Below are 126,717 nucleotides of genomic sequence, written 5' to 3'. Positions count from 1 at the left end.
TGGTGTTTGGATATAATAACCGCGGCAGTAGTGAATATCTAATCTTCCCAGTTAAAATGTGCTTCTGCTTTTTATGTTTTCAATTTTGTACTTGATTATTATTACACAAATTATAATCCCTCAAGATGAAATTCAAATCACACGGTGCTGTATATTTTTGTCGCACAAGACACAAAGCAGATAACACACGTGCAGGACTCCAAGGAGAGATGTCACACTTCAACGGGCATGGAGTGCTGCACAACTTGAATTAAGAAGGTGGTGTACCTTGCTCAATGGAACTTCAATGGTAGTCAGAAGCAGACCAGGATCTCTCCAAAGACTATTTACAACTACATTGTTGCCATTTTACAATACTCGTGACCCCTGGTTTCCAATTCCTTTCAGACGAGCTAAACTACTGCCACCCACCCCATATTAATGAATACCTTGAATGAAAAGGTAGCAGATAATACATTTTGTGTTGTTCAGATAATCACCCAAATAAGTATACAGTACATACATTTTGGAGAGGATCCACAATTTCTTGGGTGCTATGCATTTTCATCACTTAATTGGTGTCAAGAGAAATTTCCCAACTCAATTCGACAACCGAGTATTTTTTTTTGTGCAGGGTAGATGTTGACCATCAACTATTTTTTTTCCATAGATGCCCGAAATGAACAGAAATGGAAATTACGAAAATCCTTTTTCTGTTCTAGCTAATACAAGATAATAGAAGCTCTTTGAACTATATACTATATGTATTTTTGTATTATTATAATGCTTATTTTAATACCTGAATTGTCAGATTTACTTTTTTAAAAATGAAAAAAAAAAACAGTAAGAGTGTTATTTTGGGATTAAGATCAAGAATATATGAGCGTTCTTCAAATGAATTCCATAATGAGCAATTTGGAGAGGTGGCTGTGGGGATTTTGACCAATTTATTCAATAGAATACTAGTAGGAGAGAAGATGCCTGAAGCATGGAGGAAAAGTGTGCTAGTCCCCGTTTTTAAGAACAAAGGCGATGTTCAGAGCTGTGGAAACTATAGAGGAATAAAGATGATGAGTTACACATTGAAGTTATGGGAAATAGTAGTGAAGGCTAGACTCAGGACAGAAGTAAGTATCTGTGAGGAAGAGTATGGTTTCATACCTAGAAAGAGTCGCACAGATGCATTATTTGCCTTGAGGATGCTCATGGAAAAACACAGCTAAGGAACTACATTGTGTCTTTGTTAGACCTAGAGAAAGCCTATGACAGAGTACCAAGAGAGGAACTGTGGTATTGCATGCGCAAGTCTGGTGTGGTGGAGAAATATGTTAGAATAGTACAGGACATGTATAAAGGCAGCAGAGTGGCGGTGAGATGTGCCATAGTTGTGTCAGAAGAATCTAAGGTGGAGGTGGGACTGCATCAGGGATCCGTGCTGAGACCATTCCTGTTTGCGGTAGTAATGGATAGGCTGACAGATGAACTAGACAATACAGAGCAATGGAGAGTATGGTAAGGAAATGAAGAAACGGGTCCAAGTCTGGTGTTCTATGTGACAAAAAGAGTCTACGCTAGGATGAAGAGCAAACTTTATACAACAGTGGTGAGGCCGGCCATGATGTACGGATTAGAGACGGTGGCACTGAAGAAACAACAGGAAGCAGAACTGGAGGTAGCAGAAATGAAGATGCTGAGGTTCTTGCGTGGAGTGAGCATGGTGGATAGGATTAGAAATTAGCTCATTAGAGGGACAGCCAAAATTGGATGTTTTGGAGACAAGGTTGGAGGGGACAGACTTCGATGGTTTGGACATGTTTAGAGGCGAGAGAGTGAGTATATTGGCAAAAGGGTGCCGAGGATGGAGCTGCCAGGCAAAAGAGCGAGAGGAAGACCAAAGAAAAGGTTGATGGATGTTGTGAGGGAGGACATGAGGGCAGTGGGTGCTAGAGAGGAGGATGCACGAGATAGGCTTGGATGGAAAAAGATGACACACTGTGAAGGCACAAGCTGAAAGGAAAAGAAGAAGAAGAAGATATATTCATTCATTCATTCATTTTCTGTACTGCTTATGCTCACTAGGGTCGTGGTGGAGCCTATGCCAGCTATCTTCGGGCAGGTAGAGGCTGAATACAACCTGGCTGCCGGCCAATCGCAGGTCACATAAACACTCACAGTTACACATACGGGCAATTCAGAGACACCAAGTAACCTCCCACAGACTTTTTTTTAGGGATGTGGATGTAAATCTGAGTTCCCGGAGAAAAGCCTCACACATACGGATGGGGAGAACGTGGAAATTTCATATAAGCGAGCCCGGATTTGAACCCTCTCTATTGCCCTCTATAGCCCTCTATAGAAGGCTATAGAGATGATGCTTATTCGGTTATTTCATTTATTTGTTCTGGTAGATCAATTGAGGTATCTGGAAAAGTGGATGCCACGACTTGCTGTTTGAAATGTCCGGCCTTGTCTGAGGTCTGCACTGTATTGAGTAGTTTTCAGTCTATTTTTATCATGTCTTGACAATCTTCTCATGCTCCACAGTCTAACCAAAATGCTAATTTTGTCCAAATGTGCTCCAGCCACATGAAAGTGAGCAGGTCACCCACTCTGTGTTCTCTCCCTCCCTCCTCATCTGGCATTCAGGCATGCAATGACCCAGTGATGCTGTGTGACAGGCCAGCTCGGGCCCTGCCTGTTTGTGTCAATCCAGATCAATCACTCCCTCTTCTGGACGGACAACGTCATCAACGCACACAAAGGTCACAGGGGCGCACTGAAACCAGGCCTGATGTGGCAGCACTGGGGTCAGCTTGGTGTGTGAACACTTGACTGATTTGAGTGTCAGCTTGGATATAGAAAAAGTTCATGAGGAGGAAAGACAATAAAATGACTAACTGTACAGGTTTGCTCATGTTTTTAAATACACAACCAATCCTCATGCGACTTGTGTGCTTATGCCCCAAAACATCTAAAGCCTTTTTGTCTTATTGATTAAGTGTAGCACTGGGACAGAAGGCCAACATCCAACAGGACACTCTAATCATACGCGTAAATCGGCTCGTGACTTTGACTTCTATAGGAGAGCAGGAGGAAACGACACAATAGCCAAAATACAAGCCTTTGGAGAGAGGAAGAACAACAAGAAACAGCACTTAACGGCCCAGAATGCACTGCACCCAAGGGAGCAACCTCAATTACTGTTACACGTCCGAAGAGCAGAACTCTCGGAGAAGTGATTGCTGAGATGGAAATGGCCGTGTGTGATTGTGCATGTGTGAATGTGTGTTAGACGATAGATAGAAAGGCACTCAGTAAAAAGATCTTTCAGGAACACTTTGCCTCTGTGACGTTGACGTGAACTGTTGATTGACGTGCACTTCTCGAGATAGCCAGCGCTATCAAGCTATCTGCCACGCATTAGGCATGGCGTGCTCCTCTGGGAGGGGCCTAAGTGGTAAATGATGTTGCCTGAGACACTCTCTGTCAACAATGTGTGTGTTTTTCAGACTGTGTGAATGCTGAGGAGAGCAAAGTATTCAATCACAGATTTGATTGAAAAGCCCGAGTGTCCGGAAACATCAGAAATCTGTCCTCAGATGTGTGGATGGTGTGGATAAATGTTGAAAAATGTCCATAATTGACTTGATGCCAAACAATATCAGGTTATTTGTCTATGAATACTATTTTCTTTACGCTCATCTAATCTCATGTAACATGTTTTTTCATGGAACAACTTTTCTGTTTCCGTATGAAATATAATGCATTTATGATACTGACATCTAGAGGGTGCGCTGATTTTTCTGCAACTGAGATGAATTCCACGGGCCTTTCTGCTTCTTTTGAGTAAACATTGCAGTAAGGGCGCTCTAAATGCCAGTCACTGATGAAACTTAAATGTCCAGGTTGAGCGTTAACAACTCCAACCTTCCAATGATAAATTGTCTTAGAACCACACTCAGACTATCTTGAGACAGAAATTTACAACACAAAGGTATTTTTAGTATTCTTTATTAAGATTTCATAACAATGCTAGCTATAATTTAACAATTCTGTTCCAGTGGAGTCATTTTGTGAAGCTCCACTTCCCTTTTGTCCATGTGAGTGTTCTTTCTCCTCTGTTGTAGTCCGTTCTGTTTTTGTTGGCCCCCTTGCAGCCTCAGTTAGATCTTAGGTCCTTTTCCCAAGCGATATAACCCCCACACACATCAAGCAGTATCTGACCCCTGTCTCCATGACACATGACAGGTCCACTGTGGTGTGTGTGTGTGTGTGTGTGTGTGTTTGAGCATGTGAGAAAGCATTGCGTATGTCAATTTTTCTTGTAAATCATTGTAAGCTTCACACACATATGTAGGTGATTACGTAAAAGATATCTATCTGAGTGTGCAAGTATTGAATGTGCTTCCCCAATAAGTCCAATTGTGACATGTTCAAAGTCACACACACACACACACACACCACACACACACACACACACACACACACATCCTGCTGCGATCTTAAACCGCACACACAGATGTTCTTAATGGGACAAAAGCAGCTTTCCCATTCCTGTGGATAACCAGTCTGTTTATTTTTCTCTTTAAAGTAGACTTGACTGCCACTTTCTCTGGTGAGAAAAAGGATGAGAGATGATAATAATAAAAACAGTGCAGAGAGAGGCTCCCACCACAGTTAAGGCCTCCAAAGTCAGCTGACACAACTAAACTATGGCAGAGCTCAGCAACTGTGATTTAAAGGAGACACTCATGCATTGTATAATGGAAGCTGATATCTGCGCAGATTTGTGCTTTTTCCAACATGAGGAAAATCAGGTCCTTATAATGTTGAAAGGTTATATTTACGAGTCGTGATGTTACACTAAATCTTTTTTTCCTCGAACATGGCCGAGACATAGGAAGCCACACAGGTACGCTCAAATCCAGAAAGCATCTGCTCCTTTACTACCAGATTGAATTAGCAATTACAGAGAGTAAAAAACAGAACAAAACATCTGGAGCTGTAAGGAGTAGAGGTTATAAATCTGAGTGAGAGGAAGGGGGGTATGAAAATGAGCTAAAGTGAGATTCTCAAGGACAATGTCTCTGATTGGTCCATTACCATGGCAGAGGTGTCAAAGAAGGACCCGAGGCAATGGGAGAAATGGGAGAAATGGGACAGAGCACGGGGCTTTAGAGGGCATAGAAGCAATACAAATGGAGCAGTGCTGTACAGTGCCAACACCACTGTGCTTTACATAAGATGAAGATGTACAGAATTTTAACTGTCCTTACAATTTAAGCACCATGATAATCGAAAAGGAAGTAGAGGGGGGGGGGGGAATAGACATGGCAAAAATATCCAGGGGTTCAATATAATTTGATCTTCATTGGATTAAAAATTAATCTTTAGTGATGTACGGTGAAGACGCTTTTTATTTGAAGAAAAAAAAACAAACATTGAAAAGTGGGCTGACCAGTGAGATTTTGGTGGATAAAGTGATGGATGCAAGATTTTCTTTTATAGCATTGTAAACATTATATTTTCCCCAAAATGTCTGAGAAAAATTCATGAATAAGTTACAATACAATGTGAAATCTCCTTGATTGTTGCTTGATGTGTGGCACGGTGGATCAGCTGGAGAGCGTTGCCTTCACAATTCGGAGGACTGGTGTTCAAATCCCTGCCCCACCTGTGTGGAATTTGCAAGTTCTCCCCGTGCCTGCATGGGTTTCCTCCGGGCACTCCGGTTTCCTCCCACATCCCCAAAAGATGCAACATTAATTTGACAGTCTAAATTGCCCCAAGGTTTGATTATGAGTGTGACTGTTGTCTGTGTTTATGTGCCCTGTGATTGGCTAGCAAACCAGTTCAGATTGTACCCCGCCTCCCGCCCGATGAGAACTGGGATAGACTCCAGCACTCCTGCCACCCTCGTGAGGATAAGCAGCTTGGAAAATGGATGCATGGATGTAGCTTGATGTTGTTTTGGCATAGTTAAACAGTAATAGGACTAATGGCCCAATGGTTACAGAGAAAGTTTCTGATTTAAATCTGCATTGGATTTCCATGTTCTCCTACTCCTTGTATGGGTTTCCTGTGGGTACTTCACCTTCCTACCACAGTCCAAAAACAGGCATGTTAGGTTAATTGAAACTCTAAAATGCCCGAAGGCGCAGAAGTAAATGTGAAAGTCATGTCAGCTCAGATAGGCTTCAACACCCCCCACAATCCTGCTTAGGTTTACAAAGGTGGCAATTATTATAGTAATAGAATCACATCACAAGCTACCAAAAGGGATGCAAAAAGGGAAACCCACTGACAAGGCAATCTATGAAAACACGTCAACCTTGGTACTGAAAAACTTCTGCTTGTCATTATTCGCTACCAATTGTAGAGCTAAGTCATTGCAGAATTTCCATTGTAGAGCTCCTGTAATATCAATCCGGTATTTGCGTGTAAAAAAAAAAAAAAGTCTGCAAAAAGAGGGCAATCATAGCTGAGAGCCTGACACAAGAGAAAGTGTTAATGAAGGACAATATCAAATACATCTTATCAATTAAAAGCCAGTGTTTACATTTGCACTCCAAGGCCAGACACTCGGTGGATGTTTCAAATGGGTCAAGGTTGAAGTGAAAACAAAAGTTAGTCGATTATCAGTCGAGGTGCGCCATTCCTAATTTGTATGCTAATCTGGTCGATCATTGCGCAGGCATGGCTTACCATTCTACATCTGCATGCAGTCATTTAATTATCCAAACACAATTCACAAAAGTCAATGGAAACAAACCAAACCAAAATAAAATCATTTGCATATATTTAAAAGAGCAGCTATATTCCCTGGAGGTTGGTTAATATTTTAGAGGCATAATAATAATATGCTAAATCATTCACATTTCATCCGGCTCCAAAACAAAGTGGCTTTGTCGATGTAATTAGGGTGTTTCAGAGTTGAATCACCCTGGCAAATGACCATGTTTTTCTCTCTGGGAGATCGGTGTGTGAACGGAGATACACCTCTCCCCGCATTCGAGTGCATGTGTGTGTACGTGTGTGTTTGCGCTGTATTGTCATGGTTCTCCTCCATGTGCGTGCAGTCTTAGAAAAGGATTGATTAAAGAGCGAGTGTCTGTCTCAGAGCAGTTAATGAGGTTTAGTCCCATGAGCTGCAAGGATTTGGGTGTGTGTGAGTGCACACCCATGCGTTTGTGTGTGTGCACTTAGACCTAGTGGAAGACACTGTTAATTGGCTAAGACTTACTTTTAGCAGGGGGATAGTCAAGGGCGCAGTGCCTTCGCAATTTGGAAGCATGCAGCATTTGCACAACACAGTGTATTTAGTTATTTCAAATATCATTTGACTACGTATTGGGTAAAACACAAATATCCCCCTTAACGTGAATGATACAGATAACAAAATGCTCCTTGAAAACTGAATGGAAAATAATTTGCTGTTCTGGGCTTTACCTGAAGCTTAGGATGTGAATGAAACACATTCATGTGCATCTCTGGGGATGAGAATAGAAACAACAAAAGAGGAGATTACAACAACAAATGCATAAGCAGAAGGCAGGACGAGAAAGAATGAGGAATAGCGGAAGGTAGCAAGACAGCGGCCATGATGGATGGACACTGTGTTACCTGTTTGGATTTCGTCACACACCTGTCCACCTACAAGAATATAAAGACCTGTATGTTCCTTTGCAGTGCAACACTCAGCTAGTCTCAAACAACGGGGAGCATTGATGCTTTCAAGTGGAGCACGGCTCAAAGTAGAGCAAGACTGCCAGTGTGTGCGCGCGCGTGCGTGTGTTTGTGCACGTGTGTAAAACCCAGGCATTTCCCCCCTTGGGACCCGCACAAACACGCTTCCCATCTTTCCTTTGAGTTTTACATTCAAAGGTTCCACTCGTTCAACTGTCAATCATCCTCTCAGCCAATCAAGGCCCTTCCTTCTCAGTCTGTTTATAGATCAAGGGTGGTTTAAGCGTATGTATGTGATGTGACTGGAATTTTTACTATGACTAATACTAATAGTGTAAATATTCATATGTTTTAGACCTCACCAGTGGTGTCAATCAAAATCAGCTCTATTGTGTCATGCTGAGAGCATGCAGGAACAATTCTTATGACTTCAAGCCCTGGAAGCACACTAACAATAAATCTGAAAGGAATCTGGACCAAGAGAAATATGTTTAAAAATGACTGAATGAGGGAGTACTAAGGTTGCATGAAGCAAAAGGGAGAACATTCCTTGTACAGAGTGAGGTTATTAGAGACACATCTTTGCGTTTATTAAGGCTGCTGAGTGTGTATGTGTGAATTCATTTAATCAGTGGTGTATGGTAGCAATATTCCATGTACAGGGCTACCGCAACCCAGATATGTCACGCTTAATTTAGTGGCTTTGGAGGACAGGAGAAATTACGACATTGCACACGATATTTACAGTGTGGTGCAAAAAAATCTTATTTGTTCTTCTTGCCTTGCGCCGATGAGAGCACATTACTGTATAACTAGGCCTGGCTTTGTTGAGGCCAAACTGTTTACGAAAATGGAAAACATTAACAGACTACTACAGATGATGAAATACAATGACTCAAATAGGCAATATTACAACATGGGCGAGTTTGATCACATTCTGGCCAAAACTTAAAATGCCCTACACACCACATCTTTACATTATGTCAAATATAACATGCTTTGTACATAACATAAATAAAACAATGGTAGTGGCCTAAGACTTAAGCAGAGTGTCTACACCTACATTATGTCAGCACATGGAAAGCTGAGTGTGATAAACAAAAGAGGGTATCAGGTGACAGCTGGCATCACCTCTGATTGTTGTCTATTATGATGGAACAATAGTTTCCTGTAGGCTGTGGTAACGACCTATGTGTGTGTGTGTGCGTGGACGCGAAAGCAACAGGGGAAATTAACCCAGCCATAGTTTGTGTGGTTTATGCCAGCAGGGAAATTGCCAAAAGAGAAGGGGCATAGTGGGAAAGATAGAATCCCTCACACACCTGTTATATGGTGAGATAGACAGCTGCCATATGTCGGTACCTGCTTGCCATCCACGAGAAATTAGGCTGATGAGTATTCACCAACAGAGGGCAGCAGAGAGCTTCTGAGCCGATTTGGCCCTCAGAGGCCTGTTAGGAAACTTAGATTAGAACTAAATTATCTAGTGCTACTGTAAATGTGGCTTCACAGAAGAAACACACTCAACTTTTTCGGGTGCTTGAATTAAGTATAATTGATGGACTGATGTGGTTTGTGCATGAAGCAAAGATCAGTTCATCACTGCCAGGGTGCTGTGGCGGGATAACTTTGTTTTTGTCGTCCTTTAAGTGTTTACCCCCACATGAAATGAGGTGACAGTTAGATTTGACCTGCAGGCCACTGGTAATAATGGACTGTGTGTTCATAGCACGTCTCAGTAAGAAAGTAGCCCAATCTATTCGCACAACATGCAGAGCCGTGGCCTCCGGGCTTGGGTTCCTGCTTCGGTAATGATTGTGTTCCCCAGTGGAATGTACAGCATTGTCTCTTCTAAAATGTGAGAGACACAAACACATACACTTCAAAATGCATGAAACACACAAAGTTTGAAATGTCTGCTGACAAAATATGATACACACACACACACACACACACACACACACACCACACACACACACACACACACACACACACACACACACACACACGCACATGTCACATACATTAGCTCTACAGTATCAGAAGCATTGATTTGGACTCCCTCTCAGGGTTGCTGGGCTCTGCTGTGATCAATCAGTGAGCTTATAGCCCACAATGTGTGGCAGATTGTATTGCTCTTTCTCCCTCTTCTCTAGCGATCAGAGAAAATCCCACTCCAAGCAAGCGCAATGCACATTCATGCAATTTTAATGACTCTTAAATTAACCATCATATTTTTTTGCTTCACTTCTTCACTGACTAAATCGCTTAATATGCATCAACGCTGGCCTCACTTGTGGATTAGCCCTGACATTTTTATAATTCCTTTGCACAGGCATTGTGTTTATTTATGAGTGTGTAGGCTTTTTTGGCTGATAAATGGCACAATTAAGCAGCGCTCAGACACTTGAGCAGGCGTTTCAGGCTGCTGACAGATTTTTAGTGTCCTCTTCCTTGGCTAACGATGAAAGTAAATAATGCCTTAACGAGGTTGCCGGAGCAGTTGTTTTAGGATTCATTTTATGCCTTATATGTGCTTTGAGCAGCAGTGGCGGTTGAATGCGGCGCAGACGCAACCCAGATTTTGACACTTTGAATTTAATTTCAAAAGCTTGTTAACAAGTTCCCCTTATAATCACTTCCAAGGTTACATGTGAATTTAGGATTTTTGTCATCTTTCAAAGTTTTTCTCGGTGAGGACAAATTGCAATTATTCATTCTTGTCTCCTATTTCACAACAATATTTTTAATTTCTTCACATGTTGAAGCAGTAGCTTGAAAAAGACCATGATCTTGTCACTTCCTGTATACACTATCCGAGGGACCTTATTCGCTGCTGTGGGTTTAGCGATGAAAGTAGTCTGACGCAATAGTTTGCAACAGTGTTTTACAGTATTGTTTTACAAACTATATCGTAAAGCATTGGGGGAACAAGGGAGAGTATTAGCCTGCTACCTGGGAGGAGGGGGCAGCTTTATGAGCCCTCTGAGGCTGACCAGGGAGCGCCAGGGCTCCTGTGCAGTTAAGCAGTCGGCTGTGGTCCTACAAGCTGCCCCCACATTTACAGAATGCCCTTGGACGGAGTGTGCGTATGTGAGAAAAAAGTGTGGGACACGCATGCTCCTGGGCTAATGAGTGCATGTGTTAATGCCTATGTGTGTTTGTGTGTGCATGTGAGTGTACATGGACGAGATGTTGCTGGGTTGAGTCAGTCTCCAGAGGGAAGAAGAAGGACAAATGCTCCTTAAAAATAGCCCCTGGGCAGCTGGTGTACACAGTCTATCAGCAGTCTGTCCCTGGGGCCAATGAGGGAGGGGGATAGAGAGATGGGATGGATGTTAGAGAGAGAAGTGTAGTGAGAGAAATGTGGAAAAATAGGATGGAATATGAGTGCAATTGAGTGAAAGGAGGAACAAAAGATGTAGAAGAGAAATGACCTCGTGTTAGAAAGAAATGGCCCAAAAGTCAAAGCGAGAAGAACAAAGTTGACGGTCAGTGAAGGGAAAAAAAACGGAGGGAGAGCATGTCCTAGTCTGAGCAGAGGTCACAGTACAGGCATAGGATTTTAGAGAGCAGCGTTGTCCCCAGACGTCTTCAGTTACTAATATACCAGTGTGCCTTTCTCTAAATCGCTCCCAGTCGACGGGAGTCGAGATCCACAAGACCCACTGAGACCCTTTGTGGAAATAACTCGACTCCATTTGCTCTCGATAACGGCCTCTAACAACTCGCTCTTATGTGCGCGCGTGTGTGTGTGGGAGGCTGTGCGTGTATATTTGAACTCACTGTAAGAATTGGACATGCACTTGTTAGGAATCTTGATGTTTTTCGATTCTTTTCAGCAAAGTTATCAAGCTATTTAGATATTTATGGCACGGGAATGTTTCAGAATTTAAGGCTCCAGTGTGAGCTTTATGCAGAAAAATGATTAAACCCAGAGAGATAAGATTAAGACTCTCCAAAGGAATATCGGGTAGAATACAGTGCGACTGGGAAAATTTGTGGGTGTATTTTAACTTTAAATAAGAAATAAAGAATGGAAGTCGTTCTATTTGCCGCAAGGATCCCACACTCTCACAGTATCATCCTCACGCCAATTAGAGGCCCAGACTTGGGAAGGATCAATGCACTTCTGAGTGTGTGTGGGCGGTGTCTGTGTCTATGGATGTATTTCGCTAGTTCCTTCACCAAGTTAATTGAGCTGTTTTTTTTTTTTTTTTAACAGTTGGGAGCTCTTAGGCTGTGGACAGATGCCCTTGGGCACAAGGTGTGTATTAGTTTGTCCCAGTGGTCATGTGTCCCACCTCTCCACAGTGATTGTGAGAGTTTGTTCATGCCCACCAAAAGGAAAACACGCGCGTCCTTATCCGTGAGGTGCTTGTGTGCATGGCATGCTGGCCGTTGGTCTGTCACTGGCGTATTTAGCGGTCTCTAGACATCATTAGTACCCTGACTGTCACATTGGACAGTCTTAGCTGAGCTCTTTATAAAGCTTTGTTTAGAATACTCCGGCCACATGTGCTCCGTTGCGACTGATGAGTTTTGAGCGGGTGCTGATGGAGTGTGTGTGTGCGTGTGCATGTGGAAGTGGGGTGGTGATGGAGCAAAGCCACCCTGACAGAGATGTTACCCAGCAGCGGCATCCTGTTCTAGGCACACACACATATGCACACACACTAGAACCTATTTTCCTAAAACCCGTCTCTCAATGTTATGGGATCAGATTTAACTTAAGAGTGAGGGATACTTATTCTTGAGCTAAATATGATGAGCTACTAAAACGTGAGGAGCCTAAAAGGTTTCTTTTTGTCATACTGACATCCTTAATTTTGATACCACAAGCATTAATCATCAGGTATTGTCTTTTATTTACTTTCGGGAAAGCTAAAAACAGATACTGTGTGTATATGTTCTTGCAACCATGGTTCTTTTGTTGTGTGGTCCACAGTACATTCCATGTAAAAAATGTAACTTTATTAACTGTCATATAGGTTAAAAATAAATTAACCATTGTTAACAAGATCCTAAAAAATGAAAACAAAACAGTTTTAACAAATAACAACATTGTCATGCCATAATTAATGTCCCAGTGGCACCTTATCCATACTTAAAGTAAAAAATAAAAACAAGTCAACCACTGTGAAACAAAAATAGCAATTATCATTTTAATGACAATTGACAACATGGATGGTGATGCTGGAGTCTTGTTTTGACTATAAATCCCAAAACTGCACATTGGTACACATTCTAAGTTTAATACCCCTGATTAGTCTGATCCTTCTCAAATTGGAATAGTCTTCACTTGTGGTTTATTGTTCACCTGCCCCAAGAGACTGCAGATTTTTATTACTAATTTATCTTGGACCATTCACTTTAGGAGGTTTATGGATGAATGATCATTCCCCCGTTAGTTCAAAAATGGAAGAGATGTGGTCCTTTGTTCCATTTGAACTACCTTTTTTTGACTCGTTAAAAATATAAGATAACAATTTGAAATGTATGAACCCCTTACTCTGAACTGTAAACACTTTGTTAATTTTAGCAAGCTTTATTTATGAAATATGTAGGAATTCTTTTGAAGCAATTGTGCTAACATTCTTCTAACCCTATTACATTAGATTTCAAGCTACTATACGCTTCTTTAGACTTGCTCACTCACAAACGCAAAAACGTTTTATTTGGAATGAATAGTTAATTTCTCTCGATTGACTGAGCTTCTTCTGATTTTCATTTTGAGAATAGAGGTGAGACGATTGGGCACCAAAGAGAGACATGCACTCATGACCCTGAAATGGCAGGCTATGGTTACCAGCATCTGGTTACCAGCATCTGTCACCAGTTTATTTCTTAAAAGACCTATAGTGTCCAGATGGCCTAGATTTCACTAAAAAGTTCCACTTCATGTATTTTTTTTTGCATAAGAAAATGAAACTGGCAGTAATTTCAAATCATACCAATCCGTTTTCGCTTAATCGGTAAATAACTAATTGCGCTGCACAGATCTTTTTCATCGCCAAAATCGATACGCCGCCATGTCTTTTTGGTGTGACATCAGTGACAGAAATGGAGGCCAAATTCACTCCATAGCCGGTGTGGACAAAGGAATGTACGATGGGATAAAGTGTCTATTTTTGCTCAGGTACAATCCCTCCCTCCAAAATTATTTTTCAGGAAAAAAAATATACATTATGTTTTTTAATCAAATTGGTATTATACTTTATATTGTTATCATATACTGTTGCACAGTCACATCAATAAAACAGCACCTCAAAATAATATTCAGTTACTAATTTAAAATGCTAAAAAATTCACAAATGTATTATGATATCGTTGATTCAAATTGTACAAAACTACGCCAGACAGCCATGGCCATCCAATTCTGTTGCCGTTATATGATGGCAGTACTGTACAAAAAGCCTTTAACTGTCATCTTCCCTCACTTTGTGCAAAGGTCAGAGATGTAATCAACACAATAATGAGTTGAAAAATAAAACGGTGTTCAGGTATATTGGTATGAATTAATCTGTATACACTTACCTTATGTGTCTGCCTTCCTTCTGCAATGAACCATTACAGCGATCAATTTAAACAATCCTAGCCTGCTCAAATGTATTCAACCCCACTATTTTCACTCATTATTGTCTAAAAAACATAGAGACTGTCAATTTAGGTGATAAATACACAGCAGAACATGCACTATTTTAATAAGGAAATGTCCATGTCCTCAATGGCTGATGTCAGCAGGCTCATGCGGGTTTCAACTTAAATTTGGATGAACAAAAATTTGGATGAAAATCAAATATATTATTGGATGACAAGCCAAAAAGTACCACAGTCTATTGTTGTGGGGTATGTTTTTCTGCAGAACTATGGAAAAAGTACCAATGATTTACACGCTTAGGGAGGTTCTTTAAAGGAAACATATTTTGCCAGACCAAGTTTTTGTCGTGTTTAGGATGTATGTAATACTGTCTCTATGGCGCCTCAGTCAATATGTGAAATATGAATTCAAAATGTCCCCACATTCCTGATCTCCCGATGCTTTTCGGCTTAGAGGCCTGAAAACAGGTTAGTCCAATTTCTTGAGCATATGTACGTCACAAGCAAAGATCTTTGTCCCGCACTAGCGTAGTCAACATAGCGTAAAAAACATGTCTCCTTTCAGAAGTGTGTTTTCTACACTGAGGGAACCAATCAGAGGAAACAAAGTGGCATTAACCAAATATGGACAAAGTACATACAAAACTGGGGCAAACAGTCACAACTGGGTCAGAGGAGCCTTTTGGACACTCAGATGACAAAATCAAGCTGTTTTTTTTTTTTTTAAATGAAATTGACACTTTTATACTAATTTCATGTTAAAGAGTCACTCTATGGCGGTGTAAAATAAATACGGGATAATTAACATAGTCATTGAGTCCAAGACAAGATCAAGACAAAACCAAGACACAACTCGGACCGAGACATGTTTAAACTGCGACAAGACCAATATATATATATTTTTAACAACAATGAGAATGTTGAACAGTGAAAGCGATTTTTTTTCTCTCTTTATTTAAAATCTTCTTTGAAATACATTTGAAAGACAAAAAACATGGTGTCGGAAGCTAATTCAAAGCACATGTAAAAATCTCAAATATCAGGTTTATGTATTTAAGAACGATGATTTAAACAATAGCATGTTTGGATTTAAGAAACATTAGAAATTCCAGCATTTTGTGACCGAGATGTGCACAGTGGGGTATCATAATAATGCCCCAAAACTCTCTCAACTGGTGGAGAGGAGGCAGGAACTGAGAGTTTTTTTCAGTGCCCAAACAGAAAAAAAAAGCCAAACGATTTTTGTTGGTCTTTTTACGAATAGCAGTTGAGACGGCTCAATTTCTCATTAATATGCAACATGTAAATAAGATTTGCTCTGATTGGATTACTCATTTGCCCAATTTAAATATGGAAAACAGCTTCGCTCTGATTAACCGATGGCAAATGGCGTTATTTCGGTGACCGGCCAAGCATTCATAAAAACCTTGCGTTCATTTCATTCAGATGTGAGGGTAAGGGTTCGGGAGGAGCATGTCATGTGCATAAAGGAAAAGAGAGGAGGATATATTAAAAGTCCCCAGCCAATCACAGCAGAACACAAAAAAACATTCCCATTCACACCTTTGGACAATTTACAGTCCTCAATTAACCTACCATGCATGCATGCATGCAATCATTTTGACCTATGGGAACTTTAATTTACTGAGCGTAGTATAGTGTGTTTCGAAATTCCAATGTCCATGCTAAAGGAAACAGACATGTACATACAGTGTTAGAGTGCGTAACATGGAGTGTACAGTAGGAATACAACATAAATTGTACCAAGCTTGGTTGAAGAGGTTGAGGTACTTTTGTTGTACTGAGACATCTCTTTTTAAGAGCACAATTTATTTTGTGTTGCTAGTTTGATTGATTTAAAATTAGATAGCTGACAAATAAATGGATGAAAAGTTTCACAAAGCTTTGATGTCACCGCTACTACACGGTAGGTTCAAGCATTCGTTGACCCAACAAGTCGTCAATGTCATTTTCAAGGAAATTTCTAGCTGGTGTTTGCCGTCTCTCTTCACCACAGCAGCTGCCTCTGATGGTTATCTCTCATTCATTTTCACCCCCCCCCACACACTTGTAACTCACACAATTGTGCACACATTCTTTTCTCTTGAATTATTTTTTTGATAAATTCCATCTTAACTTGCAGCAGAAATGCCGGTCCTCGGGCGTGCATGTGTCGTTACTTTGAGATAGACACGTCTAACTTTCTACCACAACACTAGTCACTGGCTTCCTCTCTAGGGACCCTCAAGATCGAACTTGCACAGTACTTACTTTATAGGACTTCTGAATGTTTTTTTGTGGCAGAATTGAAGCAGGAGTTGGGATATACTGTAGCTATTTTTTGGCGAGCATCTCTGAAGTTGTGGCGATTGCGTGAAAGGGCTATGACTTTGTGAGCGAAATCACAAAGTTAGTTTGGACCTTACAGATCTTGAGATTCCCATGGGTCATCCTGCTTCCCTCTCCCTGATGATTGTGTGTGTGCGTGTCAGATGATTGCTACCTGGGCTAACAGAGATGTGTCCCTCAGGTCCCTGTGTTGAGCTTCTCAGGTCTGGTCAGTTAACCTCCATCTTTCTCTTTGATCGCTGCCACTTAGACGATCCGCTGGGAAAACAAAACAAACCTCCATCAAGTGTCTTTCGACTCACATGCTTGGAAGCATGTACTCACGAACACACACACACACACACAGACACAGACACGGCCATGGAAGGTCTTCTCCAATTTACTACACACACAAAAACTTACACATGGACATATGCCAATGCCCACATTCCCTCATTCACACTTCGAGACTAAAGAGGTAATGCTATACAGGCAGTGTCAGTGAGAGCAGGGTACTTAAGGTGCTATTACACCTCCATTACCTTTACTCTCATGTGCAATCAGGGAGAGGTGATGGCCCACACTCTGGCAACACTTTTTCCTCTGGTGACAAAACTATGGACACAAGCCTTGGGCCTTGACAATTATAAGGCAGGTTAGAGGAGACGATTTAATCAGACGTGTATGTGTGTGTCAAATACATAAGGACGGCACCGAAGCCAACTGAGAGATCCCTTACTGAAGCTGTGATGAATGGAATGATGGAAACGCCAAGTTTCAAGCGACTGTGAATTCCCTTAATGAAACATATAAAAAGACAACAAATTGCCCCCCTCTCTCTCTCTCTCTCTCTCTCTCTCTCTCTCTCTCTCTCTCTCTCTCTCTCTCTCTCTCGTTCTCTCCACCGGCCCTAGATAGTTCCGTCCCCCACCCCCCATGTTCCTCTGGGACCCCTTCTCTATGTCGTTAATCAGAGCTCCTCTGCTCAGCTTCCCTTTCTTTTTCTTTATCCATCCAACACACACACACACACCACACCACACACACACACACACACCACACCACACACACACACACACACACACACACACACACACACACACCACACACACACACACACACACACACACACACACACACCACACACACACGCACACACACTTAGTACATGCACATGTGCAGTCTTCGAACCCCCCGTCCTCCCGTCCCCTCACCCTCATCCTCAGCTCTATCCATCATAAAACAGGAGTGGTGAAGGTGGGGCTTTGTGTGTGTCAGTGTGCATGAGAATGTGCGTGTGTATGTGCTCAGGCGCACATTGCCATGTCTCCTCAGCAAAAATGAATTGAGACTTTACAAGAAGAAAGCAATTAGGCTGGGGCTTTGCCCTATCATTCACTGGCTAATGTATCAGAGGCAGAGTGAATATTATTAACACACAGGGAGGGGTAAGGCTCTGTGGGTTTTTACAGCCAGAAGGTAGGACAAGAAAAGACTAATGATTGTGATGAAGTAACCCCGAGTTGACGGGTTTTAATCACTTGTAGGCTTTGTGGCTTCACACTTGATGTGTTTTATATGATAACTGCATGGCTTCCAGCTCCATGTCCATGTCATTCACCACAGGACTGGAATAGAAGAATCAAAAGAGTCATTATCAGACATGGACAAGGATGACTGCATGCTTCGCAACAAGATTACTCATTCATCAGGATGTGTGAGAGGGTGTGTTAGAGACACGCGGCTCAGGAAAAAAAAAAAAAAAGGAAAGAGTGACGCGCTGGTGATGTCGAGCAGTGCATCAAGTATTTGAGCTCCGTAACCTGTGAACCTGCAGTAGAGGTTGGATTGTGACTTCAGTTGGAGTGTGTTGTGAAGTTTTGCTCGAAACCTAAATCTGAGTTTGTAACACGTCACATCACATTTGTTCATTCAAAAAAAATAAACATCAGTCAGAGTAATAATTGGCGCATTGCTGCCCATTGTTCACACCCAAGTTATATTGCAAAACTCCTGAAACCTGAACAGCTGTAGATGTGTGTTCATGACTGCATGGGAAATGACAGACACATATCCAGTCAAGTCTTCTGGTTCTGATTGGATGTTTGTCCTCGAGCATGATGGTTTCTTAAAAGTCAAATTCAAGATACAAGATGGGATCAGAGGAGGCTGTTTTTTTCTTTTTCTTTTCCACAGATCAGGTAACTCATGTACTGCTCATAGGTCACACTGACAGTTTTAATAAATATGGGAAAAAAGTGATGACAAAACATTCTGGTGAATTCTAAAGTACACCTTTAAAGGTGGAGTTGTTTGAAGGTTTATAATTACCGATGCTAATTTTTGTTAGATGACCAAGAGACACATGCGAGTTGTTAGCTTGTTACAACAGCTCTGCTAATATTTACCTAATTTTTACATTTCCACCTTTTTTTTCCACTTTCAAAATTATGCAATCTTTGTTTTGCGCCATGTAAAAATCTGTTTTGCATCTTGATAAGCGGTTTTGGACTTTTGCAGCATTCTTTCATGGAGAGTATTGTGCTTGTGTGGATGTTCAATGACAGCCCGTTTACAACAGCTCCAATACTTCACCATTATTTTACACATTCCACCCTTTTTGCGTCATGCTGGCATCGCATCATTTGCAGCATTTTAGCCAAAGTAATTAATTCAGTGAAGAATATTGGCACTATGGGACTTTTGCTGTTTGTCTATACGATGACAGAAACACGAAAATGTTTGTCCTGACTTGGAGGCAGTTGGCTAACGTCTACTCAATAATAAATACACATGACGAAATGTGGAAAGACAAGAAATAAAATAAAGTGATACGAGGGTTAAGAATGACTAAATTGAACAAAACAATTGAAACATTCCATCTGTATGTATTACATATCAACGAGCGAAATCAAGGCTCTTAGATAACTGCAGTTGTTTGTTTACATTCAAACTCAGCTTGTAACGAACTGATGTCATGCATGCTGAAATTGTGACATCACACTTCCCTTTTTCCTGTCATTGACATTTATGATACAACAATAAATGCCGGAGACTTCAATCTTGTGCTGACTTCTCATCTACTGACAACTTCACATAATGTGAACAATTCAACAAAAGAGCGAATAAAACTTTGCATCTTCTGCATGTTAAGGCGAGTTCTTGTATAATTTATATTATTTATAAAAATGTAATAAAAGGCAGTTATTATTACCAAAGGAGTGACTAACATTACAAAGCAAGTCCCTCCGATGCCATCACAACACCACCAGGACCACACACACACCACACCACCACCAAAAAAGGTAAATAGTATGCATTTAAGTTGCTTAAAGTTCATGTGTTATTTATTGTTTAAATACAGGGTGTACACGTTTTTACAAAATTAGGGATTGAAATGGGAAAATTGACTATTTGGAGGTTGGGAACGGATTAAACTCATTTACATCGGTTCCTACGGAAAAAAATGTTTTGGAGGGTGAACAAATCTGACTTTGAACACAATGTTAACACACACAATATATATGTATATATATTCACTCTGGAATGTAAGCGTTGAGTGTACAAAATAGCCAAGGTCCCAACCTTGAAAACCTCATGGCAAACTATTACCATGACTGACTGACACAGACTCTTGGTTAGGTGCGCGAGGTCGTACGGCGACTTTGACTAAAATTCAACGATATATTTATTTTGTTTTGAAATTCTGCACCCCCTTTGCCCTTGCCATAATCTAGCACTGCGAAAGTGAGGGAGAGACAATGGCTTAAAAGAGACCGGGGTGACTGAAGTAGAGATTTGATGGACAGAGTCAAGAAGGAGCAGGCAGGGAAGAGAGAAGGTGAGGGAGCGCTGTTGATTCACTGATGCGTAGAGAGACAAACCATTTGCACCTTACCAGTGTGTCCTCGTTGTGTGTGTGTTGGGTGGAAAACTGGGTTGAGATCTAGGATAGGTCACAGACTAATGGTGATTTTTTTTTTTTAACAGCATTTTAGTCTAACATCTCCGCAGCGGCCTTAAATGTCATGCATTTTAAAAAGTCAGGACTCACTGGGGATGTGCTGACATGGCTGTGTGCGCTTTCTTCAAACGGCAACCTGATTTAAAGCAACATTTCATGCTCTCTGGTTACATTTGTTGACATCACTCAGCTCTTAACAGCAAATGTGATACGATAACTCAATCAGGCAAAACGCTAAATATTGAGATAAGCCTGTCGTGACCCTGAAGAAAAATAGGAGGCCCATGTGTTCAAGCCTGTTTCTGTGTTACAGTCACAATTACTGGAGATTACGGCTAAATCATTTCCACATGGGCTCAATGAAAACTTTACAATCTCCCACAATACCCGACCAGGTGACTTTGTTTGGACAGAACCAGAAGAGGAGTGGACGAGAAGGAAATAAAGCAGAAAGCATCTGTACAACAGGGACTACATGACCTGGCCTTGGCTCAAAATTTTACATGTGAACCATCATGCAGCCATCATTCACTCTCCCATGGATGTCTTTTCCAAAATCAAATCAAATTGAAAGCAAATGTGCCGGGTCAGACCACACGAGAATAAAACACATTCTTGTTGTTTCACAATCTACCACCAAAAAAGAGCTGGCTCAAAGGAAGACTGAAAAAGAATGAGCAAGCAAATGTGAAAATGAAAATCAGCTTGAACATCAGAGAACGCAGAGAGGAATGCAGCACAACGGAAGCCCTTGAAATATATTTGTTGTCCAAAAAGAAAAGAAGGGAATCATAAAGGCTTTTGTGCAATGAACATTCATTCAGAAAGCTTGTGCCTTTTACTTTTGACAGAAGATTGATTAATTCCTTTCAAAATTGATATTTTGTTTATTATTTTCCCAAGATTTACAACTAACATCTGGAAGGGAAAGTAATAAAATAATAAAACTTCGCGGCAGTGGAATTTTATATGGAAAAATGGCAGGCGCGAGCTGCAACATACTGCACATATAACAGTGATCAACAGAATTGCTCAGATTTATTTTCAAATCATGTTTGCACAACCACTTGTTGCTAGGCAGAGTTCATTGGGCTCAATCATACCTGCACGATAGGTGAAAACACTGGCAAATACTAGAAAACACAAGCTCGTTTAAAAAAAAAAATACAAATATCAATATTGTGAAATGACCTGAAAAACAGATCTACATTAATTTTGAAACAATAACATAACCTCAGATGGCACGGTGGGCGATTGGTTAGAGCATCTCCCTCACAGTTCTGAGGACCGGGGTCAAATCCCAGCCCTACCTGTGTGGAGTTTGCATTCTCTCTTGTGCCTGAGTGTGTTTCTCCAGGCACTCCGGTTTCCCCCAATGTGCTAGAAATATGAAGGGTACGTTAATTCAAGACTCTAAATTGGCCCTCGGTGACCCTCGTGAGGATAAGTGGAATGGAAGATGAATGAATGAATGAATGTAACTTTAATGTGTTGCATTCAGTTACCTACATATGTGTTTGGATTATGGAAGATTTTTTAAAATATACTTACAATTTTCAAAGTAGACATTTTAAAACTGACCCTCAAAAGCCAAAGACAGCAAAACAGAAAAAAAACCCAACAACCAGTTGATCCTAAAATATTTTGAGCTGAGGCGTGCCAGTTCAAATAAGAAACATATTATTTTCCCTTAAATGTTTGCTTCAGTTCTGAATTTTTTGGCTTCAGAGGTTCACTGTGTCATGATTATGACAGATTATATGTATACTGTACTTGTTCATTTCAAAATTGACATATCTCTGTTCGCGATCAGGATTTTGGGGCCGATCACCAATTAGTGAGTTTAAAAAAATTATACTATAAATTGAAAAAATCTGACCACCAATAAGTAACTTGATTGGATATTTCGGATATTTATAGTACTACATAAATCAATACACAACAAGGATAAAAATAAACTAGCTTTTGGATTCGTCCATGTATTTTACGGAGTCTATCAGTTACATCATTGATCGGATCGGCGAATTTTTACATTAATTCATGGGCAGGGTGGCAATTTTTCATCTTATTGAGATAAAAGTCTCCTAACGGGCCACAATCAAGGAAATAAAACTTTTTTTTCGTTTAACGCATAAAACAAAGATCAAAAAAGATGTACCCTCTCATGGGCAGCGTCCCAAAACTGGGACGGGTATGTTATCAGTTCTGTAAAGTGGTACATACTAGATATATGTTTAGTAATTAATTCTTATTCTAGAAGGACCCTTATGCATTAATAATACTGATGGATTAGCATTTTGAAGACAAACTTGGTTGCATACTGACCTTTCTTCCTTTGTTCTCTTGGAAAACGCTCCGTGTGTACTTGAGGCAGCCATGTTGGGTCAGGGAGGAAAGGGAAACAACTCCGTGCTAACTTTGACCGATGAGTTATCCCCTCCTGATACCAAATTATGTCTTCAGATTAAAACACTTAAATATTTTGATATACTGAAAGATATAATGTGTGAAAATCATGATGTCCCAAAAATGGGACGCTGTCCATGGATGGGTTATTAACCCAGCGTGAAATTCTAATTATTGGCCGATATCGATCGAGCTGATCAGATCTCTGTAAAGTCTAATCTGTGTATTAAATTTACAGTGAGAAACAAACACCATCATCCTTTGTTTTTGTATAAAACCCAGTACACACATGACGAAAATCCTGTCTTCATGACCAAAATTCCACACCTGGATGGCTGTCAGTGATTATTCCAGTGATTTAATCAAGTTTTAACAAGCTTCCACTGCCTTTAATTCCCACCGCACGTTAAGTTATCAGGCATGAGAATTTGAGCTTTAATATCATTTTTATTTGTTGAAGAAATGTGCTTCGTCTTTTCCCTTGCTCGCAGCTTCCAGAAAGCATCAATTACTGATGCTCGCCTTTTTATGCTCCTTTCCCCACCCAATGATTTTATATAGTCTCAATGTCAGTAAAAGCAAGGCGGTGATTGTTTAGCAAAGGGAAGTTATTTCTACTTTTTCCCTTTTAGTCCATAAAGTAAATGTGTTGAAATGTTTTTAGTATACAAAACGTGAAACAATGGAGGGTAAAGTCAGAGCGTGTAGTCATTCACTGAGGCGGGAATACCTGTCTTGCTTTTATAGGTGGCAAAAGCTGCTAATCCTTCAGTCCAATATTTATTTAGTTCAAGTTTTGCTTTCCTGGACCCTTGCTATGCACTGCTTATATATTCCTGGCCCTTGATGTATTCCTGGCTCAGGAAACAAGTTTTAGTGGCCCGCAAGGGCTGAGTGAGAATTGACAGTGTGTGCCAGAGTGAGAGTGAGAGGGAGATGCAAGGGGTTGGGGGGTGGGGGGTGGTGGTGGCTGTTTTACTTTGTAAGGTCACTCAGAGTACATCTGTATGGAGTGGGAACTCACTCGCTTTCACTGTCACAACCACTCACAACAGCCATCTGTAATGTTGTTATGTGGAGCACTGTGTCCCTTTGTCCCTTACACATACACATGCACACAAGCATACAGGACAACACACGTACACACTTAAAAAGGTGAACATACACGTGCACCCACCAAGCGCCGTATCGCTGTTCACGCGAAAACAAATGAGCAAGCCCGAACACATATCGTCATCATCACGCCGGCGTCTAATTGCGACTCCATGTGTTTCTCATGAAAAAGTTGTTTTAGGGTTTTATTCCGCTCAGCTGTCAAACAATCCAGTCGTGTTTTGAAATATAATTGTGGGGACCGTAAGAGTTTCAAACCCAAACCAAAACATCGTGGCGATCCTGGTTTCTAATGTTTCTAATTTGTTAAAATATGCTGAGTGAATGACAAAAGTAGAAGCACGAGCTGCCAAGAAAAACATATCAGAGGCCGCGCCGTGTGGAAATACAGAGTCTCTTTTAGAAACATGATCAATGTAACCTTTGTTACAGGAAGGCGAGGGAGAGTGAGGGGCGAGTGGGAGTGAGGGGGCCAAAGAGACAACTTACACAGACACTTGTGTACATGTTTATTTATCACCACATCCTCTGTGGATGCGAGGGTCAAAGGAATCCTCCAAATCAGAGCTGCCTTTTGGATAAGTATGCAGCGCGCAGAGACAGAAACTGTAAATGTACACATATACTGTTGTGGTGAAGCCGGTTGCGGGGCGAATATGTTAGAGAGCAATTTTGGTGTGTCAAAGTGTCAAAAGTGGAGTGGAAGAGGAGAGAGGTTTAATCATTTGCAGATGGGAAGTGGATCTTTTACTTCTCATTTATGCTTGTTCGCTCCCAGGCTGGACCAAGAAGGATGTGTAACCCCCCCCCCCACACCCCTCCCCCCACCCCCTTCACTTTTCAACCCAAAACTAACATACAGCCTGGAAATGATGTGTGTGCAATGGAGAGAGAAGGCGAACAAAATTCAGATGGTTGCAACATATCTCTTCCACCCCCACCCCCGCTGCTTTCTGTTACTCTTTCCCTTGCTCTCTCGTTCCTTCCCCACATATCTGTTTCGCCGAAGAATAACATACAAACTCTCTGTGAAGGGATTCATGGTTTATTAAACCAGAGGTCCTTTTCCTGTTTCAACATGAACAAGAAAAAATAAATATCACCATTTGCTTTCTCTCGCTTCTAAGCTATATATCTGTCATATTTTTCTCATTTTTACCTCTGCCAAGGAAGATTTCCTCACTTTGGGTTTATTTCTTTTTCTTTTGTGGGTACAACCTCTTGTCATGGATTCTTAATGTTCCAACCTAGCTTCGCAGTTGCAAGGATACCGAGGTAATCATATGATTACTTATTTATTACTACCACCGAGTACCCATCAAACCATGTGGCTTGGGATCAAATCTGGATAAAGGGGATGATTTTCTGTTAGCTGTTGGAGTAACAATGGATTTCCTCGCCTTCCCGCAGAATACGAATGGTGCAGTCCACTACGTCTAATGCTAATTATTCCTACTTTTCAATGAACCAGAAAGTAGCCTGCTTCCTCTTAAATTGACAGACAAACGCAAATACTCCACCCATTTCTCATTGTTGGAGGAATGTATTTTCTCTTATTGCCATTGGAATGGAAGTCCCACCTGTTTCACTCCCCATGAACCAGAAAGCTCTCTGCTCGCTCTTCAGCTGACAGACAGACAAACATAAATATGAAATATGAAACGCTGTTTTCCCCATCTAAGCTCAAACAATCAGCTTTATTTTCTTTCTTCTTTGTCTATTTTTATTCCGATTCATCATTTTATCTCATTTGTAAAGTGTCTTTGAGTACCCTTTTGAAAGTATTATTATTATTATTATTAAATGTTTATTAAATGTTTTGTCTGGACATGACAAGACTGCACAAAAACCTGGGAACTACATGGTGCTATATCAAAATGAATCAAAACACAATGACACAATTATGAAAAGAGGAGTACAATTAACGCTTTTCCACTTTTATCAGAGAAAAAAATTTGAAAAAATTTGATTCACTGGAACTGTTTGCGAACAGTGGGGTATTGTCTAACCATTCCTCGTGTCTGATATTATCATCTATATTAACTGGCAAGTTTCCTACCTGAGACGAACACAAATACAATTGTCCATATGTTTTATAATTTTATCATAAGAATTTGTACTTTTGCCATTTGAGTCATGGTAGAACTATTTTCCATGCCAGAATCATGATTTATGGTCTCATCATCAAACCAGGAAGTGATCTGTTCATACTGTACATAAACGACCAGATGGACTGAGATCTTTTTTTTAAAATTATTTTCATCTGTTGCCTGTGCTCTACTTAGAGCTCTTTTAATTGAGAGTTTCTATGGGAAAATATACCAAATATTCTGGAAACTTTGTGAAGGAATGTGGCACAGGCCATTCATTTTTGGCTCAAATTCCGATGATGGATTCATTCATGTTTTAAAATGAACCTTACATTGACCTCAACTAACGTGTAAAATATTATTTTATTTTATCAGTTGTACCTACAGCATTCTTGTCTTTCCAACATGTTGCCATGACCACACTGACCAAGTCATTAGTAGGGGTGTGAAAAAAAACATGAACGTGACAGTCGTGCAAAGTTAAAAGACACAAAAGCTTGACACATTTTTGGAAACATGCTTTAGTTCAGTGTTCCCCAAAGTTTTTTCATTGCAGAGTAAGCATTTTTTTTTCTCACAGACCTGCTGTCAAGGTGTAGAGCAGGGGTCACCAACGCCATACCCGCGGGTGCATGGTAGCCCGCGAGGGCCACTTAAAGTGCCTGCGAGGCATGTTCTAAAAATAGCCCGTCACAAATTGTAATTACTATGATTATTAATTGTGCTTTAAATTTTGAATCTGACTTGCTTACATGAATGAAATTTAAAATATAATGTATAATATAAAGTCTTCATATATATGTAAAGTACAATTAGTTTTGTTATTTTGGAAGTTTGCTGCAAACAGGTCATGTAGCCCTTCATACGATCGGTGCTCACGAAGTAGCCCTCAGCCTCAAAAAGATTGGTGACCCCTGGTGTAGAGCATATATACACTATACAGTTTGGAACATACAGCAAAAATAAAAAAATACAGCCACCTTAAAAATGAATGTAAAATACAACAACTAACCACCAACAGCATCAGACAACCAGTAACGCAAAATCTGTCGCCCTGGGCTTGTTCTTCATGTCTGCTTCCTAATTTTGTCTTCGCAACTGTCATAACAGAAAAGTCTGCTTCGCAAAGATAGGATGTTGGAAATAGGAGCAGGGTATGTTGAGCTATATTTCTTTCCTTTGTCTCCATGTGTCATTGGCTAGCTTTTCCCCACATACAGCATCATGCAGCGTGGACTGGGTCCACTTGTTGAGATAAACCCTTATTTTAAGTCGTACTCTTGACAGTTTCCATTCAAAGAAGCTTTCCTTTTGTTTTTAGGTCGTATGGCCTTGTTTTGAGTTATGTATCAGATATCACCGACAAGTGCAACTGAGTGTTGTTTCGTTCACGAATGTTTCGTTCAAAAGTGACTGTTTTCAGTCAAGGTAAGGAACTGAATCAGTTCATGAAATGGTGAGTTCTTTGAGCTTGGCTGCCGTTAACGAGTCGGCCGGGAGCGGAAACGGAACTGCTGTGGCGTTTTGTGGAGTCTTGACTTCTCAAATGAGATGCACAGCTGTTGCTGCAAAGATCTGGTGAATTTCCAAAACAAAATACATTTGACACACGAAATGCAAGAGAAGAGAAATGATATTAATTAGTCATTCTTTTTATGCGGCCAGGTAACAAATGTCTCACGGACTGGTAACGGTTTGCATACCAGGGTTTGGAGACCATTACTTTACTGTATAAGTCATAGCACAAAGCACATTTAATATGCACTCATTTATGTCAAGTGTGTATGACTAGATGTGTTTGTGTTCCTCCTGCTAGTGGCTTCTTATATGGCACTGTGTTTATTACAGAGCCCCAGACATGACACTGGGGTAAAAAATAATTGTGGCCACAGTATAGATATATAACGCACACACAAAATGCTCATTTGTGGTCATGAACTAACTATAACGAGTACGTTAAATTCCTAATTTGTAGCCGGAAAAGTGACTGTGGCTCCATACTAGACAGTTGTGGAAGCAATTCGAAGGAAGGAAGGAATGATAAAGTCATGGTAGAGTTATACAGTAAAATACATTGGACTAAGGTTCGGTTGTTTGAGTGAATTTTCTTTGAGGTAGAAACTGCAGTAAAACTACAATATAATTTTGCATCTTATTGAAGAAAGGACATCAAGGCTTGTTGTGAAGGTGCACAGCCTTTGCCTATCTACGTGTCAAATTTGTTTTTGGTCATGATATTAAACCCAAAAGTTTGTATAGCATGCAGGGTGCACTTGTTTAATGGCCACAAATTAGTATTTTTTTCTTTTCATCTCAAATAAGGATTTAGTTTACATGTTCTTTCTATATTGTGACCTCAATAATCATGATAATTCAAACAAATGTCATGACATGTCTGGGGTTCTCTATATGGTGACAGATCCTAGGACCTTTTTTTTTTTTCATTTCAGTGAAACACACAATTGAAAGAGTTTTTATGTTAAATGGTTGTGCACCTCGCTGTCTCCATCCGCGAAATAGCATTGCTTCTCTGTCCTCAAGTAATTTGTGGTAATACAGAACACACCACATTTGATTTTTTTACAGTGTAAAAAGAGACATTTAAAAAGGAAGCTTTTCCCAAACGGAACTACACCATAGCCAAAGGTTATGATTCAAGACTTAAAGGGTGCTTCTATTTTAAACGGCGCAATGTATTTCTGGCTTTACGGGAGTGATGAACTGCACCGACCAATCACATGTGAGTCCTGTCATGCGTTCAGCTAAGCAAATCTGCATCGCAGGCAGTCATTACTGAAATCACTGACTGCACAAAGACCAAAGGATAGAGTGAGAGAGAGAGAGAGAGAAAGAAAGAGTGAGAGAGAGCGAGAGAGAGAGTTGAGTTGAAGACAGAAAGATCAGAAAATGACCGACAAAGGGAGAGAAAATTTGGAACAAATGGCGCTTAAAATGGAACAGGCAGAGTCATTTCTGTTTGTACTTCTCAGTAGGGAGTTCCCACTGGGAGTTCTTATTAAAAGTGCATTATTATGTGAAACGCCATTATGAACCAAAATGAAGGTTTTGAACAAACACAACCTTTTAAATGGTTCTGTTACGATTTGTCAAATTCAAATATGTAAAAATTTTAGACGTCCCTTTGTGTCAAGAGGCCAAAAAGAAAAAGGGAAATTCTAATTTTTTTCTTAAATTTGAAATCCAACACTGTTTTTATTTAGTAAATGAGAGAACGTTACACAGTTGTACCCAGGGCAGAATTTGTTAGATGTGCACAATTCCTTATTTATGCTCTAATTTAATTATATCAGTGGCATAAAAATATCAATCATACTGTTTGTCTTGAAAATTTTGGGGAGTATACATTGTTCTTAAAAAATATGCTTTTGTGTCAGACCTAAACATAATATATTGATAGAGAGCAAGAACAATGGATCACACAAAAATATTGTACAAACAGTATTCCACCCCCAAAAAAAAAAAAAAAATAAAAGATTAAAGAATAACAACTGTCATAAAAATCTGCAGTATGGCGGGTCTGTGAAGCAAGGACCGTGATGTAGTGGAGGATGACTGTATCTGTATTCCATGATGATAAGTTGCAGGGACTTTTTGTTCCAGGGCTGGGACTCATTGTTTTCATGACATGTGCATCCCCCGAGACTTACATCGACTCAAGTGTAAAATGAATTAACTATGCACGTGGAATGAGACGCACAATTGGGAAAATCTTGACAATAGAAGATGGTCACGTTAACGTTCTTCAATTTGAAGTAAAGAAGAAAAGGGCATTTACAACTCATCTCTAGAATTTCAGGTTAAGAAATCTCACACTATGATGAATCTGCTACGTCTACAAATTATCAAATTGTGAAATTATGATTTTTCCTCGACTTTCTACGTGAAACGTTGCCGTTTAACGCTCTGTTGACCCGTGTTGCATAATTTCAGATAACCTGGAACCTTGCTTGGTTAACAGAGGGATAAAATGCAGTACTTGGCTTTTCTGTACTGGATGTACTACCTAAATAATAAGAATCCAATGAAAAGTAGGAAGGATTGGACCAACGGACCCTTGCCATACTTCCCTTCTATGGCTTAACCACAGTGCATCAAAGTGTTATTTATAGTGAAAACCTTTGCAATATTGTGTCCCAAACACCTTCCACACAATAATACCTTCACATACTGTGTGTGATTTGACGGTGGTGTACCTTCAGCAGCTAACGTCTCAAGCGCTAGCAGCATCAATTCACCGAGCTGCTGGACGTGTCAGGGCACGTCGATGCTGATCATGTAATTTAGTGCCGTGCCTGAAAACTTGGCTTTGACTTTCCTACGTGCAGTTTGCATGCTCTGCCTTTGTTTGCTTGAAGGAAATCGGTTCTTACTGGGACAATATTGGGGATAAATCCTGTTGTATGATCTAGGTATGAGCCTACTCATTACCAATCCCCAGTTTCAGTCATTATCTTTATGCTTTTTATAAATTGAATGTAGTTTCAATATGTTGTGAATCTTGGGTAATAGGTGTGTGTTTATGATTTTTTTCTAAAGTTGATTCTTAATTTTTAGCGCATATATGAGGTATTGAGGAGGTTCTAAATGTGTCTGTGGAGTACTCACAAATTCAAATATGAACATATTGACAAATCACATAATTGTGCATCAAAAGTGTGTGTGCACAATTTAAGCACAATTCTTTCATTGATTTTACCGGGAATGAATGTGAAAGCCTTAGAGGAGGTCTCTTGTTTTTCTTCTCAATTCTCCTAGTCGTGTTGCCCAGTCTTTTTACTTCATTCTTTAAGTGTTTTGAACCTCCTGCACGCTAACGTTCTTTTCTTAAATGAACTTTTGTCTTTGGGACACCAATCAGGCACACAGCCCCTTTAAAGCAGTGTGTGTGACCACTGAATGGGTCCTTTTGGTTTACACGCTGTGTCTGCATGGCCGGCGCGTGTGTTAGTGAGGGCCACACTAGGATAACTCAGGCTAATGTATTGTCCTGAGCTTGCACCCTGACACTTCCCCCTGTTGGCGCCTGCCCATTCATTACTGCTAATTTGACATGTTTACGGACCCCCCTCCTTACATTATATACTTAAGGCGATCGACTGACCTTAAATGGAAACACCTACAGCAGTGCACCACATCAATACCGCATAAAGATGTTTGTGTCTGTGTTCGCGCACGCTCTTGTGTCCGCACGTCGTTGTGACGCAGTGCATCAATACCGAGTTAGTTATTAGTGGGTAATCTTGAGGAGCAGCTGAGTTATTTCTACCAGCATTATGGCGATAAGTGTGCATAATACGACTAAGAGGTCAACAATTCAAAGTAATGCAAGGTGTGTGTTTGAATGACTCTGTGGGGTGTGTGTGTGTGTGTGTGTGTGTATGAGAGGAAGCCGCAGAAGATGTGAAAAAGATCCTGATAAGTCCTCATTTCTCTTGTTTGCTTTTTCACATATTCAGCACTTAAATACAGCGTTGTGTCATTAAATGAGCAATCTTGCGTTATCTTTCACTGATACACAACATTAATCACCAATTAGCTTGTCCTGCGACCGGCCACCTCTCTCATTAGAATATTATGGAAAATAATGGTACTTAATGATGCTTAGGAAACATAATTAAATGACTGAGCTGTAGAACATGTGGACGGACTGCGGCGCATCAATCAAAGAGGACCCTGTCAATCCCGCTTTCATCGAGTGCACGGAGGAAAAAAATCCCCCAATGTGTGCGCACATGTGCGTGTGTTTGCCAAAAACTGCTGGCCTCGATCACGACCTCATTAGGGGAAAATGAAGGAAGGATGTGTCCCCATCACAAGATACCGTTGGTGCTTCAAAGTGTGAATGACATTAATATGTGGCTCAGTCACTTGGCCTATCTAGCGGTCCTAGAACAGATGAAGAAAAAAAAAGGCATATCTCTCAGAGGTAGCTGCTTCTAGCCCTAATTAGCATCTGAATAAATGGAATAAATAATCTACATTATTTATGGCTTTGCCTTTATCATTAATCAACATAACAAAAAGCGTGTCTAATATGCTCGCGCGTGTGGGGGGGGGGCAGAGTGTATATGGGGGAAGAGATTGAGAGAAAATAGTTTTTTGCTTTAGTAGAACAATAAAGATAAGTGTCGTAGCATACTTGCCGAACAACATACAGGCACATTTTGCAGGCCTCCTCCTCTCCCTCTATGTATATGTACGATAAAATCCATCTTTGTATCTCTATCGCTCTAACATCCATTACACACCTCAGCCCCTCACCCTCCCCACTCATTAGACCACTGCACAGTAAATTAGCAGCAGCAATTACAAGGCGTATAAAGCATGTGCTCTGCCGGTTTCCCTCTGACAGGTACCACACAGATCATAGACAGACATACAGAGTCACCGCCGTAATTACTGTGGGAAACGACCACACACCCTTATAAGTGAGAGCACAAACCTCAAATGTGAGCGCACGCTCATCCGCCGTGTAACCACGGAGCTCAAACGTGCTCTGTCTTACTGACAGCCAGATGTAGAACGGTGCTTTATGCACCTGCGAAAAGCACCACGTACGTCTGTTTCTGCAGGAACTGTCGCAGTACTCTTTAGTTCTGCCAACCACAGTCTGGTTCAAAATGCTAAATCCTCATTTGACATGGGTGTATAGTTGGGAGGCCACACAAAACAACAATTGATTAGCTTGATACCAATCAATCGTTTCTTGCTAAATTGATCAACACGGTAATATATGCATTGGTGGTGTAGCGGTAGATGCTGCAAGCATCTGGTGACAAAACCGTGCCAAACAAATCATGAAAGTGACTCACTATGGGGACCCCATGACAGGGGAAAAGTCCAAATGTCATCGTCTTCTCTTTTTAAAGTCACATATTCTAATAATGTCAGAAAGGCAGTTGCTTAATGACCCTGCAATTGAATTTGAAATATTAGTTTCTGAATACAATATATGTGTTTGCAGATAATTTCTGGAAAAGTGAAAGACAAACAACAAGACAAGACAAAGACAAGACAAGACAATTTTCACCCTTTGATGTTTCCAGATTTTTCTGGGTGTGTCTCAAACAGCGGAGCACTAGTAATGATGTCTGGTATGAGTTACCCTTCATTTGTTATATCAGAAATCGTGCGCCTACGTTTGCATCAGCAGTTACCCAACATAATTGCGACGTGCAGTTAGCTAGCCAGCTTTGGCTACAACACAAGAATGCGTCTTCCTTTTGGAAACTCTGCTGACATCATGGCCATGAGTGTCCAGATGTCACACAGAGAAAAGCAGAATAGTGAAGATGAGGGAATAAAAAAATACAAAAAACATTAAGTCCGACATGACAGCCAACATTGGACCAAGGCTTTTTCTCACATTAGAGTGCCTCGTTGTCGGCTGCAACTGCGCATGTTGTGAAGGGAAGGGAGGAGAGGGCGTTCGTTTGAACAGTCTTTTTTTCCCCCAAAGTGGCATCCAGTTGGATAAATTCCAATGGGAATACATATATATTTTTTATCTTGAGCATATATTTACGTGTGTAGCTCTACCTTTCTTTTGATTGATTGATTCAATTTTGTGATTTTGAAGCATCATTTTACATATTTGACAATTTTAATCATTCAAATTTGATAGCCCAAAGCTGGCTGGGATATGCTCCAGCACTCCTGTGACCCTTTTGAGGATAAGCGGGTCAGAAAATGGATGGATGGATGAATAAAGTATCTTTCTTCATCTATGAAGCCAGTGACATATTCTAACAGGGAGAACGAAATTATGCACAAGATATATATTTTGTTCACGTTTCAATTTATTTACATATTAAATGACATTTAAAATGTGGACATGTCTAACAATTGCACAACTTTACGTACACTTGTACAGTACCTGATGCTGGTGTTTGATACCTGTCTAAGATGGATGTCCCTAGAACATGGGAGGAAGTTGAAATATGCGTGAGCCCCACATACCGATATATATGGTGAGTAATTATTCATAAACAGTTTGCCTATCACATCTGGATATACTGTACAGTATCGACGTAATGTTGTGTTAAAGATCATTTTTGGGAGGGTTTACTTTGCAGCTTTAAAACTGGAACTTCCCATTTTCAGAACAAACCTAATTCGATTTGATTGTAATCAATTTTATGTGATTCTAATGTTAGCCTTGACAAACGGTCTACTGTACTAATCTCAGCGTGTTTCTTGAGCCGCATGGAGGAAACAAGCTCATACTAGATATTAAGTGTGATGAGGAATGCAGCTCTTTGTCCATTGTTTCTATTTTCCAACACGGAATAATATTCATATTCATTCCTTGTCTTTTTGCTCACTGACTAGCTCTGCTTCCATTGTCAAACCCACCCCTGACTGCCCCCCTCCATCTCTCCTCTCCTCTCCTCTCCATTTCTTTCCTTTCTTTATGCGGGATCCCCATGGGGGATTCCTGTTTTTTGCTTTCAAATACGTCTCTCCACCACCCTTCCTCTCTTCATGTGTCCACACAGAGCAGAATGTGCAAGATGGTGCGGAATATGTGCATTAATATATTTCATCAGGATACTAGTAGCGCAGAAACTCCTGAACAGCAGCACTCTTGATGTGTGCCGAGGCTGTTGGCGCCTCTAGTTCTCTCGGAATAGTGTCTTTGAATATAATGTCTCCTGCGCCAGCCGAAGTCTGCCCCGGGCCTCCCACTCCTATTGTCGTCCTCCACGCTGACCACTCTATCTGGGCCTGTGAAGCTTGAGCAAAATGGCTTCACCTTTTGTCTCGGTGTAGTTATGATTTATGTGTGTCTGCTCGGATACTGTGCGGGTTTGTATGTGTGCAATTATAGAGTCCCTGTTGATGCTTGCCGCACTAATCAAAAACATTAGGCTCCACCGCTTACTGTATTTCCCTTTTCTCATGTAGTCACCTCCGTAATTCAATATTCTACATCTTACAGCTAAATCATGCACACCACTTTACCGTTTGTCAGCAAACTATCAATTTTCTTATTAGACATACAGCTCTGCACAATTATAAACCTGCAAGTGATTAGAGAGGTCACACGGTGTTTACAAATCCTTCATTCATCACTACTTCCAGGTTACCCTCCCTGAGAGCTACGGAAGCCTCCAGTTACCACCGAAAGCCCTCAACGCTCAGAGGTCCCCGGAATCCGCTAAGGTAATCCAATCACGGCCTACCGAAATTACATATGCAAAAATAAAAAAGAAATTAATTTTCTGCTGATGATCGGGTATGCAAATGATGCCTCAATTATGGTGAGCTGGTATGTTTCCAATTAATAACCTTGGAATCATCAACATGTTTAGGAGGAAACTTGTCAGGCTAACCATGTTCACCATGCCATCGCTAATGCATTAATGAATTTGGTTCATTAGCGAGAGAATCCTCATGAGAATGGGGAAGGGATGCAGACCTGCTCTTGACTTATTCTTTTCTTGAATTATCTCTGCAACTCCTCTTCTTGTTCATCCTTGTCGGTGGTCTAGTAAGCAATTTAATAACAATAGAATACCACTGGATGGAAACAACCAGACCTGGTAACATCCATCCATCCATTCATTGATTTTCATCACCGCTTATCCTCACAAGGGTCACGGGGGCGCTGGAGCCGATCCCAGCTGACTTTGGGCCAAAGGCTTACTAGCCACAGTAAAATCAGTGGCGAAAGGTAATGTCACTAACAATAAAGTATAATGAGGGAAACATACTCTTGCAACATTATTATTGATGGAATTATAATCCAAAATCCATCCATCCATCCATCCATCCATATCCTACTGTACACTGCTTGTCCTGATCAGGTTGTACGTGCGCTGGAACCTATCCCACCTGATTTCGGGTTACACCCCAGTATGGTTGCCAATCAATCACAGGATGTACATACAGTGCCTTGTGAAAGTGTTCGGCCCCCTTGAACTTTTCAACCTTTTGCCACATTTCAGGCTTCAAATATATAGGTATAAAATTTAAAAAATTGTGAAGAATCAACAAGTGGGACACAATCGAGAAGTGGAATGAAATGTATTGGATATTTTAAACTTTTTTAACAAATAAAACCCTTAAAAGTGGGGCGTTCAATATTATTCAGCCCCTTGCATTAATACTTTGTAACGACACCTTTTGCTGCAATTACAGCTGCAAGTCGCTTGGGGTATGTGTCTATCAGTTTTGCACATCGAGAGACTGAAATTCTTGCCCATTCTTCCTTGCAAAACATCTGAAGCTCATTGAGGTTGGATCGAGAGCATTTGTGAACAGCAGTCTTCAGCTCTGCCCACAGATTCTCGATGGGATTCAGGTCTGGACTTTGAATTGGCCATTCTAAGACCCGGATACGTTTATTTGTGAACCATTCCATTGTAGATTTGGCTTTATTTTTGGATCATTGTCCTGTTGGAAGACAAATCTCCGTTCCAGTCTCAGGTTTTCTTCCAGAATGATCCTGTATTTAGCTCCATTCATCTTCCATAATTTTTAACCATCTTCCCTGTCCCTGCTGAAGAAAAGCAGGGATGCATGTATGTTTGACAGGGGGAATGGTGTGTTCAAGGTGGGGAGCTGCGTTGCTTTTACGCCAAACATATCATTTTGCATTGTGGCCAAAAAGTTTCATTTTGGTTTCATCTGACAAGAGGACCTTCTTCCACATGTTTGGTGTGTCTCCCAGGTGGCTTGTGGCAAACTTTAAACGAGACTTTTTATGGATAACTTTGACAAATGGCTTTCTTCTTGACACTTTTCCAAAAAGGCCAGATTTGTGCAGTGTACGACTGATTGTTGACTCTCCCACCTCAGCTGTAGATCTCTGCAGTTCATCCAAAGTGATCATGACCCTCTTGGCTGCATCTCTGATCAGTCTTCTCCTTGTTCTAGATGAAAGTTTCGAGGGATGGTCGGGTCTTGGTAGATTTGCAGTGGTCTGATACTACTTCCATTTCAATACGATTGCTTGCACAGTGCTCCTTGAGATGTTTAAAGCTTGGGAAATCTTTTTGTATCCAAATCCGGCTTTAAACCTCTCCAAAACAATACTTAGGACCTGCCTGGTGTCTTCCTTGGTCTTCATGATGCTCTCTGCACTTTAAACAGAACCCTGAGACTATCACAGAGCAGGTGCATTTATACGGAGACTTGATTACACACAGGTGGATTCTTTTTATCATCATCAGTCAACATTATATAATATCCAATAAAATCTAATAATATAAAATATCCAATAGAGTTGGTTCCACTTCACGATTGTGTCCCACCTGTTGTTGATTCTTGACAAAATTTAAATTTTATATCGTTGTTTGAAACCTGAAATGTGGCAAAAGGTTGAAAAGTTCAAGGGGGTTTAAATACTTTCACAAGGCACTTTAGACAAAAAAAACTAACCTTTTACATTCACGTTTATGGACAACTAATAATTTTCAATTAACCTTCCATGCATGTTTTGGGAAGATGTGTGGATGCTGGAGTACCTGCAGCTAAGATTTGAACCTCAGAAGTGCGAAGCAGATGTGCTAACAGCTAGGCTGCCAAGGTTAAAAATTGTTCCTGCAATTTCCATTCAAACACTGTACATATACTGTCATATTCTAATCAAGTCAAGTCAAGTTTATTTGCATAGCCCTTAATCACAAAAGTGTCTGAAAGAGCTTCACAAGCCCACAATTCACAAACATGGACTACGTCCCCAAGCATGTACCCCTCAACTGGCCAAGGAAACAAAGGTCAAAATAAATAAAATACATTTTGGGGGGAGGATGAAAAAAACAACAACTTTAAAAGGAACCACCAATAAAGGAATTCTCCTTTGTGAATGGCCAGCCTGCAATGGCCCAACCGAGTGGCCAACTTTTTTCCCATAGCACGATGCTGTACAATAGTTCAAACTGCAAAAACATTGTTTCAATTGAAAGCCTGTGCAGACAACGTGGGAACACACAAAATTAGCTCTTGATTAATAATAATAATAATAAAAATGCGGACAAAGTCACAGACAAGAGGTAACTTTAATTCAACATTGTGAGAGTCCAAAAGTTATCTTACAGCTCATCAAAAACAATAACAATCTATACAGTAGATTTTTTTGTCTCTTCTCTTAGAGCTTTTTAGTGTATTTGCAGTCAAAGACAAAAATCAACAACAAAAAACACAGGAAAAAAATAGACACTGGCTATTTGGTTGGCATCTGTCTTTTTCGTCGTATAAAACTTGAACAAAAATCATAATGGGGATGGAGCTAAGTTTCCCAAGAAGCCATTCATTTGTGTACGACAATAGACCTCTGTGGTGTATTTGTGAAACAGATATGGTGTGGGCCCTCACATAGAACAACAACAAGTGCCTGAAAACACTCGTCTGTCAGCAGGCACCACTCACTTCAAATGCTCCTTAACAAAACTAGAAAAGCAGAGAGAAAAGTCCCCTTATCGGTCCGTCTGTCCACAACATGCACGCAAACACACACACACAGATACACACTGAAGCACAGAATAATCTTTAGAAAAGAAATAAAAAGATGACAGAAATGAGCTCTGTTTAGCTTGTAATGAAGCCATGTTGTAGAACGGGACATGTAGCATGAATGCCACAGGGATCAGCTACTTAGGTCTAAACTGTGATTCCTGCGCGTGTGATACAATTGTGCTTTGGCAGCGTTCTGCTGTGCTACTTAGAATTAAACAAGGATAGCTAAGGTGAAAGGATGTCTCGAAGCAAGTCAAAACGCGCCATTGCTGTTGTATTTTCGAGTGTTTTGGAATTATGGCTCTTTGTGTCCTCGCGTGTGCTTGTGCTTTGTCCGCCAAGTTCCCATGAATTCCTCTGTGGCAAAGAGACTATTGTGGCAAGGCTAGAAAACTGTACACGTGGTTGAATGAAGAATGGGATTGCATTGTTAAGGCATCTAGACTGCTGGTAAAGATTACAGTGACAGAAAACAAGAGTGTAGAGATACAATATGTAAGCAGGCATAAATAACATGGGGAAAGGAAGAAGAATGCGCACACACACACACACGCACACACGCTCATATACGCACGCACACAAGGACAGTGCCACTCAAGAGAAGAACCCATGCATATTAACAATATCAATCTGGAAAAAAAAACAAAAAGATATATCTTTACAGTATAATATGTGTATATATTCTTTAAAAAAATCTACTTCAACCAAATACTCTGAATAAGATGCTACTTTTTTTTGCCATACAATAAACATTTTCATAAGGAAACAAACCAAAAACAAACCAAAAAACCCAACAAGACACATTTTATTAACTTATACAAAAATAGACAATGGTGTGTTGGTGAGTGTACAAAACCAAAAGAAGTCACATTTAAATAGTGAGAGACAACAGTGAATCATGTAACAAAACACAGTGTAGTATGTTCACAACTAAACAAAGGTGATGTACAAATACAAGGGATAAATACAGTATTTATAGAATATCTTACACAACCCCTTTTTTTTGTATCCAAATCCTTGTTGTATCTTTAAACCTTCTGTACTGAGAAGCTGCCTTAAGACATTTTTCAAACTAGAGCTTTTGCCAGAAAAAAAAAAAAAAAGCTGAATGAAATGAATGAAAAAAATCACCTTTTTATATACAAAAATATATCACACATTTATTGTAATGTCATATTTGCTTGACTCCTTCAGTACAGTGCTGGCTGGACACACACACACATCATTAGGCTTTTCAAGTTTTTCCAAATCCATTTTGGCTAAATCATCACATTGCATTTTTTTTAAAACTCCTGTGACATCCTTCATGGTCACAGTTTTGGTAGAATTAAAACAGCATAAATACAATAGGATCATTGCGTTATACTCTCTCATTCAATTTTATTTCTGTGTGTGTGTGTTTGTCTTGTTTTTTTTTTTTTTGAGCAAGCAAGCTAGACATTTAACTTTTTGTGCATGTTACACTTTGCTTCTCCAGTAATCAAATAAACAAAGACACAGATGAATATGAATCCCGGAGCTACACTAATTCAACCAAAAGGGAAATGACATGGCAAAGATTGTTCCGTCTTCTAAATCCCAGTGGAGTGGAAAGGCCTGAGTTTTGAACAGAGTTCTTATCGTCACTTCAGCTCCAGTGTCCGACACACACTCGTGTCTTATTCCTCTCAACATTCTTCTTTTCCAGAGCCTCTACATGGGTGGAACAATCATCCCTGGAATCGCTGCTTGTGGGAAAAGAGGGGGAGGAAAGAGGGAGAAAGGGAGGCAGTGGGGGGTAAAGAAAAAAAAGAGAGCGAGAGGTCAGTCATGTGATAGCTGGGTTTCATCTGTCATCACAACAGTGCCATAACCCAAATGTGCTGCCGCAAGGATGCGTCTCGCTCCCTCATTATCTCCTCAAATCAAAACATTTTCCTGCTAACTCGCCACACAAAGACCACATCATTCCAGTCTGACGTGGGCCTCTTCCAAATAGTTTCATGCGAACACTGCCACTGCTAATTGTTAGCAGTTACAGCAAAGTATTCTGTTTGTGTGTGTGAACAAATGCAACATGGGTGATGGAGGCGATGAGATTTGCTTGACACATGGAAACGGATTTAAAATGGCGGACCCTTTTCGCACACTCAGCATTGACATTAACTACACTTCCAATAAAAAAAAAGAAAAAAAGCCTTTACCTCCCATCATGTCTTGGGCGTGCTCAACAGCTTCTGCATGTGTGTGTGTGCATGTGTGTGTGCGTGTGTGTGTGCGTGCGTGTGTTTATTGGTGAAAAAAAAAATCCCTCTCTGGTCCCATTATGGGGTGTTGTTTCAATTTTTAACCACCCAATCAGACAAGAGCAACCAATTAGAGATAGAGAGGGTGAAAGACGAGGTATCAATCATTTACCATGCACTGAGGATCATACGTACATGTCCACAGCATCATCTTGGGTTTTAGAATCTTTGCTGAAACTATGGTGGAATATCAGCTTCCGGGAAAAAAAGTTAATTCCTCGTTTGCTAACAACTGAGCATAGAACAAACAAAGAGGAGCAGGGTGTACGGATTTCAGGTATCTGAAATGATTCAGAAGCGATGCAGAATTAAAAATATTTCTGCTTGATTCACAGGTGTGTTTTTCTTCTGTTTAATGTTTAACATATTGTACATACCATAAAAAGTAATCTTCCAGCCAATAACATTCAATGTTATCATTACAATCCATTTCGAATAAGTCGCGCTCCCAATGTAGCAGCAGTGGCTAACGTCTGCTTGTTTACACTGCTTGTGCTATCTTAATTTTGCTAACAATGCTATTTTGTTAAAGCTGGATTGTGTTATGCATGTCAATTTTTGACGACACACTTTCATTGTCGAATGGCATTATGAATGAACATGTTTAAGAATCACCCTCATGCACAAAAATGAGAAGCACATTTCAAGCGGCTTTGTTCAGAGATTTCAGAGGGGGATAAATTAGTGAAGTGAGGTGACATTCAAATCTCCCGAGTGGTTTTAAAATGGCAAAGGTTCACACAAGTCAAACTATAGGATACTGCTCTATGTATGATGAAGCGCAGTTCCAAATAATAAATAATGCATAAGTTTAAAATTTCGCCCCAAAACGTGTACAGTGTGGAATTTTGAAAAATATGCTTTAAAAGAACGAAGATGTGAATTGGAGGTTGAGGTTGGATGACCCCGTGGATGGATCCATGGATGGATGAATGACTATTGTTATCTTTGAAAAGGCAAATGGTATATTTTTTTTCTTATAAACTCATGAATCAGATCATGCAGGTGTTGCCAATCTGGTCTATCGCCGCTCACGGTTCACTCCCTCAGCAATTCCCTCCCCCAAGTTTTACACATAAGCTATTACATTGAGGAATTTTTGCTAGATAGTGGCTTCCTATTGATTCCTCTCCGTCTTCAGTCCACAAATTCCCAGGTTATTTCCTAAATGTGTCCGTCTTGTTAGGATTAACTGGATGTGTGTGTGTATGTCAGTATGATCAGCGTGCAGTGGCCTCCAGGTCGCCGTGTTCAGCGCTCATCAATGGCGGCAGAGGAAGTGAGGAAGTGCTTAGCTCGGGGGTCTGATAAAGATTCCCATCCATCATTTCTCTGGCTCAGAATCTCAACACCATACAACATCCTGGCCAGACGGGCCAACTATGAGCGGTGTTGGATGGAAATAGGAGAGCAGAATGACCCCTGGTGGCACAGCACACACCTCCCCACGGACGGTGGACACAGCACAAGGCAGGAAGCAGGAAGCGAAAACAGGAAATGGAACACATATGCGTTCTCACTGACAAGTGGAGCGTGACAAATAAAAAAACGAGAAGGAAGGGCAGGGCAGGATGAGCTGCTGCTGTGAACGAGCTGGGTGGGATAGCGTGGGATGGAAAGAAACGGGAATAGTGGACAAAAAAAGAGAAAAGCGGGATAACATACTTCAGGAGAAGGCCAGGCCCTGCAGGGAGCTGGCTGATGAGTACTTGCTAGAGTCCACAAAAGACTGATCTGAAGTCAGGAGGGACAGTCAGGGATCAAGGAGGGTAAAGGAAGAAATAAAAGGGTGAAGTGGAGGAGGGAGGGGTAATAAGAGGAAAAGGAAAAGGTGAGAAATTGTTGTTAAAAGGAGGGTAATGTAGCAGAATTGGCGCTTGACAAGTCGCAGGCAGTAGTGCAGGTCGCTGTCACTGTACTTGACTGAAGGAGTCAATTACAGTGGAACCGCTACAGTCAAATCCAATTTGGAGTCCAACCAAATGTTTGTGGCAAAAATACAACTGAATCTGGCTCTCTTCTGTGGCCAACATAAAGGAGTACGTACACCACAACAGCTTTGTTGGAAAACCCAAGATTTTCCTTTCGTAAGCAGTATTTTGTACAGTTTACTACAGTGCAAGAGAGACTCCCACAAATGTAATTTTGTTGGTAATTCATTCATATCCATCCATCCATCCATCCATCCATCCATCCATCCATCCATCCATCCATCCATCCATCCATCCATCCATCCATCCATCTTTCATTATAACTTTATTAGTTCCCTTGTGTGAGGCATAAAAGACCAATCAATCACCTTATGCACCAATAGGGTATTGGTAATGCTTTTAATTTAGTTTTATTTAGTGTCATTATACTTCATTTCACTTCTCATGAAATCTTAGTTAAGTTAATATGATTCTTAAAAACATTATCTGTACACTGAATGCAGATTTAAAGGTACTCATAGCTAACATTTAACATTGCTATCTAGTATTTGGGAACAAAGACTAAATCAGTATCCCGAGACAGATTGGGGTGCGCTTTGGAGGGTCCAGTTTGTAAATCTCACTAATCAGCTACCTCATTCTTACCTTGCAGGCTGTTACCAGTGGCGCTGGTGCATGTGGGCGGTGGTGAGTTTTGGGGTCGGACGACAGGGGCAAAGGCGCTCTTCTGCTTAACTGCGGCAGACACCATGTTAGCAGGGGAGAAGGAGAAGATGCCGGAGGAACTGCTACAGTTGGAGGGCAGGCTGGTCGACGACGCCATGGTCGGGCTGGACGGGACGACTGAGAGGTATGGAAGGGGGGAGGGGGAGAGCGAGGTTGGACGGAGGGCAGGAGAGGGGGATAGAGGGTGTCAGGGAAGTGGGATGGATTGGAAAGATGAAGACGGAAAAAAATGGGAAGAGTCGGGGTTAGAGAGAGGGCCGAGGGCAGAGGACGGGCAGACGGGACGTACAGAAAGGGACTGGTCAACGGATGATGGCAGGAGGGATAAGAGTTCAGATAAATAGCTCCCATGTATAGTTTAAAATCAAAAGTCACGTGGACATGTTAATATGTAGGACTTTTCTTTAAATAATCATAAAACCATTTATTTATTTATCTTTTATAAAAAGATCACTAAATTTTCATGATCAATGCTGTTCTCCTGCCTGGCTTTCCCCCCTGGAGCACACTTTGAAATCCTACAATCTGACCCCACTTGATTTTTGACTGGGATTGGGATTGACATGCTTGGTGGTATTCCCACGCCCCCAAAAAGGGGGCAAAAGGGCACATCTGAAAGAATCCATGCTGACTTCTGTCTTGACAAACATTATAACCCTCACATTTGATGAAGTCCCTTCTAGGCATCGGGAGCCTAATGCAGTACCTTCAACTCAATTTCAAATGTTTCCTTTTATTCCTTTTTCCTTTGTTATATCTTTTTCCAACATTTGCTACATTAGTTTTTTTTGTCCAAGAGTTATTGTAAGGGAGACATGTGCTTAAGAACACACTATCCAAGCCACAGACTTTTGGGGGTCAAGACCAAGTCAAAACCAAGACCGAGAGCGACAATTAAATGAATTGAATTATTACTTAAATCTTTGTATTTAAAAATTAAAATTTGAAGAACCACTTGTTGGCATTTTAGACACAAATGCAGCATTTTGTGACCAAAACTTGCACGGGTGGGTCTGATAATTATTATTATCAGATTTCTGATATCCTGATATCTCCTAAAAGTTACCAGACCCCACCGAACTAAGAGCGATGTCAATTGAGTTAAATTTACATCAGCTACCGCCAAAGTTTAACATTTTTAAATTACGTTAAACACACTCACATACAAATTTGACACACAAGTGATAAGAGCACATTGTAACCTGGCTCTCGTCAGGAGTGTGTATGCACCAAAACTATGCTTAAAAGTAAAACCAAACATGTGTCTAAAATTATGCATTCAAATACATAAACTGATGGGCCACAAAATCAAGTACACTGCCATTTGTGTGGTGGGGGAAATAATATGCAACATGTATTGTCTGTATAGTACCGTTAAGCAGCGGTGTTGAAACTTTTGTCCGGCATCTTTGAATAAACACGTGTCTCAAGTGTTAAAACAAAATTGGGGATTGTCAACGCTATCCGCCCCCCCTTTTTTTTTTTCTTTGCGATCCTTCACCTAGAACCACGAGGAATTATTGCTGGCTGGCATCTCCATCAGCTAAGAATGCATCACAGAGGAGATATGGAAAGGGACAAGAGCCGCAGTTAAAGTGAAGTGAGAGAGAAAACTAAACGTGACAGGAAATTGGAACTGTTCTTTCCTTCCACGATTATGGGGAATGAAAAGTTACTCTCCCACGAACTAACGGCTGTTAGAAAATGGCACTTGTTTGTTTACATTCAACCTTCAGATGCAGCAGCCAACACAAGTAATGTAATTCATGCTGGAATCGGGAGATTACAGTTTCAGAATTTTGGTGCCCTCGTACTGGTCAGAGACTTTAATCACGCAACTCTTTTTTATCTACTAAAGACTTCACAGAACATGTAGACTGCAACGAGAGGAATCAAAACTCTTGACATCCAATATGCTAATGTAAAGGTAGCATTAGATAAACCTCTCAATATTTATGTAGTGGATTTCTACAACAATAGAAACTCTAACTACTTCAACTCCCAAACTGTGTGAAGCAAATTGAACATAACCATCCTTAAATGGAAACGATTTTCTCAGTTGTGCAAGAATATATTGATTACATTGATTAATTCATATAAAATAATATGTAATTTCCATCCAGAATTCTGCCATGCAAAAGATTGTAATGCTCATATAAAAGTAATCTTCACGACATTAAAATGGCACCCTGTGAATATTTCATTTCCAAAATTGTACAAGAGAATTTGTGAAGGGGATCCAAAGTGAAGATGGAGGCTTTCTCCACAATGGCTATTAGCTGGATTTAGTGTACGCGTAAGCCACCAATTTCCTCAGCCAAATTCTCTCTCACACTGACATCATCCCATCTATCCACTTCTCGAGGGTTTGTCTTTTGTCTGCTAATACACTTAGAGGATTCTCCCCCTCAGTGATTTTACAATCAGCCAAGTCGTATTTCACCTGCCCTCTGATATCTGCTTCTGCCTTTATTGTTGTTATTATCCAACACTTAGCTTTTATGGCCCTTCCTGCCAAATCCTTGCAATAAAGTCATAATCCATTTATGAAGGGGCCTAACTAATCAATTAATGAAAATTGGACCTACAAAGGCAGGCTGAGGGGCCATTGATTGAAAATGTCTGTGTGGGGCCGATGAGCCTGTTAAAATACTTGTTAACACCCAAGAATCAAAGAAGCGAAATGGAATTGCTTCTCTAGCAATTAGTTTATTGATTTAATCAAGGGTCTTTAATGTTGAGCGCGAATGTGTGTGTGTGTGTGGGCATGCATGCGTGTGTGTCAGGCGGACCGCAAAGGTGATCTCCTCCCCTTTCCCAATAAAGGGAGGATTTGTGTTTGACTCTGTTCTTAAGGAAATAGATGAGCCAGCTAAACTGCTCAATTTGCTCCTTGTACATCCAATTTTGTGTCCACCTCACAGTGTTATAACGGCCAAAAGGCTCTTGATCTTTTCATCCTCGCCTGACTCATGTGAGAGCTGATTGGTCGTAGGCTCTAAGATGTGATGCATTTACTCACTAGCATACGGGGAGTTGCCCGCAGATCCATTGAGGAAGTTGGGCGAAGTGCCCAAGGTTGCCATGCCAGAGTTAGCGTAGCCATTCATGCTAGTGGAGACAGAGCTGTAGCTACCCTGCTGGGGGGTGGTGCTGGGGACATAACCATGAGGGGACACACTGCTTGTAGTCCTACTGAAACCTATGGACAGGGAAAGAGGGAGAGGCAGAGGAAAGGGTAGAAGGGAAAAGAAGAGAGAAAAGATGTTAAGGGTATAAAAGAAGAGAGACAAAAATAAAAATCCATGCAATGCTGCCACTGAGAGATATGCATGACACCGAAGAGGCAGACGTCGCTTGGATCAAACCCGATGAGTGGCAGATAGGGTAAGACATCACACACGTCAAATAAGAACCATTGTATTGTGTAACTGACTACCAGGAGGAAATAGAGAGGGAGTAAAGATGTTGTCCCTATTTACTGTCATCTCAATGCTCCTTGAATTGAAATAGGTGTTGGGATGGTACTGCTTGAAAGCCATTTAGTGCAAGGTGTAGTCCGCCTGTCTCCCGAAGTCAGCCAGGATGGACTCCAGCTGAACAGGATAAGGGGCATTGAAAATGGATTGATCATTATTACTGTGGTGCATACATATTCGAGGTTCAGTATTTGCTAATTTACCTGTTTCCAGATTTTTTGGGGCGAGAAGGGAAGGGAAAAGCTATTCAACTTTTTGTTTTCTGAAAAAAAAAAAAAATGCCAATTTGTAATATTGTGTAACCAAGCCACAAAAAAAGTCTTCATAATGTACTATATTCTTTGCATTGTGGCATATTTAAACGAGACAGGCAACAGTTACTGACAGCCACAGCCATAATTAAAAAAAAAAAAAAACATCAATCTAGTTGTCCTCTCAACAACACTGGTGGAAGGCAGAAGGTCGTTGTGTTCGGCAGAACTTCGGAAACACACACGCTCACTCGTCGCATCCAATCACAAATCTTATAGTAGCCGTGTTGGGTTTGTGATTGACAGTCAGCAGGAGTGGATAGATAAGTTGCTGTCACACATGTCTGCTGCAGCTGCTTTGACTCGCGATCGTTTCACCAAACTGGGATGAAACACAGCATCAAAACCAATGGAACCTGCAACAGCATCTCAGCGGAACACCGCTAAATCTATCAGTGATTGCCAATTCATACTGTCATCGGAATGGATTCATCTGTCTCACACTAACAGCTATTTTGGTTGAAGCCATCCGCCTGCAAACCAGCGGACATTCCACCCAGCAAAGGCTGTCAGTGGTGTGAGAGAGGCCACGGAGCATCATCGCCATCAATGTACAGTAACTCTTGTGCTTAGTTGTGGAGTGAAATGTTACTTTTTGATGCTGCACTGCTGCAGTACAATATTTTTTAAATCATTATTATAAGAATTGTTAACGTGTACATAGAGGTATTATGGATGTCAATGCTTAGTTGTAAACTGTTAATGATAAAGTACCTTATTTTTAAGAGTGCTTGTGTTTGAAATGCTGCTCAAGTGTTGTAGTATCAACATTTGTTGTATATTTACGATTGAAACTTGTAACATAGGCAATCATAATAAATTTTCTGGGGGGGATTCAATTATTCACAGAAATTGGCAATCCTCTGTTTGTTATCTCTTTTTATACCTGAGCCAGGGGAAAAAAGTAACTCATCATCACTGGATGCCTTCATTTTGTTTAATAGTGTTGAATTAATATCTTGTCGCTCGTCTGACCAAAGGTAAGGAAATAAAAACAAGACTCATTATAAAGACTTTTGTTTATCATGACAATAATTTGACCCTGGAACACAATATCTTTCTTCCGTTTGTCTATTAGAAGAATTAATTCAAACTTCAAAATTGGAACTTCCACTATAACAGTTTATATCCCTTTCTGGGATCGAAAAGGCGTGGCCATGTTCCCCAGCTGTCAAGTGTCAAAGTTACAAAATCAAAATCCTTATGTTTTTAGGGTACAACCCCGTCGCTGCTCTAAAAGTACAATGGTGCACTTTTGCTGAGTGTATGCGGCCATAATACTGGATGATGCTAAGTATGAAGAGGACAAATTGCGGTGGGATAGATAGATAGATCACTCTGTTCCACTCTACAGCTCTATACATGGATAATGGCCATGGCGATATAAGCCAAAAAAAAAAAAAATGTTCGGATGGCATATGGGACTGAGAAGGCAATGAACAGATCAGACGAGGAAGAGCAATAAAAGAGTAATCCAAGTAGTAAAACAAGAGGCCTCTAACCTAACTGGCTCGTCTCCAAAAAAAAAAAAAAAAAAATACACAGTGTATATTGATAAGGCGATTGCTACTAAAAACTCATGTGGCTCCCCTCAAAGATGTGAATCCTGCTTTTTATTCTCAATGGGCTTCGGGTTACAGTGGAAAAGATAGAGGACTATGCATGCGGATCGCAACTCTAAATGCTGACAAAGCAGGAAAAAAAAACACTCGTAATTGATCACCAGTGTACTCTCAGCAATAGGGGCTGCACTTTAACCATCAAAGTAGCCTCTTCTAGCATAATTAGCATGCATTGTGGTAGTAAATAAACCACAAGTCAAGAGACTTCTGTTTCCCGCATCCAAAGACGACATTTTGAGATGACGCTCGTTGCGAGTACAGAGAAACATCCAGATGCTGATCCATCCACCTGATTTTTTTCTCCTTCCCTAGATACATGTGATGAATCACCCCTGACTGGGCCCACATCTCTCTCTGTCAGACAAGGGCCGACCCCAGTCTAATATACACACCCCGAGGACCTGCTCATATTTCTCCATTGTGGCTCATCCGTGACTCTCTAGTTCTCCATTCTTTACAATCTCTTGGTCTTTCCTGCCTCATCTACACCTTTCACTTTTTCTCCTCACTTCCACTGCTTGCTTCTTTTCTCCGTGTTTTTCTTCAAATATGTGAAATTTCTCACATGCTTTAATCACGTCACATTTCGCTGGACAGTTAGATGATGAAAATTAAGACAGTCCTTTTCCAAATCTTTGCCGTCTTTACTCACCCTGATTGGCTGTTTGAGCCACTTCCGACCCGGAGAAGGAGTTTACGGCCATCATGCCCGCATGGACAGACCCACTGCCGATGCCAGCTAGCTGGTTGTGCCCTCGCGGCACAGTCGTGTAGAGGGCCTCTGCGATGTCTGCTGCTCGTTTCAGGATCATTTCCTGTCATTGAGGGAGGATCAGAAGAAATGTCAAGTCCTATGTCTTCTTTTGCCCTCTCTATTTTTCCTCTATTGAGTTTTCCAAGATGTGGACACTCTTTAAACCATAGGCGGTTAAAATTCACAACCCCTCCATAATACGGTAACTTGTACCCTTATGAGCAGGACATTACAATTGGCTTTTGTGTCTCAGACACAGAGAAATCGAAGCATCTATTACAGGCAGCTGATAGAAGAGAAGGTCCTGCAAATGAAAACGGGAATTGTGCTTTTTGAGTTGGGATTTTGTCAACTCTATTATTTCAATTTTATGACATTTTAATAAGGGGTTATGTCATAATCCAGGGACGGGCAACTTCAATGATGGAGAAAGCCACAATTTGTCATCCCTGGTACACGGAGTTTACACTTACACACTTCTTAACTAGATGTATGACAAAAATGCCCTTTTTTCAATTGAACCCATCACAGTCTCATCAGATCTAGGAAGCTAAGCGGGTTTGGCCCTGGTCAGCACTTGGATGGGAGAGCGCCTGGGAATACCAGGTGCTGTAACTGCATTCATCTAAAATGACACGCTGTGACGACCCCTAATGGGGCAAGCCAAAAGGAAAGACGACAGTATGTCAACTTATTTCTTCTTTAAAATCTGCACTCTTCAACAACAAAGGGTTTGAAGTAAACAACAATAGAGCCACATATTGGAATTTCTTCATAAAAATAACTATTCAATGATGGCACAAAACTGCTGAACAGCAAACCAACATTAAGTGCAAGAACATTTTTTTTCACCAAACTCCATTGATATTTTAATATTATACTATGTTGCTGCATTTCACTCAAAATTTACAAATGGTCTATAATGATAGAAGACGCTTAGGCAAAAACATAAAAATCATTCGAGAAATGAACAAGTTGTGACTTAATTTCCACGTTCATGACATTGCCTTTGATTGGTACGTCACCCCTGCCTACATCGACACCTTGTAGGCGTGTTGTGTAGCTGTGCTGCTACAGCATGCTAACGTATCTAGTCTTCGCTTGATATCTGTGGTTACAACAATCGTGTGTCCACCATACACGTTTGCTATGCCATTAATGGCTTTAAATTCTTAGATTTTTTTTGTAGGACACACAGGACACGCAAGTCCTGATGAAATATAAACAAAGTATCAAAGGTTACTGTGGAAAAATGAAATAGGTGTTCTTGTACTTTTTTTTAAAAGTAGGCAATAGATTGGTCGCGCTTCTTTTCCCAGCATGCATTGTGACATGTAATGCTGAACTTGAATGATATTAATCATTATTGTTTAAATCTGTTTATGATATAAATAGTTCATTGAATGGGTGCCTTAATTAGCTGTTAGATTATGTTGAACAGCGTTAACATAATATTTTCCCCACTTTAATGACATTGAAAAGTGAAATACTGTAGGTAGAGTGAATCTGCAATATGACTCACTACGCATTTTGACTTCTTCATTCAGTTCAAGGCTTTATAGTTTCCTGCTATTAATAACCAAACATTTTAAACTTTTATGGAAGATATGAATGCTAATATTTTTTCGTTGTTGTGGTTATGGTTCAGGTTTCATGGAGGCTATGTGAAGTTATTTATAATTCTAACACAAAGTTTTATCTTGGTCCCTTTCAGAGGTCCAAGTAATCCCACAAAATACTCCAAATGTATCCACAACAAAAACAAAGTAGAGATGGGTAGATGGCATGTTGAAGTTTGTGCACAGTACCTGGTTGTTGTGGGGCATCCCGTACAAGGCCTCAACCAGGTCTGCCGCCCTCTTTAAGATTACCTCCTACAATCGGGAAGAAGAAAAAAGAAAAACGGAGGGAGATTGATCATGAGTGTGGCAGCTCAAGGAGTTCAGTCACTTTCATTACATTTCACTAGTAGCATTATGCTGTGAATGCAGAACAGAAGCTGCACGACAGGAAGACGGCAGTGAGAGCAGGCGAGAGGAAGAGAAATGGGTCTGTCCATGCACTTTGTTACTGGTTGGGCAGTTTGGGAGTGCATAGGGAAGATACCATAGGGCTGTGAATAAAACATGAGCCTGTAGCTCTTGATCGGTCAAGCATCTTTTGCATCTTCTCCTTCCTTTCTGCTAGATCATGGATCTCCTGCTCTTGATCACATACAGTGTCAATCTAACCTAGCGCAACATATCACCAGGCTAACAGCGCTGCAACTCCTTTCTTAGCTGGGGCACACCTGTCTCCTGACCTTTATTGACCCTGATAATGTTCTACATGAATAGGCAAACACCCACTTTGTGTGATAAATGTAGTTGCAGAGCAGAATGGAGTGGAATTGCCCATATCAAACATTTATTCTTGTATAATGTTGCTGGTCTTCGTGCCCATTTTCTATCACTTACCCTCCCTTTTATCCTTTCTGTTCTTTTCACTCGTTTAGCCGATGTGTGTCTCAAGGCAGTCTTTATATGTGCGTCTATGTGTGTGATGTAGACACCTTCAACCCTACAAAACCCTTTTTAAAAGTTAATGTGCCGGGGCCAGGATATATGCTGGAGGCGCGACAACCAGAAAATTGCAGCCCCCCCTTTCCCTCCAATGCTCCCTCATTTCTTTCTCTCCCTCCTTCTCTTCCACTCATACGCACATGTACACACAACACACACACACACACACACGCTGTGCGTTATACCCTCCTCAGTGTATCCCTCGCTGTGAACAAGCCCCGGAGCATGTGTGCTCTCTGTTCCATGACACACCGCCTTTCAATCAGACCTCATATCTCTCTCTCTCTTTCTCTCTCTCTCTCTTTCTCTCTCTCTCTTTCCCTCTCTCACACACACACCCGTGGAAACACACACACGCATGCGGAGGCTGTCGAGCACGCCCAAGACATGACGGGAGGGTCAGCAAAGCAATAAAGATTGTAGAGCGCTGTCCGAGGTGCTAAATTCACTCAATAATGGGAGCGCTGCCTCTGTGTTAACCTCTCATTACTAGCACTATCTGGAGGAGGGTGGGGGGAAGGCGGGGGGCGGGGACAGGAAAAGAGGGGGACCAGAGAGGAGCCCCGCTCGGCGTGATTGAGAAATGTAGAGGCCCGAGTGAAGTAAGTGGTTCTTTAGTATGTATGCGTCGTTCCTCGCTCGCTTCTCGCTACTTTTTCTTCCATGCCAGATGCCTCCTAGGGATTCCTGGATAGGTAAATGGATGGATGGGGGAGGAAGCGAGGAGGTGGGAGGGGAAATGAGGGAAGAGAGAGCATTACGGCTCCAACAGATCCCCAGCTGGAGAAGGACAGTCTTCAAGGAAGATGTGTGAGAGGCTGCACTTGATGCAAAATATTCTCTGGGTCCTTCATTTGTTTCTGCTCATGTTTTTGAGGGGGTGAAAATTTGAACCAAAATAAAATCACGCCCTCTGGCCTTGCACATTAACATTAACAGCAACTTGCACATTAGGTTGACTGAGGACTCTAAAGTTCCCGACAGGTCCAATTGACAATTGCCTGCTTGAATGTTTCTGGTTTTGACAACATTGAGACATTTACATATATTGTATTCTTAGATCTTTTTTTCTCAATTTTGAGGAAAAGTTAAACTCTTGATAATTCATTTTCTAAGTCATTTGCCCTGCTCAAGGTGACAGGGAGGTTTGCGCCTGCACCACTTAACTTCAGGCAAAAGCTGGACCACACCCTGAACTTGTTTCCAACAAGAGTAAAATTCCCTGCATTTTTATTTCTGCACTTTTTAACAACCGTCATCATTGTAGGCTAAATGTTATTTAAATGACATTGGACATTTGTAAAATTCTCCTGACGGTATGTGGCCTGTGATTGATTGGCATCTACATTGTACCCTGAGTCTTGCCCACAGTCGGGTGGAAAAGCACACCTGTGACTCCAATGAGGGTTAGCGGTATCAAACATGGAGGAATGGATGATAGCAATGGCACTGCTGGTGCCTTTTATGTTCTTTCTTTCCAAGAGGGGAGTACGTTTAAGGTAAACTCTGTAGACCTCCTACGCATTGGCAAGTGAGTATAACATGTTGTATGTGCTTGATTAGGAATTTGTAGGATTTTCATCGTTAACTTTTCGGAAACTTCTGTATAAGTGAATATAAAAAAAAATATTTAGTTTTTGAATGAAGAAAAATAAAAGTGACATATCCTAGGAGAGTGTTGACAACCTGGCCACACGTACAGTAAAGCAATCTTCTCTTCACTCGTCTATTCCATGCTTCGTCTTCTTCTTCCTCTTTCCCATTTATTCTATTAATCACTTTTTCATGGTCCAGTGCCCCGTCTACTTATCGGTCTCTCGTTAGCAAAGGGATCTGTCCAGAAGCTAAACGCGATTAGGCAGCGCTCCAGAGTCATTCTGATAAACAGATAAATGTGGTTAGCGCCGTGCTGCCTGCCTTCCCCTGCTGCTGTAAGGAGAGACCATTTCCTGGGCGCAGGGTCTCTTCCCGTAAAGTCAGGCCCGCGGAGACGTCAACAGGAAGGGGAACCTGATCCAGAGCGGAGTCTGGCCTCGTCTGGCAGGACGGTCACTCATTAGCTGGCCCCAGATCCCCTCCCTTGCACCACAACCTGAGCTATAAGCACTGCGTGGTACGCCTGTGATCCGGCTTCCAGCACTCCCCGCTTACATACTGCCAGACTATTAGTGACAGCACAGTGCAGCTGGATGCTGGATCATCATCACAACATATGGAGACAAAGCAGGCATTTCCAGGGTTCATTAAGAATCTCCTCACTAAAGGTGCCTCGGGGAAAACTTTGTTCCTAATTTAACAATTGTGCGGAAAAATAGGCAGAGAAAAGGCTTGGCGTGCACTGAATGGGCGCGCAAAAAGTTGCCAGTGTTTGCCCCTCTAATGATTGAGGCCAACTGTTGAGAGGAGTGTGGTCAACAAACTGTTATTACCTAATAAAGGCACAAATCAATAGAGCTGAAATGAACAACTGGGCCTGCCAGCGACGGCTGTTCATTTAGAAGAGAAGGAGACAGCACAGAGTGAGGGAGGAGTAGGAGGTGAAAGAAGAGAGATGTAGGGGGTTAAAGACATCACCAGGACAAGTCCTGGATCCACCAGACATGACACACAACCAGGACAAGTGATTTCTTTATCGTCCTTCTACATCCACCTAGGCTCTCCATCTCCACCTCACACTGACGTCCACTGTGTGCATGTGTGTGCGGGTGCTGGTGCCGAGATGTGTGCATGTGCATGCTGCTCTGTGAAAGCGTGTGTGTTGGAAGTAATAAAGTCCACCCGGGGTTGACTTCGATCCACTGACCCAGCAGGAGGTAAGACTGGACAGCTATGATGGATCACCTAACCTCCTTCTGCCTCTCCCTCTTCCTCTCTCTCGCTCTCTTTCTCCCTCTCCCTCTCTCTCCTTCCTCAACCTCCTTCTCTCATACTCCCCCTTTTCCTCCCACCGTCACTCCCCCTTTGCCAATCTAAACGACCTTACGCGCGGTGCGGACATGAATAGAGCTGCTTGTGCATTTTCAGTGCAAAATAAACTGCAGAAAATGACCATGAGCGTGTAATAAAATGTTAATGTTCACACCGCAAAGTGTCTCAGTGTCCAGGGAATACAGTCATTTGTCTGTATGTGAGGTCATGCTGCCCTTGTGGCATGTATATCCATATGCCATATGACACTGGAGACGACATAAATACATCTCGGTATCAGTGTTACCAAGATAAATTGCTGTGCAATAATTGCGTGTGGCAGAATGACATGAGCGTGGACAAATGAGAGGAGTTGTGGATGCACGGCACCTTGGGTAATCTCTCCTGGTCTCCGGGGTGTCTGGGGATGACCTTCTGTAACCTCTGGAAGCCGTAGTCTATAGTCGGCTCGTTCAGTGCTGAGCACAAACAAGAAAAGACAGATGGGAAATTTAAATGTTTGATTCTCGGTAATGAAAACACTTGTGCGCTGTGATATGAAGAAGATGAATGAGTGATTCACTTTTTGCTGTCGAAATGACTGAATTAAGCAGGGGGTGCACATGAATATTCCAACATTTAGGCTAAACGTGCACAAAATGTGGGTGTTTTGTTTGTCTGGTATCCCTTTGTTTGTTTAGTAATGTAATGTATCTCTTTGTCACCTGCTTTGGTTCTTAATAAAAAGCCAGGATCGAGTGGATTTTTGGGTATGTGTGCGTGTAAATGTGTGTGTGTGTGTGTGTGTTTTTGGGCGTGTGTGTCCTGTGGTCTCGTGTTGATCAGCGACTAATATAAGCAATTACAGAGCCAGGTTCCAATATAACAAAGGCTTGATCGCTCCGGGGAGTGAAGGCTAAATACACGCATATGCGTGCCGGAGCGCAAACACACACACAAATCCACGCACACACATATACAGTGTATACAGAGAAAGTCAAATCATCCAGATAGGAGGGAGAACGCACTCTCTCTGTATGCTGTGGTTGTGCTACTGTAATTGAATATGAGAAGATGAATATTTAAACATTTGAATAAATACAATGAAGATCTGAGGCTTACAGTACAAACACTTCAGAGGAGGATCGTTGGATAAATGCTCTTGCCATATAATTAATTCCGAATGTACTCTCTTGCACCCCTCCCTCTCTGTGCACCCCCACCCCAGCCCCTACCCCCAGGTTGCCCGGGGAGTCAGTGTACATGCATGGGTAATGGTCTTGACTAGTTCACTGCCATTGCTTCTGCAAAGGGCTTTGTACAAGTGTGGACATAAAGGAGACCTACAAACAGAACTGAACAAAGAATTTGACCACCCCACGATGTAACGTTCATGCTCCAGCTGTCCTAACCTAACAGCTTTGCTAATGACCACCATCATTGTTTGTTTCTGTCAGGGTTAACACGGTGCTATCCAGAAGCTTTTTAAACCAATATGTTAATGATACAATATGATAATTAATGTATGTATTATTTCTATATACTACGTAGTGTCACATGACATATTTATTGATTAAGATGTCAAAGTAGTTATTTGCTGGCGTTGCAGAATGGGAAGTGTAGTAACGGCGGTTGAATGTTGCACGAGACTTAATTTTTGACTTTTCATAGAAGCCGGCTAAATCGTAGATATAAAATGAAAATGGGATACACTTCTGTTTGCAATTACTGTTCAAAATGATAAAATAAATGTTGGATTTTAAAGAGTCTGCATTAAAGCAATACATGAGGCCGGATGGTCTCTGAGAAAATCGGGCGGTGTGGTCTGATAAATCTGCCAAGTACGACCGTATATGTGAGGGATTGCCCTTATGTGTTTGCGTCGTCCGTCTGTCTCCCCTGTGGGTCACAGCTTGGACGTTTCCTGGGGGCCGATGCCCCGCTCGCCCCACATCTGAGCAGCCAGGCTGACTAGGCGGCCCCTAGAAAAGAGGCCCCCAGAGGCGATGAGTACAAGCTGTCCTGCCGGACCGCTAGTGGCTTCGGCAGAGCTCCTCCCTGAATCGCTCACTTAAACAGAGAAGCTAGAAACAAAGCAAAGCTCAGTGATAGGAGATGCTCGCTTTTAAAAGCTCACATTCATTTCCACTTTTTAGATCTCCCAATGGAAACTTCTAGTATGACGTACACAAATGAAAGTGAGGGGAGGTAACAGGCTATGGAATTACATTTGAGGGCGGGGGGGAAGTAACTGGAGTGGAAACACGGAGGTCAAACACAAGCCGTTCTGCGACTCTCGATGTCCAATTTGATTTTAAAACTTCCCCATAAGTGAAATTGAATTTAACCCTTTCCGACGTCAACCTATCAGCCTCAGTTAATTGCGCTGGCAATGTTTGAAGGAAAATGTGTGTAAAAGGTGAATAATAATAATGTGATGAAAAAAAATACACTTGTTTTGCTGGAGGTGAATGCTACCCATCATCACTTCCATCCCTTCTGCCACATAATTTTCACGTGAAGTTTGTCAAACCAATTTGCAATTCCTCCCTCAGTTTTACATCATGTGTGGCTGGCATAGCGTCGAAACAATCTTGTAGTGCAATTTAAATTGCAACTCCACTTACTTAACATAGCTTTCAATGTATTATAGTTTTGAAATTCACTTTGCCCGCCTTATTGTGACGTTACATTTTTTTTTGTCTTATGACACATATGACAGTAGAGCTTGTCCACTGCTAAGCTTAATCAGAGCAGCGAGATGATCACATCCCAAAACTTGAGTAGGAATCGTGGCTAAGCACAATTATTTGACATTAGTTTCCCATTTCAGGAGTCTAATGTCTTCAGAAGCTGGATTTGATTTCATTTAGACATGTGGGATCCTGAAATTATTCTTAAAAAATCATAATTTTTTTCTGAATGGCAGTGGTTGTTATTGGTAATTATCTGTTGTTTTTTTTTTCGTTTGTTTTCCACGACATGACAGATGAGTCTCAAATGAACACTAGCAAAGTAAAAAAAATGCAAAATGAACAGAGTCAACCCTAATAAATAAAGAGAATATCATAGTAATTGAGCAAGGATGTCACGTTCTCTGCTCATTTTCAAAGGCCATAAAACAGAAGAGGAATATATGTGCGGGGCAATGTGCACCACCCTCTTACCTGGTGGTGTTTCTTTGGGGAGTTTAGATTCATTTTCCGTAACTCCCATTTCACACTGGGAATTAACACTGGTGGAAAACAACTGGCGTACAATCAGCACGTGTAAGCATGCAAGTGCACTCCTGGATTCAAAGCACACTCTCGTGTACAGGTATATTTATAATCTTTACCTGTCGCTCTCCAGAAGAGCAAATCAAAGCCAGTAAAACATAAATGCCATAAATAAATGAATAGATGAGCAACAGCCCCTGGACTAGAGGGATTCACCTAGCAATCACCCACATCAGATCAGATCAATGCTCATGGAAATTTCATGAAGCTTCAAATCTACACCGCTTCATATTTCACTACAATAACCCACAGAGCCGCAGGGGGACTGGGTCTGAAGGGGTGAACGGGTAAGAGGAAGAAGGGAGGAAGACAGAGGTGGGATAGAGAGGTGGAGGTATGTGCTTGTGTGGGGGGGGGTAAATGGGGCGGCAGTGGGGGTTGGGATGTTTCGGGAGGTGGAGGACTATAATTGAGAGGTCAGAGTGTTGGTTCTTACTGAAAGTGGAGAAGGAAACGATGGACGGGAGGAAGGGAAACTACGGTGTCCACTAGTCCTGTGTCACTTGTGTGTGTGTGTGTGTGTGTGTGGTGTGTGTGTGTGTGTGTGCAGCCAGGTGAGCGTGTACTTGCAAGGTTAGGTAATTGGCTCTGAGGCCCGGGTGTTAGCGCCTTCTCAAGCCTGCAGACAGTGGGTTAGGAGCTGATCATATCACAACTCTGTGTCTCTCTGTCTTTCTCCCTCTCAACTCATTCGTTACCCCCCCATCCCCCTTCAACTTGCAACCCAGCCCCCTCCCTTCTACAGTCTCCAGTGCTCAGGTGTGATCTCATAAGCGCTGCTTGGCGATCGATGCCGCCAGTGGCAGGGGGTTCAATAGCCCTGAATTACGGCTTCATTTCTCCCCCCTACACACAGATGAGAGCTGCCCCCCTCACCCACCACTACACACACACACACACAACTCCCACTACTCGCAATCCAGATCAATACTCTACAATCTAATTTTTATCCATTTTTCCATAAACCCAGAGATTGCGTTTATTTGGAGAATCCGACAAGCTAAATAAAGCATTGCTTGAAAATGTCAGGTAGACTAATGCATGGCTGAAAATTCATACAGAGAAAACACATGAGTGGAGCTTTTTGCTCTTAAAGCAAGGGAGAAGGAGGGGGAGGAGAAAGGGGTGGCAGAGTGCTAAAAGATTCTACAAATCAATTGAGGTGTGGAAGCTACTACAACCTAAGCTCTAATTATCTGTTGCAAAAAAAGCGCATGTCGACAGTTAACAATACCTGACAGCATGGATCCTCGGTGGGAGAATGCAAATTCTGGAAGTATGGATGAAAAGTGTGCGCTTGAATTAAGATACAACAAAACACAGGGAATCATTTCCCTCGGTGTGCGGTGCTCATTTCAGCGGGGTATAAAACAACCTACATTCGAAATTCATTTACATCATCATCATGGAGCAGATGCCTGTGTAATAAGAACTGAGCATACTAAAGAGGGAAGACAAGCCACATGGTGCAGAAAATTAATCTCAATCTCAAATAGAGGTGTGAATTTCCTTGCAGTTAAGATGGCGTAAATGTGAACGTGCGCCGCTATATCAGCTGGCCTTCTGTCTCCAGCTGGAGACCAGCCGTTTTAATCAACAGCAGGCCTCCACCCAAGCTCAATAAAAGACAGCATTCACAAATAGGAGCAAGACAAGTAATTGATCTCCTCATGCTCGCACCCCATTTTTTATTGCCAGATGACTACATGCTGCAGTCGAGTGATGGGGATGTGTGTGAATGTGCTCCTTGTATCGAATGTGCATATGAATGAGGAGTATATCTGACTCTGTGTTTGGATAGAAAGGTAGGAAGTGCATTTCCACTCTCATTATGTTCACTTTTGCACAGGCATTATTGATGGATGCCTGCATTGACACCTCCACTACCTAATGAGATGCAATACAAGAGCTGTGTCAAAAAATTCCGCTGCAACAAAGATAATCACGCTCGGTTTTGATTGACATTGACGGAGAGGTAATAGCAATATGTTTTATAGTAGAGGTGGAGTTTGCAGTGGGGTAAAACTGCACTCAATCTACCTGGGAGCACTTTCCCACATTTTGGTGAAGTTATACATGGAATTATGATCTAGAACAATTCTACACCACTACATGTGCACACACATATGCGCGCACACACAGAGAAAAAGAGAGTGAGAGAGAGAGAGAGAGAGAGAGAGAGAGGGCAAAAAATGCTGAGTTGATCTGCATTTTACACATATCCTTAGTATATAGTTGGAGATTTGAAGTACTCGTCCAGCAGAATGATTTTAAATGATTTAAAATACTGTATTCAGCAAAAGCTTGTGAATTTGGCCGCAGTCTGTATTTTGTCAAATACTAACTAAAGGTAGGCGCTAACTAAGCAAGTGTTCCACTCTTAAAACTAATTTGGAGCACAGAAGCAAAGATGAACAAAAATGTCATTTGACATCCTGTCTAGTTTAAATTCAGTTCCTGACTTTTGTCTTTTCTCCTCGCTCAGCTTGCTCCTGAATAATGTCTCCTACGCACCTAATATCCAGCACGCACTGAAAGACTATCCCTAATGTTTGTCCGTGCGTGCGTGTCAATGCCTTCTGCTGCATGCGGCGGTGGCCTTAATGTGAGCAAGCAGGGCCTTTTAATATCGGCACAGACCAGAGTCGTAGCACTAAGCAGACGAGGCTGCATACTGAGGAGGGGAGGGATTGCCTTTTGAACGACAGGGGCGATTCATCAATTCCCTCAATCTGCGGCCAGCACCTCTGTGCCATACACACAAACACGTACGCAAGGGCCCCTCTGACACGCACTATTATTACTACCTTATATTGCATGGAGAAAAGAAAAGAGAGCTCTTCATTGATGAATGTCATAAAGACAACTATGTGGCTAAAGGTGATACACAGCAAAACACTTAAATGTATTTATACAGGGTCGAGAGTAGGGGACGGGGGATTGGTGTTAGGCATTGACCTGATAATAAGAGAGAGAGAGAGAGAGAGAGAGAGAGAGAGAGAGAGAGAGAGAGAGAGACAGAGAGAGAGAGATTAGGGAGGTAGCTAAACCCCAGAGGTGGGTAAGGCAGAGGGCAGAGAGATGAACAGAGTGTGGATAAGGGGATAAAAAGACAGAGGAAGAGCAGAGAATGAAAAAACATTCTTTTATTCTTATCAGTGGAGAGCTTAATTGCCTTTGATGAGTCTAATTGGAGCTTTCTGAAGTCTAATAGCAGAGGAGTCCTCAGAGACAGCGGAGAACACATTACAGTAATGGCTTCTCTCCCAATCTCCACCGAAAGTCCCTCCTCGTCTCTTCCGTCCAAGACTACAACTGTGCAGAATGCTTGTGTTTGCACTGGGCACGAGCCGACGGATGGTGCATTCTGTACATACACATGTATGCGTTTGTATTTTTGAAAAGTAGCAGGAGCAGCAGTATTGGGTAGTGTTGACTTAATTAGGTCTGTGTGCTGCTCACTTTCCTCTCCTCAGCAGAAGTTGATTAGCAATGCCAGCTGTCCCCAATGTAATTCAGGGCGTGCATGTATGCGTGTGTGTGTGTGTGTGTGTGCATGCCATATACAAGTATAACTGTGTGTGCGAGCGGGGAACCGTGGTGGTTGTGTGTGTGTGTGTACATGCATGCTGCCAGCTGCCACACCGCGCTGCCAATCCTCCATGATTAGTACCCACTGGCAACTGGGCTCAAACTGGTGCCAAACAGACCCAGGAGGGCAACATGGCCCATGGTAATCCACCATCTCTCTCCACCATCCTCCTGTTTTCATGTACCTCTCTCAGCTCTCATCAATTGCTTTGTTCTTCCAAATGCTTCGCCCATCATTCTCCTAGGAGACACCGATGGGTAGGCCCATACGAGTAGTTTTTGAGGGTTTGGTCTGAAGAGGGCAAAGAGGAGAGTGGGCTCTCTGCCTTGACACAGTTGACCGTGTCACTGTGAAGGTGCCAGTGCTTGGCGAGTAGCATCACAGCCTGCGTGGATGTGTGTGTGGGTGTGTGTTGAGCTTCCAGCAGATGACCTCTGCTAAATCTCACCTGTTGAGATTCTTCAATGCGCCTCCATAGAAGCCAAGAGACAGAGGGGGGTGGGGTAGGGGAATGAATTCATTCACAGGGGCAAGTTTTGAATAAGTGAATGTGACAAGGTGAAAGAGTGGAGGGCTGGGAAGAGATGAGGTGTTTATGCATACGCTTCCCACATGTCTGGCACATTAAAACACTGCACGCATACACACACAAAAACCTACACACATTTATGGGCTTGGCAGAGTTGAGGTCTGTTGGACAGCTCTGGCATGGCAAAGTCTGGCCACCCATCTGCCCTCTGTCTTAGTAATGCAGTTAGTGTCAATGTGTACGCGTGTGCCTCGACTACCTTCACACATATATTCAAGCCCGGGAAGGCGATTCCCCGCCTTTGCCACAAGTATACAAACACGGACATGGATCCTGTCAATGTACAGTAATTAAAAGACATACAAACGCAATCCAGGGACGCGGCCAGCGCATTCACACAAATCTGATTTTGTCAAATGTTGGCACTTCCAGCAGGGGTTTACGTGCTAAGTCCATCAGTAGTTGAGATTACAGACAGATTTATGTGATTTGCATTCTCCCTGGAGACCTGTGTCCACGCGTCGGTTAATCACTGCTTCACGTTCACACTCTCTGCCGCTCTTTTCACCGCGTGGCTATAAATCTGCAGCGATACATTCTAATGTAACCATCCTGCTATTCACGCCATCAGAAATCACACTCTCTGTATAGACCCCCCCCCCCCGTCCTGCTGTAGCCCACCCTCGACAGGGTTAAATCTAAATAATCCCACTAATCAAAAGGTTAAACCTCCACCTGACCTTCACTTGCTTCATAAAAGACAACAAACACATTCCTTTCTGATGTTTCACTTTTGTTACTGCATCACTCTTAGTCATGCAACTGCATTTCCTTTTCGCAATTAATACAAAGTAATTAATTACCGCTACACCTTTAGCGACGTCACCTTTGTTAAACAACTTTTTTTTGGTCAGAACTGACATAAAGGAGCAAATATGGCAGCAGATTGGTAGATTGTCGATCAATTTCATCTTGAACACAGGTGTCAAAGTCAAGGCCAGGGGGCCAGATCAGGCTCGCCACATTATTTAATGTGGCCTGCGGAAGCAAATCATGCACTTAGACTTCATTCTTCTTGCTAATCGCAAACTGCATCTTTAATAACAATGAGAATTGGCATTTTTTTTGTCCCCAATGGCCAGGCCAATTTAGAGTCTTCAGTGAATCTACCAAGCATGTTTTTGTGATGGAAGAGGAAACCCGAGTACCCAAAGAAAGCCCACACAGGCACAGGGAGAACATGCAAACTCCACATAGGCAAGACCGGGATTTGAATCCCGGTCCTCAGACCTGTGAGGCAGACGCTCTAAACAGTCTTCCACTGAGCTGCGAGTCTCAAATCACATTTTAAGTTTTTTGATTAATTGTTACATGTCTAATTTATAGTATATGCTTTCACACTCAAAGCAGTCCCCGGAGAGAAAACATACTTATGATGTAGCCCTCGCCAAAAATGAATTTGACACTTCTGCCTTATGGCAACAGAATTTGTGAGCTCTGATGTGTCGGTAGTACCTGTGTAGATGAAGCGTCCAGGTGTGCCTTTGCAGAACTGTTTGGATTTGTAGGACAGCGTGACCTCCACCACGCCAGGGATGTGTCTGGGGGGAGTTTGCACTCGGATGGCGTGTGGTGTGATCAACTAGGGGGAGGCAGAATGGCCACACAGGTTATTAGGATGAATCGGACGAACTGGCGATACAATATTATCACAATATTTCGATAACAGTAGTGATAGTACCAGAAATGCAATGATCATACATAATCATAACTTTCAAATGAAAAAGCTTGTATCTCTGTTTTTTTGCCTTTCATAGGAGAAAAAAAGTCACACATTTGGACAACAATGTATTTGAAGAAAATACATGAACACACAATATCTGTGACCAATGATGGTTAAACTGATGAAAATGTTCATCTTGCACATTAATCATGAATAATAAAAAAATAAATCATGCTTCAATGAAAAACAATATTTTAAGAGCTGTTGTTCTTCTAAGAAGCAAGAAAAATGTATTGTCTTTTGAATAAACTTTGATTAAAACAATAAAAATAATAATAATGAAAAGAACAACATAAATGACAATTACATCCCATGACCCCTAACAGGACAAGTCGCAAGAAACTTACTTTATGAGACAAACAATGGGACAAGTTTTACTGTATATTTTCTTTTTAAAAATTGGAAACAGATTAATGCTTTAGCACACAAACATAGTGGACTGAGTAATGGCATCTGAAAAGTCTCAAGATGAAGTTCTCTCTCGCCTTTTAAAGTTACATAGCAAGAAAGCGAAAGTGCAAAACAACTGAATGCTACCACAAGAGAAAATGAGACACAATTTCCTGCTGCCAGTATTTTACACAAAAGCAAATTTACTTTTGATGAAGGTTTTTCGTCATTATGGCATTATTAATATTACTTGTTGCCATTACGGCTAAATCAGTTTGTTGCAATGGCCTGAGGTGAGCTGATAAAGCCAAAGACGATGTCATGCTAAAGATGGTTATAGGTGTTGACATAGATCTTTACAGAGGGCTTCAAAGTTAGTTATGGAGGTATATGTGATTAAAAAAAAAAAAACCTTTGCAAACATCTATTATGCAGCATAAATAAACATATGATAGGCTCGTCCTTACTGGCCTCTCGTCTTCGTGTCTGTCAGCCTTGGCTGTCTAGCTGCCGTTAGCTTACATTAAAGCACCACGGTGTCTTTAAGAGGCTCACTTAGTGTGGCTGATGGGCCCACTCCCCGTGCACGCGTGCGCGTGTGCTGAAGGCTCTTTGAAAGAGAAAAGCAGTAACGACAAAACACAGATGAGACCTCACTGAGTGCTCATTTTCCGCATCCTGTGTCGAGCTAGCTCTCAAAGCGAGCGGCGCTCAAAAGCTATCAGTGCTCCTGCCAGCGTGCAACGCATGTGTACGTGCATATGTGTTGTTCAAACCGTCTCTTTTATTGCTCACTTAACTAGGCTTTCATTCTGCCATTGTCTGACCCCCACTCAAGCTCCGTCGCGATAATATAGGAGCTTTTTATAGAATAATTCTTTTACTAAAGAGAAAGCTGTTTCACTGTAGCGCTCACTGACCCTTCAATTTCTCACATAGACTGCATTTACATTTTTGTCATGTGGCAGATGCTCCTTGCAAAGTGATTCATACGGTACAGCGTGCATGCTCCTGAGATACAAATTTAACAAAAGACCAACTGAGAGCTCCAGATTTCATGTACTTGAGAAATAATGTAGAAGAGGTGACAATTATGGACGTAAAAGTCAAGGAATTCATTGACTTGAATAATGAGATACATTTTGAGCTGGGAACATTTTCTAAATGCGTTAACTTCATCAATTTTTTTTGTTGTTCTAAATGTTTGTAATCAGATCTAAATAATAAATATTGTCGCTTTTCATGCAAATACCACCTTTTACCAGACATTAACCTCACTTTCTGTGCCGTGTGCTCATTGGTCTTTGTTTTGTAGCATTGACGCATGACCTTCTGTCTTGAGGAAACAGAAATAACATTTGACTAAATTTCTCAGCTTTTGTGTGTTGACTGACAGTTTAATTTTATTCATTTCAATAATTATTTTACAGAACGGAAGAACAGGCGAATCGTTATGTTAACTTTATAGTTGGAGTGACAGTTATACGTAGCTCTGTGTGGGCGCGTGACACTTTAGCTGGAAAAACAAGATTTGTTTTGACAGTTGTTGTTTAAGAATACCTGGCAGTAACTTTGTTATCCGCTGCAACTAAGTCTAAAGCTGTTGATTATAATCTAAAAAAAAGTTTTGTTCACCACTTTGGGACATAAATAGGGTGACATTATCAGCTTTGGTTGCTCAGGCGATGTTGTCATGTTTGATGCTACTACCTCATTTGTCAATCTGGGATAAATCAGTGGTTAGTATATCATCGTGCTGACAAAATGAATTTATTGTTAAACTGTAGTCTGTAATCCTTCAAACTTTTAAAAATCTTTTGATGAAGAGAATGTGTTCCAAGTTGTTTCTATCAAGTCAGGATGAATGGCCCACAAAGCAAAAAAGGGACTTCTACAGATAAACAGAATTGTGCTAAAGTCTTACAAGTTTTACTACCTTCTTAATAGCAGTCATTATGAAACAGCATTGCTATATTAAAACAGCAAATACCGTACTGCATTTCCACAAATACTGGCCAGGGGCATTGATTCGCTAAATTGCACAATATTACAGGTGTATCAAAATGTCAAATGAAACTAGAGTTTAAAATAAAATAAAAAAGGACTAACATGGAGAAATATAGTGAAACGACATGAACCAGTAAGTCATGGTCCACAACTTTGTGGAAAGTTTATGTCAGAGTCTTCCGGAATGTTGTTCACTGTAAAAGATCAACATACTGTACAGTAGGTACATCTTCAGTATTGTGCAAGGCGCACTTTAATTTATTCATGAGAATACTATTATGTTTTCGAGCCTTTTTTTTTTCTTAGTTACAAAGTTGGAAACTCCTAAATCTGCATCAGTGAATTTAATAATTACAATTACTATTTTTTTTTTTTTCCAGTGAGGGAAGGTTATTTATCTTTAGTGCTATTTTAATAGCTAGGGCGGCACAGTAAACTAGTGGCTAGCACGTCTGCCTCAGATTTCTGACTTTAGGGATTTGAATAGCATCTTATTCCTTTCCTATGTGGACTTTGCATGTTCCCCACCCACCAGTTAATTGAAGACTGCCCATTGGTGTGAATGTGAGTGGTTATAAGTGTCTTGCAAATGTTTGGCAACCAGTCCAGAGTGTACTCCTCACCCAAAGTCACCCACGATCATTCATTCATTCATTCATGCATTCATTCATTTATTTTCTGTATCACTTCTTCTCACGAGTGTTGTGGGCGTGCTGGAGCCTATTATAGCAAATTTCAGACAAAGGCGGGGTACACCCTGAACTGGTCGCCAGCCAATCTCAGGACACATGTATTCACTTCACACAGGAGAGGCCATATTTGACCCAGGGTCCTCAGAACTCTGAGGCAGACATGCTAACCAGTCATCCATCGTTCTGCCCCCCACGACCATTTTGACGATAAAGGCAATAGAAAATACAAGTGATGGATGGACAGACTAAAGAGAATGAAGGAGTTTAGAGGACAAAATGTATGTGTGATCTTGGACCTGAAAAAGTGCAGAACTTTCCAGCGTCAAAAGGATGACTAACCTCACTCCAAACCAACATGGTGCCGAAAATGACCTGCAGGCCGTCAAAGAAGTTGTCCCCGATGATGATGACTGTAGCGCCCCCCGTGGTCCAGCCTTCACTGGGGCTAATGGCTTTGATGCTGGGGGTTGCTGCGAAGATAAAGGGACAGAGAAGATGAGATGTTAAGTAACCTAATGACAAGCCCATAAAGGTCTTTGCTACTGGCACCACAGCAAAGACCTTTATGGATATGACACATGTAACAGTCCCCTCTTCACACACACACACACACACACACACACTACCTGGTCTCCTCATCTATCCCAGGGGTTGAGAGCAAGCAAGGAATACTAATCAGAGTGATTATATGCACCACGTTATTAAACATCACCCCTGCCCCGTGTGTGAGGGCAGCAGTGGTGTGCTTGTTTTATGACACGTGGCAAAGCGTGAAGGCGTGTAAATGTCAGGTGTGCTGAGTGTCTGATCAAAGGCCACGCGACCGGGGAGCGGGGCCGGGCCAACAGTAGCGCTGCCCTCGGAATACGCCGCCCTCATTAAGCAAACACTTAGCACTTGCTCAGCTATCTTCTTCCTGCACGTGCCAGTGAGCGCACCGTCGCACAGATTCATTCGGGTTGGAGTGTTTTCGCGATGTGTTTTGGGAGCTCTTTAGGACTGAGCAGACAAACTACACAGAATAACAACAATAAACCCCATTTTCAATAATGAGCGTTCCACTGTTCTTCATGACCTTATCTGATGATGATTTGATCTGATTTAGAGATTGGGGAATGTGATTGAAGAAAAGAACAACATGAGGAAAATGTATGTTTGTACAAGCTAAACCTCTTTCTTTTGCTTGTCAGACATGCTGTAATTCTGCAAAGCGCCATAATCCACTTTAGACTAGGCTGACTTTTTTTCCCCCCGTAGCCTAGCCTTTGCTCTCCGCCTGAGTCGCTGCTCTGTTGATCGTCCCCACCAAGCCGGAATGATATTTAGCCTGCCGATATGCCTGCAGAGATCAACATTCACCGAGCGGCAATCTGTGGCTGTAATCACAGCCTAAGATGCCGCCTTTTCACAGCCGCTGATATTATCTCCGCTCCATGCATGTGCGGATGTGTGTGTGTGTGTGTGTTTGGATTAACCAGATGGTGGAACGTGAATCCATGTGATAGGATTATACTTTGGGGTGTTCCTTTGTGCCATCTGTTCAACTCTATGCACTGTTATCTATTATCGCCTGAAATGAGCCCCCCCCCCAAAAAAAAATAAATGTGCTGCACATACACTCAGCACTATGCTGGGTGAAAAGTGAAAGTAAAAACACAAAGAAAGCACGGTGTTTCCTTGCTCGGCGTTTCATCTTTTCATTGTACCGTCAGGCACTTTTGCTCCCTCCACATGTCCCGGCTCCTCCTCCTCCCCTGTCAGGCCCTCTCTCTTCTCTTCCTTCACTCCTTCATTCCTCCTTCCATCCCCCATCATCAGGAGAATAGAAAATCACAGGGAGGAAATTCCCAAACAAATCTTTCTGACACAGGGAACATCTGTTAGCGTGGTGTGCCATACGTACACTTCTTTCTTTGTGAAAGCCAAGCTTTTATGACGTCTTGTATTTTTGAACTTTTCTAATCGACTAGGAGACCAGGCCAAGTGGTCCGCTGCACCTCTGGAGAAAAGTCATTAAAAATTCTTAACCAGAGTATTCAAGCCAAATGTAATCTATCACAGGCCACCATGTAAATCCTTGCTTAGTGTTTTTTGGTTTTTTTTGCCATTATCATCACTGAGCTCAACTTTCCTCAAAGTGAAAACAAAATATGTTTCTCTTATTCAATCTCTAGGAAATAGAAATGAGAAAATAACTGGATTAGAGATTTGGGAATCAGTGCATGCTCTCTAAATCATGTCCACATGTCATTATGAAGTATTAAACGTTTTGGTCTGACATTGCAAGTGCAATGTGCAACGGTGTGTTTAAAAACTCGAGGGAAAGCGAGTGATGGAGGGCTGCGGGATAAAAGTGTGTCTCTGAGGAAATAAAGCCAGTGTTGGCTTTAAGCAGAACAGACCTCATAAGACACATAGTGCTTATGCGAGACAGTAGAAGGCCTAGAGGCAGAGACCTGAGGGGAGCAAGCCACCAGGGATGTACAAGAGACTCACTAGCTACCGCTTTCTCCTCTCGGTGTAATTTAGAAACACTACGAGACGAAAAGTGAAAAACACAAGTAAGAAGAAAGAACAGGAATTGAGCTCAGAGACAGTAAGGAGGGGATGAGGAGTGTAGACGGGAAAGTAAAGGGAGGGGGAAGACAAAGAAGGCTGATTATGTTGCTACTTATTGTACCGTGTTCCAGGTAGGATTGCGTGCCTTCCGATGGGTCCAGTCTTCGAGCTCGGCGCCCGTGTTTGGAGTTGTTGTGCACAAACATGTTGTCGGACACAGCAAGCACGTGACCCTCCACGCTTACCGTAGTTGACACAACCACCTGAGATGGAGAAACACACAGGAAATCGGGAGCGTATAAAGCACTGAAAGATGACAAATCTTATTTTGGATAAGAACTGCATTGTGCACCTCGTAAAAACACATTTGCTGCATGAACCTGAATTTTATCTTCATATTTGTACTCTTTTTGTTTAAAAAAAAAAAAGCACCTCATATTGTTAAATTGACTGAATCCAGACTTTTATCCCAATCTAAAAGAAAACCTAATTTTCTTGGCCTGTTCCCCAGCACTTCAATACATTGTACGGCGCTTGCTTGAGTCATTAAGTTGTTTAACAGAGAAGTCATACCGCTAACCAAGGAAATAATAACGATCAATGCTAGCGATAATCGATGGGGACAATATTCACGATATCGTGACACTGCAAAATTAGAAGTGCCTTGATATTGTCGTGGTCTTAAAATAATCAGCCTTGTGTTTAAAATTCATCCCAGCAAACGCATACCCACGGGCCGGGATTGGCCACCAGTGGAAGTACGGTTCGCACGTCCCGCATCCTGGCCCACGGCGGCCGCTGCCAGGAAGCCGCACGAATTGGCTCGCTCATGCCGCCACCGTCGTGGAAGAGATGATTCAGCGAAGCATATTGTAACAGTAGGATGCTTTAGTGGTGTGCTGGTGAGTGTCATCATCTGACGTACGTCCCGCACTTCAAATGAAATGTCCATAATTCAATTGATAAGATTACACAGGCTGCTCACAAAAATAAATCATCCCACAGGATCGCTAAGTGGAGGAAAAGAAACGATGTAGGACTCCCACAATAATCGTATTCATTGTTCATTTGTTGTTCCTCATGTATTTCTGATGACTCGAGTTTTCGGGCTCCAAAAACAAAGCACTGTTTGTAGGCAGTATGCAATTTATAATTAAATTAGTGAACAGCCAATTTCTCCATGGACAGTTTTGTTATTGTGGTCTGAGCACGATTACTGCTGCAGCAATAAATTACGTTTTGGAGGTATACAAATGTAGAAATTAAATGGAAGGGAATACATCTAAATGCACGGTAATGTATGATCTGAAGATGTCTTTTTCACAAGAGTCTGTGGAAAAGTGTACAAAAACTACTATAACCTCAAGATGGGCTCAGCCAGCAAGGAAAAGATAAAGTGGTATTTCCACTTTTACTGTGAACCTTCCTACAATACTGTGAGTCTTACTGCAATATCATGAGCTTTCTCACGATATCCCAATAGTTATCGTACCATAAGATTAAACTGTGATTAAAAGCAAACCGTGAGATGTCATTACATACTTAATCAATAGTCTGAGTGATAATTCAAAGGGCATTACTGAAGATGCCCAAGTCTTATCCTTACAATTTGTCAAAGGGGTTTTCACATCTAATCTAGTTACAATTTTATGCTTGAATTAGGTATTGATTTTGTTCCGTTTCATACACTTACATAACATATTGTTCAATGACAGATTTTGGCAATTTACCATAGAAGATATACCACAAGTTCTTCTTTTTTCTAGTATTTACTTATTTTCATTTCCAACAATATAGGGGTTAGGGTTAGTAGCAAATGTATTCTGTTGTGTCTGGTGCATGTTTAGAAATTTATAATTGTAAAAAAGGACTGACTACGAACAGAGTGGGAGGGCCAGGAAATCAAAACAACTCGCTGAATGAAAAATTTTGTAGATCTGATAGGAGTCAAAAGCGTCACAATCACATTTTTTATCTTATCGATTCACAAATTATACTACGGAGTATATTTGATCTACAGAAGTTGATACATTTTGGTTGTGTAAGTATTCTGCACTTGTTGACTAGTACCATAATTTCTTGTTTGAACACAGTAATGATTCATGTTTGTTTATATAATTTCTTTTGATTTGCACCCATGTCCAGTCTATGTGTACATTTGAGGAGCATCCTACCTGAAAACGTCTCATGTCTCGAGGGTTGCCAGCATTCTTCAGACAATTCTGGTTACACTTCAAGAAGAATTTGAGGAAGAACCTATAGATGCACAAAGGCGGCGGAAAAAAGAAGGAATTAGTTGTTGAGCTTGAAAAAGAGCACCTATCTGTCAGTGAAACTATTGCGTCTGTGCTGAAAACATAAAACAGGACGAAAGCAAAATAAAGCAGCAGCGGTGGCAGGCAGAGCTCACGCACTGTGTCCCGCAGCCTCATCCATCAGTTCTTTATGACAAAAGGCAGTTTTGGATGTAAAAACTGCTCCGGGATATTGAGTAAAATGCTACCTTGTATATCCATCTTGGGGCTGCTGTCACAGCTTGTCATAAACTCAAATGGGCAGATGCAGCCCCCCCACACACACACACACACCGACACCCCAATCCCCCATAGCAGAGCCCAGTGACGGAGGTTGTACTGTAGCTACTATACGGCTCAGTGTTGCCATTCCTGCTGCTCTCAATCTCAGTGTGAGAGACCACATCAACAGCACCTGCCATACATTATTAATAGGCTGAGATGGCAAGTATGGCTACCCACATCAATACTTAATGAGGGAGGAGGGTGGGTCGGTGTAGTAAAGGGGGGAGTGTATGTGTGGGGGGCACCGGAGGCCTGAAAAGCAGAAAGAGGATGGCTGGCAATTTATTCCCTAACACACCCCCACCCCCACCTCCACCCTTTGCTTGAAGCCTGACAACTTCTTCCTTAACAGATACTACAGTAAATCTCTCCACGCTTCACGCTCTTGTATTGTCTGTCTACCTGACAAATAAATCACGCTATCAAATGAACGACTAATATAAACAGCACTGTGTACAAATAAACAGGAACCCTCAAAAAAGGGGATTTTTTTTTTTTGAAGAAAAGCTACATTTCCCGTTCGCGCCCCTCCTCATCCTCTCTTTGAGGTAGCTCAAAGAAGTGCTGACAGCCGAAAGTGCTTACAATACAGATCTCCACCAACTAGAGAGAATCGCTCCTTTGCTCATCTTTTCTTTCTTATGTCTTATATTCTCCCCTCTGTTCATTTATTACAGCTGGAACTCTGCACTGGGCAGCGCATTTGGAGCCAACCGGGCTCCGATATATAAACACGGACTGCCAAACGTGTCACACGCCGACATATAGTGTAGGACGTCAAGTCTGACACAAGGAACAAAAATCAGAAAAACACAAAGATAAATGAATAGAAAAAAAAAATTGCGCTCATTTTAAAGGCCACCCTTCTGTTTTGTGTGCAATAACTACATAACTGGAGAATTTATCCCTGACAACTTTTAAATGCATGACAGCTGGTTAGTGGTAGATGCTGTTCCTTAAGCAAAGAAGAAGAAGAAAAAAAAGGCTCTTATGATGTGAATAACAAAGTGTTTTTGGCACTGCCTATTTCTTCCCCTCTAGCTTTGTTTGTGTTCTGATTTGCACTCTTGTTGGTGCAAAGAAAATACACTAAATCTGAGAGAGATTGGGAGGGGCTGGAACAAGAAACCAATGGGAAAAGGACAAAGTAGAGGGTATGTGAAATCCGAAAGGAGACACAGACCACCCTCCTGTATATTTTAGAAGCTGTAGACCAATAGCTCAATAATTCATGAAGCCGAGAGATGGAGGTTTTTTTCCTTTTTTGAACTGTGGATGGTGAAGCCCACAGGCTGATGGTCTCCGAACTTCCTTATCCATGAGGGGTCAAAGGCCATCTTCGCAGACAGCTGCGGAGTCCATCCTCTACCTTCCTATCGGCACCTCCTGTTTAATTCATTGACTCCAATCTTTCCCCAAGTGTCCTCATTTTCCTCCTCAGAGGCGTTTATGATCGCGGAATGATGCATAAGTGAAAGTAGCAAAGTTAAGGTCAGCGCAGTCAGAGGTGACTAAATCAGCAGGTTAAATAACAGGTTTAGGCAGTGAAAAAAAGGGAGTTTGTGATGGATATCACCTGAGACGCCCCCGTGCAAAAAAGGCAAGTTGCTACACTTCATTCGCCATGCCATATGCCAGCGTGTCCCTCACGTCGATCATCTGATTCATTATTTACATGACTTGAAAGTCCACTGTCATGAAATGCATGATTTTTAGTATGTTATTAATGAAAAAATCGGCAAGCAGTATGGACCCATCCATTTTTTCACCACAAAACATGATTTTGACGTATATGGCTTTTTGTAACTCCTGCCATGAAAATCCTCTCGAGGGATTTGCTTTCGAGACGAAGAAAGGAAGTGACGTACAGGAAAGTAGCGCACTCAGGCGGGCTCGTATGTTTCTATTAGTTTTACCTGCGGGAAGGTATCTCTTTGTTCCTTCGAGTTAGCCAAAATGCTGGCTCGTTGTATTGCTGGATAATGCTGGAACACTCGGGAGGATGGATTCGCTCTTCATACTTTTCCAAAAGACCCGGTAGGATTGCACAGGTTCAAAGGACGAGAGCTTCGTGGGTTCCAAATGACAGGTAGGTGTGTATACAGCTACTACAAAAAATAATACTTGGGGGTGACGTAATCCGTAAATCAGGGGTGCTCAACGCGTCAATGTGCCACCCCGGCCAAAGCCGCGGTGGCTCGTTGCTTGCGGGCGGCTTGTTTTTATCACCGCCGCGGAGGAGAATCGGACGGGGAGGTGGTTTGGCTGCATGCGATTTGGCCATGATCCATATATAATCTAAATATGGCTCAAAACGATAGGGTAATATTGCCCCAGTCACTTCACTCGATTGTGAGATGTTCTCTTCTTCGAAAAGAGCTTCCGTGTCAAAAGGGGCGTCGGAAAAATCCGAATATCTCTGTTTTTCATCTCCCATAGTAGGTGGCACAGCATGTTTTCAGTGGCGAATGTCCCAGTGTGACGTCACGGACAGAAGGTGCAGCCAAGATGGCTACCACTTGAATGTCGAATGAGACTTCCGCAACTTTGCGCATGGATGACGTGCTCTCTGCTCATATTATTTTTTCATATAGACGTTGAAGTGAATAATGTATTTTTCATCACAATATATATTTTAGAATGTTTATAAGCATGACACTTGACCTTTAAGGTGTCACAGATCATCCGGACTGAAACAAAACTGCACCATATAGATTCCTCGTGTGGTCTTTGTCATCGCCACGGGTATTGGAGGACTGGAATAAGCGTTGCGCACAGTTACAGTACTTGAATGGACGTAGTGGGTATGGACCTGGGGATGAAGGCCTGTTGGTATGGAATAGGAAAGAGATTACCACCAGGATTTATGGATAATCTGATTGACAGATGACCAGTAAATATGGACAGAATGCTGATGATAGCCCATGAATTGTCATTTTATTTAATCATATTTTCATCCCCTAAAGACTATTCACTGATCCAGATTTCTTGTTGTTCTCTCTGTGTGGATTTGCCTAAGACAAAAAGGGTTTGCCAATGCAGCTATAATGGACGACTGTAATGACAGATGCTCACTGGTCACAACAGGCACTTCTGCATAATGTCATCAGATACAATGCAATTCAAAACTAAGCAAAAGCATCTTTTGTCTTTTCCTTTGGGGTTTTTGTTGCCGTTTATTCACAGTAATCTTTGTGTACATGAATTTTCACAATCAAATCACAACAAATCAAAAAACGAGATACTATTTACTGGCAACTGTTGCCATGCTGCATTTTAAAACAAGAAAATTTTCCAAGATGGTGGGCCTGCCTGTGTTTATGCCCACCTCTGTTTTCACTTAGTCCGTTTGCTTCTGCCCATGTACCATAATTCCCGGCCTACAGAGCACGCCTGGTTATAAGCCTCATCCAGTACATTTGTAAAGGAAATACCATTTGGTACATACATAGGCAGCTGTGTAAAAGTCGCAAGTGCCCACATTGAAACTGACATTGAAACATGAGATATTTTACATTTACGCTAACTCTAATGCTATCACCGCCACGCTAACAGGGCCAGTTTAAAAAAAAAACATGCTGGTAAAAATCACTGAGACACACCAGTAACAAGCTAGCGCAGCGCTAACAGGGCCGGACCGATAAAAGTCACTTCCTCGGGACATATATTCCACCGGTATCACTCTTACCTTTTCCTACTCGAGTGCCCCCTTGCGGCCGATAGAAAACAATGCACAAATTACCCGCATCACTGCATAAACTGCAGAGTTGAAAGCGTTTGAAAAAAGTTGCAGTGTATCCTCAGATAGCTAAAGTAATTAAAACAAACAAACCTTGCAGACTCAAGGTGTACCACAACCAAAGCCTGACAAAGGAGACATCACCAAAATGGATGGCGACTGTGGCAGAATTAATTTGTGAAAGTTTGTGGTGAGAGTTGGCTAGTTAGCATGCAGGTGACATCACTAATTGGCTAGCTAGTAAGACAAGAAGGCAAGAACTAGTGAGTAAAACAGAATACCTGGGCTTTACCCTTTGCCAAGGTACAGAGAGTGATCTTGGTTGAAGTAAGCCATTTTAAACAAAGATTTTTTTTTTACTTTTCCAGAGGGGGAGACCGCAGTTAAAATCCATCAGCCAGAACATGCCATCATGTTCCTTCTGATTTAATGCAAGATTATTTAGCTAGACAGTTCAATGGTTTTCAAATAATCAAATTGGATTTTTCATTTTTAGCATTATTATTTTGGAATAGTTCAAGGGGTAAATGATTCCAAATGGATAGCAAAATTGGGATTTTTTTGTTATTGTAACTTTTAATTAGCGTGACTTGGACTGCACAAGAAAGTCTGAAAGTCTTAAAATTAGCAATATTCCCAACCATTCCCCAAGCCAGTTTTTGCTTCTGTACAATACAAAATTGTGACTTAACAAATTGTGACGCGTCTTTTTTTCCCACCTCGTCCAAATACCTTGTATTTGCGCTTAGCACACTTGCAGGTTTCACGCTGTTTTAACGGCATGGACTCCGCTGCTACAAATATTGCCCCTGCAAATTGTTTCATTGGCTGGATTAAATGAAATAAAACCATTGTAGTCTCCCATAATTAGCCCCCTTCCCCTCCCTCAACTCGCAAATCCAGAAATGGCTGTGAAAGTGAATCTGCGTAAATTACTGCTCTCCCTCTTGACGGCACATGGCAAAAATGTGTAGCGGCGCAAAGGGGTGAATTACACTCGCAGTGGAAGTGTAATGCTGTAGTAATTTAATGAGCTCACACTTTCATCATGAGCTGGCATTATTTGTCACTCCGGAGCAATTAAATACAAAATCACCCACTGCCCGTAAAAACAAAACAAGGAAAGCAATTACAACACAACTTTTAAGTAATCCCTGTAGCATCTAAATATTATTACTCTGGTGAAGATACAGAATGTCTACGTGATTAGCCAACAGCAAGCAAGCCTCAAAGGGACAATTGTGTTAAATTCTCTAATAATTTTCCGACATTAGTCACAAATGAGGAGAACAATATACTTCCTTGTCAAATTTAACATGGGGGGGGGACTTTACAACGTAGCGGTTTTATCTACCTCAGTAGTTCCAATTGATTCATCTTCTCCCTTGTTCTCATTGTGTTACACGTCTTTGTGTCACATATCTTTATTATTTGCTCCCTCTCTCTCTCTCTCTCTCTCTCTCTCTCTCTCTCTCTTCTCTCTCTCTCTCTCTCTCTCTCTCTCTCTCTCTGCTGTCAGCTTTCTTACGATGCTGACACACACTGTAAGAAGAATAGTGATGCCATAACTCAGCCTTCTCCGCCTCACTCCATCCATTTCTGACAAACACATCATCTCCACAAGAAAACCTCTGTATCAGGCCCCTAATATGCTTCATGAGGTGTGTAATTCAGTGTGCTCCGGAGGGGAGCCATTTATCTCAAAGGTTAACTAAGTGACACAACAGCACTTCCCTGCGCCTGTTAACCACCGTGGGACATGTCCAACTAATCTCGGCGAGGTAGAGGAATGGGACGTCCTCTACTACGGCAATTAAGCAATACAATTTGCTCAGGAAATCGACCCGAATTAAGTCACTGAGACCTCAAATTAAGTGTAAATATTTGTAAGTACAATGTAATGCCAGATGGGAGGGAGGAAATTGACACCAAGAATGTCATTCCTCTGTTCCCTGCATTTTTTTCCCTCCCCTCGTGTGTCATTTCTCGTATTCTTTCTTGGCTCTGGAACTCTCTACTTCCCTCCTTCCGCCATGCATCACTGACACTTCAACCATGAGCCTGCCTGCCTTGTTTTCCTGGTGACCTGTCTCCCTTCCTGCAGTACATATTTAAGTCTGGAAGCACACGCACACACATAAACACACGCGCACGCTAATTTAGGGAGATTTATGAGGGGAGCCTTGCACCAGGAGCCATGGAGGCTGACCCCAGGGGTGTAGGGGGCCACTGGGTGGGGGAGGGGGTCCCGGCTCCACAGGAGGGACATTAATAATCCAGAACCAGGTCCGTCTGTGGGTCTGGCCCTGGGCCTCGGACTTTCACACAACTGCAATGGCCCAGTTTAAATCGAGATTAGATAGATAGATAGATAGATAGATAGATAGATAGATAGATAGATAGATAGATAGATAGATAGATAGATAGATAGATAGATAGATAGATAGATAGATAGATAGATAGATAGATAGATAGATAGATGGATGGATGGATGGATGGATGGATGGATGGATGGATAGATAGATAGATAGAAGATAGATAGATAGATAGATAGATAGATAGATAGATAGATAGATAGATCGATAGATAGATAGATAGATAGATAGATAGATAGATAGATAGATAGATAGATAGATAGATAGATAGATAGATAGATAGATAGATAGATAGATAGATATTCTTCAGAGTGAAACTCCTCAAAGTTGTGTCGTGAACCTCAATATGCATTGCCCTCATGTCTATCTTAAGTGTCATGATTTATTCAAATAAAACATCTCACTACGCTGAAAAATTCATTCCCAGCTTGGTCGTTGCGTTGCCCCATCCTCCTGCCCCTCCATATCTGCTGCCTTGTCTGTGCATGTCATGTCAGCCAAATTTGCCCCGTCGTTAAATATTTCTCAGAACAAATGGACCCTGGAGAAAGGAGACGGTGGGTCGGGGGATCCCGCACAGCGCCGTTGCCGCTCAGGGGAGAAGGCCCACTTGGGAGAGATATTCGGACGTCTTCTACCAAGTCGGATTTGCGATCTTAGCTTGGGGACAGAAGTCCCAGAGACACTTAAGAAATTGTGTTTCATCCATTTCATCTGAAAAGGATCATTCAAAATTCAACTGAGAGAGCGCTGAAAGACAGGCGGCGAAACATGTCCGGCTTGTCAGTGCTGGGTCCAACAACTTGTAGTCTGGTAACACTGCTACCTTGACCTGGTTTTATTCTATGGCACACTGAGAGATGGGTGGGGGGTGTGGGCTGGGGGGTAAGCCAAATAAACATCAAACATGTAAGACTGTGTGCTTTCATATGCCATGAGGAATAAGTGGCTGTCTAAGTGATGGACAAGCTTGGCAGGCGGTGCTGATTGAAACACTTCCTCTGTCGGGCCTGGCCCATTAATCTGATGAAGACAGAGACCAAGCGAGCCAGGCTGAGGCACACAGAGGGAGAGAGAGAGAGAGAGAGAGAGAGAGAGAGAGAGAGAGAGAGAGAGAAAGAGAGTTGCCGGTCTACAGATCAGAGGAGTAATGAAGGGTCCTGGTCCTTCTCACCTCAGTGCCGTCCTGCCGAGCCAGGACGCTGTGCTTCCCTGTCCAACCCAAACGCTGCGCTCGTGGGACTGACCCGTGAATAATGGCCCTGTCATCAGCTTGGGTGGACGCCACCACACAGCCCCGAGGTGTGTGTGACCACGTGTGAGTGTGTGTTTTGTGCCCATCTGCGGAGCTCGCTGCTCAGTCACCCTTAATGTTCTCTTCTCTAACGTCGCTGCAGAGCGTGCTTATATTAAATAGTGTTGATTTGACAATATGTTAAGCTCAATGCATAATGTATCGCCTGTATATAGCTTGACAAAGAGCATTGTGTCACCGGGGACCACCTCCATATATCGCGGGGAGGAATGTACCGTTTGCAAAAGTTCTTTCTTTTTGTTCCATTTAAGCAGTGTATTAAATCATAACGATGACCCGTGAGTGCACACGGGCTCAAGGTTACGTTTGTAAATGCAGTAGGATCTGAAATCTGAAACTTAATTAGTGTGCTGTGTTTGTTCTCGGGTGAAAAGTTGTTCCTCCAATGGGTCTTGAGGGAGGGATATGAAACGAGAGCAAGAAATTTGTGTGTCTGTGTGTGTTTGAGGGCGCAAAGACAGACTGATGCTGAGCAGACTCAGGCTCACCGCCGCTCGTGTGTGTGTGTTTTGGCCTTGCGTCCCTCTGTGTTTATCAAACATATTACAGCTCCTTCTAGATTCCTCACCTGCACTCCCCCAGCTTGCTACATATGGCCCACCAATCACAAAATAAGGAATCATGCATATATTAGCATAGTTAATGGCCTCCCCTCCATTTAATATGCAAATTTCCTGAAACATTACTGAATGCCGTCTGTTCTAAATGAATAAATTTGAATCGCAATTAGAATAATCCTTTATAATTAATGAAAACTGTCAATTTTGGTTCATGAGTAATTTGATTAAAGTGGTGACGGGACACTTACGAAGTTCACGGGGCGGCGAGGAGTGTGAGCTCATACTTGCACACGCGAACACACGAGCCGCACTGCGACCAGCAGAGGGGCTGCGGGTGCATTATTAATGACAATGATTAATAAACTTAAGACAGTGCTTGTCACACATGGTGAGCCCCCTACCCACTTTTTTTTTTAGTTTTTTTTCCCACTCCTTTATGCCTGTGGAGCAACAACAGATCAATCTGGCACCTGACAGAGGGGGGGTGGAAGTGGGGGGAGTGATTGAAAAGGTTTTGCGGCCTCATGGCGCTGTGTCAGTGGCCTGTCTGTCCAGTGGGGGAGCCTGATGGACTGTCACGCAGCGGGCACCGCAGACACACACACTTGCACAGTCATTACAAGGTGTTTAAAGGCTTCCCAGAGGAGGACACAGGCCAGCGCTGCTGTTTGCTCGCTTTCATTATTATTAGAATATCACATACATTAAGATGTTATGAGGAGAATAAAGAGGGCGACTGGTGTGTAACTGTTCATAACCATCCCCTTCTTCACCATTAACCCTCTCACGCTGTTCGGTATGTGCTGAAGCGTGTAATGGTGTCACTTAAAACAGGGTCACTCAACTGTGGGCAATTGTCGCAAATGCGTATACACCAGCGTGAGCGCACGAGTGTTTGCGCATCAACTTGAACACGAGTGAGTGTATTTGCATGGCTACAACCCAATAATAATGGTCCAGATAGCGTAGCGCCTCGCAGACTAATTAGTCAAATCACTGAGAAAATAGCAGCCGGCTAATTAATGGGTATTATGGCATTTCAGAAATCACTGCTCTAATTGGGAGGGAAGTGAGCCTCACATTTCCATACAGCAATAGTGGCGGCTTTATCCATCCGTCTATCTATCCGTCTGTCTACCGAGCACGGTTGCTTTTTAAAACGGCACGCAAATGGGCAAAAATAATTAGCCAGCTCATGCATCCAAAGTTCCGCACAAAATGTATCCATAATGTATTGTTTTTGCAGAACCATCTCCCGACTTTAACCACGGAGTCAAAGATCTCCACACTAAATGTATTTGTAGCCTTTAAGTTATTGTTTTAGGTTTTATGAGCGAGCTGCCGTCATATTGCTTTCAGAGCGCAAGTGCCTGATGCAATTGAATAGGCGAGTAATATAATGCATCTGAATAATTCCCCATTTTCTGTGTGTGCGTGTCCCCGCACAGAAAGCCCCCTGACTCACATGCATACATGCATGCACATCCCCAATAGGTTCCTCTTAACCCTATCAGACACTGGGACGATCAAAATAGATTTGCATTCAAATGCCACACGCTCGCTATCAAATATCAAATCAAGTCACTGAGACAGACAGGCAGTCCCTTGCTCGCTGCTTCCTCCTCCTTTTTTTTTTTTTATTATTGGGGTCCCAGGGTGTCCCGGTCCCCCCCTGGACGAGCTCTATCGAAGTGTGATGGGCTGCGGCCGGCGTTTGATTGACAGTCGGTCGAGGCTTGGTTTTCCACGCCACACAACTGTCTCTTTCTGCGCCCACACACTCACACTGCCTCTGTTCACCTCCGCCATCAACCCTGCCCACGGACTGCTCTCCGCATCTGCAACAGCCCCTGGGCTTGTGCCCCGCAGGCTGCACAGCACTATACATACAAATCACAGCGTGTCAGCCCCGTGAAAGGGCCCATTTTGACTTTGTCCTTGTAAAATCGGGCACTCCCTTGAAGCAGTCTGGATCTGTAGCCCGCTTCCATTACTTTCCCTCTTTTTTCAATATCTCCACACAGGCAGACACAATAGGACACTTAAAATACACTGCCGTGTACAAATGCACACATTGCAGGAATGGGTTATTTATTGGTGAACCCAGCGCTAAAGGGCAGTACTTCACAGAGGCGCAATATAAATACACCAACAACAACACATGCAGACAGTCAAGGCACACAACAGCGGTCCAATCTCACACCCTCAGCAAGCACACCTGGTTAATGTTAAGAGGGCAGTTATAGTCAATTACATTCCCATATAACGCATAAACCTCCACCCCGCCTGTGCTGAGAAAGTAATTGGAAACAGGCACCCGGCGCACCAGGGTCCAAGTAAAAAAAGTTAACTTCCCACCCCTGACTTTGCCATTCACAAGAAATCTTCCCACTCTGCGTCTGAAGGCCGTGGGGCAAATGTAAGAGGGTAATAGGAGGCGGGGCTGCCATTTCGGTATACGACAGCGATAAGAGCAGACGGATATGAAGTCATATACGATACGAGAGAGGAAGACAAAAGTAATAGCGTGGAAGCATTGAAGGCTTCGGGTAAGGTCCAGCGTAAGGAGGAGCTGCCTGGCCGGGGTGAAAGGGTGTTCCATGTGGTTTTGGTGGCTGTGTGGGGGGGAATGAGGTGGGTGGCGGACAGCGCTTGTAAGTAGGAGTTCGAGACTGACAGGTGACATTACCCTGCGTCATGGCTGGACGGACTGGGGGACAGGGGGCTCGATGGTTATCCAAGCAGAGAAATGTCACCGTCCAGACGCTGCTGTCACACACACACACACACACACACACACAACATTGACACGTGCACACACAGATGCACACATGCACGGATATACATACAAAGTCCACACAGAGATCCAGGACAAAGGAGTCTGGAGTCTTTGAAAAAAAAAAAAAGTCTGGCCGCAGTGGACAGAGATGAGGAGATTACATCTTCTCCATTTAAAATAGGAAGAGATGAGAATAAAAAGACAACGCCAAAGAAAAGGCTAAGAGTCAAAGACTGAGACAACCTCGCATTTATTCACGGTATCTTCTTTCTAAACAGAAGTTCCTTCAATTTCCTTTTTTTTTTTTTATTCCTGCACAATCTGTTGTCTGCGGTTTTCATTAGAGCCTAACCTAATTTTGGCAAAGCTTATAAAATGGCCATATTACTGCTCATTCAACCCCATTGATTTAGCTTTTGGTTAAATATTCACGACTGTGGATGCAATTAACATGCTGTTAATGAATAATTGATCGCATCTTAAGCGGCCATAAAACTCATGCATATTAATTATTGAAACAGGAAGTATGAAAAAAACAACAACCTTCCTTGTTTTGCCTCAATCAAACTCTTTTCATTTTTCTTTAGTCAGGAAGGCACGCGGAAAGTATTCAAGAGGGAAACGTGCCGCGGCTGTTTGTGTTAAAAGTGGCAGCAGGCAAAGTGAGCGATGAACACTATGCAAATGCATCCTATAAACACCTTTTTTAACAGCTCTTATATGGCTTTAAGCGGCTCGTCAGTACATCCGTTCCGCTCGTGCAAACATCTCAAAGTACATCATGAAACTCAGCAAATGAGGAATGACCGCCATCGAGTGAGATGCCCCTACTGACAATCTTTTTTGGGTCATAGTTGCCTGTTTTAGGAGGAATATTTTTCACACTTAGACGAAGTATGAACTGCTTAGCCTGGCAGAACTTCTTAACTCTAATGCTAACCAAAAAAGAACCACCTGCCGCAGTATAAACAAATTCCTTCCGCAATCATTTTGCTTTATGTGGCCTTTACTGGCGATTAGTGCTCCGGATCACCAGGCCTTTTTATTTACACTGCATATCCCTGTTGATAGACCGGCGAGCAACACATCTTCTGATAAGTTCTGAACAGTCTGCATATACTGTATATTATATTTATGACTGTATTTTTCTTTCTTTTGTGTCAGTTTTCACTACTCCTTTTAGTATGTCCCATTTATTAAATTTATTGAGTCAAGGGTAAAAGCTCTTGTTTTTCCTTTTGGTCATGATGAAACATTTTAGGGGGTTTTCCCTTTAAAAAAAGAAAACCTTACCTGGACTGTACATTCATTTCATTATTTAAGTTTTTTTTTCTATATAATTTGTATTAAATAGCTTTTGCTCTTTGTTTTGAAATTCTTTAATCAAGTAAAGCACGACTTACCTTTTGTATGGAATCTTAACATTAATATAATATAATATAATATAATATAATATAATATAATATAATATAATATAATATAATATAGGCGGCACAGTGGGTCAGATGGTAAAGCGTTGACCTCACAGTTCTGAGGTCCCGGGTTCAATCCCAGACCCACCTGTGTGGAGTTTGCATGTTCTCCCCGTGCCTGTGTGGGTTTTCTCCAGGCACTCCAGTTTCCTCCCACATTCCAAAAAACATGCAACATTAACTGGACACTCTAAATTGCCCCTAGGTGTGATTGTGAGTGCGGCTGTTTGTCTCAATGTGCCCTGCGAGCGACTGGCAACCAGTTCAGGGAGTACCCCGCCTCCTCCCTGTTGACATCTGGGATTGGCTCCAGTACTCCCCGCGACCCTTGTGAGGATAAGCAGCTATGAAAATGGAGGGTGGATGGATAATATGAGATAATCATAAAGAAATTCACTTTGCCTTGAACTTTGGCTATATACCATTTCATCTTTTGTGCCCAATTCTTTTGAATGGGTTTTAACAGTGTACTTTCAATTATGAGTTTAGAGTGGGTGGCACAGAGGTCAAATGGATCTATACTAGATGCAGCGCAATTAAGAGAAGAATGAGCAAGAAAGACCTCTAAGCAGAGAAAAAAATACACTGTATTTGGCAGGAAGTGATACTACATTGAATGGTTTGGTTCAACATCTTGGTGTTAAAGTATACAATGTAAGAGTCTCACAATACTGATAGGAAAGCAGTACAGAAAATGGAAGGATGGATTGATTAATCTGAAAGTCTTAAAGGTCTCCTTGTTCCTCTACAGTTGACTTAATCACTCCTCACCAGCAGCCCCTACAGAAGGAATTATGGCGTTTTCTCACTTGTTGTAGTAATCCGGTGTCCAAATAATGCACATTTCCCCTTACATCATGTTTACTCGGTGTGAACAAAAGATTAACATATCAGTATTCGGCTAACAATTATTATAGTTTTATAGGGTAATGATCACTGTTGTAAACACTAATAGTGGAAAACCATAATATCCACAGAAATATGGAGTGTGTCCCACATTGTTGCAGGCAGTAGAAGATCTTTTGTCCAACGAATATCACCCCGCACGGGTGTGTGTATTTATGCACGTGGTTCCAGGGATGCTGGGGGCAGGGTTACATTTATTAACCATGCACTCCTAAACCACTGTAAAATGTTTTGACATGAAAAATACATCCCAGAAGCAACCACACACTCCAGGAAAACACCAATTTACATCGTCGCTTGTTATTTATTTAGCATGCCAAGCTCTTGAAGGTGCGTGTCTGTGTGTGTGTGGGTTTGTGTGTACATTTGTGTCTTACTTTCCACCATCTCCTTGTGAGATCCCTCACTAACTACTCTGCAGCGTCGGTGCCTTGGAGCTAAAAGTGACAAGCCGTCAATTGTGCTTCGATTAAAAAAAAAAAAGAAACTTCTTGTTGTCTGCGTGCATGTCTTCCGCTCTGTGATGTTGGTTTGATCAAAGAAGCAGCACTTTGGTAAAAATAGGAAGACACCATGCTGCTACACAGACTGATGAACGACGGCCAGACTTTCTGCAAAACAGTTTCCGTTTCCTTCCTTCGTCTGTCCATCTCTGCCTTTCTGATTATCTTCTCGATTCTCTCATGGTTGTGCCTCATATATACAACCAGCAGGTAAGACATATTTTGTGCATTTTTATAGACAGGAAAACTATATCTTGCAGGCTATATCGCCACCGTAAATGTTTTTTTTTTTTAAATATATATAAGGAAAGGAAGTTGCTGTGAGGGGGATAAAAGCAAGAAACACACCAGCAGCAAGACAGAATATGATAGAAAGATGCCCCATGCTTGAGTTTCATCTCATCTTAGCAGGTTCACCTCGCGGTGAAATTCCTCAAACACACCTTCAGTCATCATTGACTGGGGGGAGGGGGTGGGGCTGGGGGGCGCTTAAGAGAAAGGGATGAGGCAGAAAACTGACAAAGTAAGCAAGAAAGGCGAAGGGGGTGACACGCGCACAGCATGCGGATCTCTCTGTGGCTAATTCTCAGGGTGTGGGAAAGCAGAGCACCTAACACAGGTTGGCCTGGTTTCTGTAATGAGTTTGATTCTTCTCTATGCCTGCTAAGTCTCACTGGGGACCGAGACTGCATAATAACATCTTACGCACACATGCGCAGGCACCCACACGCACACACACACAGGTCTATGGGGAGCTAATTATTCTCACCTGTGTTAATTATTGCTGTAAGCCAATCAGTGGACTCTGTGCTAATTAGGCAGCGTTAGGTCTGATTAGTGTTTTGCAACCGACTCCCTCAAACTGTTATGCACCATACTAGTGCCCTCAGGCGAGAGAGGAGAACAGGTGGATGCTTGCCCTGCGTGCATGCATGCGTGCGTGTGAGTACGTGTGTGTGTGTGTGTGTGTGTGTGTGTGCATGCTGATCCTTCATAATAAATAACTGAAGGACGGCTTGGATTCACAATAAAACAAAAGTCCAATCAGCTACTTTTTAATTTAAACTTGGGATAAACAAAGTAACTTGCGCTATCAATTTCTCTCAGTTAATTGGCCCCAGTTTGGGGTCACTTTCTTTTATCTGGACAAACAGCCTCGGTGCCCTTTTAGTTAATGAGGGATGATCCGGGATCACTTCTGCCACTAATGGCTGCCTTTACTCGGATAACCTCACGGATTGATCCGCATGTCACACATGCAACCTCCGTTCTGACCCGGTGGCGTGTGCGTGTCTTTGGTGGAGAAGCAGACAATTCTCAAAAATGTATATGTACTGCATGTATAAATGGAAAGAACAACAGATCAAGAAGAAGAAGAGGGAAGTCCAGTCGGAGTGCTTGCAGAAGTCTCCCAGCTAAAAAAAAAGGAGCATAAAATGGGGAAAACAGAAGAAAGAGGCAGAAGAAGGCTGGAGGAAACCTTCCTCTTATGACACGATTGATTTTTCTTTCAGATGCTTGAGCCTGTCACTGCTGAACACTTGGTCCCCCCCGTTCCTCAACTGCCTCATAAACACACACACACACACACACACACACACACACACACACACGCATGCACACCCATGCACAAACTCTGTGCCCTGACCTCCACGTGTGCCTGCTGGTCCATACTGGGTCTAATGACACAGGGCCTCCCACAGATCAATATGAGGCTGTCACTCAGCTGGTGAGCCCACACACATAAACACATCACAAAGTCCCAACACACACAGACACACACACGTATACAGGACGTATCTACACACGTGGGGTCAGGTACGCGTTTGCACATTTGTGTATGCTGGAAGCAACATTTTCTACAACCTCAGCAGATGCCCTCCTCTCCACCCGCACACACCCCCACCCCAGAAACGCACACACACACACATACACGGTGGACTAAAGACGCATTCTCCCCCCTCAGCCATTTCCTTTCTCCCTCACCATGAGCATCAGGGTCCTGATGTAATATTGATGAGCAAGGGCGGAGGCTCCATAAAAAAGTGATAGGTCCCTGTGATTGTGAATTACAAATTGTCATCGATTTAACGTCAATTACCACATACATGGAAATGCTCTCAGACAAATAAAAGGGACACACGAGCTTTTAGATGAGGAGTGGGTGTGGGTCTGGGGGGTGGGATGGATGGGGGATCAGCACACCCTCTTGACTGATACCATGTCATTCAGCACTATCACTTCCTGTGTCTTTTTCGTCTTTCCTCTGCCTCCTCTTTAGCAGTCTCAAGCACTCATCCTCTTCTCTCCAACCACATCTCAAGTGGCACTTGGAAAACCAGACTGGGGCACGAGCCAAACCGTCCGCCCAGTGTGTATGTGTGTGTGCCCCCCCATACTCCAGTGACAGCACTGGCGACATGTGCGTCTCAAAGAAAACTTGACAAATCACCCCCAAGCTACAAGTTTCCTTTTAATTCCCGGCCAGGCAGATAATAAATAAAATGCACAAATGCGTAGGGTTTGGAAAACTCTGGGTGAAAACATTTGTTTGTCTTTGTTGAATCATTAATTATAGTTTAGCACAACAGAGGGTAGATACAGGCTAATTCACCATTAGGCCGTTTGGTGTTTATTAAACTTTTATAATGTGATCACTCTGATAAGGCCACAATTGTTTCCCAGGGCGTGTGTGATTACACTGTTGTATCTTCCAGTCCCCTTATAATGGTTCCCACTGAGAGTGTGTGTCAATTTGTGTGCGTGCACGTGTGTGTGTTTGTGTGTCTTGGAGCATGTGGCGTAGTGTTTTCCATTTCTCATTAGAGTGGCAAAGACTCCTGCTGCAGGGTCAATGTGCAGAGAGAGAGGTGTGTGTGCGTGTGTGTTTGAGGGGGAGTGGGGTAGTAATGAGTGCGGGAACATAATGCTACGGCGTCCATTAATGCTCGGAGGCAGTGACATTAGGCATACTTAACTAATAGAGCCAGTCCCTGCAATTACCCACTGTTATCTCTGCAGCTTTAGAGAAGAACCGGCTTTAATAAATGTTTGTAGTAATGTGATAAATGCCAGGTTTGCTCATTTGTAATCAACACTGCAGGACTGCGAGGGGGACGCGGGCACATTTAATTGTTTTCCTTTGGATTCAAGAATGCAGTCCGTTGAGAGGATTCAAAAAAAAAAAAAAAAACAAGAAAAGCAGAGCACCTTCGGAGCATTTTCCTACAGGTATATCTCGCTCTGTGTGCCTGTCTGCCTGGTGAATCCTCCCCATGTCTCTATCTGTGTGCTCAGTGGGCTACTGTTACAACTGTCCTCCTGTCAAACAGAGAGAAACAGACACTCACCATCACATCTCTGCCTCCACTTCTTTCCTCCTCTCTTTCCTGCCTTTCATCCCCGCCCGCATCAGAGGCGCCGCCGTGATTGTTCGTGTAAACGTCTTGTCACACTAACAGAGGCGTCATGACAGAAGAGAGACGCGCTTCATTAACGGCAACTCTTGCAAGTTTGCCTCTGTGTTTGAATGTGGGAGCTAGAGAACCCTTGCAAGGGGGGGCGTCTGGATTATCTGGAGTCGGAAGCAGGAACCCAATGCGGGATCTTTCATTGTACAAATAACACACAATTTAAGGATTCCGTGAACCTCTCGCTACATTCACCCTTGAATAACTGCCAATTAAGGAGCGGGTAATCACTTGCAGTAAAACACACAGTACGAAGAATTGAATTTAAGGGGAGACTGCAAGGCAAAGTACCTTCAAACTTTTTAGACGATGATATTAAATTCACATGCAGGTATGTAACAAATGTTGATGAAACACCGAATCCTTATCATAGCAACCCCCTGATGCCATGCGAATATTCCACCTCAAATGCATTAAACCGAGTAAGGGATCCCTTCATTGAAAAGTAAGTTACTGTGATATTGTAACTTTTTCTGCAAAAGCCCTATTAAAAAAATATAATCATCACTAGCCACAAGGAAATATTTCATCTAGATGATGTTGCCAAGACTGCAAATTAATAAAGGATCATAACGCTGGTCGAGAAATCACCGCATATCATAGCAATACTTAGATTGCATGCAAATATTCTCTCTAGCTGCTGAGAGGACCCAAACCAAGCAAAGTGGTTATAAATACTTGAGGAGATGAAATATCACGAAGAGGATGTCATCAGTGATGTTCTCGCTGCACAAGTTAAGTGTTTGGACTTTGATGAAAAAAATACCTCACATGACCTTGACACACATTGAAGGTTTGGGGCCTTTGTTAGGCCTGTTTGGGGTGGGGGCTGAAGCCCTCCCCTAAATCCTAAATCCCCTTTTGTAATTTGGTTCATCAGTCAACATTTTGCTCCATTTTGACCATAACCAAGCGTGCCCGCTCTTCACTATTCAAAACAAAGTAAATCGGCAAATAATCCCCATTCATAATTTGGCCGTTCACAGTGTAAATTTATGGTTTGACATCAAAATGTGAGGAAGTGAATGAGGAAGCAGTGTCGGATGTCAGTGGCCACTGAATACCGGCTTGCACTTGATGTAGATTTCATCAGTGAGAACGGTAACGATAAAAAAAACAAATGTTTCATTTTTTTCTCTCTTTTTTTCAGTGTCCAGAACAATTATCATGACTGTACATCCCAACAGCATGAGAGCATCTAAATGTTATATCGCTATTATGCCGACAAAGACCGTGCGTGGTTGTTTTGAAGAAACATAGTAAAATATTTCAGTTTCGTCCAGAAAGAAAATGGTAAATATGAAAAGTGGAGGAGTCAGACCCCTTGCAACACTGCACCAGTAACACCAATGCAGTCATTAGAGAACCCTAGAGTCAACACCTGGTTTAAAAAAAAAAAAAAAAAAGAAATATACCTCATAGCTGAGGCATGAGGAGTTTTCAGTCTTAATATGAAACGGTTGGAGGGGAGAAGAAGGAAAAGGCCGTGAAATAGAAAAAGTTTCCATGCCTCTGTTGTTGGGCTGCAACTGGCATTTGATAAAATATCCAATGTTTTGAGGTTATTAATTGTTCCTGTTAAAATTTGAGGTTGCTACTCCAAACGGATCAAGGATTAGAGATAAATATGAACCCGATAAAGCGAAAAATAATCTTTCAGACGAGATATATGCCTAATTTACTGTTTTAGTTGATTTAGTTTTCTTTTTTTTTAATCACGGAATGAACCATAAAACTTAATGCCAAAACACATCACATTTCATTCCTTTACTATGAGTGTCTGAGGCCCCGTTGCTCAGTGGTTAGACCACTGGTTTTGGTAAACCAGGGGTTGTGGGTTCGTATCCCACTGTGGCCTCCACTCCCTGAGAAGGGTTGTGTCATGAAGGGCATCCGCTGTGGTGTAAAAATTGTGCCACACATGTATGCTGACACACTGTGGTGTAAAAATTGTGCCAAACATATGTATGTGTTCATCTGCGATGACACGCTGTGGTGACACCGAAAGAAACACACACTGTTAGTGTCTATTATTATTATTCTTTTAAAATTAATCACATATGATTAAACCCTTATAGCTATTTTTGCTCATATAGTGCTTTACTGCATTGGGGTCTGCTTTGGAAAATGTTTGTACGTACAGCTTTTTATACCTTACTGATATAATATATAGAATATGTAGTAACTGTATAATTTAAAAAGCTGTTAATATATTTTAATGTATTGTTGTTATCCATATATTTTGGATACTGTAGTAGTGATGTGTAAATAAACACTGTCACATTTATTCTTGTTTTTTTTTTACACAAAACAGACTAATTATTTACTGGAACGACAATATATCTCAATTATATACAGTATAATAGTATAGTTTAGCTATAAATATATAGATATGCTATGAATATTATAAATATCACATCTACTGATTGTTTAGCTGCCGTCTTCCAAAAAAACCTAATGATGCCCCAGATAGCTAGCGTCTCGTTACTCTGTTTTCTCAAAGCACACAAAGACGTAATTGTCGTTGCTAGTTTTCATGTCATTCGAAAAGTTAACTCCTGAACATATGATGATTGAACTTGACATTATCCTCTCTATCCCATTCAAATTCCGTTTCAGGTACATCCTGATATTGTAGAAGGAGACTGGAACTCTTGGGTAGCTCAGAACTTTGTCCAGCTAAAAATAGAAATAAAAGACGTACAAAAGTTGGAGAAAACGTGCCTTTCATTGGCTAGAAATGTGTATGTGAGTGTGTGTGTTTCTCTCTCAGCACAGACACAATAATGGGCCCCGACTTTGTGTGTTTTTACAAGACCCATAATTCATTGGAAATGTGCCTCATGCTTGCATACATGCTCACTTCTTTGCCTGCAAGTCTTGTGTATTAGTGAAGACAATAGCCAGAGGAAGAGAGCGAGGGAGTGGTGCATCGGGAGCAAAAGAGGATTCAGGAGAACGCTACACTGTTAATTGTTTTCCAAAAAAAGGCTGCAAAGGTCTCGGTGTTTGAACTGAATGTCACCTCATGTAAATTGAGGTCCCTACGCAGGAGAAGCCAATAACCGGGATAATTAGCGCAACTCACCCCCGCGCCACATGCAGGAATCGAAGTAGATGCGAGTGACAGTGTTCAAAGACGGTAAGACTCCATGTGTGATTACCCCCCACCCCAAAGAAGAAAAAAAACCCATGAGTTATGAGTGGGAAGACCAAAGAAAAACACGTAGTCAAACGGGCCAGAGAGCGAAAGGCAGCGGAGGAGACACACATGGGTGGCAGTCAGCGCGGCAAACGAACACAAGGAGGAGTGAATGCTCCTCTCAGCGAGGTCAAGCCACTCAACAAACAAACAAACAAGCGCCGACACAAAAGGGCTGAGACGGTGTAAAACAACAAAGTGTGTCTGTCGATTGCCTACGCCTTACTTTGTCTCCCTCATCAGTTACATAAACACAAACAAAGGCCTTGAATTTTTTGAAGTGGAACCGTGACATGCGCTGGGGCTCGTTTGTCAATGATTAATGCAAAGTTTTAAAATAAAGAATATATTAGGAGAGAAGAAATATCTACCTTCCTTTGATGAATGCTACTGTTGACCATAATTGTCTGCTTGCTGACGCGCCTTCTTTAGGTTTTTAATTATGTCTCTTGAAGAATAGTTTTGTACCTTAACATTGCAGCTCAAATTAGTCAAGCTCAATGTCTTAAAAATCATACAAGGTTGGAGATAATGGAATTTTTTGTAAGTTGAACAGACACCGCAAATCTCACATCTTAAAAAAGATCTGTCCCATATTGTTTAGTTACACTGTCCCAATGCTACTATCACGCTACATTACAGCCCAACACCTCCCCACTCCCACCATCAGACCCCCCCCCCCCGCCCTCTCCAGCCCCCTCTCTCCCCCATGCTGTGCAGGTCTTCCTTCTATTGTGGCGTGTGAAACTGAGAGCGACGCTCGCATCGCCTGGCCAGCGATCCATTCTTCCTGAACAGATTGATGAAAAACAATCAACAGACTATACATTGCGTTCGGGCACAGCGGGTCAACAGAGCGCCCATCCTGGACACCTGGACTTACATCCTGGGCTACGGCACGGAGGTAACCCTCCCTAGAAGAGGGGCTGGGATGGAGACGGTCTAGTAGGAAATGAGACGCCAGTGTTGGGGGGTATAGCGCTGGCATGAGACGTACTGTCTGTGTTCTCACTTAAGCGGGAGTAAACAATGCATCATTGGGCCTGAGATCGCGGTGTGTGTGTGTGTGTGGGTGTGAGAAAGAAGGCTGAGATCAGGGATCACATGCAGCTCAATGACACACTGCCGCTGAGTCTTTTCTATTACAGGCGCAAACAGACAGCCGTGTAACACATTGGCCATGAGAGCGCACTTAAGCCGTGCTCTGACTGTCCACAGGCATCAGCAGTGAGAAAACAAAGCCTTGCTCCTGCCACACACGCACACACACACACACACAAAGACAAATATACCATCACACTGAGAGGCACACGCTTGTGCTCTTCACGCCTCATTTGAAAAGCAAATTGAGCGCATCTTCTAGGGCACAGACTAAGTCCTGGAAAATGTTACTCTTTCATCACTTGCAGCACCACACAGACAACCGCACACACGTACATACAGACATTCACAAACTCACACACACACACACGCGTGCACAATAAAGGCCTTTTGTTCAGTAAATATATCCTTATTCTATTTACCTCCCCTTCTTTCTGTATCTCTCTGGCCTGCAATTTCCACACCAAAAATGTCTTCCAAAAGAAGTACAACGCTTGTCATTTGGACCAGCTCTGGCCAGCCAAACCCTGTCATTCTGAGACAGAACAAACACTGGCACCAAGGCAGAGGGGATGGCCAAGAAAAGGGCCAGGTCAAGGAGGGAAAGTAAACAATAATGACGAAGCAGTTTAGGCAGAAAAGTGAGCTACTTACTAGCCAGTTGAGGTGTTATGACATTTGTAAATTGCCTTTTATGAGGGACAATAAAGTGTTTGCTGCATGCATTCTGCTGTAGGGCATTAGTTTTACAACCTGCAAAGTGTGACAGCATCGCCGTTATTTGGGGGAGAATTAAACTCCAACATGGAAATACGCGTACATTTTTATGTCTAGTTTCGACTTAACCTCTAAAATTTAAAATAAGCCTGCCTCATTGTTTCCTTCCCCCCAAAGCAGCTTTTGAAATTGATGTTTCAAATATGGAAAAATTCAACCAACACAAGAATACTGTGGTTTTTTTCCCTCTTTGCAAGGGAAAGTGCACCAGTTGTTGGGGGTTACGGTGCTGCAGCACGAGAGAGAGAGAAAAAAAGGAGGCAGCCCTGTTTTAAAGGCTCCTCGACCTCCAAACTCTCTGCTGTCAATCATCCCAGCCGTCCGTCCCCTGGGGCCGAGCTTTCTTCCAACCCTGAGGGGGGAAACCACTGCAGGGAAGAAAGAACACGCAGCCAAACAGATGCAGGGAACTTCAGGTCAAAAAGTATTTGTGTATGTGTGTGTGTTTATTGTCACGGCGGTGGGTTTTTAAGCGTGTGCATGCACGTTTTCATACATACTGAATTTGGATATGAGTTCATCTGCGAGTGAGTCCTCTGTGTGTATATTTGTGTTCTTATAAGACCAGCCTGCACCTGAGGGAGGGACTTCTGCATATCGATGAGGCCATAAGTCAGCCTCTTTGGCCCCAAGTCCTGCACAAGCACAAGTAGCTCGAAGCCAACCCTTTGCAAAGCCCCACCGAATGTTTATTGCCGTTGACCCCGAAATCTACAATAACTGCGACTGAAACCCTTCTACGAGTCAAAGTCAAGTACAAAAATAGCAGCGCAATCTGTACTGATTTCTTCAAAGGCGCACCAATGCTGGGTCACCTGATCCATTTTTTTTCTTTTTTTTTTTGGAAACTGATTTCATGTGGCATTGTTTAAGTGGCGAACGGCAGGACAACATTAAATAGGCAAATGATGACGCTGTCATCATTGACGTGAGATTCATGGGGTATATGACGGCCGTACGTACAATAAGTATAGTTTCACCTTCCCGCTGACACAGTCATGGATATGAAAGTGAAACTAAGCTGCAGAAACGGAAGGCGCTGCCAGTAAGCCACATTAGCATCAAATGCAAATTAGAACCGCGCTAATGGCTGGACAGGTGCAGACCGGGCCTCTAAATGACACAAATTCGTAAGCGTGTGCGCTCGCAAACACACACCCGAGCGCGCGCGGACACACAAATGAGACGGATGAATTAAACATGGGTGGGCTCGGCTTGGGGGGCTGGCAGAGCTGACATAAAGTCAATGAAATACATTATTCACAAGCGCACGTTAGCTCAGCCAAGGCAACACATGAACTCTCACCTCAGGAAGTGCATCCAAACACAACAACCAAAACAATGAGGGGGTTCCCCACTAAAGAGAGACAATTACCAGGAGAGTGACAAACAAGAGGCAGAATGCACAAGCTTGCAAAACAACATTTTCAAAACACGTCTGACTCCCTAGAGTATGCGCTCCTGCCACATGTGTTGCCAAGAAAGTTCTAGAACCTGAAGCAGCAAAGAGGTGATCAAAAATCTGGTGCTAGCCACTCGGCTCCACGAGGAGAACAGGAAACCGCCATGACATCATCTTCCCCGGGAGGAGCACTTCCTGCCCGACATTCTTCACTCAAGACACACACACACTCACCAGGAAATGGCCTCTATCACGGCACACACTCCCAGGGAAACAACCAACATCGACGCCGATACACAAGCACAGACGCGCTTGCGAGGAAATGGGCCACATCAACAGCGGGCCGCAGGAGTGTGCGCAAACACAAACACCCAAGAGCACACACTTGAAAACAGCAATTAACCTGAAATAACATTGCCTGTACACACAATCCAAAGCATGGCAACTGGAAATGTGTGTGTGCGGAGTGGGGGACGGGGGGAGGAGGGGGTCATTGAACATGCAAGGATGTCGTATGGATCCTTATCTCGGGCCGCAGAGTGGAGGGTGAGCCTGCCTGGGGGACTCCCCACGGAAAGCCTGCGGGAGCTGGACAGGCAAGTACCGCAGGACACAGGTGCTACGAGGCAAAGGAGGACACACAGAGCTGTGGGGACATTCAGCACCAGATCCAGCGAGCAGAACTGACAAGCTAGTCTGCAATGAAATGCATAGGGCAAGTTATTTGGAGAAAAAAAAAGCAGGAAATGGATTGACAGAAGCTATGCAAAGCCATAGCAAAGGTGTCCACGGGTGAGAGGGAGATGTGTTCATGATGTGAGGCCCATCCAGGCAAACCACAGAGTGACTGGCAGTGTCTGCATACGATTAACCTCGTGCTAAGCAGGAGTGATGAGGAGAGCTGAAAGTGGAGGTGAAGGGGTTAAGGGCTCCCCCTCATATTATCCTGTTTCTGTAAGAGGCTAAAGTGGAGCCCGTGTTTCCCTAGGGAAGACATCGAGAGGTGCACAGGAGCATCTCACCTTTCACTGATGCTAACTCTGTTACACATTTTTGTCAAGGTAAACCATGGAATTCCTAAAAACATAAAAGCCTCTTTCAGGCTAAAACAAACAAGACACTTCAACTAGTCCGAAGTAACAGCAGTGGAGATTGAAAGCATCGACAACTTCTCCACTCTCAACTCTCCAGGCTCATCATCCAAATCAGTTTCATGTAACTTCTCAACAAGATCCGCTTCGAGGGCGTCTCCTTGTGTGAGTACAGTACCCAAAGCGCTGCAAGATCCGCACTGTACTGATTTGTTCTCCTAACAATCAAATAAGTTTCTCATTAGCTGCCTTTATTTTTCCTCATTCCTGCGGTTTTGCTGCCGTGGCCTGTTTCTCCAATCTTAACGAGAGAGAGCTAATTAGCCAATAAGACCCATTACTCTTCCAGAAGAGTTTGAGCTAGCCCAGCTAATTAGGGCTGTAAAATCTAATCATCTCTGCGAAACAGCAGTGGGCTAACGAGCCCTTATTTAACGAACTAAATAACTTCAAGGGTGGAGAGGGGCCGCTGACGGTATTTCTTTATAAATTTGAAGGAGGAGGGGGGTTCATGTTAATTGAGTCAGCTCTGGCATCACAGTTGTTTGTTTGTTTATGCATGCCTGATTATTGCAACTGCTAAGACTATATAGATGCTAAATGAGCAAACATAAAGTAAACCCGCCTCCTCTTATTCCACTTCAATCTTCAGTCTGCGTGCCCCCATCCCCCCCCCCTCCACCCAATCACACTCACTTCACCTGACCTAATTTCCTGTCCGGGAAGAGTGCTCGTCAGAGAGGAAAGTGACGATATGGCTGTTGTTTCCCCTCCGCCTGCTCTAATTTGTTGTTGCTTAATGCGGCCTTGAACACCTGAGCCATTAAGCATCGGGGGACGAACGTCAGGGAGCGACCGCGGCACGCTCGGTACGGGGAGGGCAGTGCCTCGGGCTCCGTCGCTAGGCGCCACCGTCCCAAACTCGAAGGCCAACTTGGACGGAAATGGCGGTCGTCTGTTACACTGATGAGAAACTCAACAAGTACGGATGCACGTGGACAAAAATGGTTGCGGCAGAGAGTGACGGGTCGGGTGTGTTGTCTAAGGCCATGCGGTTGGGGTGCAGCTGTCTGAGGGAGCACTGAGGTGAGGCCTTCCGCTTCACTGGAGCGGAACCAGGGTGGTGCCGCACACAAATACACACACATATATACACACACAGGCGCGTACACAGGTAAAAAGAGTAGCCTTTGACAATGCAGCAGTGAGAACAGGACAGCTGTGTTCATCAGATAGCACAGGTCACTGCCTCATTAACGCACACATATTCTTGTACATGTCAAAGCAACATAAAAGCTCAAGTAGCAAATATGTTTGTTTGTTTTATTAACCCGGACAGCATATAGATCAAGGAAATATCATGGGAAAAACTGCTTGAATAGTTTGATAGTTCTTAATGTTAGTCATGATGATTCAATGTCAAATTTAATATACAAGAATAATCACTCTGACCAAGAGTGCAACACAACAGAGGCCAGGTTGTAAATATCCATGCAGGACGTTTTTTTTTTTATTTGTTTCCTTCTCTACCATGTTTAAATCATGCAAGCTGCAGCAGTAGTCATCGGTAGTTTATGACGACAGGAGGATCGGGGCGCACCCTTAAAACTAAAACTGCAAAGTGTGCAGGCTAAAAACAGCAGAGCATCTTGGGCCGGTTGGACTTTATCCAGCAAAACGCATACACACACATCAGACTTGACTTGTAACACTAACTGCTCATCATCCAAGTCATCAATCTGACCACTCCAACACTGTTCGTGACCACACATAAAGGAGTCTGCACGCACGCACGCACACACACACACACACATACACACTTAGACAGCTGCAATGGTATTTACTGCTGCTTCACACATTTTCCTCACAGAGATGATTATTGCTGGTGAAATGTAAACAACCGGTTGTTTTGCTTCTCTCTGACCAATCACACGTTTCAGCCATGTGACATTTTGTCCAGATTTTTCCATGTCTGAAATGTCAGCATGCGTCTTCCCCACATGGGCCAAGTCAACGGGTCAAGTTTCACCTACCTGTCGATGATGACCGGGTCTGACGGGGTCTCGTTTCTGTTCCCGCAACTCTTCTTATCGCAGCATCGGCTGTGGACGAGACGACAAGACGAGTTAGCCACCGAAAATGTGCAGAACACGCGCGGCAACGAGTATGTGTCAAGATTCGTGAAGTAGAAAGGAGTGAGAAGGGCGTGAGACTTTTTGGCAAGTTCGAGATACAGCAGGAGCTGGCTTTCCCCGGGCTTGTTGAGGTAAGACCGGGCTCACGGCGCCGGTGTATAAGTGGGATCAACGGGGTGCTTTTGGCCACAGTTTGGAAATGAGCGAAAGCCGAGAGCTCGACTCAGACAGGATGGGAACTTAAATCGCACTCTGAGACTCAGGTTAGCTCCATTTCTGTCAGACATCACACAAGCAGACATCTTGTGTTCTCTGTTTTTCCTCCTCATAGCTCGTCCCCTCCCTCTATCCCGCCTCGCTCTTTCTCTGCCTCAGAAGTGGGTCACAGAGTGGTCCCACCGGACCTGAGGAGTAGTGCATGCTGGGTAGAAGGGGGTTGCATACTGATGTGACGAGTTCTTCTTCCAATGATTTGACTGCAGCACATTGTAACAGTGTGTTGTCATCCCGCCCATCTCTTTCCACCTACAATACTTCATCGTATCTCCCTTTTCCCGTGTCCCCTGCCGCTGTACAGCGTCTGCGTGTACCTGTATTCTACGACATGCGAGCATCTGCTTTAGTGCTGCTTGACAGGAGGTGGAGAAATACACAAAAGAAAGGAGGGAGAGGGATTGACCCTCCCCCTACTTTTTTTTTTGCGTCCCCCAGGACAAGAGGCTCGCAGAGCCAGATCAGATTTCTGATCTCGGGCCGTTTCCTGCAGCATATGAAAACAAGTGGTCTAAATTGCCTTGTGTGATCACCAGGAAGCGCCGCAGGCCATTTATTTCTACTTGTAAGTCGACATGCATTTTTAGATGCTTATCGGCCGTGTGATACCTTTATAGACACTGTGAACGAATCTGACAGGGGTCTGCTTGTTGGAGTGCGCGAGAGTGCGTTCTCTCGCACAGTCCGAGCGTGGCCTCCTCGACACATAGCTCACTGTCAGGACGATGCAAACTGCATGTGTAACGCAGACTAAGGAGGATGGGTTTGAGTAATGAGCTTTTCCTTGTCCTAATTAGCTGAACATGAGAAGGATACACACACATGCGTACACACACACACACGCACAAATTCTCACACCCCTACCAACAGAAATAGGCCAGGGCCAATCTTCCCAACCCACTTTGAAGAAAATGAAAAGACTTCTATAGTAATTTAGCACTTCTCTTTATATCTTTGCCCTCTCTTTACTCCAGCAGAGACACCTTCAAAAAAAATATTAAAAGGCATATTCTGGACTAAAATAATGACATTTGCAGCAAGGTGAGAGTCAGCCTTACCTGCACATGATCTCGTGGGTTAGCAGAACCCGACACATCTCTGGATTCTTATCCTGGCCTTCGTAGACAATCGCCTAGAGTAAAGCAAAAAAAAAAAAAAAAAAAAAAAACAGTTATTATAATGAAGTTATTATTTTATTAGTGTGATATGAGAACTATGGACACAAAGATATTACAGTGTATTTTTAATTTTGTGGATCGTGAGAACGCTATTCTAACTAACACCAAGGGAGAAAGCATTTCTGTGCGTACGCGTGTGTCCTGTGCGCACGTTGTGTGTCTGTGTGTGTTTGCATGTATGTTTATGTGCGGTGCACAGTGAGCAGTTGGGCTGCCAGACTGGAGTATAGTGCACCATCTGCTTCAAAGAGCACAGATTCCAAAATTTTAGTCTGGTTTCCCCTGCAACCCCACTCAACATGCTCTCCAGGGTGGTGTTCAACATGCGTGTGCACACACACACACAAATGAGCATCAAAATAAAATACCCTCCCTCTTTCTATCCTGTAAGTTCTATTCAAGCCTCATGGTACCTCATATCAAGTGACCTATAAAGAGGTTATTTTGTCAGTAAGTTTCTTCAACTTTTTTTCTTCCCATTTTGTTCCAATCTATATGTGGCACTCTGTGTTTTCTTGATGTGATTGGCCATAACGCACTCCGAGATAGAGTTTGTTCTGTTTCACAGTGAGGAAATGAGGGTCAAGGTCCTCAAAGAGTAAGCTGGCATGCATCACTGTCTCTCCCCAACCCTGACACACTCCTGCACTTTTTTGACACACACACACGCGCACCCATACGCACACATCTCACATCTACACACTTATAAAATCCTACATTCCAGTTACTGGCTGGTATAAGCGGAGGTTATAGTATAGGAGGACACACGTCCTCTATGTTCTTGGGCCTTCGTAAATGTATTCCACAGGTAAGACAGGTCATTTATCACACTGACTGTGCTGTGTTGATACTGAGGGTCTTAGACACAGCAGGGTGAGGGTGGGGGGTGGGGGTGGGGTGGGGGAGTAGTGGGTCCACAATTAAGATCACAACAACAAGTGTGGAACTGCTGCAAAGTTGAAATCTGTGGCGATGTAGTCAAATAGAAGCGCTCACCTGTTTTGTCATGGAGTCGATCAGTCGCACGTATAAGTCCTGCTCTGTCCTGATCCCTGTGACACAGACAAGAAATTCTTGTTTATGATTTAGCATCCTGAGAGATTCATTGTATCTTTTTTTTCCGGCGCAATTCCAAAAACACGGATAATTTTGAACCTTTACACATGCTTTTTTTTTTTAACTTCCCTTTAAATTGAATAATTTAATGCAGACAAACAAACGTCACTCATGTACACATGTGCCTATGGCTTTATTGTATTTATATTTATCTGTTACAAGTGAATTTGATTGTTTGTACATTATACTGTTCCATGTTAAATTAAAAAAAATCCCACATTATAGGTACTAAAAAAATATTATTGCGATAAGAATTGAGAAACAAAACTACAGGAAGATATTAAAGATATATTTACCGAAAACAATTTCACTCTTGTTATTAAAAAAAAAATTAACAGCAATCACAACAGTATTTTCAAAAACATGCATTTAAGTACTTTTAAAGCTTTTCAGGACATTTTTATCTTTTCTTTTTCTAAACAAACGTTGAAGAAAACGTGCTTCTTATGACTTCATGAAATAATGGGTGGATTTTGTTCTTGGATTCTAGCGTTCAGTGTACCATCATTGCCAGATTGCTGACAACCTTTTATTGCTCCGCGACTGATCTCGCAATGTGTTTATGTCTCAAAAGTATTTTCTACCATTTCACTGTCAGTTGTCGTACTGGAGCGGGTCCAACTACCGGTGACAAATTCCTTGTGTGTTTTTGATATACTTGGCAAAATAAAGATGATCCTGACTCAGATACAGACTCGGAATTGATCACTTACTCGCTCGCTTCGTTTGCATCAAAATGCCGGAAAAGAAACTCACCGTTACTGTAGAGGAGCTGCAGTCTGTAATGGATCCCATTGTTGGTCTTTTCTCCTGTCGTTTCCTACAAACAAACAAACACAAGAAAAAAAGGAAAATTAACAGTTCAGTAAATCGTTAAGAAGAGCTACAGTTTTTTTTAACGTGGTTTGTATTGAAAAAAAAATGTATATCACGTCACTTCTCTCGAAAACTCGTTTTACATTATCTACATACAAATACACGGATGTGCTTTATGATATAATACACGGAAGTCCTATTATATATATATATATATATATATACACTCACACACACATATATATATTTATACACACACACACACACACACACAAACACACGCACACACACACTTAAATGCATATGGCCTACACGATTAAAAATATTAATGTAATACACCATAAAATGTTTCACGATCTTGTTAATGCTGGTCATTGTAAAATGGCATAATGATTTGAACCTGTGTAAACATTTTGAATGAGCCATATAATACATATTCAATTATTTCCCCCGTGCCTATATATATAATAATAACATTCACATTCAACAAAAACGACTTTCGTTTCGTTTTATCTTTTTTTTTGTTTCTAAATTAAATATTATTTTCTGGCTGCATTGGAAAATGCTGTAAAATGTTTTAAATGGAAAAGTGTGGCCACTCGGAGTTTTGTGAACATTCCACTTTGCAAGACTCAGTGTCAAAACTTACGCGAGTGTAACAGTTCTAAAGATGTCTGCTGTAATAGTCTGTACACTTTATTTTCGGTATTAAATTACTTTGTTTTAACAAGCCGGCTAACTGTACTCGGGCATCCGCAGTGAAATATAAACAAGCACCTTTAGATATTTGTTGAAAAAGAATGTGCCTAAACTTTTTTTTTTTTTTTTGTAAATGTTCCAACTGACCTTTTCCTTCTCCACAAAATCCACGAAGGTAGTTCTCTCGATCTCCACGGGCTGACCCTGGCGGTCGTACAGAGCCAGCACAAAGTGAAAGAAGTTGGATTTGCGCAGGTTGGAAGGGGGCTGCTTCTCGAAGTGCGCCCGGGCCAGACCCACTCCGCTGCGGACACCACATGCACAAAATCAGCGGCGCGAGCCGGAATTCGAGCACAAAAAATAACATGGAGGGAAATTAAAATTTACGGATATTTTCGCTCAAAAACAAAAATGACAGAGCGGTGTGTAATTTCATTAAATGCGATGCGATGTTTAAACTACAATTATTGAGCTATCACCTAAACATCCAACATAATTAATTAAAGGACGCTTGGAATCCTGATTTTCTTTAATAAGCAGTCAATAAAAATAATAAAAATTGGTATTTTAACTTTTGTTCGAAATGATAAAACAAATCTCCAAATAATTCAGCTCATCTGAATTCATTGCGTTAGTTACAAATTACGGGGAAAAAACGTCTTCAACGCAAACGTCAGACAAAAAAGTTGACATTTGAAGTCAAGCCTGCACGCCTAAAGTTGCTCCGAGTGAGCTGCACGTTGATCCTGAATTGCCGCGCCGCCGAAATCCTGCTGGCTGCAAAGCGGATCAAGTCCTAAAGTCCTAAAGCCAGCGGTGGTTCTCATGGTTATCCAACCGCTGCGTCCTCTGGGACCGCGTGCCGCCCCAAGTGGTACCGGCTCGTGAAGCTCTAAACGCCGCAGACGTGCTCATCGTGCTTCGCTCCCGGTGCACTGCGCCCACCCCTGCTCGCCGCAGGCCGCCTCCGGCTCACCTCTGGGCGGCTGTGTTGGCGTCCAGCACCCCGGCACCTTGCATCCATGTCCGAACCGCGTTCATGCCGGCCACCATGGGCTCTTCTTTCATACTACTCCCACTCCTGTGGATGCTCTCGTGGATGCCGAACATCAAAACGCACCTTCACGCCGTTTCTCTCTCTCTTTCTCTCCCTCTCTCTCTCTCTCTCTCTCTCTCTTCCTCTCCGCTCTCTGCCTACGACTCTCTCCCCTCCTCGCGCGTCCGTTTGAAGGCGCTGTCACGGGAGCGAAGTGTCGCGTGCTCTATTTCACTTTAACGCTTCTCAAAGTCAACAAAAGATGCGACATGTGGAGGCAGCGAGAGGCTGTCAAGCGTGCACCTCGTGTCAATGAAAGCGGAGGAGGCGGGGGGAAAGGGAGAACACAAGGCTGCGACACTCCCGCGGATCAAGGTGCAAGCTTACAAAAACAAAAAAACAAAAATAAAAAAAAAACCCAAAACGCAAAATGTCAGTTTGGGCAACAAACAGTCCACGCGAAGAAGAAACACCCAGGTGACATCGCTCCTTCCTCTGCTCCTTGATTCACGGAGTTTTCCCCGGCAGTCCTCGGCTGCAGCGACTGCGGCTCCTCGGCAGCTCCAGCTCGCGTGCTTTGCGCTCTTTGCTTCCCAGAGGAATCACTTTAGACCTTCCGTAACACGCCGAAGAGGAGTGGGCGAGAGGGGCGTGGCCTACAAGGAGAACAGTAACGCCCCCCCCCCCAAAAAAAAAGCACGGTTAATAAGACGGACAATCAGGTGTCCACCAGCGAGACCGGCGTGCTGCTTGACCCCACCCCACCCAAACGCCCAAGAACCCCCCCTCCCCATTTCCACCACTTGCAACGTCCCGCCCCAGCCACTTAGTCAGAAGCTGTGCACGGCGTGAGCGTCTGCTGGCTCGCCGTGGGCGCGCGTTTCCTTGCGACGATCTAGACGAGACAGCCAAGGAATTGTCTTCACCTTTATGCATAATGGTAACAGGCACCGAGAGTAAACAAACAAACAAACAAACAAACAAACAAATTGCAAGGCATCAGTCGGCGCCTCCTGCAATCAAGATGTTTGTTAGATGAGATGAATGTTCCGACGTCGACTTATTGTGGAGCTAATTACATCCTATTACCTGTGTATACACATTAATATGTATTATTTATTATATGCACATATACACTCTTAAAAAGTAAAAGCAAGAACCACGTTAAAAACTGCATATAGCCTGCCGCCCCCCCCAAAAAAAAACCGCGGGAATATGCATCCATTTATTGAAAAAAAAAAAAAGAAACAAACAAAACAAAGCCGTTTTGCACATTTTTCAGTTTCAATCCGACGCCGAGAGAAAAGAGAGCTTCGATTTGACGCGCGACATAAATCATTTGGGACCAAGTGCAACACGAATGCGAGGATTACAGCTCATCTGCGCTGCGTCTTACTTGTCCCACAGCATCGCCACAAGCCAAGAAATAACTGCAGACACGGAATAACAAGAAAGAAATGTATCACACTTCATGTGCAGAAGACTCTCGAAAGTGATTTCCTGTGTAAGGTCTTGAGCGAGTAGTGGCCACGCACACACGTCTGCAGGAGATCCCTGCAGCAAACATTTTGCAATAATGGAAATGATATTACAGAACTCGTGCGGGTTGGACAGTGTCAAACTGTGTTTTAAAAGACATTCTTGGAGTTTGGTGTAAATCGCGGTTGTGAAACGTTTCTGTTTTGCTCTTTTTTTTTATACAGCAGATGCGTCAAGACGCTTTGCATTAGCACCACGATCATAAATAAACACATTTGACCGGAATAGATGCTTTATTTTGCCTACACCAATTTTCATACGTAATTTGTACTATGGAGTACCCGTGAGCATATAATGCAAAGGAAGAGTTGCGACATCACAGATATGGATTATTAATTTTGATGATGGTGATAATTATTATACAATGAAAATATATCTCCTATATGTTTGCTACAATTCTGTGCTAAGTTTATAATTGATAATTATCTTATCTTCAAACAGTGATTTAGGAACAACGTTATCTTAATTTGTGGGATAATTAAAGACCTCGGAATTAGTTGTAGTTTTTTTTTTGTTGCCAAATGGATATGTTAACATTTCGTAATATTTTCTAGTTTGGAGTCTAAAGAGTCGACAAGCAGCAATCATGTCATCTTTTATCTGTTTATGCCTCCTGCTGTGGAAGGAGAAATGGGAGCCCCCCCCCCACGTGAGTACACAATATTCTCAATGCTGATAAATAAAAACAGTACGCTCGCACACACACGAGCACGCACGCGCGTGCACACACACACACGTTCAGAGTTATCCTTCAGCACATTTGTTTGATTGTGGCTCGCCTTGCCTCGGTCGGCATGCGGGTCAGCGAAGGCCCCACGGGTGGCTTATATTTATATCCGCTAACACACACAAACACACGCGCACACACGCACACTTACAAACACACGCACGCACACACATTCACGCTTAGCCCAAATATCACTGTATAGCTCCCCACAAACAGAGATGTCACTTGGGCCCTGGGCTGATCCCCAACACCGCGATCAACCAACTCCGTAGCACCCACGCAGACATAAGGTTGGCAACATAATACTGTATATCTTTGGCTGGGGAACAAAGCGTGTGTGTGTGTGTGTGTCGCATATGGGACGGGCCATAAAAGCATGCGCGTTAAAACTCATCTCCAAGGCACTAAGTGATCAGAAAGGAGTTGTTCGAGCGAAGCACCCCACGCAGGCACCGACAGATGTTGCCGTATATCAAAAAAGGTTGGGCTGATGCTAATAATGGCCCGATTGGATTGAAGTCTCGTAAAATGACCCGCTGTAAAACTCAGACATATGTTTATGAGAGTGCCTCTCGTGTCTAACAATATGCTCTCTTGTCGCTATAAAAACGGACAAATATGCAGTGTATGTGTAAGCCATTTTAATATGCTGATTAGTGCAGTCTCTAATTTGATTAAGAGGGAGCGTTACAATGCGCTCAAGCGGTGTATTTGGCAAGTATTTGAAAATATAGGCGTGCCTTTCTGCATATTGTAAGATAAGTATTTACTAGTTTTGACTAGTGCTGCAGTTCACAAACTACTAACCGGCGCACTTGGATACAGTATTTGGTGCAACATTGTCACCTAGTGGCAAATAAGCGACATTGCATGTGTAATGATCATTTGCATCATGTAATCATGATGTCCCCTCGAATGCAGTTGGGTGCACAGTAAACAGCCTGCAAGGGTGGGGGGAGCCATCTGCCCCAATTACTGTTTCTCTGTGCTCGTTAACTTAATGAACAGGTTGGACGAATGTGGGCCAGGTCAATAAGATGTGTGAATTCGAGAGAACAACTTGCGCGCATTATGTAAAGGATATTGCATTCTGGGCTCTGGAAGACTTCAGAAAATAAGTGTCACGTGCTACTTCTATGAATGCAAGTTAAAAGTCTCCCACGCAAAGCAAAAGCCACATCAAAACAGTATCCAGAAACACTGCCGCAAAGTGGGAAAGTGTGCTGTCGTCTGACTAGTCCATGCATCCCTTTTCCGAGCTGTTTATCCTCACAAGTGTCGCAGGAGTGCTGGAGCCTATAGCAGCTAACTTTGGGTGAACGGTGGACTACACCCTGAACTGGTCACCAGTCAGATGCAGGGCAGCTATCGACACCATCAATGAGCGGCAATGTTTTTTGGCGAATTGTGGACGTCATGTCATTTGGGTCAAAAAGGAAAAGGTCCATTGGGATTGTTATCATTGCAGAGTTGAAAAGCCAGCATCTGTGATATTATGGGCATATGTTAGTGGCTATGGGATGAGTAAATTAAACATCTGGGTGGATGTGGTTCAATATGTAGAGCGGGTCGTCCAGTGATCGAAGTGAAACTGGTTCGAATCCTGAATACGACTGTCTCCATGTTGATGTGTCCTTGGCCAACTGAACCCGAATTTGCTCCCAGTGCGCCTGAAAGCACTGTGCATGTCAGAAGTCTCCCATCGGTGTATGAATGTGTGTGTGAGCATGTGAATGCTGTAGATAAATTGCTATCAAATTATCAGCATCAATATCATCAATGATATCTAATACTATAATCCAGAAGATTTAGAGGGAAATTAGCTTCGAATAGCCCCCCGCCCCCCATAAAATGAATAAAATCACAATTTAAAAAGTGCATTTTATGTTTTCTCGGGTAATATTTGTCTGACATACTGTATACATACCGTATTTATAAATTCTATAAGAATCATGGGTGGTAAAAAGACCACTTTTCTAAAGATCTAGGAACTAAACAACTCCTTTTGTGTACAAGGATGCAATGTAAACCAGGAGTGCAATACGGAACCTCCCAAGTACCATTATGTCTTGGAGAAATTATCGTAATCAGACAACAACAAAACGTCTATGTGATTTGGTCAAGGGCCCCCTAGTAGTGCTTGGGAAGTGAACTGACATCTGTCCAGGGACAAGTTCCAAATTTATTTTATTGTCTGCAAAGGATCTTAAAACAGTGAACCTCTTTTTTCATGGCCAAATTCCTACAGACTAATTCAGTAAATGTTTCCATAAATATACAGTAGCAGTCAAAAGATCGGACACCTGCCATTGAATGAGAAGCTGTATTCAATAGACCTTTCCAACTGGTGATCTTAAGCCCCCCCCCCCCCCAGTTGCCATGTCCCACAAGCTTCCAAAATGGCGACTGAACAGAACAGGTTTGAAGTCGATTCTCGATTCGCGTATTCCAGATAATATTGTGGTACCTTTTTTGCCAAGTGCGTCAGACTCATCCAAGATAGTTCTTCACAGAGGTCTCAACTATTTTACGCAAGGATATGTACAATTTTGGACAGAGCAGGATGCAATGTCAGAGTTGCAGCAAAACGTTGGCGATCGATGCAAAAAAGTTTGACGCCTCACAAACTTCATATTGAAATCCAACAGGATAAAAGAGTGGAATCGTACTGCACATGTAAAACAGGGTGAGTAGTTTTTACTTGGAAAGCTCATGAGTAATATCATTGGAGTCTTTATAAGTAAGTTAGGTTCGATTTTCTACAAGTGCATTTAAACAATGGTGATTAACTCAGTCAGTACCGTCGTTACCAGATGAAAAAGTTTGACTTGGCTCGTAATGGAACCCAGTGCTCTGTCTTAAAAGTCCGATGTGATACAAATAGGCAAATGGACTTTCTCTCGCATGACATCGCGCATTTACGCATCATTAACTCGACTCTTCGGTATAAAATATGACACATTTCATTCAGCAGGTCAGTGATATGCTAACAAACTGAAAGTTGTTCTCCTGGAATGTATGAAGTACTGATAACAATTCAATCAAACTCAAAGAAGACACTTCTCCCTCTCTTACTTTCAAACATACAGCCTTGTGTTTGTTGATATTGTTCACATGTAGTTGTACGTGAGCTCTTCTGCGAGCCTTAATCCATCGTTGACACTTCGTCAACTGTGTTTTAGGGTTTGGAAAATGAATCGACCGGGCCCCTTGTAACTTAGAAGGATATCTTTTATCGGAATTGCACGGTCCCCACCATTTTCTTCATAACATTAACTTTTCCAAACACGCGCTACTGACAACCAGTATTGCTTGTGGGACAACATGGCGGCAGGGGCGTGTCATGCCGGGGGTTAAGACAATGCGGCTATCTGATTGGCTATTACTGTACGTGTGATTGACAGGTCGGAAAGGTCCATTCTTTTGATTAGTACTGTAGTTTATTTGAACCTTTTGCAAGCTTTAACATTTCAAGACCAGGATCCATTTGACGCTGGAGAGGAATAAGGACAGGTGACCAGTGGTCCATAAAAGGTCAGACATCATGCTTTGAGGCAGAACACAGCACCATTTATTAATTTCTTCTGCTTTGCAGACAGGGAAGTGAGGAGACAGTTCATTGCTTCCTCCTTAGTGACCACTCGATTGCATCATTTTATTGTGTGAGTCTAGTGTACTTCTTCTGGGATTTTCCCATGTTCAATGAAGTTGTTTGAAATGTTTACCTGTAAATTTACAGTGTTAAACATAAAGCTATTAAGTGTGCCGCTTATCCTCACAAGGGTCACGGAAACATAAAACATGGTATGACTAAATATGCCCTTACAATAGTCTCACCTTACTTGCCATCATTGGTCCTGTATCGTCTTTTTCTGTTCAGAGCTACTAATATTCATTCCAATAACTGATCTTACATCACAGGACTCTTGTTATGGTGTCACTGGGCCACTTTTCTTTCATTAATTCATATATTCCACCAAATGGAATTATTGGATTTGCTCGGTTAGTTATGCGCAACCAAATTATGTGAACATTGATTCTTTAGCTCTTGAAAGGTTCCGAGGACTAAACATGAATGGGGACTGGTGTAACAGTTCAGTAGTAGTCTGTTTCTGTTAGTCTAGGAAGTATATCCCACTGGATTGCTTCAATTTAATATTGTGTGCTTTTTATTTGTTCACTCCCTTTCAGAAGCAGGTATATTCTCTGTAATGTATGTACTAAAGGCGAAAAACAAGGATACCAAAACAGTTAACGCCCCAATGATGACTGTTTGCAACACTACAATGAGAAATCGTATGGAGATAGAAATATACTTAATATTTGTTCGCTGTCTGAGAGGTTCTGAGGGGTCCCTCATTGGAGGACGGGCTGAAGTACTTTACGTCTTTCTTTTGGCTCATAATGGATAAAATGCCACAAAGACCACATCCCCTTCCAGAGAACAGAGCACAGCTACAATTTGCAAGAGGAGTTTTCATCAAATGTCATAGACATGTCAGTGTGGTTTGAAAATGAGGAATAGTGTGAGAATCTGATGTCCGGATCCCACACGGGAACAAGTGAGCAAACCACATCATCATCAAACCCACTAAACCAAAGTATTGCAATCTTGTGACAGCAAGGGAAATCTTATAAAAATTATATAGAAGGAATGTTTTCAACTGTAGAAAAGTGGACAAAGATATGAAAAAAAAAGAAGCAATCAGTAATACGCAGATAAAAGTGACGCTATTTACGAGCGCTTCAAGATACGAGCTGTAGGTTGGCCGGATATGAACTCACTTCACAACCAGCAACCAGCAGTTTATGCAGATAGTGAAGAATCCTTCAAGAAAAGGTTTCCAAGTTTTTTTTTTTTTTTTTTTTTTTTTTAACAGTTGAAGTTTACCGACAAACTAAATATAAAACAAAGAGAATTACACATTACACAATCATATAACTTTGCCTTCTTTAGTCTGTTTTGGGCAGCAAGGTGGATCAGCTGGTAAAGCGTTGGTCTCACAGTTCTGAGGACCTGGTTTCGATCCCAGCCCCGCCTGTGTGGAGTTTGCATGTTCTCCCCGTGCCTGCATTGGTTTTCTCCGGGTACTCCGGTTTCTTACTACATCCAAAAAATATGTAACATTAATTGGACACTCTAAATTGCCCCTCATTGTGATTGTGAGTGCAGCTGTTTGTCTCTATGTACCCTGCGATTGTCTGGCAACCAGTTCAGGGTGTACCCCGGCTCCTCCCTGATGACAGCTGGGATAGGCTCCAGCACTCCCGCAACCCTTGTGAGGATAAGGGGCAAGGAAAATGGATGGATTGATAGTCTGTTTTGCTTAATGCTACTATATAATACAAAAGACCATAGATGGGCTAACAAACAGTATTGGTGTCATTTTTTTTTCAAACCCTTTAAGCTGTGGCTATTTGGACATAAATTGTGTCAATGTAACAATAATCACAAACACATTTTCTTTAATCCTTCCGAAAATGGTGGGGATAATTAAAGCATAACTAAGAACGCCTCCATGTATATTTATTTTTCTGAACGATACTGCTGCAGGTGGCCATGACGGCCACACTGCTATGAGCAGCACTATGTCCATTCAATGGAAGTGTTGTGATTGTATGTTTTACTAAAGTACAATATACATAACCTTGGGGGAGGGTGGAAACAGATTAAAGGCATTTGGATTCATTTCAATGAGGAAAGATGATTTGAGACAAGTGTATTTTGAGTTACAAGCCTGGCCATAGAAGAAATCGAGCTCATATCTCAAGGCACCACCGTATTTTCTCATGAAGGTGGGCTACTTTTGTATTAATTAGGCAGACAATTTTCAATTACAACAGCATTTTATTTATAAAACAAAAATATTAATAAGAATAACAAATATAATAAATATTATTCCTGCAGAATTCCACGTCTTCCTTACATCTATTACATCCACTCTCAGTTGGTTGGCTATCCTTGCTTCCCTTTCTTCCTCGTCCTTAATCTATACTGAAAAAGAAACAATTGTTAATGAGTATTTTATTGGTATGATAGTGATAATTGTTTTTATTATGAAAAAAAACTGTAGGATAACAATGTTTACCAACCAAAAGAGAATTGAAAGAACAAACAAAGGACAAGATGAAAATGGAAGAAATGCGAGAGGAATGTGCTGGGAATGGCTTCCGTCCTCCTAAAAGACCTACCTAAGATGACTCCATTCGCTCCATTGCGAGTTGCAGAACGCATCCTTGGCCCGGACGCACACAGTCCACGTGTTCTCCACCTCAAACTGACAAGAGCTTGACGAGTCCACCATCACAGTCTGACAGAGATGTAAAGCACTGTCACTGACGCTTATGTCAACTTTAGTGTTTTTTTTTTCTTTTAACCCAAAAAGTTAAACGCATCCTCACTAAAAGCCATTTTTTTCATTACAATTCAAATGTGATCCTTACCTTTGTGTTATTTGGGTCATCGCAGGATTCGTCACAGGTTTTACACCCATGTCTTCTCTGTGAAACCTGGAAAGTGAGGGGGAAGTAAGAGTGGGGAGTGCTCCAGGAGCCCGGGTAAGTCAGTTCGATCATCGAAGTGTTGATTCTTCTGATCTTCACTTTGTCAGGTTTCACTGTTCAAGCAAAACAAGGCAAAGGTGAGAAAAAAAAAATGATCAATGGACAAAATCAATGAATTAGTGTACAAAGTCCAATTCCAATAAACCTGGGACCACATGTAAAATGTGAATATAAACAGAATACAGTGGTAAACGTGCAGGGTATAAAAACACAGTGATGTTCTTGATCTGACAAACATTTAAATAAATATTTATATACAGTATAGGTATTTCGTATATTCTGACATTTTGGTCAGAAAAAACAATTTGAATATAAACATGCAATGGAAGTTTATTTAAACTGGCCTTCTTCATAAATCGTGGGTCTATAAAACACATACAAGACCAACTGACAAGAATTTGGTAAAACTTCCCCCAAAACAAATTCTGTTGAAAAATGTGTGAGGGACAGCGCGTTACCGATTTCAGACAGGTAGAAGTTTTGGCTGTAGCTCTCCACCAGGAACTGCTTCGTCTTCACGTAGACTGTGACTAAGATCCGTTGTTTCTCCTCTGCAAATGCGCAGTGCAGCTTGTCCACGCAGGAGATCCCGTCTCCGGTGTCATCCACCGAGCAGCTGAATTGGCTCTGATTGGACGAGCACGTCCAGTGCTGACCACTGATGTCCGCAGAGCATGCAACATCTCTACCACTAGAGATCATCATAACACAGGAAGATTCTTTTTTTTATTTTTTCCATTTCGCAGTCAACTTCCATAATTTTGCCAACAATTTTTATTATCATTCATTCATCATTGTGTCTGACTATTTTTTATTTCCAATTACATCCAAAGATGTGCCCTTGACCCTGAAATGTATTTCTGCTTTTAAAAACAAACAAACAAAAAACAGTACTTCTGGCTGTTCCTCTCACCGCTGCAGTGAGTCTGAGCAGTGTGTTATTATTGCACAGTGAGACAGGAAACATAGCTAAAAGCATGTATCAGCTTACCGTCCAGCTCTGATAAATGCCACTTTTCCAACACGAGTCCTGGCCCAGGTCCAAGAGCATCGGAAGGCTCCCTCAAAATTCTGAGCTGAGATCTTCAAATACTTACCTACACATAGGGAGACGTATCAACACAAACATTTGACGAATACTCTTTTGACATCTTCCAATACAGTGATGGTTTAAAAGCAATTACCCAGGTCGGTTTTCACCAGAATCTTCGTTGTCGCGATGTTGTTCTCTTGAATAAGGACGACAGTGTGATTGAGAAGAGAGCCGTTGGCGCTGTGGCAGCTGTAGTTGCCTCCTCCTAAACTCTCCTCCAGCTTGACCAGGTATGTATTACCCCTCTGTGGCTCGTCTTTACCGTTCTTCTTCCACAAAATATCCTTGTCACCGCCGTTTGTTACCCGGGCTGCTGAGTGAAGACACTTGAGGGCTTGCTGGCCCGATGCACCATTGACCTCCACCACCAGAACTAAATGGTAAACAAACACAATAGTAAGAAAAGGATCACTTGACCTTTCGCCTGAAATGTTTTCATGCTGAGCAAACCTACTGTTGGGTTGCAGCGTCCAGGACCTCAGTGGGTTTTGATAACCCACGTGGAGAAACGCGCAGATAAGGGTGAAGTCGATCAGATTCATCTGTTATGGAAATGTTATAGCATTACATTCTAATACTCCATATATGTGATATCAGAGGATCCAATAATACTAACAGAAAATCAATTTTAGTCTATCTTCATACAGTTATGCCCTATGCTTGCATTCAAAAAAATGTTGTCATGAGTAGCATCTTACCTTGTGTTTGATGTAAATGGTGAAGGTGATTGTCTGCGCACTCTTTTATACAAAAGAATGACCTTTCATTGGCAAATTTCCCCAAAAAATTCCTGAGGAACTGTACTTGTTAACAGCGGTAGTAAGCCACCTTTTACCACTTCCACCCAGCGTGCACACTCCTCTTTGGATTGTGACCACATTCACTTTCAGACTGTTTTTTTTTTTTTTTTGGTTTCTTCTAGTTACGAGTTACAACTTTCAAGTGGGATGCGTATAACCTTTAAACACGTAATTATGTTATGGCCTTTTTAAATTTGATGTGTTACAGTATTTCAACACACACATTCAAACAACTTTATGTAGTTGTGAGAAAGTTTTTGCACATCTGGTGTGCACAAAAGTCTCTTCGGCTTCAGAATTCCTGGCATGACTCATATATAATAAGTACTGTATTACAGTAGATATGATAGAGTTTATGTATTTACAGATGATCCTATCTATTGGTAGGTCGAGTAGTAACCCAATGTGAGCGTTTCTCTAGGTTATTTACTGTTAGTTTTGTTTGTGATAACAGTTGTTTCACAATTTACCAGATCTTTATATAGTTGTGTATGCAGGATGAGTTTATTAATGCAGATATCTCTTCACTTGATTCATGGATGACAGTGATGATAAAGAATTAAGTAAAATACAGAATTTGATTAACGTCCAGTGAGTTTGTCTGTGATTGTACATGTGACGTCAACTAAGACGTGACTACTTTTCAACGCTGAAGTTTTAGGAAGTGTGGATTAAGAGGATACTTTTTATTCAACCAGTGGTTTCCATTCACTTTTTTCCCCCTACCTCATATTGCTGATCTTTTTTTGTTGTTCCTGTATTGGCGTGTAGCAATTGTTCCTAGTTCTTTAATTTTGATCAGCGCTGATTGTATTGAAATGTCATGATATGATGATGTGGGGTGAGTCAATGGCTCGTCATGGATTTTGCAACCTTTTGTCAGCACACACTCCCACATGCGCACATGGACAAGTCAAACAAGTCAAAATGGTCATCCTTCATTTGGAAATGGAGGAGTAACAGCCTTGAAGGAAAGCGAGAGACTTTTCCGCTGGGTGGACCGCAACCCGCCAACGTGTACTGTATTTGTCATCATTGAAAAGAAAGCCTTGACTTTGGTTGTATTGAGGAGGAGGTGACGCAGAAATGACTTTTCTCTCATCAGTGGGCTCCTCGACCCCTTCCTCAGTTTCGCCTCCAAAGTTTTCTGGCGTGCAGCCACACGCATGTTCCTCTTCTTCTCTCTGGATGGTGACCCCGTCCAATTCCTTGTCCTTCCATTGTCCGACAATGTAACAATGTGTTGTGCATCAGCTGGATAAGCAGAAGTTGAGGGAAGGTCCTTTTCTACAGTCATGGGGCTCACCTCTTCCCCATTAGACTTTTCACCTGTGGGATGTTTCAAATGGTTTTTGATGAGCAGTCATGAACTTTCTCAGTCTTTGTTGCCACTTGGGCGGCACGGTGCGTCAGCTGGAACATGTTGCCTCACAGTTTTGAGGTCCCGGGTTTAATCCCAGACCTGCCTGTGTGGAGTTTGCATGTTCTTCTCGTGCTTGCGTGGGTTTTCTCTGGACACTACGGTTTCCTCCCGTTTCTTCACTTCCTGACAACACTCTCCATTGCTCTGTATTGTTGACCCCAAGTATTTGAAGTCGTCCACCCTCGCTATCTCTTCTACCTGGAGCTTCACTCTTCCCCCTCCACCTTTCTCATTCACGCACATATATTCTGTTTTACTTCGGCTAATCTTCATTCCTCTCCTTTCCAGAGCATGTCTCCATCTTTCCAATTGTTCCTCTGCATGCTCCCTGCTTTCACTGCATATGACAATATCATCTGCGAACATCCTTGTCCAAGGGGATTCCAGTCTAACCTCATCTGTCAGCCTATCCATTACCACTGCAAACAGGAAGGGGCTCAGAGCTGATCCCTGATGCAGTCCCACCTCCACCTTAAATTCCTCTGTCACACCTAAGGCACACCTCACCATTGTTCTGCTGCCATCATACATGTCCTGTACTATTTTAACATACTTCTCTGCCACACTAGACTTACGCATGCAGTACCACAGTTCCTCTCTTGGTACTCTGTCATAGGCTTTCTCTAGATCCACAAAGACACAATGTAGCTCCTTCTGACCTTCTCTGTACTTTTCCACGAGCATCCTCAAGGCAAATAATGCATCTGTGGTACTCTTTCTAGGCATGAAACCATACTGTTGCTCGCAGATACTTACTTCTGTCCTGAGTCTAGCCTCCACTACTCTTTCCCATAACTTCATTGTGTGGCTCATCAACTTTATTCCTCTATAGTTCCCACAGCTCTGAACATCCCCTTTGTTCTTAAAAATGGGAACTAGAACACTTTTCCTCCATTCTTCAGGCATCTTTTCGCCCGCTAGTATTCTGTTGAATAAGTTGGTCAAAAACTCCACAGCCATCTCTCCAAATTGCTTCCATACCTCTACCGGTATGTCATCAGGACCAACTGCCTTTCCATTTTTCATCCTTTGTAGTGCCTTTCTGACTTCCCCCTTAGTAATCATTTCCACTTCCTGGTCCTTCACTCTTGCCTCTTCAACTCTTCCTTCTCTCTCATTTTCTTCATTCATCAACTTCTCAAAGTATTCTTTCCATCTATTTAGTACACTACCGGCACCAGTCAACACATTTCCATCTCTATCCTTAATCACCCTGACCTGCTGCACATCCTTCCCATCTCTATCCCTCTGTCTGGCCAACCTGTAGAGATCCTTTTCTCCTTCTTTCGTGTCCAACCTGGTGTACATGTCTTCATATGCCTCTTGTTTAGCCTTTGCCACCTCTACCTTTGCCCTACGTCGCATCTCGATGTACTCCTTTCGCCTCTCCTCAGTCCTCTCAGTATCCCACTTCTTCTTCGCTAATCTCTTTCCTTGTATGACTCCCTGTATTTTGGGGTTCCACCACCAAGTCTCCTTCTCCCCTTTCCTACCAGATGACACACCAAGTACTCTCCTGCCTGTCTCTCTGATCACCTTGGCTGTCGTCGTCCAGTCTTCCGGGAGCTTCGGTTGTCCATCAACATTCTTCCTTTCTCAGCTTCCACCACATGGTTCTCTGCTCTACCTTTGTCTTCTTAATCTTCCTACCCACCACCAGAATCATCCTACATACTACCATCCTATGCTGTCAAGCTACACTCTCCCCTACCACTACTTTACAGTCAGTAACCTCCTTCAGATTACATCGTCTGCACAAAATATAATCTACCTGCGTGGTTCTACCTCCGCTCTTGTAGGTCACTATATGTTCCTCCCTCTTCTGGAAATAAGTGTTCACTACAGCCATCTCCATCCTTTTTGCAAAGTCCACCACCATCTGCCCTTCAAAGTTCCTTTCCTGGATGCCGTACTTACCCATCACTTCTTCATCGCCCCTGTTTCCTTTACCAATATGTCCATTACAATCTGCACCAATCACAACTCTCTCGCTGTCTGGGATGCTCAGAACTACTTCATCTAGTTCCTTCCAGAATTCTCTCTTTCAACTCTAGGTCACATCCTACCTGTGATGCATAGCCGCTAACCACATTATACATAACACCCTCAATTTCAAATTTTAGTCTCATCACTCGATCTGATACTCTTTTCACCTCCAAGACATTCTTAGCCAGCTCTTCCTTTAAAATAACCCCTACTCCATTTCTCTTCCCATCTACTCCGTGGTAGAATAATTTAAACCCTGCTCCCAAACTTCTAGCCTTACTACCTTTCCACCTGCTCTCTTGGATGCACAGAATATCAACCTTTCTCCTAATCATCATGTCAACCAACTCCTGTGCTTTTCCTGTCATAGTCCCAACATTCAAAGTCCCTACACTCAGTTGAAGGCTCTGTGCATTCCTCTTTTTCTTCTGACGCTGGATCCGGTTTCCTCCTCTTCTTTGTCTTCGACCCACAGTAGCTGAATTTCCACCGACGCCCTGCAGGTTAGCAATGCCGGGGGCGGGCGTTGTTAACCCGGGCCACGACCGATCCGGTATGGGATTCTTTAGATGAACGCTCATATTTGTTTGGCACAGTTTTTACGCCGGATGCCCTTCCTGACGCAACCCTCTGCATTTATCCGGGCTTGGGACCGGCCTACAGATTGCACTGGTTTGTGCCCCCATAGGGCTGCATTCACACTATCACCATTGAACCGTCAATAATCCTTGTCAAACACGTTGAACGATGTTGATAAATCCATCCATCCATTTTCTTCACCGCTTATTCTCACGAGGGTTGCGAGGAGTTCTGGATCCTATCCCAGCTGTCAAGGGGCAGGAGGCGGCGTACACCCTGAACTGGTTGCCAGCCAATCGAAGGGCACATTGAGACACAATCACTCACAATTACACCTTGGGGCAATTTAGAGTGTCCAATTAATGTTGCATGTTTTTGGAATGTGGGAGGAAACCGGAGTGCCCGGAAGAAACCCACGCAGGGACAGGGAGAACATGCAAACTCCACACAGGCGGGTCCGGGATTGAACCTGGGACCTCAGAACTGTGAGGCCAACGCTTTACCAGCTGATCCACCGTGCCACCATGTTGATAAATGTCTTCAACTTTTCTTTCTCTTCAAACAACTACTCATACATCGCACTACGTCCATTTTTTTTTCTCTCCCATGTCTCTCCCCAACACATCACTTCCTGTCCTTCTCAAACAAACAATAAAATGACAAACTAAAGTACTTATTTTCACAAATTAACAAAACACATTTAAATACGAATCCTTGCAACAGAAAATAAATTCACCACACACTTTAATAAATCTTCCAGCACCTTGAATAAAGAAAACCTACAACCTGATTGCTACTCTTTTTATTTTAACTTTTAACTATAGCAATTTTTAACTGGGTTACACTTGAAATCGTAAGAAATGTGCAAAAACGCAACCATACCTACATATAAATGAGAAATACACCACAGGCTCACATACACGGTGATTAATAGTGCTGCCACTGTACATAGAGAGGACCTCAGCAGTCATTATATTTTCATTATTGTTATTATTACAGTATATGTTAGAACAAATATAACCAATACATTTTTGGGGGTTTTCAGTATGAATATAATGAGTATTTCTTTCTCTCTTGCTAATCCTGTATACTGTAGATCTAGGTGGTGTCTTTTTTTATGGTTGCTTGTTTTGTTTGTGATAGGTGATTTTTTTTTTCACTCATGATAACTCTGTTACGGATATAATCATTTGTATTATTATATTAGGGTATAAGGATGTGTATATATTATTTCTGAATTATTACTGTTATGTTATCATATTATTTTTGTACTACAGTATATCGATGTGGAATTGGAGACAGGGATAAAATATTTTTTTTACTTCTTCCTACTCCTTTTTGAATATGTATAACTTAACTTTTATTTTATTTTTTTCAACTCTTATTTGTTTTGTTGTTTTGTGTATTTTTATTTATTTTTTACGTTCAAAATGTATGCTTCGATTCTCAATGTGCACGTCCTACTAACCACTAGATGCTCCCAGAGGACAAGATGTGAGGTGAAAACGTCAACCTTGTTCAAACAAAAGGGAAGTTTGCATTGCGCGGTATGGTTTGATATATTGTCCTCCAAGCACAATCCTATTTTTTTAAAAATTCTGTTTCATAAAAACAGCCTTTCCGTTCTTGAATCAGATTTTGTTGCGCCAAGCAGCTGTCGTAACCCATGTTCTGCAATTGTTAAGGAATGCACAGCTGAGCAGGAGGAGGCGTATATGAAGCGCTGCTGTTTATTGTTTCGCAGGGCATTCATCACAGTGCTCCAATTTGCCGCCATTGGGGTGAAACCGGTGCAGTGGTGGGACAAATTCCTTGTGTGCTTTTGACATACTTGGCAAATAAAGAGGATTCTGAGATGCCATTGATGGGATGAATAATAAAAGAAAGAAAATGGATGGATACGAAGAGAAGAGGAATTATTGTTTCTGAACGATAAGAGAGGGCCGCGGGGTCTATCGTACGTACCACCAATCCAATTTTCCTACCAGACCAGTTCTCAGTTCTAATGGAGTGGAATGAGTGATCGGGGGATAACAGGACATAACACATACAGCCTATAGTTTCCAAAAATACATTTCTTACACCACCGGTGTCAAACTCAAGGCCCGGGGGCCAGATCCGGTCTGCCACACAATTTTATGTGGCCCGCAAAGGCTTATCATGTGGTCAGCTTCCATGATTCTTGTGAAAATTTGTACAAACATTTTAAATTGTGAGATCATAAATGAAAACATTGAGATATTGCATGCATTTTTGTGTTACCAAACATGAAAAATAGTTGAAAAACCCATTACCCTTGATTTGTAATTCCAAAACTAGTTTATTAATCTCATGTGTAAATATGATGAAACGATACAACAAATTTATGGTTTGACAGTCGTAACAGCCCTCCGAGGGCAGCTGTAAATACAATCTGGCGCTTGACAAGAATGAGTTTGACACCCCTGTCTTACACTTTCACCATCACCTTTTCACCCCTCTTAGCCTACTCGTTTTTTCTAGGTTGAAGGAAATTTGGTATACGTGTTGTTGATGCTCAATTCAAAGTACATTGACTCTCAACACTACTACCACACCTGTTGCCAAAGGGGGGCATAAGGTGCCTGCCCACCAAGATGCTCGAAAAACAAAAAACAAACAAAAAAATGTTTTATTTAATATTTTACCACTGCAGCTATTGTTGTGTTAAGAAATGCTCGTCAACTTATTTATCAATAACGCATTAAAAGTAGAAAGAAACAATGATGTGTTTGGGTTTTATTGGTGGGAATCTAATCTGCAACAAATGTTAGGTTGCAGAGGCCAACGTGACGACAGTTTCACATTTTTCAAAGTGAGTCTGTGAGCCTTCTTGAGTATTAGACTATAGTTTTGATTTGAGTTTATGGATAGGCTATATACAAAGTCCAACAGCACTTTACTCTGCTAAAGCAGATAGTAAATTAACACAGTGCTCATGTCCTTGTAGAAATCATCCCAGGAAGACAATGTGAGCCTGAGTCCTGAGCTATTAGCACCACAAGCTCATTGGCTGCTTTGAACGGCATTGCGCGCAAACTCCCTTTTCCATGTCCAAAAGTTCAGTGCTGTCTGGACTCAAGGCAGTGTGTGTGTGCACTTGTGTGTGCATAGTGGCAACGCAAGTGCCTTGGGAACCCTTTAAAGGTCTTACTAATCCAGAGGAAATGTATTTTATTTGTCTATCATACAAATGTAGCTAAAATTTCATTAAAAATATTTAAAAAATTCTCAACAGAAGAGAAATGAAATAAATTAGCGTCAAAGTCAATCTCAAGATTTTGTTTGAAATGTCACTTAGATCCGGCAAGTTCCGTAACTCCTGGAATGTGACATCATGTCAAGACAACATTTAGCCAGAGAGTGAAAAGGCTAGCTGTTGTATACGGCTGTTCTGTGTCAAACGCTGACGGATTCAGCTTACATGAATGGGCGAAAGATGAACAGACAGGAAGGTTATGGACCAGGTTTGTGAAGAAAAAGCGGGCGCATTGGACTTACAACTCAAAATGGACAGTAATATGTTCCAAGCACCCGGTACAGCGTTCACTTGGCTTCGGGAGCAAGTAAGTACATACGTGTTCAATTGTTTATTATTGACAAGTATTTACCTCGTTTTAAATGTTAGTTCAATACCGATACAGATAAATATGTCAGCTAATATCGGTATCCCTGTGATGTTTAGGAGGTGATGAAATTTGGCCAGTGTATAAAGTTAGGGTACTGTTAACGCTGAGGTCTTCCTGAAATTTGACTACACCAGTGTGCTCTCAAGTGTCAGGTTAGGCAAAATCTTTAAACGCAGAATGATAGCGAAGGTTTCAATTTTTGTTTTACGCCAACTCAGTCGCTACTACAACAAACAACTCACTGTTGTGTGCAAGCAGCTTCAGACATTTAAATGTGTTTGAATTAGAATATTTCATCAAAAAGGTGTACGTAGATTTCTTGAGGCACCTACCAGTTTGTTTCGGGTGCGAAGTTCCACGTCAACTTTGTCAGGTCTCGCCGAATCCCGTCCTTGTGTTGCATTCGTCTGTGGTTGTCTTGGCGTGACATCACACGGAAGACGCAGCTTCAACAGAGCCTCGGTTTGAAACAGACATCAGACGCATTCGGGTTCCAAACAAAATGTCCACTTTGGCACTAATTTATTTCATTTATGTTGTGTTGAGAATTTTCAAATATTTTGTTATGAATTTTTAGCTACGTTTCTGTGATGTGTAAATACAATATATGTCCTCTAGATTAGACCTTTCACCCTTTGAAATCCTACTTTCAAAACAAATCACTATTTTGAAATTGAACACAGCTTTGGAACCTTGCCTGGAAACCTGAACCCTGCTAAACAGGTAAAAAGATGAGGTGGCCGAGAGGTTAAGGTGATGGACTGCTAATCCATTGTGCTCTGCACGCATGGGTTCGAATCCCATCCTCATCGATGTTTAGCATTATGACATGTTGCAATACTGTATGTCTTTTGAAACCCAATCCCTGGCATGAAACCTGACTTTTTGAACCGTAACCTACTTGGGCAGCCTAACACATCTTTAAAACCCTACTTTGAAACCCAACCCCTGTTTGGTAAAGCTACCGATCACCTCAATTCATGTCGGGTCAACCGTAGCAGGGTTAGGGTTTCATACAGTAGTAGGCAAGTAGGGTTTTAAGACATGGTTAAGTGTTACGACATGACGTCAAATTATGAGTATCAACTTTCATGATTTGTGTTAAAATCTGTCTCACGTCATAAATGATAACATTGAGATATTGCTAACATTATTGTGTGCTCAAACATCAGCAATGGTCCGAAAATCCATTACCCTTGATTTCTGATTCCAGCTCATAAATTTCATGTGCAAATATGAGGCAAAAGATTTTCATGGTTTCACAGTCATAACAGCCCTCTTAGGGAAATTGTAACTACAATGTGGCCCGCAACAAAAATGAGTTTGACACCCCTGCCTTAACCCTTTGAAAAGCTACTTTTAAACCCCAGCGCTAATTTGAAACACTAAAACCTCGTACTTGAGAATCCAAACCCTACTTTGAAGCCATGACCCTGTTAAACCCTCGTGAGATGAGGTGGTCGAGAACCCTACTTCAGGTTTCAAAGAAGTATCAGGGTTTGGGTTTGAAGTTGGGTTGGGGTTTCAAAGAAGAGTTTGGGTTTCAGATTTGGATTTTTTTTAGGGTTTCAAAAAGTCAGGTTTCAAGACTGGGTTAGGGTCTCAAAATAGGCTTTCAAGACAAGTTTAGTTTTACGAGATGGCATATTGCAAACCATAGACAGGATTTGAACCAATGCGTGTAGAGTACAATGTAATAACCAAGTGTTGGGTTTGTGTTTTTAAAGTATGATTGGGTTTTCAAGTACAGTTCTATAGTAAGGTTTTAGGGTAGGGTTTGGGATTTATAGTGTTTCAAAGTAGTGTTTTTGTTTGAAAGTAGGGTTTCAAAGAAGAAATGAGTTGTTTATAAGGTCACCTTTCAATATGAGTAATAGACAACACTGATGGAAAGACATACTCGTTATCATGCTGTACGTGGTTGACTTCTTTTTTTTTTTTAAATGGCATATGTCCATCGATAGAAAATCACAGGAAAGGAAGCGGACTTGTATGGTAAAAGTAGTGTTTTTTTAACATGACATTGATAGTTTTATAAGAAATCCCTGTTAGAAAGTTACTCTTTGGAGGTCTCAATAGCCAAAAAATTAAAATTTAAAGCCCAGAAAGTGCACAAAGCAAGGCAGATTGAACTGGCATTGCATAGTTTGCAGGGTTCTGACAGATTTATGCAGAAATACAGGTAATTCAAACTGGTTCACATTTTCATTCTTACAATTGTCTCTCTCCATCTCGCTAGATGATACAAAAAATACATAGGAAAGCGTGATTTTTCACACAGATATCATTTTAGGCTACATTCACATTTTAAATTCAAGGAAGCCAGGCCTGAGCCACAACCCCACCTCTTTACATTATATGTACAGTTCTCGTAAAACATGGTACATGACTTTCAGCTTACTCATTCTTGAGAAATATGAGGATGTCAACTGGAACCAGGAATCTTGAGACAGATCTCAAGTAAGTCTCGAGGAAATATAAACAAAGACGAAGTCATGCATTGACTTTCACAGACTAACTTGATTAACCACTCATTTAAATCACTTTCAATCAGCTTGCAGGGTTGCAATGTAGGGCAGGTAAAATTACTCCAGTTTCCACCTGTATTAAGGTATTTATGTATTATAGCAAAGCAAACAAAACATTCAAATCAGTGAAAATTTACTGTACATGAATGTGAATAGTTCTGTTGTCTTTCTTGGTTATTTTAGCAAATGCCACCCATATCCATCCATTCATCCTTTTTCTGAGCTGCTTATCCTCAGAAAGGTTGTGGGAGGGCAGCAGCTTATCTTCGGGCAGGAGGCGGTGTACACTCTGAACTGGTCGCCAGCCAATAGAAGGGCACATATAAATAAACAAACATTTGCACTCACATTCACACACAAGGACAATTTAGAGTCTTCATTTATCCTAAAGTGCATGTTTTTGGGATGTGGAGAGCATACACAGGCGTGGCTGGGATTTGAATCTCAGTCATATCACATACAATATGAAATATGGATGCTTTTTACGCTTCTTAGTTCATTGCTGTCATAGATTTGACCAAGAGGTACATAGATGGGACGCGCCCCTATAAGCTACATGCCGACAGCAATGCTAAGCTGGTAGCTTTAAAGTTTCCGCACATTCCATGTTTGTAGATGGCACGAAAAACAAAATAAATAGGATACCCGCACACAACGGTGAGCAATCACAATAAGGGAACTGGGAATAACTTTTCATATGTAAGAATATTTTGGAATCCGTTTTCAAATGTTTTGTATTAGTAGCATAATGAAATGTCATGAAAATCGATTGAGAATTGAACAAGCTCATATTTATTTTCAAGGTCCGTGCATGGCCTTCACCAACACGGGTGCCACTCTGGTACGTACGTTGCTTAGCCGGGCTGCCACAGCACGCTGGCGTATCTAGTAAGTATTTATATTTATGTATTGCTGTTAGCACTCTGAAATTATTCTGCCCAACCCTCTTCTATTACTGTCTATGGGCCATTTGACACCACAGTGACACCGCTCGAGTTGAAATGTTCAACTCCAGAAGTGCCACTGCAGCGGCACCCACCTTGAGCACAGCTAAACGACATGATCCGTTGTCATGCCTTCTCAAAATTGGTTCTGCCTGTTGAATTTGGTGTGAAAAGCCGTTTTTGGACGCATACATGGACGTGCACAATGTGTTCAACGTGTTCTCTTCCAGCGAACCCCTGGGATATGCTTGAACCCAGGTTAAGAACCACTGATGTGGGCCTTAGCTGACACATTATTCTGCATGCCA

General features: G+C 42.1%; 2 protein-coding genes and 1 non-coding gene across 6 annotated transcripts; 1 reads left to right on the top strand and 2 right to left on the bottom strand.

Moving 5' to 3' along the window:
• Positions 1 to 38,179: 38,179 nt before the first annotated feature.
• On the bottom strand, positions 38,180 to 105,141 carry ebf1a (EBF transcription factor 1a). Of its 4 annotated transcripts, XM_061835379.1 has the most exons (17): positions 104,520 to 105,141; positions 103,691 to 103,847; positions 102,785 to 102,848; positions 101,909 to 101,964; positions 100,793 to 100,866; positions 99,360 to 99,428; positions 72,230 to 72,311; positions 70,177 to 70,318; positions 67,836 to 67,966; positions 64,140 to 64,266; positions 55,616 to 55,704; positions 51,566 to 51,631; positions 49,656 to 49,818; positions 46,614 to 46,793; positions 43,511 to 43,708; positions 42,600 to 42,668; positions 38,180 to 40,373 (listed from the first exon to the last, which is right to left on the bottom strand). In XM_061835379.1, exons 1-16 carry the CDS (start codon positions 104,651 to 104,653, stop codon positions 42,601 to 42,603), a joined length of 1,800 nt encoding a protein of 599 aa, XP_061691363.1. In that variant the 5' UTR covers positions 104,654 to 105,141; the 3' UTR covers positions 38,180 to 40,373; position 42,600. The 4 variants fall into 4 exon arrangements, with proteins under 4 accessions (XP_061691363.1, XP_061691360.1, XP_061691361.1 ...); XM_061835376.1 differs by lacking the exon at positions 42,600 to 42,668 and having other exon boundaries at positions 38,180 to 40,376; XM_061835377.1 differs by lacking the exon at positions 42,600 to 42,668.
• Positions 105,142 to 112,783: 7,642 nt separating this feature from the next.
• On the bottom strand, positions 112,784 to 123,355 carry il12ba (interleukin 12Ba). The gene is made up of 8 exons (XM_061835085.1): positions 123,270 to 123,355; positions 114,957 to 115,044; positions 114,594 to 114,875; positions 114,401 to 114,506; positions 113,868 to 114,100; positions 113,290 to 113,462; positions 113,038 to 113,156; positions 112,784 to 112,840 (listed from the first exon to the last, which is right to left on the bottom strand). The coding sequence occupies exons 2-8, from the start codon at positions 115,042 to 115,044 to the stop codon at positions 112,831 to 112,833; spliced, it is 1,011 nt and encodes a 336-aa protein (XP_061691069.1). The 5' UTR covers positions 123,270 to 123,355; the 3' UTR covers positions 112,784 to 112,830.
• Positions 123,356 to 123,667: 312 nt separating this feature from the next.
• On the top strand, positions 123,668 to 123,749 carry trnas-gcu (transfer RNA serine (anticodon GCU)). The gene has a single exon. It is a non-coding gene; the product is annotated as a tRNA-Ser (tRNA).
• The last annotated feature ends 2,968 nt before the right edge of the window (positions 123,750 to 126,717 follow it).

The sequence above is a fragment of the Syngnathoides biaculeatus genome, chromosome 11 (assembly GCF_019802595.1).
Source record: "Syngnathoides biaculeatus isolate LvHL_M chromosome 11, ASM1980259v1, whole genome shotgun sequence".
NCBI classification, from domain to species: Eukaryota; Metazoa; Chordata; class Actinopteri; order Syngnathiformes; family Syngnathidae; genus Syngnathoides; species Syngnathoides biaculeatus.
This window is presented reverse-complemented; position numbering and strand designations above follow the sequence as displayed.

What these genes read in the sequence shown, in the direction of transcription:
- ebf1a (XM_061835379.1), bottom strand. Translation starts at nt 104,653, where the DNA reads ATGTTCGGCATCCACGAGAGCATCCACAGGAGTGGGAGTAGTATGAAA. An exon ending in GCCAACACAGCCGCCCAGAG is followed by an intron (nt 103,848 to 104,519) that starts GTGAGCCGGAGG and finishes TGGTGTCCGCAG; the next exon opens with CGGAGTGGGTCTGGCCCGGG. An exon ending in CACTGGTAACAGCCTGCAAG is followed by an intron (nt 42,669 to 43,510) that starts GTAAGAATGAGG and finishes TCCTGACTTCAG; the next exon opens with ATCAGTCTTTTGTGGACTCT.
- il12ba (XM_061835085.1), bottom strand. Translation starts at nt 115,044, where the DNA reads ATGAATCTGATCGACTTCACCCTTATCTGCGCGTTTCTCCACGTGGGT. An exon ending in TCTGGTGAAAACCGACCTGG is followed by an intron (nt 114,507 to 114,593) that starts GTAATTGCTTTT and finishes CCCTATGTGTAG; the next exon opens with GTAAGTATTTGAAGATCTCA. An exon ending in ATGACCCAAATAACACAAAG is followed by an intron (nt 113,157 to 113,289) that starts GTAAGGATCACA and finishes CATCTCTGTCAG; the next exon opens with ACTGTGATGGTGGACTCGTC.